Raw genomic sequence first — 144,179 nt, forward strand, 5'->3', positions numbered from 1 at the left:
GATTAAATAATAAGAAAAAACACCTCAAATATTAGGAAACATAGAAATTTATATATAAGAGGCATGTAGAACCCCAATACAACAACCAGAAAAGGCCCTCTTCACATCACATTACAGTTAAAATGAAAGGAGTACAGACAAGGAAAGAATATTTAGAGCTATACAAGAGGAATGTCAAGTCATTTATAGAATAAATCCATCAGAATAATTTCAAACTCCTGTACAGTAACCCTAAAGCCTAGGAGGGCATGAAATGGTGTATGTCAAGCCCTGAAAGTAAGAAAGTGCCAGTCTAGATTATTACATCCCTCAGAGTCATCCTTCAGAACTGAAGGAGAAAAGAACTCTCCCAGGTAAGCACAAACTAAAGGATTTTATGCCCATTAAGTTCTCATTTTGGAAGATATTTAAAGGATTCTTACACACAGAAGAAGTTTAGATAACCTATTGAGACTTAGGAAAGAAGTAAATATTAGAAAAGCAACAGAGGGACAGACGTTAGGACATACCTTTCTATAATATCTCTGAATGTAAATGGTCTCAACTCTCCAATTAGAAGATACAGACTCGGGGAGCAGAGTAAATAACAAGACCCAAATGTTTGCCGTTTGTGAAAAGTAAACCTCACAAGCAAAGATACACAGACTAAAATGGAAATAATGGAAAACAGCTTGTCGTGCAAATAGAACCTGAAATCAAGAAGCAGTATCTTTACAAGTCATGCCTGACAAAGAAGACATCAGTACAAAAATTAGTCGGAAGAGAGAGAGAAAGTCACTACATATTGGTAAAGGGAACAATCCACAAAGAAGATACAACAATTGTTAATATATAAGCACTAATTCTGAATCACCCAATTTTACAAAACAAATATCATTCAACACAAAAGTTTATGTAGATCTTCATATGATAGTAGTGAGTGACTTTAGCACTGTACCCTTACCTATGGATTTGTCATTCAGACCAAAAAACACCAACAGTGAATCATTAAGCTACACTATAATCCAGCGGACCTAACATCCCTCCGACTTCAGAATACACATTCTTCCCAGTAGCTCATTGAACATTCTTCAAAACAGACCATATTTTAGGCAATAAAGCCATCCTTAAAAACACAAAATATTGAAATAATTTCTTGCCTCTTATCTAGTCGTATTGTAATGAAAGTAAAATGAACAGCAAAAGAAACCACAAACTACACAAACACATGGAGACTAAGTAACTTTTAAATGATGAATATTATTGAAAAATCAGGAGAAAGTTGAAGTATTTCTAAAACTAAATAAAAATGGAAATACAAATACCATAACCTTTGGGTTACAGCAAAAACAGTTCTAGGATGAAAGTTAACGGCTATGAATGCCTCTGTCAAAAATTCGAAGAGCAAATAATAAGAAGGGGACTAGCTGGGTCAAATGGGGCCTTGATCTTCCTTTTTTGGAGGAATCTCTACATTGATTTCCACAGTGGTTGCACCAGTCTGCACATCTTTGACAGCCATGTTTAATGCCACTACCAAAGAAAGCAGAATGGATGATAGTCACAATATTAGCATCTATAAAGCTGTAATGGCAAGAAAATATTCATATAAATCAGGAATCAACCAGATGATGTTGCTGATGATCCATTTACTGATGATTTTCAAGGTCTATGGGCAAAGGAAGATTGGTGGTTACCGCTGGGGCTGTTGCTGGTTCCATTCCTGGTACTGGAAATGTAAGGAAACCACAGATGAGGGGACTGCCCTGGAGTACTGGGGCCAGGCAGATCAGAAGGGGCAGACGGAAAACCTGCTGCCGGGCTGTTGGCCTGGCTCTCCCAGTCTCTTTCCAGTTCCCCAGTGTTTGTCAGCCCATCCCTCTGGTGACTGATCTTCTTTCTCACTAGCATTTTTTTTTTTTTTTGGTACAGAAGATTGAACTCACGACCTCGCATTTGCCAGGCTGGAGTTTATGTCACTGAGCTAAATCCCTAGCCCTGATCTTCTTTCTCTTACAAGTTGGTCGAACTCTGTATTTCAAAGTAAGTGGACCATTCCTTCTCCAGGTATAAATGTAGGCAATGTCCATTAGTAGATCGTAATCCTTTAAAGGTTTGTCATCATACATGACATCGGTCTGGAGAGTATCAGGTGTATCCATTTTACTTCTGAGAAACTCTCTTAAGTGCATCACAGTCAATGCTGCTGGGCATCGTAAATATCTTTTATCATTCACCACCTCCTTAGACTTCTGTTTGTCTTTGTTACTTTCTCGTCCAATCTATTCTGGTCAAATAATTCAATGGATAAGCTTATTATCCCTCTGTCAGTTATAATCCCCTTCTTTTCATCTCCAATTTCTTTATCTTCATTAGAGCCACTGGCATCAGCTGAAGGATGAGCTGCATAAAAATGCATCCTTCTCTTCATTTCATTTTTGAAAAGCCCTGGGACTAATTTGTACATGATATCTTTAAGTGTTTTATCTGACCTTATACTCAGTGGTGTCTGGTGTTGTGAACTTGGACATCACAGATAGGACAATACTTGCTGGACTCCAGGCAACGCACAATACACATTTTACAGAAGGGATGTGGGCATCCTGTGATGGCTGTGGCATCAGTGAAGTGCCCTCCACAAGCACACACACAATTTGGGGACTGAGCTCAGTGCTCTTGACTCTGGCTGTTCCATGCATTTCTGCTCTATTAAACATCCCAGAAAGAGCAGCTGGAGTAAGGTCACTATCGAAGCAGTTGGAAAAGACAATGAAATTTAGAAGTTGTTCAGCAGAAGATGAATGCGAGCCAGGCTGTAGTTGTTGTGGAGTGAGCTGCAATCACTGCAGCTGTCAATGGGCAACTAGTGCAGCTGAGTTTCACTTACCAGCTCTGTGGAGTTACAATTTGCCTGCCACACCACCCTCCTTTAAAGGTGTAATGTTTTTCAATTCATTGCATTTATTTTAAAAAATCATGATAGAATATGTATAATATGAAATTTGCCACTTTAGCCATTTTTAAATGGTCAATTTTAAACCACGTAAAAGTTATATGTACTCACAAAGTGGTACAATCACCACTATTTTCTTTTTTTTTTTGGTGCCGAGGATCGAACTCACAACCGTGCTTGCAAGGCAGGCGCTTATGTCACTGAGCTTAATCCCCAGCCCAATCACTGCTATTTTCAAAAATTTTATTCACCCCCTATGGAAATTCTGTAACCCCTGAAGAAGTGCTCCCTGTCCCCCATCACCCCCTGCAGTCTCCTGCTAACCTGGATTTTACTTTCTGTTTCTGTGAATTCACTATTCCAGTTAATTGATATACTATACGACATTTGTCATTTGGGGTCTGGCTAACCTCATTTATAGCATTTAAAAACTATATCCATGTTGCAGAATATTTTAGAACATTCTTTTGTGTAGCTGAGTTATCTTCTATTGTATGTATCCAGTACCTTTTATTGGTCCAGTTTTCTGTGGTTGAATATTTGTGTTGTTTCTGCTTCTTGGCCACTGTAAATAATGCCGCTGTGGACATTTGTATATAAATATCTGCTTGAGTTTCTGTTTTGAATTACTTTGGATACCTATCTAGAGCCTCAGTTGCTGTAGAATGTGATAATTTTATGCTTAGCTTTCCTAGAGAACTGCCTGGCTGTTTTCCTCAGCGGCTGTACTTTCCAATTAGCAATGCATAAAGCTTTCAGTTTCTCCACATCTACCCCACACTTGTTATCTTCTGTTTCCTGTCCTTGTAGTTACCATAGGAGGTCTTAGGGAGCATTTCGCCATGGCTTTGACTTGGATTTTCCTAATGACTAACAATAGTCGGCATCTTTTCTTGTGCTCACTGATCATTGGTGTAACTTCTTTTGAGAAAAGTTTGTTCCAGCCCTTTGCTGATTTTTAAATTGGGTTGTTTTTGCTATTACATTAGTTGTAGGAGTTCTTTCTACTCTAGATATTAATTAATGGGGTCATTCTTGACTTTTTCCACATCATAATAATCTTTGAGTCTCATGGATTCAGTTTTCCTCAGATCCCTTCTCTCCTTTCTCTTCACCTCTGCTACTTCACAAAACCACGGTGGCCCACTTGGGCACATCCATGACTTCTCCCTCGGTCACTCTGGCTCTGTTCCGCTCTCTGCTCACGCCCGCCTTGCAGGAGCACATGTCTGATTATGTCACTCTCCTGCCATAAATCCTACAGTGCCTCTCATTGTTTTCAGGATAACATCAGTGGCATAGTTTAAAATATGATTCATCATCTGGCCTCTGGCCTCCTGTCTCTCTTGACGTCCTCTTCTCTAGAACTCTGCTTTAGCCAGAGTTGACAACTGTGGGTCCCAGGGCAGCTCCACTGTCTAGGCTTTGGGTGCTCATTTTGCTGTCTAGAATTCTCTTAATATTTCTTTATTCCTTCTTCACTTATAGTCTTCCTGTAGAGCTCAGCTTAGATGCCAGTTCTTCCTGAAAGCTTTCTTGATTCTTGTTAAGAATGGATCAGGCCCCAGACGTGGTCTCTGGGAGAACTGCCCATTAACTTTGTCCTCTCCACTATGGTGCTACTCTGAGGAAGGGGAGGGCATATCTTTGGACCAGCATAGTTCCTGGGACAAAATAGATGCTCACTAAGTATTTGGATAAATTTAAATCTTTATATTTAATTTGTAGAAATTTACCTCCAACACTGAATTATGACACATGACCATGGGTGGGACAGTACAATACAATATAAAGGGGAAAAAAAGCTGTCATGCAAGAAAGTGGTATTAAATATCCAGCACTTTAATGATACTCTGTTCTCAGAGGCAGTTATTTGATTGATTAAACCATCGTTTGGAGTGTAGCATCTAGGCCAACTTCTTAATGACTGTCTAAAGTTCTGCAGTAGTTTGTCGTTTTATTCTGTTTTGAAATTTTTTAGGGGGAAGGAATGTGCGTTATACATGCATAATGGCTCTCACACCCAGCAAGATTGATCTGTATGCTCTATTACTTGAAATAACCTTTCTATGGGAAAATATCTAAGTCCTTGCTAGGAGCAAATGAATTTTTTCTGTTTTCCTTCTTTTATGTTCCTTGTGTTATTAACATTTTACCTTCTATATTTTCCTTTTTTTTAGCTAGACCCTCTACTGTCTTTTCTGAAAGTTTATTACCTAAGTTAAAGGAGACCAGGTATATCGATAAATTCAGAGTCATATAAGTGCCCTCGATTCATAAAAGCTGGATATGTGAAAATACGGTCGAGAGCAGATAAAGGCAGAGTAAAATTCATTAAAATGCCGTGCGTGTATGTGTGTATTGTTGACCATGTAGACATTTAGCACCGTGTCTAGGGAGGACACAGGAAGATAGGACTTTCTGTGAGGGCTGAGGCCAACACCCAGGCTGGACCCGCAGCATCCTTTCCTACTCTGTGATCCCAGCGCACAGCTCCACATTTTTGGGTTGTGTGTTGTGAACACTCCACAAGTATCACTTGCTGCTTCTGCATCTTTTGTTCAATGCCCTTATGAAACAGATGCAGAATTAAGACAGATACAGTTGTTTTAGATGGGGTTGGTTAAAACTCTCTATGGTAGGAATTGTTAGACTTTTTAAACTAGAGTTGGGACCAGCCAAGGGCCCTCCTGTCACATCTAAAGAGCACGCCTGATCTGCCTCCCGGCTGGGGGAAGAGTCACAGCAAGCATCCTGGAGGTGCCTCCTAAGCAGCGAGCATCTCTGCTTCCTCCCCTCCCAAGCCCGTCTTCCTGGAGTACGGTGCTTTGTCCTTGCCAGTAGAGGGAGATGAGACGCCACAAGACGCCACACCTCCCTTTTCTCCGGTAGAGGGCAGTGACCGCCGCGCTGAACCCCTGAGCCTTGCTCGGGCTGGGGTCTGGCTGGCCCGGGCCACTGCGGAATCTTCTGGCCCCCAGGCCCTGGTGCACTTGGGCTCGGTGGCTCACAGGTGAAAAATTCAGGAGAACCTAGAGAAATCCAGTTAAGAGTCCACATCTACATCGTTAGTAACTCGTTTTGCCAGCACATGAAATGTCTTTAACAGGCTGTTGGGTCTGTCTGTCTCCAGACGACTGTCTGTTTGCGCAGGAGATGCTTAGCGGTGCCAGAAACTTGGCCTCTGCTGCACCCTGACTCTCCTGTGTCCTGTGTTTTCCTTCCTGATGTTCCCTGTATGTCAAAGTCATCAAGATCTCAGTATTGAAAAATACAAATGAGATCAGTAATTGAAAAATAGAAACTCACATAGCTCGAATTCTGTTTCTTTTAAAAGCATAACTGAGATTGGTGTGGAAACACTGCTCACGAGGAGATACACCAAATTCGGACCCAAAAGATCTGGTCTTGAACTTGGCTCTGGGTATGTGGCTGAGTGTGGGAGACCCCGAGCAGCCCCATATCTTGTTTCTTTATCCATATAACAGGAGCAAGAAGGCACGGGCTGCTCGAGGTCACGTGAAGTCATGCTTGTAGAAGCTTTCTGGAAATGCGTGACAGAAATGTAGGTATTGTCAAAGTGCACATTAAATTTTTAAAAATTTAAATACGGCTTTTGAAAAATATTATAGTTTTTGAGGAAAATGATCTATTTTAATTGTAAAATAATTGAAACTATTCAAAACTTCAGAGAGCATAGGGAAATCAAAATTTCAGTATCAAGCTTTTATTACTATTACTAGTATTTGGATATGTTTTGGGACTTTGCTGTGCACACAGATATATATATATATATATATATATAGAGAGAGAGAGAGAGAGAGAGAGAGCAACAAAGTTTTAAAAACTGCTATTATACATTCTACTGCTTAGGTGTGTTTTGTTAACTCAGAGTTGCAGCCATAAATTAACATTTATTGATATATACACATATGTATTTCTCTCTCTTTTTACATATGTATTTGCATATCTATATCTTGTATATCTATATCTTCTTATTTAATTGCATAATATCTCCAAAAGTATGTATTCTCATTGTATAAACAAGGAATCTGAGGTTCACAAATGACAGTTTTTAATTTCTAGCAATTTTAAGGCATCTTAAGACTAACATTTCTTTCTGCTTACAGCTTTTCCCTCGTATACTATGATCTTTTTGGCAACCTGGTTGTTAATCAGTAGCAAAATCAGGAGAACTGTTCATTTAAAAATGTCTGTCCTCCCACTCCCAAATTTCTGGGGGCAGGAATCTAGCAGTTGGCAGTTTTTAAACAAGTTCTCCTGGGTTGTTATGTGTATCGTCATATTTGAGAACCACACCTTTGGTTTCAAGTCTTAGATCAGGGTTGCTGGATCAATTCTGAGTTTCAGACATAATGCCAAGCCACCCTCCAGAAATGTCAAACCAGGTTACATTTCCCACAAACGGCGTGTGATTGGCTTCGGCCCTTTTATGTCGGTTTCTGTGTGCTCCAAATGACTTCTTAGTTTGTGACCAGGACAGTAATGAACTTATCTGTTTTTACTCTGCATGTATATATGGGCAGGTGTGTCCTGATGTTTGAACTGAAGGCCAGGAAGTTTTTTTAATGCATGTTAATAATTTTAGGTTTTCGGGAACTGATTGGGATGTCCAACTCAGTGATACTTCCTGTTTAACATCTCTTTTTCACATTCTGTTCCCTTTTTTCCTCCAAGCTATTGGCAGCAGACTCTGTTTTTCTAAAATCAAGGTACATATGTGCAGGTATAAACTCTGGATAGGGGCTGGCGGTGAACCTCAGTTGTAATACGTGTACTCAGTATAAATGAAGCCCTGAGTTCAATGCCTGGCACCAAAACAAAATGAAAAGTCAAAACTAAAACAAGAGCAGTAATACCACTGTACATAATTAGCCCCTACAGAGGGGAAAAGAACTTCAGTTCTGTCCACAAGAAGTTAACCGAGAGCTAACCTCATGGCCTGTTCTGAGAACCCTCGTTAATTCTATTCTTTGTCTAGAAGACTTCTGCCTAATTGTTCAAAAAAAAAAAAAAAAATCTCAGTCTTATCAATTTCCAGTCTGCCTTTGTCAAAAGTAAAGTCCTTCTTGTTTACCATTTAGCCTGGTTAAGCTATCACTAAAATTCCTTTTTAAAAAAATTTTAATAAAACAAGATTCTCCTTGAGATTCAAAAGACAATGTTTTCTTTTAAAAAACCATCTTGCTTCCACTTTGAAAACTGAGATCTTTTAATTCCTTTGTCCTTGAAACAAAGACTCATTTTTCTCCTAAAGCTGGCAGACTTTTATTCTAGTTCATTAACAACAAAACAATTAAGCTATAGACATGTAACAAGTTACACGGAGATCATATACTCTGGAAGGTGAGTCACCTCGGCCCTTTGCACAAAGTTTATATTATTCTATTATGACAGGCATTGTTTCTAATTATCCCCATCTTTTTTTAAAACTTCAAAACTATGTGTAGAGAATAACAGTCATAATAAACTAGACACTGAGAGGTTATTTGTACTTACTGTGGCCCCGAATGAACATGGGAATGTTTTCTTCTAATGTTTTTCTTCTAAATGTGTTTATTCATTGTATTCTAATGCAGATTTCTGAGCCAAATCATTTTATAGAGTGTTTTGGATCAGAGGACTTTTAGTCTATGAGGGAGCATACAGATATGTAAAGAAAAATGGGATAGTGAACCAAAATGTTGGGTTGCTGTATCTCTTGCTCCATCTGTTCTCTGTGCATTTGTTTCTCTTTGGGGGTGTGACTATCATTTGAAACTCCAAATATCTGTGGAAGAGACCATGTAAGAAATCAAAGGACTGTACAGTATTAGTTTGATTTTAGAGAACAGCAGTTAAAACAGCAGTTTGTGCATGGAGGTTGCAATGAAAAGCTGTGTATTCATCTGCTTTTGGTAATTAAAATCATGTGTCAGACTTTGTTAAAGTGAAGACACCTATGTATAGCAATTCCAGTAGGCTCCAGGGGGAATGAGTATTATTCTGTATGTTCTAGTACTGCTACTTTTATTTTTCAATACTTAGCAAACACTAGTCCTGTGTACGTCTGGCTTGGTTCCAACCTTCAGAACATAAAGTTCAACTGCACAGCACAGAGCTGTCTCAGAGACGTGGATAAGTCATCTTCATACCCATTACATTTTGGACGGAAGATCAGTCAGAACATCTACCAAAACATTAGCTGATAAAAAATCACAAGCTCCTTCAGGAATTAGAGCCTGTATTCTGGTTTCAAAAAAGAAAGCCAAAACCTTTGGAGCTATATCCATTTACAGCCTTCCCGAAGAAAACAACCTATTGTTCTGCCTATATAAATGAGTAATTTGACTAATTTCCCCTCAGACTTGGCAGAATCTTTTATTGAACTGATTGAAATGGCCAGATGTTTTGGCAGGTTCTGCAGACATAATCTAAGAGATTCAATAATTGACTTAAGTAAACGTATCAGGATGTGGACTGGCAGTGGAACTGGAGATTCTCTGTTGTATGATGACTTCAAATCCCATTTTAAAAAGGCAGGCTGCTTGTGTAATTAGAACGCATGGAGACCAGCACCGTCTAGTTCATTTACTTTGGTAATACAGCCTGTTTAGATGTGAGGACGCCTACATTTTAAAGTACTGAACAAAAAGCTCCAACATTAAAACCTGCAAAAGTTGTCCTGGAAGCTGTCTGTCTAGAGTGGTATAAATTATTTATCTGCAGAAAAAGTCTTCTAAGAAAAAGTTTAAGCAAAAATTGATTTGACCCAGATTATCCAGAAAAGGCTACTCTCGCTTCTGTTAAATTTTGAAGCATATAAAAGTGAATGCTTAATATCAGAATTTTCCACCTAATCTTTTTTGATTATTTTGCTTTGAGCACCCTGGCCTGTGCTGCAGTCTCTATTGGTGATGAAAGTATTCCTTATAAGTAGCTCACAGATACCAACCTTTTCTTAAGAGCCTATGACTATAAGAAACATTTCAAATTGTGGACTGCTTCTTAGAAAAGGGAACAAAGTGTTTACATTACCCTTAACACGTGCTGAGCTTAACGAGAGGGACAGAGTCAGTGTGACACTGTGGGCTGGGCAGCTTGCTCAGCTTTTCTTTGTTTCCTCCTATAAAATTCAGAATTCCTTTTAAATTTGCTTACTAAGTAAGATTTTCACATCTCTTTCTTTTTATTTGCATTGTCTTTTTTCCTCTCTCCACTAAAAAAGGGAAATATAAACACATACATGTGCATACACACACACACACACACACACACACACACACACACACACACACCCTGCACTTAGACCTAAGTACGTGATTAACACCTGTGTCCAGGAGTTTGTACAAATTTCTTCTTTCTCAAGTGCCTGGAGCGCAGAGACCATTATTACATTGTCTGATTGACATACTGCACTGGTGTCCTTGTAAATATTATTTTGTATCAGCATAGTAACGATTGTGCAAGTATATTCCCTTAATCACCCACAGCTCCCTGAAGTGTTGTGTTTTCCTTCCTGTGTTCAGGAGGCAGAGGGCTCTATGAGTCTTTCCCTGTGCTGGCTGCCAGAGGAGCCTTCCTGTCCTTGATAACAGCCCGTGTTCATGATTGACCCACCGCCTGTGTGCTCTGAAACCCTGCCTCACTGGGTTGCCCTTGTCCTGCCTTGAGTATGATTCCAGAGATGCACAAAAAAGCTACTGAGAGCTCCGTGGGGCCAAGAAGAGAATAAAGATTGTATGAGATGTTTTGGATGAGATGTCACCCAATGGGTGTAGGATCATGGTTTTTTTTTTTAGACCAAAAAAAAAAAAAAAAAAAAAAAAAAAGCGAGAGCCATAAGTGATGCAGTCTCCTGAGTAGGGCTGGTTAGACTGATTGACACCTGCAGATGTGTGGAGTCTGCAGTTGGACCCCGGGTGGCCAGGACCATTTCCTTTAATTAATGATAGTCCCATGCTATTCCTGCCCTCCCACTCTCAATTTCATGTTGATTCTGTGTTTTGAACTTGGAGAAAACCCAACCCCAAACGTATGCAAACAGCAGATGTAGGCTCTTATGCTTTCTATACCTGCATTAATTTTTGATAGCACATTGCTTATTTTATTGGAAAAGTGAAGCTGATAGGAGACGGGCATCTCGTGATTTAGTGCTGTGTACAATGTCCTGTGGAATTGTCCTGCAAACCGGAACTGACTGAGGACCAGACATTGGGGAATTATTCAGTAACTTGGCCAGAATTGGAACAAGTTTACAGTACTCGGAGGTTCATTTTGCTACCCCAGACAGCCATACGCCTAATCAGGTCTAAGCTATATTTCTCGCCTCCTGCAGCTTTCTCTCTAGTAAAGGGGAATTGGGTAAGGGGGGGGGGAGGCTAAACCAACGGTTCTGCATATGTGCTTATCTATTTTCACAATATTATGGTACAGTTAGGAGATCTAAGTTTTTCTTCCTGGCTACATCAACTGAGATAATTGAAAGAAGCAGGGTATGGATGGAAACATGGTTGGAGGATGTTAAGAAAGCATAATTTAAAAAGAGAAATAATACTCAGATCTGAAACTGCACGCCAAGCTTTTCAGAATTCAGAAATATCTGTATGGTTTCCCGGATTTCCCCGTCATCATGCAAGTGTTCAGTGTTCTGTAGATACAGCCGTTATCTTATTTTTTTCCTCAATCTAAACAGGGATTTTGAGAAAAGACAGAAGGCTGTAGTCAGTTCTTCCCAAGCCCATTTGTCAAGTGGCTTGCATTTGTGCCTTCTCTTAAAAATTCTAGTGTATGAAAGCAGTTTTTGTAAATTAATATCATCATTAAAAATAAGCTGGCCTCCTCAGACACCTCCTTTAACTTGTTATTCGTGGCTGCCGTGCTGGGTTGCACAGACAGCAAGAAGTTTTGGCATGGCCCTGGGGCCCAGGGGAATATTAACTTACAAAGCTTTCCCTATTTTGCTTTTACATGTCTGAAACTATTTCAAAACTTAGCAGCTGAAATGCAAGTTATTAAATACACTTGACTAGAATATAAGAAGTGCTCCCCTGCACCGTTCAGAGAAGAGATGGTTGGAAAATGAATTAGTGTACATATGAGATAGATCCTGGCTGCTTCTGAGTATTTACATCAACACATAGCTCGGTATGATAAAAGAATAGTTAAAGCCGAGTTAGATAGGAGATACAAATTAAATGTCATCCTAGGATTTAAAAAATCTATTTTGTTTTAATAAACTTCAAGTATTCTTCACTTAAATGAGAAACCCAAAGAATTAATAAAGTGAGATAAAAGATAGATAATAGGAAGCAGTTAGATATTTTGCAAGTAGGTAGAGGATCCAGATACAGAAGGAAGGAAAGGACGGGGAGGGTAAGGAAGATTAAAAGAATTAAAATGCTTATGCGTATGTACCAACTCCTCAGGATAGATGTGATCAATGTGTCTTCATAAAATTTTTTAAAAAATAATATAAGTTCTAGGCCAGTGGCATTATTGAGTGTGTGAGAAAATGCAAAAGAGGGATTCTTTAAATTTTGGTTGTCAGAGCCTCTGGCCCCACCATTGCAAAGGTGTCCGTCCCCTTCTCTTGGTGGCTTGGCCTCAGAAATTCTGAGCCAGACTGAGGGGTGGGGTTGACCTCCTGACGGGTGTGAATATTTCTCCCCTTCCACGCCTGCCCAGTGCAGCAGAGCAGACTGTCTCCTCCTCTCGGTGTGTGTTCCTCTGTGGGTGCAGGGCCAGACACTGCTCGGGTACAGTCACAGGAGGCTGGGAAGTGTCCGTGGGTCTCCAGCAGCTGGAAAAAGTTTGAGCCCCTTTGGCAGATGTTCGCTGTTCCAGCCACTTCATTAATGTTGGAAACAAAACCCCTAACTATTCTGACCCAAGTTCCACTTTGTGATTGACAGCTGGAGTGTGCTGCGTCTCACAGAAGTGCTTCGCAGTCTGAGAGCCACAAAGAGGGAGTGAAAAGCAGGACTTCAGAACCAAAAGGGAACCGGGCTAGATGCCATTGCTGAAAGCCCAAAATTATCAAGGAGAGAGGAGAGACTCATTTAAACAGAAAGACAAACTTAGTACAACTAATTAAGCTTTGATGTCCAATCAAATGCATTATATAATTTCGTCTCCCCAGCTTTCATGCATTTATTCAGGACACGTTTACCGAGAATCGACCATGTGCCAGGTGCTGCACGGGAACTGTAACACAAGAAAAATAATCCTGCACTAGGCATTGGCTTATGGAACTCATTGTCCAGTGGGTGAAAAGGACACTACAATACAAGAAATGCTAGGATAGAGATATAAGCAGCCCTGGACAGCCTTGGGGAGGGGGGACGCTTTCCCAGAGGTGGCCCTGGAGATGGGTCTCAAACTAGCTTTTGGGTCTTGAAGGAGGGAGGGAATCCAATGACAAGGAACATGCTCCATAAAGGCACAGATTATGAAGGGCTAACCTTGAGAAGGAGGAGTGATGATTACCATTTACAAGGGAAAACCGAGCCCAGCTCGGATTAGAACCAGCAGAGCCCCTGAGACTGGGAGACCTGCAGTCTTTCATCAACTTTGGGTCTGGGCATCCTCAGGATCCCCCACCCCAAGGAGATTTCTTGTCTCTGTAGTAGAAAATAGAAAAAGTGGGAAATTCAGCAAGCTGATGGGAATGTGTGACTTCTGGAGTTATTAGAACACCAGATACTTCAGATCAAATCTGCGGAGGGGACGGGTGCATTTTGCATCTATGGTTGAGCTGAAGCGAGGAGGAACAAGAAGGCTGGAGACCACGAAGCCAGAAGAGCAGAGGCAGCCCAGGGCAGAGGGCCGAGGACGGCTGCACCGGGCCCACTCCGGCCAGGCTGGACGCTGCCCCCGGCCCGCAGTCCTCATGAGGGACCTGCAACCTTGGCAGGCAGGGCAGAGGCGCAGCCATCCAGCTCAGGGCAGTGGGAAGGTGGGGAGCCTGGGCAAGGCCAGAGTTTAGAGAGAGAAACAGTGGGGAAGAAAAGAGAACCAAGAAACTGGGGGAACAAGAAGAGGAAAGAGAAATGAGAGAGACAGTGGTGAGAGAAATGGGAAGCGCCTAGGGTATAGCAAAGTCTGGAGGTCGGGGACAGTACTGAGACAGCCGGCGCGGGGTGCCCCGGGGCGCGCTCCGAGGTGCGCACTCCAGGGCCAGCTCAGCGCCTCTTCAGGCAGCCAGGCATCAGGGTGCCTGCTGTCACTCAGGTAGTAGGCTCTTGTGCCCCAGCACGCCTCGTAGTTTCTTTAGCCAGGCTCTCAGAGCCTGATGGACACTCAGTTTCTTTGAAGTGGAGATAGTCTCCCACTTTCCTGGGGGCAATAAAAGCTCATGGGCCGCCAGGACTGATCTCTGCGCAAACGCTGTGCCCCTGGGATGCAGCCCTGGCTTCTTGAGCAACTGTCTCCTGCTCCGTTCGCGCCAAAGATCAAGACGTGGCGTTGGGTGGCTGCGCGTGAGCTCAGTGGGAAGAGGCCGGGGGTGAAGAGCTTAGATAGGCAACAGGCCGCTGGACCCCAAGGCACAACCAAGGGTTGGGCATAGGCTCCAAGGGGCAACCCTGGGCCCCTGCAGCCAGAGGCGCGCCGCTGGTGGGACACCTGGTGGCTGTTCTCGCGGGCCTTTGACCCACATCTGATTGGAGAATAAAAACAATTCTAAATGGAGAGGAGCGGGGGAACCACGACATTTTCTGACACTTGGGAAGGTCTCCAACTGCGGGTTGCCGGCCACGTCTAACGTTCCATAGGTGATGGCTTGATCTATTAATACTTGGACCTTATATGCCCCTGATCACTACTTCTCCAAGGGTCCCCCTTCCTTTGAGTTTAACCGCCAGCCGAGGTGCACGCTTTGGCTTGCTCGCTCAGCTAACCCGGTCCCGGGTCAGCAGCTCCGCAGAGCCCGCCAAGACTCGCGGCTGCTTCCAGAATGCGAGAGGCAAGAAGATCTAACCGACTGTCCGTGTCTGCAATTCTGTATTCTTATTCCCTAAAGTACATTTTCTTTCCAGACCCGCGCACCAGTTCGAGACAAAATCGTGGAACCGGGCGCGAACGCAACGGTTCCTGCCGATAGCGGTGCGCGGCGCAGGCAGTCGGGGCTCAGAGGCTGGGCTAGGAGGTCGAAGACCCAACCATTACCCATGGAAAACAAAACTTCTTACAGATAGGAACTGCGGCGCAATCTGAAGCTACGACCAGAAAAAAGGAAACCACCCAAAAAGCTGCCTTCGCGGCTACCCAACCCTATGGCGCCTCGGGACTCTGGAATGGAAAGCCGCAGGGCCGGGAGGATCGCGCTCTGGAAGCCTGATTCGGGCTGGCTGCTTGGAAGCCCGCTGGCACTGCGGTACCCTAGAATTGCGTTGTGCCTATCCCTTCCGGCGAGGCAAAATATTTTATAAATAAGGCTTAAACGTAAAAAGAATGGATGCGTCCAGTACTTTTTTTGCACTTTGTTACTGATTTAAGGGACTGACACATGGTCATTAATGGTTTGAGGTTGGGTGATGCAACAGTCAAGCCTCAGCTTCGCGCAAAAACCTCATGCCCAAAGCGCGCGAGCTCGCTGAGGGTTTCGGGGTTGCAAGCCGGGGTTGGAGGGAGGCAAAGCCGCGGTCCTCAGGAAACGGTCCACACCGAAAAAGGACCTCAGTTGTCCGGGGTGGAGGGGAACGATTGCGCTGGGGCTCGACTCTACTTCTTTCTGGCGGGAGTACTAGAGGAACCCACCCGCAGATTGCAGGTGTCAAGAGCGCAGCCCGCGTGGGTGCAGGACCCTGGCTAAGGTGCGCACTAGAGACTGCCTGGAAAAGCAGCGGGCGGAGGCCCTGTTTGCTAGCGCTGGCGGCGCGCGTTGCCCGCACTGCGCGCACACTCTCGCGCGCGCACCCTGCGCACACACCTGGAGTTGAGGGGGGTGGGGTGGAGGAGGAGAGCCAAAGCAAGTATCTTAAAATAGAGAGGCAGGCAGAGGAGCGCTAGACACCAAGAAGGGGGAGGAGACGGGAGTTACTGGGCACTAGCCGCTCAGGTCAGCGCCTTGGTCCCACAGGCGGGCAGGGGCGGGGGTGGGCGCCGACGCCCCTCGCCTGGCACTCCGCACCTGGCCCTGCGGGAAGAGCACGCTGATTGACAGCTGACTTGTCCCAAAAAGGCTCGCCAAAGATGCTGATCTGCGGGTGGGTGTAGCCGCGCAGCAGGCGCGCCCGTGCCCGCTCCCCTCCGCGCGCCTCCGGAGCCGGGCAGTCTGTCTGGCTGCGGACTAGCGGGGCTGACGCCCCCGCCCCGCGCCAACCCCCGCGGTCCCCGCCGGCCGGGCCCTCGCAGTCGCGCTCAGGGCGGCGGGTGCTCGGCCGTCCCGGCTCACCATGCACTGCCACGCCGAACTGCGGCTGAGCTCGCCCGGCCAGCTCAAAGCAGCCAGGCGGCGCTACAAGACTTTCATGATCGACGAGATCCTGTCCAAGGAGACCTGTGACTACTTTGAGAAACTTTCCCTCTACTCCGTGTGCCCGTCGCTGGTCGTGCGACCCAAGCCCCTGCATTCCTGTACGGGTAAGACGCTCCGCTAGGGGGTGAGTGGGGTGCGCCAGGAGCCCTCGCGCCTGTGTCTGTAGGTTCGCTTTCCGACCCGAGGGCGAGTGGAAGAGGCGCAGGGAGTCTTTTCCGCGCCCTGGCACGGGCACTAGACTGCCCGGCGAGGGCATCGCAAAGGGTCTGCAGCCTGGCGGGAAGGGCCGGCAAGGTGTGGAAGCCGCGATCGGAAATCGCGCTGGGGCAGCGCAGGCCTGCAGCGGGGCGCTCCCGCAGTCCTGCGCCGCCAAGTGGATTCCTCCTCCCCGCCCGCTGTGGTTTCGAGTCAGAAAGTTCAAATCCTTGACCTGATTCAGCGCTTGAGTCCTTGTTTCAGGAAGTGGGGTTGTGGGTTTCAACTCGGGCTTTCCCGCCCGCCGCCTGTCCCCTTGAATTAGCTTTTCAACCTCCTAATGCCTCTCTGCGAGTTTGTTCCGAGGTTCACAGCAGTCCTGGATTCATCGAAGTTTACTTGAAATGTCCTAGGGAAGTTTGGAGTCAGTTGCCTTTGGGACATGTGCGGAGGAGGGGATCAGGCCGCGTTCAAGTGGCTAAAACCAACAATAATAAAAACTAAAAACGTAGCACGGGTCCGGTTCCCCTCTCTACAAGAGCTGAGATCAGTAGAAAAGAAAGCTTCATATGTGTATTGAAAAAAAAGTTGTAGGTTTGTGTAGAAAATTAATCGAAAGGCATTTTAAAAGAACCTTGCATTAAGAAGCGCTCTAAGTTTCATCAGAATTTAAGTTATGAAAACGTGACCGTAGCAAAAAAATTTTTTTTGGAAGCAAATTTTCTCAGGAAAGTTATTGATCAGGCTTTCCACTAAAAGCAAATATTCGGTGCTTCCAAACCAAAAGAGCCTGCGAGGTTGTTTGTTGTACAGTTGGCATGAAATAAATTAAATTATCCTTACATCGAAAAAACACAGTCAAGAGGCAGCAGCGATTTTGAAAGACTTTTTGGGCTAGTCAGCCTAAGAGCTTCTAGGACACAATGCTTGGAATCGCGTAGTTTTTCTTCGTTTCACTGATGACCCTTATAGGATAATCAGTAAATGAACAATGCATATGGTAAAATTATTTTAAAATCAAGTTATTCTTATGTGTTTGGTTGTCAAATGAATACTGTTAATATTTTGATGTATAGTTTGTCTGCAAGATAGAATCAGGCCTGATATCCCATAACAAGCCTTGTAATAGTGAATTTTACAAACTAAGAACTATATGAGACAAGAAACAAAGGATTTTGAGAATCATCATAGATTTCCTTAATACTGATTTTTAAAATTGTTTTTACATTTGTGTGTCTTCTATTTGTGACACCTTGGACAGATAGTCTGCATTGATATTGACTAGGAGAAGTAGGCTAAATTTTGCTTTTGAGAACAACTATTTGCTATAATAACTAAAATCTATTTGAGGGAAAGAGATGATTTGTTTCAATCACAAATTTCGGTGCACCCAGCCCAGTTATTGCATACTGCAAAGGTTCCTGACACAACACACGGTTCTTCAGAACCTGTGCATGGCCTGGTGTTGGAAGAATTTTCAGTGACTTTGTATTAATTTGGAGGCAGCTTTTTTTGGTTTATTGAAGTCACAGAATTAGATCATGGACGAAAACATGCCAGAATCAACAGTAAAGAACCTCAGATAACAACCAGCTTAGGCTAAGTTCTGTTTTGTGGGAAATTAGTAGAAGATACAGAGATTCGTAGGTAGTATGGCGGTTCCTAAGGTGAATTAACCTACATTGCAGGCTAAAGTTTTGTTCAGTCTTGTGTTCTAGAAGTTCATTGATGGTTTGTGACAGAAGGTGATTTCTGGCAATGATTTTCTTGCCCTGCTTTCCAGTGCTTTCTCCTTTTACATTATTCCTTTCAAAATGTTGTGATTTTGCTCTAGTTGAGAGTTAAAATATAGAAACCAGGATTTGCTAGTGGAATTAAACTCATAAAAACTGGCTACAATCGTTCATACTTTCAAATCGTAAGCCTTCAGTGGGTTTACGATTACAGTTAAAGCCTTACATGTATTAGATCATGGGAATCCCATTAGTGACTTCTCAGGGATTTTGTAAATTCCAGACTTTCAAAGTACTTTGGTTGCTTTTAACAGTTAAATTGAGGATCAGAAATCTTAGGACGGATGAAAGTAATCTTTTCAAAAATTATAAAACTAATGACAATAATTTGCTGACATCCATAAACAAAACTGACTTTTCTTTTCAAATAGACATAAGTGTTTAGCACTTCCGGTACAACCAGAGTCTAAAAAGTTCAAATGAAGTGAAACGCATAATTAGAACTAAAGTTATGAATTTTCTCATTTTATTTTTGTTTGTTTGCTGGCTTAAAGTTAGTTAACTGCAAAAGAAGTAAATATTTTCAGGGAAAGGAGAGTAAAGAACTTTTTAAAAGAACAAAAAATTCCTCAGTTAAAAGAATTGCCAGTGTGTACAATAGTAGGCACATAAAGGATAGAAAAGCAGTAGCAGAAGTTAGGAAATCTCTATATAATTAAGCAGTTCATGTTTAAATTTAGTAATCCAACCGTCAATTTATGGTACTGAATTTCCTCAGGCAGAAGAGCCTTTATTGTGTTCAAGTAAACAGAGAAATGAAAGTATTTTTGGCTAGGCAGATAATCACCTGATAGTGATTATTAAACACTTTAGTCTTGATGGAAAATTATTGTTTAACAGACCCTTAGTATAAAAAACAGTAATTTTGGTCCTAGAAAACTGTCTCTAAATTTCTCAATAGATCTCTTAAATCACGTTAGTATATATTTGGTAAGGGAACCCTCTTCTTCTAAGCCAAACTTAAGGAAAGTTTATCATTAAATTTAAAATAAAATTTGAAAGACAGCCTGAAGAAAGTCTCCTAAATTTAGTATATGATATGTTGATCATATTTTAAAATCCCATTCGGTAATCTCCACTCAGAATGGAAATATATTGCCATTTAGAAATCAGTAATTGTCTCTCGTAAACATTCAAATGACAGTGTGATAGAAGGGGCCCCAACTGAGGTACCTTTTATGATATCATAAATACTATTTAATTTTAGGTTTGATTATTATCTTTTTCTGGTTGTGATTAAATGTTTTATGGTGGGAAAATCACTTGCATGAAGCTGGCTTTTCAGGATGGTGTAGATTGCAGAGATAGCGGGACTATTATTTTTGAAGGCTCTGCCTTTAGGTTTACTCTTGAGAAATAGATTTTCTAAATTTGGAAAAACAATGGGTAACTTACTTCACAGAAACAAGAATGTAGTAATAATTCACCTTGATGGTTTTCGGATGAAGACACTGACAAACAGTCCTATGACGCTAGTTATTTATAACTGATTGTAGTTATTTATGCTTAGAACCCAGATTTACACTATGTATTGGGGCCGGGGGGAGGAATATAGATATTTAATTATTTTTGCAATTTGGGATATTTTTCCAGCACTAAAACCTATAGGCCCTTTTCTCTGTTTCTGGCAGAATGATTCTGTAGAGTCTCCCCATTTCCTCCAGTGGTCAGTCCTATAGAGCTAGCAATGAGCTTTTGAGCTGGCAGGGGTCACACACGTCAACCTCCCCAAGTGGAAGATTGCTTTTTGCAAAGGGCCGGGATCACATCCTTGCTTCTACATAGTTTCAGTGCTCTTTCTACACCACCATCCTCATTAGGATTCTCAGAAATCCGAGAGACTGTTCCACTTTGGTTATGCACCAGAGATAAGTATGCGTGATCACGCCCGGAGACAGTCAACCAGCCAATTAAAAGGAACATTTGGAGAAGCATAATTATTTTAAGAGGTAGCATTGAGAACATTTTATTCTTTGGTGGGTCCAAGAGAAACAAGTTCTTTGGGGTGTTGTCCTTGGGTTCATTTTATCACAAAGACTGTGTGTCGCCTCGGTGAAAAATTAAGTGAGGTGCCGACCTGTAGGTGACTTCTCCCGGAGTTAGGGAGCGGCTGCTGCTTCAAGAAGTGATCCCCGAGTCTCCACTGTGGCTTTGGTCTTTCAGTCAGAGACCACAGCACACAGGGTCTCGGAAGCTTAGGGTGTTTGGCACTGGAATGTGGGTGTAAATCGGGGTCTGGGAAAATGATCAGTATCAACTAAAACTTGTATTTCTGCCAGAGGCAAATAGGGTTTTATTAGCAGTTACTCAGAACTGCTTCTCTTGTTCCCATTCTATGGGTAAATAAGTCAAGAGATCCACGGGATTCAGGACGTATCCAGAGTCAGGTTTATCTGGAGCTAAGCTGTTATTTCATTTCACTAGTTCTTTAAGTTTTAAACTCCTTTTAAAAATCAAGATGCTGAAGGTTTCCTTGCAGGTTTGTTTTTAACTTGTGAATAGCTCATGAGCAGTGTCATCCCTGGCCTTTGATTTTTCTAACATCAAATTAGAAAGTGATTCAAAATTTTGTAAGTTGAAACAATTCTCTGAATATTTTGTAATTGTCAATATCATTTAATTCCACAAATGTTTATTGTTTACTTAGTGAAGGCATTGTGACCGAGCCCATTAATTCCAAACTTATCCTAAATTTATTTATTTTTGGTGGTGCTGGAGATTAAACCCAGGACTTTGCCCTTATAAATTAGAGAGCATTTTACCACTGAGCCACACTCCCAGCCCATAAATCTTGACAAGTAATTGGGGTGTTTTAAAAATTCCTCCTAATTACTTGGAGAATCTCTGCCTTTGTTGTTCTCTAGAGGATATTATGGAATTATAACAGTTTAGAATTAAGGTGGGAACATAACGATGGTCTAATACTTTTGTTTTCCAAGAGGAGTTTTTTCCTTGAACTCCACCTGTAGGCCATTAGCTACAGCAAACTTGTCAAATTAGCCTCATTAAATACAACTCAAATAAAATTTTATACATATATATATATATATATATAGAGAGAGAGAGAGAGAGAAGGAGATAAAAAACTCATTGTTAAGGGTGGCTTCCTGTACATATGCCAGTTATACTTCTGCATGGAAAGTTGAATTTGTGACGTAAGCATGGGAGGTATACAGTTAATAGTTTTAGCACATCTCAGGAATTGAAAATGAAGACTTAAATAGAATATATCAATCATCTATGGGAGAAGCAATAAGGCTTGTGCAAGGTTATTTAAATTTTAAGGAAGAGATCGCTTTTCTTTTTTAAAGAAGGGGATAAGGAAGAAAGTGAATTTCTTTGAAAGTCTTTTCTGTATCTGGCAGTGCTAGGCACTGAATGCAGGGCTATTGCCCTGAGGTATATCCTCAACCCACTTTTTATTTTTTATCTTGAGACAAGGTCTTGCTAAATCACTACATTGCCTGGGCTAGGCTTGGGTTTGGATTCCTCCTGCCTCTGTCTCCCCGACTGCTGGGGTTACAAGTATGCCCCACTTTACCTGACTGTTGAAATTCTTGAGACAGCTCAGATGGAGCCTTGTAGCACGGTGTCCTTCAGAGTGGCCACACAGGCAAACAGGAGTGGCTTCTGATGGCCTTCTGTCTCCTCACAGATAGTAAATGGCCTGACATTGATTCTGCTTACACACATGCTGGGGCCCGTGTGGGGAAACCCCAGTGCCTGGGTGCATGCGTAGTGAAGGACGGACTAAATGTTAAAAGCATTTGGAGGAATTGATTGAAGGTTGTTTTGAGGGCAGGCATGAGGAGGAGTAGGGATGAATGATGAGGCAGGTGGTTGCACTTTCTCTCATGTGTCTGAAGCGTGTGATCTCGATGGTGTAGTGTCACCACCCTGTAACTTGCTCCTTGTCCTACCATGGAGTGCGGTTTGTGGGCCCATGACTAAGCCCACTGACCAGCTCTTCCCTGAATGTGGCTGGAGGACCTAGGGATTTGGATGGAAGGTGTAGATTTCAGTGTCCTCTTCTGGAGGCTACTGTTTGACTTTTCAGCGTCCTGGAGCTGGCGTCGCTAGTGTGGCTCTAGAGACGCATACGCAGCTGGATTAGCCAGCCCCCTTTTCCCATGAGCTTGCTAGAGCCCAAGGTGTTCACAGACACATCACAAACCACTCTGCTGTAGGGGCTGGTTTCTTCTGGAAGCAGCTTGGCAAAGAAAAACAGAGAAGGGTCCAGGGAATTCCGAGAAGAACCCATATGTGGAAAGGTTGGTCGGACTTTGTTGTTGATGCCAGCCTTGGTTTTCAGCCTGAGAACTAGGGATGGTGTGTTTTCTCCTTTCATCTCACAGCAGCAGAGTTCATGCCAGCATTCGGATTTGTTAACAGTGACGTTCAGATCAAGACCTCTTACACCCTCAGTGGCATTCACAAATGGAAGACAGGTAGTGTTGGTTTGTTCCTTCTTTTTTTAAAGCAGAAAACCTTTATAAATCCTCTGGATTTAATTTATTTAATTTACTACATCTTAATAACAGAAAAAAGTCTTGTTAAAATAAATGCTCTAAATAAAAACACAGTTAATTTTCTATCACAGTGTCTAATTACTCAACACCAGGGCATTTTTAGATGGCAATTTAACTTCCTGAGAGTGGAAACTTGGCACCCGTGAAAGGAAGAAAGCCATGCACCTAGACCGACTGAGAAGACGGTCTAATTATATTGGGATGGAGTTGAGGCTCGCACGCAATTACCATGAAGGAGAGAGGGCGTCTGTGCCCAGTTATGAAACAAAGGGAAGTCTCTGGTCTCTGTAGCGCTGGCTGAAAGTGAACTTTAGATGTTACTCAGGTGCATCTTTCTGAAAGGGGCTACTATCTGGCTGCCGGTGGAAGCTGATGCCAGGAGTCCTTGCTAGGCCTCGAGCATAGCTACGCATGCTTTCTGACTGCCTGGCAGAGGTGGCACAGATGAGCACAGCTTTCCTCCAAAGGTCGAGATGCAACTAAAGAGGGCCAATCTGGGAGGATCTCACAGGAGACAACTAATCTTAAGCCTAAGCAGGTGGCTACAGGGTGCCTTTTATTGCATCTCTCTGGCTCACCAGTGTGTCTTTAGGAGCGTGTTCTGGTAGACAGGGGGCATAGGTGAGTGTTCTCACAGTGGGCACCGAGTGGAGCTGGCTGTTACTTCACTTGTGTCTGTGTATTTTTGATCATTGTTTTAAAAACACAAGATGTAGATCTTTGATAAATGATGTGACTGTCCTTTTGCTCTTCGTATTCAAGGATCACTGATGACATCTCAGGCCTGGTGGAATTTCATGAAAGCCTGGCTGCATCTGCATCTCAGGAAAGCCTAGGAATGTCAGGTCCTTGGCAGCCTCGATCGCCTACCTCACTCGGTCCCAGAGCTTTCTTCACTCTGTGACTTAACCACTGGGAAGGTTTAGGAGTGTGACTTTAATACATTATCTCAGCTTTGTGACTTTGTGTGTTTCTCTACTGGAAACTGATAAACAGCGGAGTCTTGATGCTGTGACTTTTTATCTCAAGGAAATAGCCTGGGAAAGAAGTGCACAGACCCCTCTTTGTGAATCTTTCAGTATCCAAAGGAAGCTACAAACTCGGGAGGAATCACAGAAATATATTTTACTCTGAACCTTATTTACATGCTTAACAATATCAGCGATTGTAACTATTTATTTATTTCTTGATAACCTGACGTGCCTGAATGCACTGGACCACATGCTTTTGGATCTGTTTCAAAACATCTCTAAAAGACAGATATTATTATCTTCACTTTGCTAATAGGGAACCTGAGAATTAAATAACTTCTCTAATGTCACGGAATGTATAGAAAGCTCTTAGAAAGCACTAAGAAAACAGGCAAACAGAAAAATGGACAAAAGCTATAACCAGACCATTCATAGAAATGAACTTTCAGATGGCTAATAAAGTGAAATGATATTCAGCCTCACTGTAGTCAGGAAAACTTAAATTCAAGTGAGAAACATCTCATACCTATCCGATGACAGGAAAAGAATGACAGACTCTGATGATCTCAGTTTATGACAAGGATATAGAACTCATCAGATGGTGGTAAGAGTGTTATTCAAAATAATTTTACAATATCTGTAAAGCTGCAAGAGGACGTACCCTACCACAGGGCAGCTCCACTGTTGTGTCTGTGTAGTCATTACAGGTGTGCAAAAAGACACATACATAAGGATGTTTGTTTCTGTGTTGTTTAGATTAGGAGAAAGTTGGAAATAATGTAGCTGTACTTTCAGAAGGAAAAAGGAGAAAATAACGTGCTATATTTGTGCAGTAAGACTGTAGTGATTAAAATGAAGGAGACCTACTTCCATTAGTATGAATATACTTTAGAAATATAAGTGCTGAAAAACCAACTTGTAGCTTGATACACACAGTCTAATACCATTTATATAATGGTTGAAAATATACAAACTAATGCTGCATATTGGTTAGGGAGGCAGGCACATAGAATTGGGGAGTCCTATCTACAGGACTAATGCAAAATAACTAAGCTTTATGATGTAACAATTCAGTCATGAGTACCAAGGTGTTCATGGTGTTATTCTTTCATACTTTGTACTTTTCTATATATTCAAAAGTTTCCATAACAAAACATTGAAGAGTGATTACACTAGAGATCACACATATCCACGAAACTCTTAATCTTGTGGAACCTTTGATGTTTTTTAAAATAGCTTTTTAAAAATCCTAAACCAGAACCTTTAAATACAGAGCTGACTGTGTATTTTCTCATAGTAGAGTCATGATAACACCATAAAGTTAGACACCCGTGCAGCTCACACTGAAACCATGACTGTGGCTTATGAATGGGCTTTTGAATTGCATTAAAGGAATTATTTATCACTGCTTAAAGGCATTATTTATCACTGCGATAACTGCTGTCCCCCTAGAAGTGCTTTGGCATGATTACCACCTTATATTATTTTGTTTTGGTTATTTGAGACATGGTCTTGGTACATAGTCCAGATATAGATGAACTAGAATATACTCGAGGTTGATCTCAACTTGGGATCCCCTTGCCTCAACCTCCCCGGTGCTGGGATTATAGAGGTGTGCCAATGTGCCAGGTCATAAGTGATCTCTCTTGAAAGAATTATTAGTGAAGTATTTGACATCTTCCTGAACCCCTCAGTAATCAATAATCATAAGTATTTGCTGATATAGTGATGTTCTATCCTCGGCTTTTGACCAGTGTTCCATTGGTGTTTATAATTTAATTTTCCAAAAATTACCTAAGTATGACTGTGATTATCTGTCAAAGAATCTGATGTTAAAAATGTAGCTTCGTCTCAGCTGAGGATAACACTGATATTGGCATCACATTGGTCAGACCTCTCTTTATTTCTGTAACCATGCTTTGATTTAAAAACTGTGTTCAGTGTGTGGTGTCGGGGATTGTTGTGAGGGATGAGTGTTGCCATGGCGATCTCACAGAGAGATGTCTGTTGCCAGTAATAAATGGTCATCTTGCTGTTTGGAAGAGCTAATCTAGACCACATTGCCCGTAATGACAACTGTTGTGGCAGATGCTTTATTCAGCTATCTTAGCAGCTCTGATATTTTTTCCTATGTAAAATAGTCCCAATTTAGACACGATGCTTTTGGACATTTTGTCCAAAATGTGGCCCTTTGGGAGCTCTTTCTGTTCCTCCAGAAGGAAGTCCTCCTTGGTGTGGAGGAAACAGGTGGCATGGTGAGTTTGCCAAAGCATTACTTTTCCCCTAGGGTAGTGCCCAAATGGACACATAAGCAAGGGGACAAGCAGATTAAAGCTCTCCAAGCTATCATCCACCCAGGCCTGCAGCTTGGATTGCTGGACTTATTCTACCTTAATCTAACCCCTGGCTGTGCAGGCATCATCCGCAGGGATGCGTGACACATCTAGAGGACGGAGGTCAAGTCGTTCATAACTGAAAGTAAAGTGCATGCTTCGATCAGGCTGAAGACTTGCATGGCCATGGGAGAAGGCCTTCTGCACTTCCCTCACCTCATCATGCAGGATAGCTAGGGAACTGTGGCTTGCAGCTTGCTCTGTGAATTTCTTGGATTTCTTCAGCAAGATGTTATTCCTTATACAACGGACTAGCCGGCCTGGGTGCTGCAAATGGAGGAAACACTGCAAAGAAAGATAGAGCGATCCCCTCTTCTCTGAAGTTTCACTTTCTGTGGTTTTGGTTATGTGAGGTCAACTAAGATATGAAAATATTCAATGAATATTCAAGAAATAATTCGTCAGTTCTCAACTACAGACTGCTCTGAGTCGTGTGAAGAAATCTTGTGCTCCACCATGTTAGGACCCAAGTCATCCTTTTGCTGTTTTTATCCGGCTGTGTACACTGCCCACATGACAGTGTCATGGCTCTACGATCTGGGGTTTCCCAAAACAGACGATGGGCCACAGTGGCCCAATGTGACTTCAGGATGCCAATATTGTCACATCATTTTATCTCAGGATGTAGACAATGTACAGCTCACATCATCACGAAGAGGAGAGGGTCAGGATGGTACAGTGAAATATTTTGAGGGAGACCATGTTCACATAACTTTTATTATAATATTTTGCTATAATTGTTCTATGCAAACTATGAAAGTAAGAAAATCTGCTCCGTGGTGACAAATCTGATGAGCCCACTTTTGAATCTTCCTTTTGAACTACTTGGGGAAAGATAAATGAGTATTTAGGATATTCAGGCAAATTTTAAACGTTTCATTCAGGAAGAGTAGGAAGGTATTTTTATAGGGTTCTAATCTAAGTCCTTTCCTTTTCACAACTGAAGAAATTTTTCTGAAAACATTGGTATATCTCCCGAGAGGACATATTTTTGATGTTAATTTTGTTGACTCCTCTCCTCCCCTCCCCTCCCCTCCCCTCCCCTCTCCTCCCCTCCCCTCCCTTCCCCTCTCCTCTCCTCTCCTCTCCTCTCCTCTCCTCTCCTCTCCTCTCCTCTCCTCTCCTCTCCGTCCTTTCTTTTCATTTCTGTAGTCCTTGGTGTTGAACCTGTGGACTTCTCACTGAGCTGCATCCTCAGATCTTAAATTAATTTTTTTTAAATGTTGAGATGGGGCCTTCCTAAGTGGTCCAGGGGGAACTCAAACTTGGGATCCTCTGGCCTCATTTCCGAGTCCTGAGATTACAGATGTGTGTCACCGTACCCAGCTAATATTTTTCATGGAATACTCACTGTTTTTTAAAATAAAAAAAAAGGTCTGGCCATTCCTTTGTTATCACAATGTGAGAATAAGCAACTAATTTTTTAAATATTACATCTGGCTGTGGTGGGGTGGGTTCTGGGAATCTCTACTCTTTTCATTTTTAATTGACACATAATTGTAAATATATATGTAGTATAGTGTGATAATCCAGTACATTAACCAATGTGTAACAGTCAAGTCACATAAGTAGCTTTTCTTGTTGTAATTTATAGTTTTTCTGTGTTTTGAGTCTTTGAACTCCTGTCTTTGAGTTTTCATACATATACCACAGATTGCTGAATACACAGATCTTCTTTCTCCTGTTTAATTGCATTTTCATGGCCATTACCCAACTGCTTCCTAATCCCTCTGCCTCTCAGCCTCTTAACACTGATCAATGTCTTTAGCTTCCTCTTAGGAGGAGGAACACGTGCTGTCTCTGATGCAGGTTTGTTTCATCTAATACAATGTCCTTCAGTTGCATCCATTTTGCTGCAAATGACAGATTTCATTTTTTAAAATGGTGCGACTCTCTGTTTTTAAAAAGCTCCTCTGTGATTGCACTGAAAAGTCAAGGTTGAGAAAAGCTTTAGTGTAGATGACAGCTTAAGGGTGACTCAGTGTGTGAAACGATTTAGTGAAGGCTTCTTAGTGATATTGGGCAAGTCACCTCACCTCGCTGACACTCGGTTTCCTCATCTATAAAATGAAGATAACCATAACTATATAAAATAGGGCTAGTTTGTAGGCTGAATAAGATAATGTCTATAAAGCTCTTTGCATAGTTCCCAGTGACAGAGTGCTCAGTAATTGATAAATGTCTATTAAGAAAAATTATAATAATAACTTCATCTTAATTGACTGAAGCACAGTGCTTTAGGGAAAGATGACCTGTATTGGTGAATTAAACTCAAGTAAAATTAAGTGTATTTTGAAGACCCACCTCCATCTAGAGCATCCTTCTGGTCATAATATTGTTCCATTGTCTTTTGGGGGCAGGCAGGGTGGTGTATATGAGACTAAGTCTTCCTGACGAGGTGTGATTCATTGCTATCACCTTTTGTCTCAGTAGGAATTCAGAATTTTGTAAATTCGTAAATGAGTAGCAGAAACAGGTTAATGTGACAGCATCACAAAACACTCTCTATTGCCATCTTTTTTATGAGTTTCTCAGGATTAATTGCCCTTAGGAAATGTTGCATCATGCAGCTTGAAGGACTGCAGAATCTTGAGGATTGTCTCAGAAAAGCAACAGAATCTTTCAACAAGTTGCTTAATTGCTGTCCTCATTTGAAGGGTAAAAGTCAGGGATGGTCTTTTCTCTAACAGGAGAGTAAGAGTTTTTGTATTATATTTCAGAGCATGGACAGAGAGAAATCGCTCTGTTGAGACTTTCTTTTCTAATTAGGCAGTGTGGGAAAAAGTAGCAGTCTGAGAGTTCGTTGCTTTCCTGGCATATTTTTGGGTCTGTAGTTCAGAGTGTGAATGAAGTCCCTGTCTCACGGCTTTTTCTGGCAGTTTTTTTTTTTTTTCAGCAGATCGTTAGTATCTTATGAAGTCTAGTATCTGCTGGTGAAATATTTTGATGGGTGAATTCCCACTATCATGTAAGAATAATTCTCCTGATAAGTAGTTCTTACTTTCTGTGGTCTAAGGGAAGCCCAGGGGAGTGAAGCGGTACCTGTGGCCAACACTTTTAATTGTCATCTGTACAGCCCCGTGCTGTGACCTTGTCCAGTGGCTGGTAGAGCCAGGTGGAGGAGATCGGGTGGGGTGGGACACACAGCTCCAGCAGTAGAATGATCTTTATTTGCAAAAAGTACAAAGGCTTAGCTCCTTAAAGTCCTCGGAACCATGGTCTGAGTTGCTGAAACAGGATCGTTGCAACTTGTTAGGATATTTTTGTGTTAAACTATGGGTTCAAAGAAAACAACCTGTGTATGTTTGTGTTCCCTAGAAGAGGAGTGGGCAGGAATGGGGTGGGAGGTAAAAAGGAGCCTCGGCAAATGTGGGGGAATCAGGAGCTAGGAAACAAGTCAGTCTCCTGAAGTGTGCAGTCTTAGATACCTGCTTGGTATTTGTCATCTTGAGAAAAGAATAAATTTGAAAATAAGAATGGAATATTGCATTAGGAAGTGGCCCGTGAGTATGTGCTTCTGTTCAGGGGTATTCCTTGTAACTGACAGAAGTCAGTGACTTCTGTTTGAGGAGTGGCCTGCTCAGCCACAAAGGCACCCTATTTAGCATGCATATTAGTGATTCATGAAAGCCTGTCGTCATTCTGGGGCACAAAAGATCGTTAAGATTAGGTTACAATGCAGTCATGCCACACGGGGGATTGTGCATTCCTGGTATAGGCAGAGGTCAAGCGGAAACCCTACAGAGACCTCTCTGCTCGGGCTGGGTGTGTGGGTCAGTACTAGTATGCTCACCTGGTACCCTTAAGGCCTGGGCTCGGTCTCTAGCACTGCAAACCAAATCAGATCAAGTAAAACTCCTTTCTTCTTCGGCTTTCCCTAATTGTGATATGCCAGTGCCTCTGTTTCCGCTACTGATAAAATGAGATTTCCCTCCTCCCACCTCCCGCTGTGTTGGGGTATGGGTCACTGATTAAGAAATTTTAAGTTATTGCTTTGAAAAGATAAAAATCTGATGAGCCCGAGTGGGAGGGAAGTTAAGCAGTCTTTGAGAATTGTGTGTATCACTGTGCCCTGTAAACAACTGGATGGAGGGGCTGGTCACGTCTGGCTTATGCTCTGTTCTGCTGCTGTGAGTTAAGAATTGTTGTTAACTATTTGAAAATAGCTGCAAAGACATTGAAAGAAAAATATTTCCTGACCTGTGAAAATTATATGAAATTCAAAGACTGACGTCCATATATAGAAGTTTTATTGGAACACAGCCGCATATACTGGTTTATTACTGTTTTATGATAACTTCTGTGCCATACAGGCAGAAGTGAGTGCTGGTGACAGACAGCAGAGCTCATAAAAGCTGAAATGTTTATTCTCTGACCTTTTCTAGGAAGTTGGCTGATACTTGCAAAACTGTTGGAAGCAGAATCCTCATTTGTAAAATAATACAACATAAGATGTCATCTTACCCCACGAAAATACCTCCTTTGACCCATCACAGTCTAGGGTTCTGCCATCACCCTGTGATGTGTGAAGCTTGAGAGTTGAATTTAGTGGGGAATTTTACAAGGACTCTTAAATTGAGACCAAGCTCTTGGCTCTAAGGATAAATTTCCAAATCTTTCTAGAAATAATTTAAATTTTTCTATACTTACACAGAGGTCAGAACTATTTACAACACGGTGACTGGGATTCCACTACAATAAAGTAGTTGGGAATTCAGTAAAGGGGTGTAGGGACTGTCTTTTTGCTGTTCCAACCTATGCAGGTTTTTGCAGAAGGCATCTGAGGATAACTGTGGGGAGGTCAGGAGTCTGAATATTACTGATGTTTTCAGTGTGAAATCTGGGTGACAGTACATAGGCTTCTTAATTGACTCTAAGTTGTTGTGCATCCTAGAAATAATAATAATAGGAATAAAGATTATTCAGTCATGTTACAGACCCCTACCTGGAAAGCACTTAACTGTGCCCTCCATTCTACTGTGGAAATGCACCTGTACCTATAAATTTTCAGCTACCCAAGGTCAGGCACTCCCAGGCCGTTCAGTCAGGATGAAGCACGAGTTCCTAGGTGCCTCTATTGTTTCTTATTAATGTAGGCATTTAGGCCAGGCTGAGGCTTTGTGTCAGCAGACCCCTGAGCTACTGGATCCCTTGGGGAGGGAAGGAAGTGGAGTTAATCTGGGCTGGCTGCAGCCTCCTCTGCCTTGCTAGTTCCCCAGCCAGTGGGCCGAGGAGGCTTTAAATTTAGTCCTTACCATGAACAGGAAGAGAGAGGGAGCAGGATGCGTACAAGTGGCAGGCTGATCCATTTCAGAGGGAGAAAGTACTGATGCCGGTGTGTAAAACCCCACTTCAAAGAGATGCGTGGCTCATGCCGCCCAGATGAGCTTGCTTAGACTCTAAGATCAGGTTCACACAACCATCACAAGAGCAATAATAAACACGGAGCACGATGAACAATTGAATGATGTGTGTGCGGGGCACTGATTTGAATGCTTCACCTGAATTAATTGCTTTAATGTCTAATACAGTAATTCTCCTTTGATAGTGAAGAAAGCAGATATAGTGAGATGCAGTGGTTCTCCCCTCGTGAGGAAGAAGAGTACGGAAGAGGGGATGGTTCACACAGAGAAAACCACACCGAGCTATGGCCTGGCTTCTGTGATGCTAACATGGAAAAAAGACCCTTTACTCAGAACACATGGATGAAGTAGCAGAAAACAAAGCTACATCTTATTATACTCAGGGAAGCCTGATGCCTGATTAGGATTCTGGCCTCCTGAATCATTTATTTAAAAAAAAATATAAAGTGAAGGTGCCAGGCACAACATAGGTATTCAGATATGTATATATATAAAATATATATAAATATATACTTTTTTAAATTCTGATTTTTTTTTTTTAGCTGTGGCTGATTTATTTTTCTTACTTTTTTGTTTCTAGGCTATGTTGAATAAACACACTGTGGTGTAGAACACATATGCTTAGCATGCACAAGGCTCTGGATTCATTCATATATATATATATATAGCAGATAGTTAGGAAAAGGAGAAAATTGCTTCTGTGGTTGCCTGAGTCCCCCTGATGCCGCCTCCATGAGAATCACCGGTGTCTCAGCTCCCTGTTTGATGCTGTTTATCTCTGCAGCTTTGTCATTTGATTCCCTAAGTCATACCTTGTTTAGCCTTGTTTATGCTTGAATTTCACATCAGCATCACGATAGGCAGGTATGGATTCTTCTTGACTCTCCTTTTTACACAGCATTGTGTTCCCAGGATTCCTTTCGCTTTTGTGTGTGACCACGTGAGTCCTGCTTCGTCGTGGCTGCCTTAGTGCACCGTGGTGAGTGCATCATGCTCGTTTTACTCATTCTATTCAGGGACGTCTGGGGTCGAGTCCAGTTATTATTGTTATTACAGATATTACTACTTAAAACGCTCTTGTGAAATTCCTTTTATACTGATAATCTGGAAGTTGTTTTTCCTACAGCTTAATTAAAATTAGGTCTATTCCTTGCACAAATAGATAGTTTTTTATTTTAGGACACATTATCATTTAAATGAGTCTTTTAGTTAGTTAATTTTATAATTTTTATTTTAAAGAGAATAAAATCAAGCAAAATAAAACAGTGTGATTCAGGATTTCAAAACAAGATAATAGGAAATCAACGATGGTTACCATAATGCCTCTTGTCTTCAAAATAGCTACCCATACCTTCAGACATAGTAAAAATCAAACAAAACAGAATAGAGCTAATAAAAACAAAACAATGAACACAATAAAGGACTTCAAGACAACAGTAAATCCATGCCATTGGATACAATAAAACCAAACAAGACAAAACAGAATCAAACCTACCCCCCCCCAAAAAAAAAACCTAAATGAAAATGATACAGGACTTCAAAACAAGATAATAGGAAATTAACAATGGCTATTAACTTCAGAAGTTAGAAGTTGATCCCCAATAGATGCTACATTGAGTATTGTTATCGTCTGAAGAGATGATCAGACTACTGGCTTTAGGTCTACAAACATTAAGCACTATAAGCATTAAGTTATATTTTACCTCATTAGGTATCATCTCAGCCTGTGTTTCAGATCAGCCAGTCACTTATGAGGGGGTGGGGGGCAGATACTGGCTCCTCTTGTCTCCCAGCCTGTGTGCTGGATCACGCTGGCATCTGGTTCTCCCCCAGTGGCCTGTGCATGGCGCCAACTTGTAAGGAGGCCTTGACTTCTTGTTCTCCTCCCCCACAGTCTGTGAATGGCGCCAACTCAAATGAGTTTATTTTTAGTTGCTGGATTAATTTTTTGCTCCAGAATTGAACACCTATTTATTCTCCAAAATAAATTAAGGCATTTATGGTAAAACTCACAAGAAAATAGGTCTTTTTAATAGTTTAACAATATAACTTTAGAAATGTTAAAAAGTTTTAGTTAGAATGTGGAATGTGTCCTTTCTTCTCTAAATTAAACATTAAATAAACTTTCTCAGAGCAACAAACAAAAATACTGCCTTAACAGGTAAGATGGTCTCTGCCCCATTCATGTTTATTTGCAGACTGGTAAAGAAGTTATTATTTTTAATATTTTTCAGCTTAAAAAGATAGACCTTAGAAGCATTTTAAGAGTAATTGGTAGACTATACAAAAGCATGAACATCTAAGGAGGAAAAGAATCTGTAGTCTATTTTAACTATAGAGTAAACCAGAAAGCAGTGAAATCACTTAACTAAAATCACACGAAGTCCTGCTATGCCCATTAAATATAACTTCTCTAAAATAGGTATTTGAATCTGTCATTTCATTTCTAAATTAGAAAGACACAAGCTTGTTTTCATCACAATTTTTTGCTTCAGTGCACTGTAATTTAAATTATCTAACATCACATGAAAAACAAAATCAATGCAATCTCTAACGACAATTGTGAGGTCTGGTTTCTGAAATTGCTTTTCTCTGTGTTACTGACTGTGCCACGCCTGGAGAGATCTTGCGTAGTTTCCATAGCACGCTGCTTTTTGGCATTGACAATTTTCCATTGTCTTAAACCTTGCCTACCACCAGTGGTGTTCAAGACAAGTACTAAGCTTGAAGGGTCCTGCTGTTGTGTCAGCAAACCATGCCATAGGCCTCTATCCAGTTTGTCCGCACACCATTCTGGGGCTTTCTCCCTTAAGGAAGCCGCAACTTTGCAAGAGAGACCTTAATGAGGTCATTTAGATCAGATTGGGCTAATGGGCAGTGAGGTCCTGCATTTAGGGCTGGGTGTGCAGCTTTTCATGTTCTTGGAATCTTCCCTGGCCCTCCCTGTCACACCCTTCCAGGGCCACATCCTTCCCTGTCCCTGTGCCCCCATCCTGAAATAGCCATGGTTCAGCATGGAAGAAATTCCCTCCTCTAATCCCTGGGGAGCTGGTGAGCCCTGCATTTGCCAGGGGATAGGTTTTGATTTTCTTCTTCTCTTTAAGGAGAAATCCCTGAAGCTTAAAATGTGTTCCAAGGATGTGATAGGAACACAACTGGACCTAGAGTTCAGTGGTGTGGACGAGGGCCCCAGCTCTGCCACTCCGTGACTGTGGTTAGCTGCTCAAAAGCTTTGTCCGTCTGTTTCTTCTCCTCAGCTGTGAAATAGGTTCAATACCAGTTATGATCCTGGGTTTGCTGAAGACGTTGAATGAGCTGAATCTCTTGGATCTTCTATTGATAAAACACTACAACTTTGAAATATAATTTTTTTTTTTGTCTTTTTCATTTTTATCGGTACCAGGGATCAAACTCACGACTGCCTGCTTGCAAGGCAGGTGCTTATGCCGCTGAGCTAAATCCCCAGCCCCTGAAATATAATTTTAAAATATTTACGCAGTTCTTTATCAGAAAGGCAGAGAACCCAAAGTACATGCGGGTGGAGGTGGCAGTGGTTGGTAGATTCATGTGTCACCTCCCTCTCCCCCGTGCTCTGATAGCACCAGCTTATTTAGCGTACTATACGACTACTTTGTTTGATTGTCTTTTTAAGGCATCTTTAATATTCCTTCAGGGAAGGATTAGACCTTCTTTAGCTTTGTGCTTCTAGCACCTAGTGTGTACTGTGGCGCTTAGATGTTAAAAGCGGGCTTATGTTTGTTTGTTGTTGTGTTTTAGTACTAGGCACCAAATGCAGGGCTGCCAGCTGTTTTGCTCCTTAGCTGTTTGCTGGCCATAGCAGCGTAGTTTGGAACCTTATTAAACTGCCGAGAATCATCTGTCCCTTTACAGTATGTTTGTTACTGTAGGCAATTCGGTTTTCTACTGAAACTCTCCCTGCTTCCTGTGCACAGTTTAACTTTTTCCTAGGCATCCCCAGATCCTGAAGTTTTTGGATGTTACTGTTCCGCTTGCCCCAAACATTTTTGGTCTAATATTTATAATACGCAGCTGGTCACACTTAGTTAATAGACTATATTGTCTCTGGAATGATCTGCTCTTGCTTGAAGAGTCTGGGCATTTCAGGCTTTATTTATAGGCAGTAAACTGTCTGCTGGTTTACAAAGTGCTCTGACTTCATTCTGATTATACTTTATCACGAGGGATAATGGTTCATTTCAAGTTAATCTGCAAGACTAAAGTGTAGCCTATTTGGGTGGGAGGATAGGGGTTGCACGGCAGCTGTTAAACAGTACATAGCAACTCTTCACAACAGCTTAAACATGAAAAAGAAATTGCAGTAATAGATATGCTGGAATTTGAGGAGGACACCAAGGGCTCCAGGACATGGGATTTGAACTTGCAGTTGTAGACAGTGACTGTGTCTTCTCAGACAGAAACCCTTGAACCCTTGGCCCCAAGATGCCCTAGAAGAGAGGTTGATGGGGTTTCCAACAGGGTCTGTTCAGGCCCTGGAGCTTTTTACCCGTCACTCCACATCACCCATCCCTTTCTCTTTAAATTAAACTTCTGTGACGTAGAGACAGCACAGTTCTGGCAACGTCCCTGAAAGTTGATGATCAGAATTGCAAAATGTTTTAAAACTTTCACAAAGGAAAACTGCCAAGAAACTAAGAGAATTAATCACCTAGGATGTTAAACATTCTCTTATGAAAGAATCTAGCCAATGCTAACAGATACTAAAAAATGCCCCCCCAAATTTCAGAGCATTGTTTAAGGATGCTGGCTTATTTAGAAATAAAATTATTAATGAGCACACTTGCCTCTCTTTGTGCACAGGAAATTGTGTAGGTGGTTGTGATTTGGGGGACATTTTACATAAAATCAGCTTTCAATCATGATTCTTAAGTCAGAAAAATCTGAAAACTGAACCATCCTGAAATCTAAAATCTGAGCACTGATAAAGTTCAAAAGATTTCAGAGTTCTGAGATTTTGAATTTTTGGGTTAGGGATACCCAATCAGAGAAGTCTATGAAAACATTCCAGAATTTGAAAAACTTGAACTCTGAACACACTGTTCTCAGACACTGGAGTTAAGGATACTCAACTTTATTCTGCATTTAAACTTGAAAGGATGGAATGATCCACACTGAACTTCCTGATTATGGCAAAGAAAAACTAACAGCTCTTTGGTTTCACCTAGATTCTCTTTTGAGTTTTCTTGTTGAACACTGATCACCTCACCCCTCATGTGGTATACTAAGACTGGAGATCTGACAGTGACTTGTGTGTGAAAGTCCCTGCCCTCCTTTACTGGAGCTATACATAGGTGACTGTGCAGGTAGCAGTACAGCTTCATGTGACATATTGCTTGATTGGGAAGATGGGTTTGCTGAGGGCCCCTAATCCTACTGGGATCCGAGCAGTTGGGGCGGACAGCCTGGACACTGAGGCCTGCAGGAAGGTGGGGGTGATGGAGAGAGTTGTCTAGCAGAGGCAGGGCATGACTTAAGTTGAACGGGCATCTTTTTCTGAGTGCTGTAATGAATATAATTAAACATTTCTTGATGATTAAGGATTTGTTTACCTTGGGGGTAATTATTTTCTTACCACTAGTATCTAGAGAGCTAAAGTTTCTACACATACATATATATGTATATAAAATGTCATTAACGTCTTTATATAAGACATAGTAGGCTATTAGTGATAATAGGATTTCAAATACCTGTACACATTAATGTTAATGATGATGATGATTGTTTGCAGTGGTAAGAATTGAACTTCAGGCCTTGTACTTCCCCACAAGTTGTGTTTTAAGCCTGCAGAAATTCAACCTAATATTATGTGTGTAGGAGACACACAGTGCAAACTACTATGGCGAATTGCATGTGTTTTTGTAGCTTTTGCATCCTGCCGTATGGGTCCCTCATAAATTCATACTTTTTAGTGATTTTTTTTTGTCATTACTACTAGGAGGGTCAGGATGTTATCCACATCTCCGTTGTATTTTACCAGGAATAGAGGTTCATTTAGTGTACTGAGTTTAATTTTGTGATGAGCCCCAAGACTGATGGGTAGGTTGTTTCCCTTCTTTTGGACTTTTTTTTTTTTTTTTTGAACGTCAACCTCTGTGGTACAGTACTTGGAGAATCTTTGTCTTTTTTTTTTTGTCTTTTTCCTTTTTATCGGTACCGGGGATCGAACTCATGACTGCCTGCTTACAAGGCAGGCGCTTATGCCACTGGGCTAAATCCCCAGCCCCTACTTGGAGAATCTTAAATACCAAGTAGAAAACCTAGCAAAGTGCAAAACATGATTCTGTATGAATATTTGCCCGTTCTAAGCAGATACTTAATAATTATTTGCTGAAGTCAATTTAATTCAGAATTTACACATTTGCAGTTCATGGCAAATCATTAAAATGTAGTTGTAAAAGGTAAATCCAAAGCTGTATTATTCCTCTTTGATTTTAGAGCTTCATGTTTGAGTTTTGCTTGATTTTTGTTTTTGCAGTACTAGAATTGAACCCAGGGACTACTGAGCTATATCCTCAATCTTTTTTATCTTTTTATTTTGAGATATGAGGTCTCATTAAATTGCACAGCCTCAACTTGAACTTGTGATCTTCCTCCTCAACCTCCCAAGTAGCTAGGAATACAAGCATGCACCACCATGCCCAATTTCACATCTGAATAGTTTTTATTATGGCTCATGCGTCATTTGATGAGCTAAATTCTTCAAGATAATGCACAAGAGGTCAGGAAATGTGTCAGTTCTCTTTGTACAGACTTCAGGTCAGAACCACTGGGAAATACTGAATTTGTGTTCAGTTCCCATGGGCTGCAAAATGCTACCTCTGTCAGCAATACACTGTAGATACACTGGTGGTCTCACATATTGTATTTCCTAGAGACACTGTAGCATCTTCAATTGTGTAGTACCTTGCAGCATATTTGCACAGCAAATGTCCACCTAGCTGGGTTGAGATGTGAGAGAAGGGACTGTATAGCAATAGATTTGCTTGTTCTTGAAAGGCTGGCATAACTTGTTCCTCTGTAACACTGTGACTCAGAGAAGCCATGCTGGACTGCTTTACCTCCTTAAGCTACAGTTAGGGGTTGCAGTTCAACTCTAGGGTTATTTCCCAAAAGACGTGAAGTGTAGCCATTTTTCCTAGCAACTTCAGGAAACTTGATGACAGACTGGGTAGATGGGTCCCATGGTTCAGCTCATGTCTGCCCAGATAAGTACTAGGCAGTGTTACACTCATAACATACGGTGCCTGAGCTCTGTGGGTACTCCAGGAACATAGTTAATTAGGCATCCCATCTGCATTGCTGTCCTTGTGGGAAGACTTGCATATTGGCCAGAGAGGGCAAATGGGATGGCAAGGAATTTGGAGAATCAACAGAATAAATTTGACTGTAAGCCCAGCTGCTTCTGCTTTTCAGTATAAACAGCTGATTCTTTGATTAGAGCTACAGACCTCAAGAACCCAGGATACTTCTGACTCACCTTACATACCTGCATTTTGGAGAGAAGAAAAAGGCTTAGGTCATCTCTGAAAATATTCACTGAATCTAGTGGCTTTGCTAGACTGAGGGAGCAGCTGTAAAGATGAATTATTCCCTCAGTCTACTGTCTAGTAAGAGGACACGAATGCATTAGAAGTCAGGAGTGTGCTGTAAAAGAGATAATAAGCGTGGGACAGCGTGGGAGTACAAAGAAAGGGATTTAGCACACTCTGTGCCAGAGGGAATAGAAGGGGGCTGGGGAATGTTTTCTGGATGAGAAAACCTGAGTTTCAGAATCTTGAAGGATGAATAAGAATTAGCCAGCAGAATGAAACTGCCCGTAAGGGTGGGGACGTACTGAAAAGAGAAAACAATAGGACCAAGGGTAAAGCAGCTTGAAACAATGTTGCGTATGTTTGGGAATTAAGAGCAGGTCAATATTAATAGAATGTAAGGTATATAAAGAAAGTTTCCAGAAGTGAGACTGTTGAAGCCAGCTACTTCCTGTGAGTCGGGGCAATGCAGGGGCTGCAGGGGGACAACCAGACACCAGCCCCTTCCGGTCATTTGGTGCCATTTGTGGGCTGCAAGGAGGAGAGTGAGAAGCCAGTTGCTTTCTGTGAGTTGGCGCCATGCATGGGCCACGGGACAACAACCAGACACAAGCCCCTCCCGGTGGACAGGCTGGGAGACAAGAGGAGCTAAGGTCCCACCGCTCCTGCCCTTTGAGTGACCAGCCAGTGCAGAGAAACACAGGCTGAGATGATAGCTATTGAAGTAAAATACAACTTAATGCTTGTAGTGTTTGGTGTTCTATTGACTTTGTAGGCCTAAAGCTGGTAATTTGATCATCTATTCAGAGGGTAACAATATGCAATATAGCGTCTACGGGGGAATCTCCTCCTGAAGGTGGTGGCCATTGTTAATTCCTTATTGGCTTGTTTTAAAGTTCTGTATCTTTTTCATTGTGTTGTTTTATTCTGTTTTGTCTTGTGTGATTTTGTTATGTCCAATGGCATGGGCAGCTATTTCAAAAATAACAAGACATATTATGGCAGCCATTTTGGATTTACTATTATCTTTTTCTGAAGTCCTGTACTGTATTCATTGTTTTGTTTTTATTGGTTCTACTTTGTTCTGTTTTGTTTAATTTTCCTATGTCTGATGGCATGGGCAGGCACTATGGTAGCCATTTTTGATTTCCTTTTACCTTGTTTTGAAACCCTGTGTCACACTGCCTTGTTTTGATTGGCTTTGTTCCGCTTTATTTTGCTTGGTTTTATTCTCTTTAAAATAAAAAATTAAAATAGAAAAAAAATAAAGTTAGATTGTCAAGGAAGGGGCCCTGCTATGGAGGTTTTATTCCTGCTAAGGACCCGTTGAATAGCCCAAATGGGTATAAGCAAGGGAATGACATAATTTGGCTTGGCTTAGGGAGAAACATGGAGGAGTATAACTCTGGAAAAGACAACTGACAGCAGAAGAAACCCTTAGGAGGCAAGAGGAGATAAACTAGGGCCAATAGCCGACCACAGAGTAGGGCCTTAGGTTTAACAAGAAGGAGAGATGCCAGAAACCTAAGCAAGTCTCCAGCCAGAGAGACAAAAGAGAAATCAGGTAAGAGTATCAAAAGAAAATTTTGAAGGAATGCTCCATTAGCAATATTCACCGAAACAAAGGGAACCAGTTGAACAACGACTGAAAGTGTTGAGAGCAGCATTGCTCCAAGTGTGGTCCAGGGTCACGTCCTGCAGTGCAAGCAGCATTAGGAGCGTGTCAGGAATGCACACTCCTGCTCCACACTTACACACATCCCCTGCATCTGGGAATGGTCACCACTTGATGTACCATTTTCACTGGAATGGTTGCATGAATTAACATCACCATCCATTTGGGAGCTAGTGGTAAATATGGAAGAGATAATACAGTCTCACAAGACACTTGGTTAGGGCAGGAAAGAGAGAATTTGTTAGTGATGAGGATGTCAACCACACTCGTCTTCAGTATGGCAGAATGGTGAGCACCTGCCTTTAGGCTTGCGAGAAAATAGAGAGATTGAGGTTTTGACAAAGTTGGATAATGGATGATATGACTTCTGGGGGAGACTAGAAGTGTTGAAATCTAGGTTAAAATTAAGTGAATTTATCTCTTTAAATTATTAAGAAATATTTTAGGAGTCAATAATTTGATCATGGATGTTTGTAGTTACAGACTATTGACTATAGAGTGACATGATGCATAAAGATAAAAAAGAATGACTCTGTACATGTCCTGATTTCCTGCAGTGAATGTATTATGTACTGCAAACGTGTACTAATTAAAGTAAAACAAAAAAAGTAACCAACCCCAGCCTGCAGTGTATGCCTATGTTAGTACACGTTTAGCCCATTTACCCAAAACATGCCTGTAGTGAAAAGTGTGAGCATTAAAGAAATAAATTTGCCAGGGACTTAGCTCAGTGGCATAAGCACCTGCCTGGCAAATGTGAGGTTATGAGTTCGATGTCTGGTACCAACCCCGCCCCTAAAAAAAACCCCAACAAAAATGCTCCTCAAATTTCTAGCATATATGATTGACAATACTTTTTAAAAGAAAAAAAGTAAATATGCAGAAGACATAGATACCCTTATATAGAAGTATGTGAAAAAGTACCAATCATAGCAGTGTGGGCTGAAGTGAGGTGATTTTCTGGAGCTGTGAAGTTTGGCGTTTCAGCCTGACTCTGTCTTGAGGTCTCTTTGGGAAGCAGTGTTGCATATTATTAATAATAGCCTATAGCTTTGGAGACACAGCAGTGTTTTGAGTACCATTTCTTAGTGTATTAACTTGGGCAAATCATCTAGTACCTGAGTGCTTGTTTCCTTGTCTCTAAACGAGGCATGTGAGTGCTTATCACACAGGATTGTTATGGTTTTTGAATTGGCAAATGTGAATGTAAACTACCAGGTGTCACAAATTAGTCTATATACACATTCAACAGCTGCTGGGATGAACAAGCGGGTGAATGTAAAAATTCATGCACAGCCAGCAACTACTTAATACGAGATGTGACAACTTCCCCATCTGTGAAAAAGGACTTAATAATCATTTCCTTTCATTTTTAGGATTTTATAAAGAGAAAAGTGAGCTATTTGTGAAACTATTCACTATATTTGTAAATACTGAGGTGCAACCAGTGGTTAGAGGGTTGACCTCCTTTTGTCTGAGGTTCCCAGTAAGCTCTCGACGGGAGAAATCAGTTTGCCAACAACCGCTCACTGAAGGCTGAAGTGTGCAGGATACCATTACAGCCACTGAGGGAGATCCAGAACAACCGCCACAAAACCTCCCCGAAATCCAAAACAAACAGAACCACGAAAAGCCCATGAGTCAAGTCCTTGTCCTCAAGTAGCTTAATGTCTATCAAAACTTAGAACATTCCAGGAGGAAAGTGGTTAGACCACATAGAGAGCCAAGTGGGAGCAGTAAATAAACTTCAGGAAAGGAGGCAGCTTGTAAGTCATTTTCCAGCACCAGTGCCCTTTCGGACAGGTGGTTGTGTAAGGGAGCTGTGGAAATGCTTACAGTGCCCCTGGAACAAAGTGCATCAATCCCTGAGATGCAGTCGCCTCTCCTGCGGCTTTCCTGCTGTCCAGAGCCCCCAGCTCTGGGCCTTTGTACCCGCCTCAAGCTTCTTTGTCAGGAGTTGGCTGCCTGGAAGGCTACTCACTGCTAGTCATCCACTTAGAAATGGTTTCTTCCTTTCCCTGCTTCTTGCCTGCAGAACAGGTGCTGGATGAGATAGAAGTGGATACAGGAAGGCAGGATTGCAGACTCAATCATGGAAACGGGGTGATCCCCTACACTGAATCATCTGCTTCATTAAATCTGGGTCTTTCTCTCAATGCTATTCCCTCCCGGCTCCTCCTTGAGGCCACGCCTGGTTTCTCAGCTTCACCTCCAGCCTGCAGTGTCTCCCTGTGTCCCACAGCCTCTGGCCTCAGTCCTCACTCGGCTTGCTTACCTGCCAGTGGCCATGGTGCCAGGTGTCCCCTCCTGCCCACTCTCCCTTTGATGTTTACCAAACAGCAGACTGGTGTTTCCTGCTGACGGTTTTAGGTGGAGCTGGAGCTGCCAGTTCCTCACCCTAATTCTTGCTGAGATGGAGAGGCCTTGGTCACTTCACTCACAACTGGAATTTGGATCAAATGCAACTTTTCCATTTCTTGTACATACAGGGTCAGTGGTTGTAAGCATAGACCCTGAGGATGGATTAAAGTACTGGACTGGGAACTTACTCTACAAAACGATTCATGAACGCTCCGTGAGAGGTGAGCCGGTATCCACTTCACCCTGAAATTTCTCAAAGGGAAGACTCCTGGGACCCAAAGCCACACTTGCTCCCACCCAGCCCTTCCATTACAGTTCTCATCGTCATTGCCATGCCTTGAAGCAAACCCCACTGAGCTTGGACAGGGCAGCGAGGGAAGCCTCAGGCTGCGCAGGTGAACAATGCACCATTTGATAGCTTAGAAGGGCAGGCCTGTGTCTCTCGCCAACCAAAATGGTGCCGGGAATAAATGTCACTCTAGAGTCATGCTCCAAGTCATTAGAACCAATTAAGAAGGTGACATAGCAGAGATGGGGAAAGAAAACACAGAGGGTGTCAATTTTTTCCTCTTGGCCCAAGAGCGAAAGCAAGTGTTTGCCATCTGCTTACATCCCAGGTCCACTTACAGACTGCTGGATAACCTTTAGCTTGTCAGCTGACCTTTCAGAGATGTGTGTGTGTGTGTGTGTGTTGTTTGAGTCCCACCTCCCCCTGTGGCTGGTAGATCAACAGGAATGCAACCTGCTCTCTGATACAAGTGTTGTCTTAGTCAACCTAGTGGGAAATGCCTTTTCTGTTTTGAGAGCTTTGGTGTCATTTCGCATTTCATTCTAGGGGGAGCAAAGCCTGGCCATTTGGTGTGAGCAGCGGAAGGAGGAGCCGACAGGTGCCGTCGCAGGTGTTCTGGTCAGGGAGCCATTCCAAGGCAGCAGTCCCGTTTTGATCTCTGCTCAGATGGAAGGGTTGAGTGGTGTGCTCTCTCAGGCTGCAAGGGGACTCTTTGATCTCACTGTGCCTAATAGGCAGAGCGCTCGTCTCTGTTTCCCCTAAGGACGAAAATAAACAGAGAAGGCGAGTTTGCGAGCAGCTGCATAAACAATGCAATTTGGAAGTATGCAAAGAATATGTGGGTTATATATACATTCATACGCGGATCCTCTTGATCCATCCTTTGCATGCTGTAGCCTTGCTTGATCTGAGAGAGATTTCAGACCTAATGCAGCTAAATCCTGTCTCTTTTAATGCTCTGAGGGCTTTAAGGCCCCAGACTTACAGAATTTGGGCAGAATATTTCTTCCCCCTGGACATAGGTCAGTTGTGAGAAATTATAACTACAGAAGATCCCTGACTCTGGATGGTTCACCTCATGACTTTTCTGACTTTGAAGTAATGTGGAAGTATAGTACTCCACCACCTCACCTCTCACTTTCAGTACACTATTTGATAAATGATATATATTGAACATGTTATATTATTAAATGATGTGTATTATTATAAGACAGGCTTTGAGTTAGACGGTGTTTCTCAACTCTAGGCTCATATAGGTATTCTGAGCATATTTAAAGTGGGACAGGCAAAGCTATGATGTTTGGTAGGCTCTGTATGCCAAGTGCACTTTCAATTTATAATATATTTAACTTATGGTGGTTTTATTAGGGTATAACTTCACCGTGTCTGAGAGGCATCTGTGGAGAACAGTGAAATAGCCCTCGCTGAATGCCCAAAATAGGCTACCTACACCCAGAGGAGGGAACCTGAGTTGATTTTCTGATACAGACAAATTTACATTGAATGATAGAATTTGGAAGTCTGACACCAGACTCACCCTCTGTCCTCTCCTCCTCTTTCTTTGGACACCCATCGTTTATCTCACAGGATCGTCATAGGTCCCTTTGCTCATGCCTGGGTTCTGGAGCGTGCTTTATTCTTCCCCTTTCCTCCCCGCCTCTGACCAGTGCTCACAGCCATGCCATGTTCATGTTCTTAGTTCAGGCCATTATAGCCAGGATAGCCTAACACTCTCCTAATGGATAAATATAACTGTACCCCGAACAAAGATGGATAAAATGTGATTATGTGGCAAGTGTGAGAGAACGAAGGCTCAGGCATATCTCTTAGGTCCTCAGAAGAATGTAGACAAGTGATGACTTTCCAAAGCCAAAAGAGAAGAAATATGATTTGCATTTTAATGTCAGTCTCTGCTTATCGCCCGTGACTTTTCCTTTCTTGTGTGCAGGTGCTGTCACGAGGTCTTCCCTGCCCGTAATGCTTACCTAGCTCCTCCGCCGGAGCAGCCCTCTTTGTTACCATGTCACGCTATTCTTCCTGGAACACACAGGCAGAGGTGCTACTCCCTCCACGGGATTTTGCTAAGTGTTGTGGCCTGAGCTTGAGTTTGTGACCTCCCAGCGACAGCCTCCCAGAGTGTTAGGGTCACAGGCTTTGCCACTGTGCCCATCCAAAACCCACATGCTGTGTTCTTTGTCCTACACTTAACTGATTGCCTGACTTCAGTCACCTATGTATATTATTGATCAGTTTCTTTACTAGAGTATGAATTTCTCCAGAGGTTTTTGCTTGAGAATGTTTGTTACCTATGTTCTATACCTACAGCAGAGTGCTTTGCATGAGATAATCTGTAAATAAATACTTAACGAAAGTGAATGGATGGTCCTCATATGTGATAAATACGTGTGCCTCTGGTGTCTTTGTGCTGTAATTTAAGGGAAAATTTAAAGAACTCTTCATTGGTGAGTGACATAAATTTCCTTAATTCTTAGAGTAAGCCTGGGGTACTGTTTTACTTATGTTTTCATTTCTACAGTTTAGTAAAAAAAAAAATAGGAGGGATCTCAAATAGGTTAATTTCTTCAGGGTTACCCATGTGTTAGTGGCTGGGTGTGACTCAGATTTCAATCCGACTCCACAATGGCTGTCCGTGTTTCTGGCTGTCGGGGCTCAGCAGCCTCGGCTGTGAGTGACACTGACCCTCCCTTCTTGCTGTCTGGGCTCGGGAGGGAGCCCACTCATTAAACTTTTACTTTATTGTTTGTCAGTACATGTTTGTAGGATATAACGGTTACATTTATTGTGGGAAGTAGGTACATGTATAGAACATATTTCCTTTTTTTGTCCTTCTTTTCCCTTCCCTCCTCCTTTATCTCTAGATCCTCTTCCCTTTCTCCTTGTTTCTGATTGTCTATTTTTTCTTCTGCTTTTAAAATTATATATACTTTGAATTTCTCCTGTAAGAAAGGTTAGACAGTATTTAAGTTGCGTATGTGATTTATCTCACGTAATATTATAGTCTCAGGATTTATCCATTTTCCTACGAGTGGTACTCCATGATGTGTAAATACCACCTTTCCTTTATCCATTTGTTGATGGACATGTAGAGCCCTTCCAAGAGTTAGCTGTTGTGAGTTCTGCAGCTATAAACATTGGCGTGCACAGATCAGTGCAGCACGATGTCTCTAACTCTTTCAAAGGAGAATAGGTGGTTTGAGTGAAATTTCTAAGTTTAGTTTTTTGAGGAATCTTCACACTGATTTTCACAGTGGTTGTACTAGTTTACATTCCTACCACAAGGCAGAAGGGTGTCTTTTGCTCTGTATCCTCACCAGTATTTCTTATTATTGGATTTCTTGGTAATAGCCATTCTTTCTGGAGTAAAGTGGAATCTCTATATTATTTTAATTTATCTGGTGACCAGATGTTGAATACTTTTTCATGTATTTATTAGCCATTGGTACTTCTTTTTTTGATCAGTATTTATTAATTTTATCTTCCAACAGGGGAAGTGTTGCTATTTTAATATTCAAATCTTTGACTATTTTGTTTTTAGTTTAGTGCATGATAAGAGACATGGGTCTAGCTTCAATCTTCCACATGTGGATAGCCAGGTTTCCCACCATTATTTGCTAAAATGTCTATCTTCTCTCCAGAGTGTGTTTTGGCCTATTTGTCAAAGACCAAATGGCTGAATGTGCGTGGGGTTTTTCTGTGTCCATTAATCTGTCCCCTGATACATGTCTGTTTTTGTGATAGTATCATGCTGCTTTTTAAAAAAAAGAGTCACTGTATCTTTGTTTGGTTTGGTTTGGTTTGGTTTGGTACTGGGATCGAACTGATGACCTCATGCTTGCCAGCTGGCACTTATGCCACTCAGCTAAATCCCCAGCCCTGTTGCTTTGTATTGTAACTTGAAATCTGTGATTATGATGCCTCCTGCTTTGCATTTGTTACCCAGGATTGCTTTTGCTATTCTGGGTCTCTTCAAGTACCATAAGAATTTTAATATTGTTTTTTTTGTAGTCTGTGAGGAATGTTAGTGGTATTTTTGGTTTGTATTGGTATTGGGTTTTTATTAAATCTGTGTATCAGTTTTGGAAGCGTGATCATTTTGACAATATTGGTTCTGCCTATCTATATAGCCTTCCATGTTCTGATGACCTCTTTGATTTCTCTGGTCTTCTTATCGTATTTTTCTTTTTTGCTATCTTATTTTAAAAAGAAAAATGAAATTTCAAAACACAATAATTAGGGGTAACAATGGTATATACATTGTGTATTGTTATCTTCAAATCAGTTACTCCGAGTGCAATACATCTGCATTTAATTATCCAAACAATAGTAGCACAAACCTTTCTCTTCAACCAGCTTAGAAAAATCAGTAGTATAACTATTTCAATTATTATGTATATAGTTTCTTTCAGCTTCTCACTCTATTTTTCATGCTAAAGATCATTCACTGTTTTGGACAGGTTAATTTCTGAGAATTTAATTTTTTTTGAGATTGTTGTGTTGTGTATGGTTTTGTTTTCCTAGTTTTTTTCTTGGTAGGTTCATTATTTGTGTAGGCTATTGATTTTTATGTGACTTTTGATTTGTGTTCTATCCGTTGCTGAATTTAATAGTGTTAGGAGTCTGTAAGGATTGTGTCATCTGCAAATAATGTTAGTTTGGCTTCTTCCTTTTTCTATATGAATCCCTTTTATTTCTTTCTCTTGCTTGATTGCTCTGGCTAAAGTTTTGAGTAATGGCTAAAGTTCTGAGTATTGAACAGGGGTGATGATAATGGACATCCTTGTCTTGTTTTTGACTATAGAGGAAAGCTTTCAGTTTTTAGGACAACCTGCTTTTCACAGTGACCTATGACCAGAAATGACAGATTAAGACCTGAGAAGTCACTTTATTTGATCTCCCACTTACTGTAGGGCCTGTCTTCAAAGAGTACAGTTGCATTTGCCACCCTTTTCTGAGGTCAGCTGGTGGGGAGGAGGACAGCTCATCCCCCTGTGGATTTATATTAGATCAAACTCCATACATGTTCACTGGACACATCCAGTAAGCCTAAGTCAAGTGTCTCTTTTTGGTTTATGTTTTCTGCAGTGATGGAAACCAACCTCAGGACCTCATACACATTTAGTGACCATTGTAACTCTGAGATGTAGCCCTAACTTTTTTTAAAGTTTCATTTTTGACACAAAGTCTGGGTAAATTGTCCAAGCTGGCCTTGAACTAGTGATCTTCCTGCCTCAGCATCTCAAGTATTGTCTGATCACAGCTGTGTGCATCAATTGTGTTGAAGCCTCAGTTTTGTGGATAGTGCTACTTAACTAGGAATGCTAGTGAATATGAACAGCATTTTTCATTTTGGAAAGTTATAACGTAGTCCCCATAGCAATGTCTGAGATGACACTGTCTAAAACTCTCTGGTCTTGGCACCCTTGTCGGGAGAGTCAAATCTTGAGTAAGACCTGGATCCAACAATTGTATCCTCCACTGTCTGCACAGTCTGTGTTTTGCCCTAGTGGTAACAAAGCTTCAACCTGACTTAGCTCTTTTTGAACTAGGGTAAGCCTTCTCTTTCACCTGTTCCCACTCTACAAGCAACTGTTACATGTTATCTATGCTATATACTTACGTAATAGACTTACTCATCTGGTAAATCTTGAGTGTCTACTGAATATTCAGCCCACTTCTAGATGCTATTTTTAAGACACAGCTTTGGACATAGTTAAAGCTTTGGGTTTTAAAATTCATTTTCAACTTGGTAGAAAAGATCCATACACAGAAACTACCAATCTAATGTGTTAAAGTCTCATAATGGAAACACTCGAGCAAAAGTGGGGTGTGTACCCATCACTTTTGATGGAAAGGGGTGTGGAGTGAGTCAGATAAGTATTTCTGGAGAATTTGGTGTCCTGGTTAAAGTTTGGAACAGGAAGCAAAGCTAACCAGGTGAAGAAGGAGAATTGGGTGAGCCAAACAGCAACACGGAAGGGGGCCGGGTGTGGGAAGACCTGGGGTACTTGGATGACTGAAAGCTTGACCAGAGGACCAGAGGACTAGGGGACCAGAGGACCAGGGGACCAGAGGAGTGCATTCATGGATGAGCAAAGAAGATGGAGAGGTGAGGGTAGCTTTTTCCACCATGCTGGAGACTGCATTCTAAGCCAAAGCCCCTGGAAGACATACTTAGGTTGATTAGCCCATTTCAAGCTTTAAAAGTGCTGTTTATGTCATAAAGTGTAATACCTTTATTTGTGACATGGAAGATTTGATAAGAATAATTTTTGTTTCTAGTTAAATTCTAGATAAAAATAATTAGAAAGAAATAATACAATTGAACCAAGACCCTAACATGCTCTGGAAGATAGCAGCAAATCAATCTGAGTATGGAGAGCTGACAAGCACCTATGGGGCTCACAATGCCTGCCTGACCTTGCACGACCAGACCCCTGCCTGGGTCTCCTAATTCCTGTTCTATTCACCACATCCTCTTTGCTTTTCCTAGAATATGCCAGATCTGCCCATATTTCTAATCCTTCACATATGTGGTGCATTATCTTTGACAGTTTTTCTCTGCTGCTTCTCTTTAATTCTCAGAGCTCTAAAATGTTTCCTCTTCAGAGACTTGGTCCGTCCTTCACCTCCTAACCCTCAAACCTCAGCAGGTATAGAATCAGGCTCTATTACTCAACCTGTTTATCTCTGTTAGCTTTCTCTCCCCTTTGCACAATACCTGAGATAATCAATTTATATGGAAGAAAGGCTTATTATGGTTTGGTGGCGTTTATTTCAGGAGCACGTAACTGGAATAAAACTGTTCATCTTGTGGATGGGAAGTGAAAACAAGAATGAAGAAGGAACTGAGATCCAACAATCGCTTTCAAGGGCAGCGGGGGCACACCTCCTCCAATGACTTAAGCACCTCCACAAGAGAAATTGCCAGGGAGCCACTCTGGGGACCAAGCCTTTAGCACATGGGCCTTCATAGGACACTTCCTAAAGCACAGCAATCTCTTTCACAGTGCATGCCCCCCATCGTGAATCTGTATTTGGGTACACATTTATTGCATCCTTTCTTTTCTCTCTCTCTATATAGACTGTAAGCTCCCTAAGAGACTGTACATCTATTCTGACTTCCATGCTCAGTCAGTGTTTTGGACTGTATAGTCTATGAGAAAGTTTTCATTTAAACTTTCAGAAAATGTTGAACGTGAAACCCTAAGAGGTTCATGCAGAGACCTTTGTTGCTCACAGTTTGAGAGTTTTGACCTGCTCTGTTCCTGTTTCCGACCTGGGCCAGCTCATCCCTTTTTTGGCAACCTAGTGGTGCCTGGCTCTCACAAGGTCACCATAGTGACCTTGATGTCCAACTGAATGTGGACACTCGATCTACACAACACACTGCAACCCAAAACTCCTAGCTCAGGTGATCCTCCCACCTCAGCCTCCTAAGTAAAGGACTGTCAGTGCGCACCACGTGGCTCTCAGGCTGAGCAGAGGAATGTTGTATTCACCATGCAGAACGTGAAGTGTTTTAAGTGGGTCCCAGGAGACACCAGGCTGATGATACAAGCACTCTTAGAAATATTTTGAGCAACCTGTCTCTCCTTTTAATAATTTACCTTCAAAACAAAATAACCTTCTTGCCTCAAAAGGCAGCTTACTCTGGAATTTAATGCTCTTCCTGGGAAAGGGAATATTACGTCTTCCTTCCGGCTTACTTTCCTCTGTCTTGCGTTTAATGAAGAATGGGGGAGGTAGTCCATGTATTCTAGCTATTAGCTTAAGGATGCTACTCCAACTTGGGCCTGCATATTTGCTTTCAGTAAATTCTTTAATTTTTTAAAGGGTCAAGTACAACTTTTAAATAGTTTATTCCAGAAGTGCCACTTCCACACTCCACATCCATGCTCCACAGCCTTGGCTACACAATAGATGCATTTTTCTTTTGCATGGCAGCTGCAGTAACAAGGAAGCATGATCTACAAGGTAATCGCTGTCCGTTCACCATTTGCCAAAGTGGCAACTTTGGAAGAGCTAAGGAAAGTTAAGTTCTGTCTTAGAGAAATTTTTTCCAGTAATTGTTTTTTATTATGCTTTTATTATTATATCAAAAGTGCACATGGCCTGGTTTTGTGTCTCTTCATTCAGGTCCCTTTGGAAACTTGTAGGACTTTATTTCTTTGCTCAGTTTTCTGACATTTTAGCACACTGCAATGAGTCTTTTGTCTGTTGTTAAGGGCATCTGGTATTTCTGTTCAATTAGTCTTCAGTTTGGGGATATTTTATGATAACTCCTTAGGTTATAGTTTTTTCTCTTCCTTTCCTTTCTGGCCTTCTTCTGTTAGTTGAATACTGCAGTTCCTTTGTGGATCTTCTCATTTTCTTACCTTTTTATCCACAAAGCTTTGGCACTTGACCCTCATTCTGTGCTGTCAGGCTGTGGCTTCGTAGTTTCTTCTATAATGTGGAGAGGAAATTGTGACAAGGATAAATGAAAAGGTAAATGTGTTAATTTTCCGTCACAGTGTCAAAATACCTGAGCTCAAACAATTCATAAAGAGGAAAGGTTTATTTTTATTTTCACGGCATCAGCACATGACTCCTTGGCCTGTGATGGCACACTCCATGGCGGTGGAAGCACACGGCAGAGGAAGCTGCCTGCTTGGAGGCATCTAGGTAGGAAAAAGAAAGAAAAAGGAGGAGTATTCACGATCCAAGCCACAGCATATGTACATTCACAAATAAGTCAGAAATGTTTACAGTGGTACCCAAGCTGCTGTTAATATTCTGCATTTTTTGCTTTACTGTTGTGAACATTCTATACTGCATCCTTGTATTTTTAACCTACTTTGAAGTTTCAAATCAACTCTATCTTCCTTCCAACTTTTGCTTCCTGTTCTGAATTAAGTTAAATTTTTATTTTTCAAAAGTTCTTTCTTGTTCACTAATTGTCCTTTGTGTAAAACGGCATCCTATTTCATGAATGCAATATTGTATTTCTTCTAAGGGCATTAGTGATGGTTTTCTATGTTTGTCTTCCACTTCTTGATCGTTTCTAATTACCTCAATGCCCTTTCCCTTTGTTTGAGTTCTGACCTTCATGTCTGAGGCTTTCCACAGATTCAGTGACTTGCTATCTCTTCATGACAAAAACGAAACTTTACCCCATGGATCAGGAGGGGCTGTGTGCATGAATGAATGTGCATATGTCCCTTCAATGGTGGCCTGCTCCAGGGGGTGTCTAGATAGGGAGCAAGCTGTTTTGTTGGGGATCCATAAGTCTCAGTGCCACCAGATCTTTTGCTGTGGCCCTCTGGTCTCAGTGGAGGACCATGTGTGTCTGTGTCCAGAGCTGGAAGGGCTGAACTGCACTGGGGTTGACTTCAGGGTTCTGTACACAGATGTCCGCTCCACTTTTTTGTTCTCTGCTCTGTCTCACTCTGCCCAGCTCAAAGCCCCTGTGAGTTGTGGACTGTTGAAATCACCTTCTCTTCAAAGGATAAGCAGTGTGGCCACATGATGGGCTAGCCTGGGTTATAACAAGATTATGTCCAAGGACATTCACCTGGGGTGACACACAGTGTCCACAGTCTCTCGGGGTCTGGTAGCAGGCTGTGTGGAGCCAAGTGGCTGAGGACTAGCAGCGTGGATATAACTGAGAACAGTGCAGACATCATGAAGTTAGAGTCAACCAATAGTGCTTAAATCTTTGGAGAGCTGTGCCAGGAAGGCAATCCTGTAACTAAATTGTGAGCTAATAATGTTCTGGGGGGAATAAGGAATAGAACAATAGAATTGGGATGAAGCCCATGTAAGAGAAAGTTTAAAGAAGAAAGGTTTATTGACCCATGGACAGGAAGCCGGGAAGGTTTCACTGGGTTCCAGAAGTTTGCCAATCAATAAATCAACAGGAGTTTTTTGAATTGTGATTTGTGGTTGGTGGTAAGTTACTTCTCAACCCTGCTTGCACAGTAAAATCACGAAGCCTCACCACAGGCCAAATTAATCAAAGCCCTGGTTGTGAGGCATCAGAATTAACATTTTTAAAAGCTCCCAAGGTCCTTTGATATGCACCTAAGACTGAGACTCATTGGAATGGCATCTCTGTGAAAGAGAGTCAGATGTGGAATAGGATTTCTGTCCTTTGAAGGTTCTCAATTGGTGCTGATCATTAAGACTCATAATTTAAATAAGATGTTTATTAATGCTAAATAGGTAGCTTATGAAATATAATGTAGATGAGGCTGGTATTTGGGATAGAGGCTATTCACTGAGGGCCGGTTATGTGTCTGGCCCAGAAAAAATGCTCTAAGGGGGAACTGGGAGTAACACATAGTTCATATTCTGAAGAAACTTCCGTTTTAGGCAGAGGAAAACAAGAATAACAAGCATGAAGAACAGATGAAATTATGTTTGGAAATGAAAGGTCAGTGGAGTTGGTAGAGACATTCTTGAGTATATTTGATAAGCTCTCATCCAAATACAATTTAGGTGTTGTCTTAAAGAACTGCTGAGAACTGACTTGGTAATTTAAAAAATGTGCAGTGTGTGTTTGCTATGTTCCAGGCACCGTGCTAAGCATTTGCATGGATTAGCTCATTTAATTCTCAAGCTATCTTTGTGAGATTTGTGTTATTGTTATCTCTGTTTTACATGTGGAAAAACTTAGTAGGCTTATCGAGGGTAAAGAAATTTACCAAGGGTCACACAAAGTATTAAGTGATGGAGTTAAACTCAAAGGTAAGGTTGCCTGGCTCTTGAGCTAAGCTGGTTACCACCATCTGTAAGACAAAGGTGAGCAGGAGAAGGAGGCACGGTGATGTGTACTTCTCCCATGCTGAGTAGGTGGTAGGTCTGATTGGAGAGATGAGTTGGGGCCCAGCTCAGTTGGCTAAGAGTTCTGACAGGTACTTCTTGGAGTTAATTTTATCTTGTGGACATGGGGAAGTCTTTGGAGCTCGTTAAGACAGAGCAAAGATGGAAAGTATGTTTTAGGAAGGCTGTGAATAAGGCCTAGAGATGTGAAGAGCAGTTAAAGGGTGTCCCAGTGGACAGGCTGGAAGGCAGAGGGGCCCAAGAGAGAGGGTGGTGAAGCCAGAAAGGGCAGGGAAGGCCGCCATCCCCTTTGGTCCAGAGTGGCTCTTCTCCATGTCCAAGGCTGCAGGCTGGGTGGGAACGGGCAGCTGCATCTGTCTGAACTTCCTTGCATTACAGTATGAGAGGGAAATTTTTGACATGAGAAGATAGAGTCTTCAAAGACTTTTAAAGAAAAGGCGAATGATGATTTGTATTAAAATTTTTAAGTTCTATCCAAATTAATTTCTAAAATGTATAAGGACTATATGATCTTTTTATTCAGCTCAGTTCTGGACCATATTTTGTTTTCTATGACTTATCTGAGCACCTTTGAGATGAAGGAATTATGTCAATAACTATGATCTTTGATTCTAATGTCAGACTCTGGCAACATTTTTCAGGATATCAATAGACTGTGTTCTTATTTCTTGCTTTTTTTTTTTCCTTTGTGTTCATTATAGCTACGAGGTAGGGATCAGTCTTCCCCTAACAGCAAATGGCCTTTCTCCAGCGAATGACATCTTACCCCAGTCTTGGGAGAGAAACCTCCACACAGCTTCTCCCAGGCTTCTGTGCTTATACCCCTGACTGTGTCTTTAAGTTGTGTGTCAGCACAACATGCAAATAACAGCAGTGGGGGGGGTGGACGTGAATCAGACTCTGTTTATAGCTCTGTTGTGATCGTTGTCATGTGTCAGCCTAGGATAGACCCTGGGCCTTGATTACTAGTGTGAAAGGTATGTGGAGCTACTACCTGAGCTAGGTGTGAGAAACTCACATACATTCTTACTAATGATTTTCATAAGGGCTAAAGGGTTTAGGCCAAAAATAATTAAACTGAACAATAGTGCTGTCAACAGTAATGAGGTAGCAATTAGTGGATGAATGACTCCCTGTTCATTTGGCTCTCGGTGTGAAGGCTATCACAGTGCAATAATGCTGATTTGTACCTCATTTAATACTGCTAATTAATTGTAATTTATTTGGCTTTCAAATTTTTAATTTAATCTCAAACTTTTAATTGAAAACTTAGATGATTCCCCCATTACCAACTTTATGAGCAAGAATGACTCAGGTCTTTTGGAACATCCTTTGTCTATGCCAAATGATAGACTCCAAAATGATGAGGTTTCCTTCTCTTTCTCTTTCTTTTCTTTTATGGTGCTGGCGATTGAATCCAGGGCCTTTGTGCTGAGCTACACTCCCAGCCTTTTAAATTTTTATTTTGAGATGGGATCTCAAAGTTGCTGAGTTGCTCAGACTGGACTTGAACTTCTGATCGTCCGGCCTCAGCCTCTCAGAGTGCTGCAATTACAGGGCTGCGTTTCACACTCGGCTTAATTAGGCTGTTAATAAATGGTTCGATGGTGTGATTGATGGTAATGATTAGTTTTAAGTGTACTTGGATTGCCTAATAAGACAGGTTCTCATGTTTCCTCTGGCTTTGGTGTATGAGTTCAGCCTGGTCCTTTGTTTGCTCAGAGGTTCTTTTCATTCATTAGCCCAGAAGTTTAGGAAAAGCTTTCACGTTATTTTTTCAGCAAAGTTTACCAAATGTCATTGGACATGTTCCCTATGAACTGTCCCAGGCAACAGGCTGGCTTCCTGCAGCCGTCTGGAGATTTCAGATGAGCAGCAGTGGTTTTTCTCTCAGTCCGTGTCTGTGAAATGCATTCATCATCACCTTCGGCGTCTGTGCCTTGTGCCTAAGAAGAACCAGGTGCTTGTACCTGATTTCCCAGGTCACAAAGTATTGGTTTCTGGAACCATTCAGGTCCCTCTTCAGCCTGAATTATTCAAAAAGTTGTAAACTTAGGAAGGCACACATCCTTTAAAATACACAATATCCTTAGATAGACACTTGCCAAGACTTGGCTGACATCCATGTTGTTGCAATTGACAGGATTTCATTGATTATTTTTTCTTTTGGTGATGGGGATTAAAGGTGGGGCCTCGGGTACATTAGGCAAACACTCCACTGTGGAGACATCTCTCTGGTCCCTCCTTCTTTTGGTGGCTGGATAACAATCCATTGTACAACAAATTTGTGCTTATTTATCAGTTAACAAGCACTTAGGTTGATTTTGCTTCTTATCATTGTATATAGTGCCACACTGAACATGGGAGTAGAGATGTCTTTATCTTTTTTCTGCAGTGCAGCATTTAAACCCAGGGTCTTCCATGTGCTAAGCAAGAGCGCTACCATTGAGCTGCATCCCCGTGCCTGTTTGTTTTGAGCTGCCCAATCTAGCTTCAAATTTGTGATCCTCCTGCATTAGTCTCCCTAGTATCTGGGATTACAAGAATGAACCACCACACCCAGCTGCAGATGTCTCTGACACACTGATTTCATTTCTTTTGGATCTATGCAGAATATTAGAAAGTTGACTAGATAAGAGCCGAGAATAGAATAGTGATTCCTAGAGCTGAAGGAGCTTCAGCGAGGCGGAGGGCTGGAGAGAGATTCACGGATGAGTCTAAGCCGTACATGGGAGTAAGATATTCTAGTGGGAGTTTGCATAATGGAGTGACCGTAGTTAACGATCAGGTACCATATATTTTAGAGAGCCGGAAGAAAATATATTAGATGTTCTCACTATAAAGAAACGGTAAGTGTTTGAAGAGACAGATATGTTTACCCTGATTTGAACACTGCACAATATAAACAACATATTGAAAGTTTGGATACTTCCCCATAAACACACACAACTTAGGATCAGCCTTGTGCCCCTCATCCTGAAGAAAAAGCTCCAATGAGCCATCTTGTTTTAGAAGCCATAGGTGTTTTTGAGGTAAATTGGTGGTTTAAATTACACCAATTTTTCTATATCTTCCAACATGCTGTTTCCTATGGCTTCCTATTATTGGGTATGATGTGACCTGGGCTTTTGTTTTCCTTCCTATAGTCCATGACCAGAAAGACCCATCCAGTTTAGAGATGGGAATTTCTTTAGATACCTCCTGGCCTATGTTCTAGGAAGGATTAGCTCGGATGGGCACTGGCACTACACCCGGTCCACAGGAGGGCTCAGCGGTTCGAGATGTGGACTCAGTAGAGGGCTTATTATTTCAGTGTTTGGTGGATTCAGAATGCCATGTTATTTCAACCCATGCTGTTCCCCAGGAAACACAACTGTTTACCTCTTCCTACCTGACTGACACCGAGTACCACCTTCCTCCAGGCCAGGCAGAGCCTGTCTAACTAGGGCCTCTTCTGTCTTTTAGAAAGCTGTGAGCACCACTTGTCTTCCTTGGAGGAGAGTACGTGGAACGTTTTTGTGTACATATTTCTGTAATGCTTCTACATCAAAACATATTGTTTTCTATTGTGAAAAAATTGTGAACTATGAAGAACGAAAATGCCTCTTTTGCTTTTTTCTTGCAGAATAGGACACCACGACCTGAAAGCCATAGTGGCCTTGAGATAAATAGTAACTATTTTTAGACAATTTAGCCAACACTGGGCTTAGTTCATTAACACACTTGGGAAGATGCAGGCGGTTTTAACAGTATATGACTGTACATTGCCCAGAATGTCAAAATGTCTGATATGAGAGTCCCCATTGTATTTGGGTTTTGGAAGGTGGCCTGGTATTGAAAGAGGATGGCCAAGAATCAAAGAATTTGAATCTCAGGGGCATATGCTATCACTGTGAGGAGTCAGACATAAGTATGGTAGTGCTCAGTAAGAGTTCCTTTCCCTGCCCAGCTGCACCCACTGCTGTGAGATCAAGGGTGGCATTTAGGAGACATGACATAGATTTAGTGGCTGTGGAGAGCTTGACTCTTCCTAAGGCCCTTATCATCCATGTATTAATATTATTATTATTAGTAGTAGTAGTAGTGAATAGGTCAGTACCAAAGCTGTGGCCATCGAGTTACCACGTGAAGAGGTTTACCCTTCTTCCCTCCTCTCTTCTTAAACACATACTAACCCAGTGTAGGAGACATTTCCAAACAAAATCTCCTCAAGGATGCAGCCTCTTATATTTTAAAGTAAAGGGGGACCTTTGGGAAGCCCTATAATTGGCTGCCACCTTATATGTGCAGATTGCACCACCTTAACTCCCTCTAGGAGTTAAGTTTGGTAGTTAAGCAGCACCTTGCCTAGCTTGTTTGGCCTGGCCTATTTAGGGATTATGTGTATGAGCCCGTGCACGGGAAATATGAAAATTTGATAACCTATAACCCTCAGTCTTGCCACTGTTGCTAAGTTACCTGCTGACATCTCAGAATCCAACTCCCTTCTCCCCTAATACCCTATATATTTGTTACTCATTCCTTGAAAAAACGAGACTTGATCAGACTTCTGACTTGTCTCCATTCTTTGCGTCTCTTCTTGTCCCCTTTCATCCCCACTCCCCCTCTAGGGTCTCTGTAGACTTACCCACAGGATAGGACAGGATTGGCTAGAATTGTATCATATTATAAGCTGTGATCCTCTGACATACCTAAGCTTTCCCAAAAATAGACCACAGAAGGGAGAGAGATAAGTGCACATGTCTAAGCTGTACTGGGTGTTTGGTGTCCCTTGTCTAGAAAGGCTACACAGCGATGTGAATAAAACATTTGTCCTCTCCTGGAGGTGGGAACTGGTCCTAGGTTAGACAATGACTTCTTTTGTGACTTTGTTCCATGTACTCTGTCTCATTGATAAAAGGCTGGTTAGAAAGAACAGTCTCTGTGTTCTGTTTTCAGTCATTAGCTGTAGTCACAGAGGCTCCAAGTCTTAATTGTGCAAGGTATAAATTATGCAGATATAATTATTTGCCGTTGGGAGTTAATCTGGATTACCTATGGGGACATCACATAAGTAGTTTATTACCCCACTTCCTGTGAACTAAGGCGATTTGGCAAACCTGGAGGAGTTCCTATAAATGTGTTAATCTTCTTCCTCGTCCTCCTCCTCCCCTTCTCCTTCTCCTTCTCCTTCTCCTTCTTCTCTTCTTCTTCTTCTTCTTCTTCTTCTTCTTCTTCTTCTTCTTCTTCTTCTTCCTCTTCTTTCTTCGGATGCTTGTTTAATTCATCTGGTTATTTGTTCAGCTGATATCCAAGAACAGTATGAGGCAAAGACTTCAAATTGAATTTCAAATTGTAGAGAAGCACATTGCTTTTCAGGATGATATTACTCAGAATTACTACATTTGAGTACCAAAAAGGGGGAACTTAAATATAATTTAATTTTTACTTACAAATGAAGAAATTAAGAGAGAAAGAAACCTCACTGGGGACTGAAGATTGAACAAGCTTCATGGAGTTGTTGTGGGTAGCATTAGCACTCAACAGACAGGATTTGAGCTTGGTGTGGTGGCTCTTGTGGTGTGGTGCCTGTAATCCCAGTACTCCGGGAGGTTGAGGCTGGAAGATTATATGTTGGAGTTTAGCCTGGGCAACTTACTGATTTAGGGAAAGACTCTAAAAAAGAAAAACCAGAGAAAAGAAAAAAAGAAAGCTCAAGTTCAGTGTGAAGACTCTGGGTTCAATCCCTATTATGGCAAAACAACAACAAAACAACACCAAGATAAGAATATAAGAAAAAGGATTTTTCCTTGTTCCGGATTGGCTGGTTTGGTTCCATGGTCTGCACAGTTGACATTCATTGTGTTGTAAAATCTTACTGTTGTCATCTCTTATTGTGGTACATACCTTCAAGAGCAAGAATTGAACATGAGTAAATATTGATATCTGATGTGTAGTTTTTCATAACTGGGCATGCAATGGCTGTAACTTGATCTTCATAGCTTGAATAAGAGGGAAAAAGAGAACTCTTGCATTCTGTCCCACAAGCTCCTTCCATCAACTGCTAGCTTCTCTTTCCTCCTCATTTCATTGGGGCAGATTTCTCCAGTATTTGAGATTTTTAGTAACATCTGTGTCTCCTGACCTCGTCAGCTTCATACCCTTTAAGGGTACACTTCCATCAGGAAAGACGATACCAGGAAGAGGAGATATAACCATAGAAATCAGACGACTGGATGACATAGAAACTTCGTGAAGGAGACACGCTTGTAGAACCATCAGAGTGTCATGAAACGTTCTGATCATCGAGTGCCCTTCCGGCTTTGCCCACAGCAGTTGTTGAGTTTGCTCTGGTCTAATGTGCTCTAGAGTTCATCTGACTTTTCCTCATTCCGTGGAACCAATTCCAACATCAGAAGTTCTTTAAGCATTCTTCAGTAAGGCGTAAATATACTTTCCTCTGTTTTCTCTACTTCTGTGTTTTTTGTTTTCGTATTTTGGAGCAAATTTGTTTGTGTTGATGTCAGCATATCAAAGTTTCACTTGCGTTTTATTGTTCACTGTCTTGGATTGACATTTCAGCCAACCTTGTTCTTCGAAACTCAATTAAATTCTTCCTTCCAGGAGAATTTTGACTGGCTGTATTCGAATGGATTCTCCTGCTGGATATAAATACTTTCTAGAACATCATGAACTACTCTTAATTGTCTATCATATCCCCAGACCATAAGCTGGGCAAAGACCCAGTTTGTCTCATATATTGTTTTATCCCCAATCTTGGCATAGTCTCAACACTTAGAGTTCCATAATTTGTTGAATTGGTTTAAATTTTTATTTTTCTTCATTCTGCTTTGTTTCTAATTCTTTGCAGGTTAGGCATGCTGTACAGATATCTAAGTCAGGATAAGAATGTGCAAGGAACAGAAGGAAGTCGACTTGGATTTCTAAAATTACATCCTGGCCTAGAATTCTCTGTTTTACCCTGAAGTGGTCTCTATCAGGAGCCTGCCTGTGGACACATGGGACACATCCAGAAAAGTAATACCTGGGCCTTTTTTTCTGTAAACTTTGTCCTATTCCCTGACATTATGGACACCTCCCCAGCCTGCCTGGTAGAGATTCATAAACTGTAAATATAGGTCTGAATGTGTCAGAGAAGGAGAGAACATTTTATTTTAGAGCTCATGTAAAAACAATTTTGATGAATAGCCTTGTGGAAAGCTTACCACTCTTGAACTTCTTTCTGGCTGTTTTCATTGACCCTATATTCTTGTTGGTGCTTCTGCTCCATAGGTGATAACACCTGTGTAACTGACTGGTTCTGTTTCCTTTTCCAACTCTATTGATGAAGATATATCCTCAAGCCCAGTCCTTTATAAACTCTGTAGTTCTCTCCCCACACCCCCTTCATGCTGGGAATTAAACCCAGGGCCTTCACACTGAGCCACATTCTCAGTCCTTTTTCAAAAAAAAAAATTGTGAGAGGATTTTTTTAAGTTGCTAAGTTGCCAAGGCTAGACTCAAACTTGCAGCCTTTCTGCTCAGCATCCCCAAGTTCCGGTGGTTTTCGGTGAGTGTCACCACTTTAGGCTTAATTCTTTCTTCTTGAGAGATGAATCTTTTAACCTTTCAGCTCTATTGTGTCAAACTTATAACATCTGTTTTGGGGAGCACCAATTTGTCACTGTCTCTGGAATTTAAATATCTGATTATCAACCCAAAAGGCAAACCTTATCTTTTCTCCCAAAACATTCCTGCATGGAAGATTTCAGATTGGTAACTGGTTCTTCAAGTCTAGCAGCCATTACTTGGGTTCTGAGTCTTCTGAGTCCTTCTGTGTGTCTATCCTTTCTTTTTAAAAATTTTTTTATTTTAAAGAGATTAAGACAAAAGAGGACATAACAAAGCAGATCAGAACAGAACAATTTAAGCAACACAGTTTTCACCAAAGACAACCTGATACAACAGTAGCTACCATTTCGCTTTCTTTGAAATAGTTGAGCATACCTTCATATACAATAGTATCAAACTTAACAAAATAGTATAAAAGCATTCAAGAGAATGAAAGTATTACGGGGCATTCAGAACCAAATGACAGAATATGAACAATGGCTACTGTATTATCTCATTGTCCATAAAAAATTTGTTTATACTATCACATATAATAAAATCCAATAAGATACAACATGATAGAACCAATGGAAACAGAAGAACAAAAGCATGGTAGGACTTCAAAGCAAGATGATATTAAATCAGCACTGGCTATTATAATGTCTTGTTTTCTTCAAAATAGCTGTTCTGTCTGTTCTTGTCACTGCAATCAGGTGTGTTCCCTGGCCCTGTTGGGTTTTCCGTGATAGTACCTTGGGAATCCATTCTTTCCTCCCTCCTTGTAACTCAGTTCCTTCTTGGTAGGCATCCTGCGGTCCCAAATCTAGGCACCTGTCCTAAATTCCTACAGTTCTATGCTGTTCAGCGTTTCCCACGTGCTTCTTTGTTTTCTTATTTAGCTTTCAGTTTAATGTCTCATTTTCTCGGGTAATTAGCTTCTTGAGGGCAGAGATCAGGAGTTGCTTCACATCTTGTTTCTACTAGTTGGGGCAGAGTTGAACAGCTATTTAGTCCAATTCTCTGATGACAATGATGGCGAAACAGAGGGTTCCTTCTGGTAGACTTTGCGGATTCTGCCCGTGTTGAACACCAGAATCCTAACTAAAATCTTTCCAACAGACCTGAGGCTGAGGGAGGGGCTAGGTTAACACAAGAAAGCAGAGTTATGGCATCTTAGTGGACAGAGGCATCTGCAGAACATGGAATTTTTGGGTGTGCTTCAATCGGATGTTTGAAAAAATTAGTTTCTCTTTTGAAGGAGCTCTTTATTGGCTTTTGTATTTATTGTCAGTGTTATCCTCCAATAACTTTGTAGAGAAGCATTGTTACTGCCCTTTACATAGGGAAAATGGAAGCTTTGACCAACGCCCAGGGCCCAATGGTTCAAAACCATGTCTTCTGCCTTAACCTCCTCACCCCAGGTAAAATCAGTTCATTTGAGGTACAGGGAGGAGGACTAGGCAGACACACTTTGGATTTTGTCTTGTCCTAAAGACACTTACAGTTTGGTGAGAAACAGATGGTAAACACATTAACTTGTAACTCAAGGTCTGAATTGAGGAAGGGTTAATAAGGACACAAACGAAGACTGTGGGTGCACAAAGGTAGGGAGTGATTAATTCTGTCTGCATAATAAACAGCAGCTGCTCAGGGCCGCTTTTGACAGCGAAGGCTTGTGAGGGTTGGATGAAAGCAGGTGTGGGTGGGTACAGATGACAGAATGGCTCGGAGGGGAAAGACCGTGCATTCCTTGGCTGGGGGGCTCAGGGGAGATGCCAGCATGCGGTGGTGCAGTGCAGTGAGCAACATCCCGAGGTCTGTCTTCCTCTCTCACTGAGCTCAGCTCAGCTCCCAGCAGAGCCCAGTAGGCTTCAGGCATCTACAGTTCTGCTGACAGCGCAGGTTGGGTGTGGTGAGACTCAGGTGGTCACTGTCACAGGAAGAATCTGAGAAGACGATGCACTCAGCCGATAGCCTTGCTCTACTGTCCTCTGCTTGTTTTCCACACTTTCTTCATTTTTACTAATTTCCCCAGTTTCCTCCCCATTCCACCAATCTGCCTGTATTTTTAAACCCATTGAAACTTTTACATTTGTTTGCAGCTTTTCTTTTCTAAGTAGGTAGTTATTCTGGAGTCTCCATCATAATAATCTCACGGATCTTGGCATAAATTTATTCCATATGTCTAATTTATTTACTCTTAGGCATCAGGATGTACTCTCCCTAAATGAGGTGTTTAATGGTTAATGAGACACTTTGCTAGCCCATCAGCCATCTTCTTAAAACGTTTTCTCTTTTCTTTAGTCACACAAAACCATGGCATACAGAGAGTGCATGCATTCCATTGAGAGAGGAAAAATTTAGTGTTACCAGGATTTGAAGGCCACTCAGAGCCTCTCTAGCTTTACCTCTTGCCCATGCTTACACTGAAGTCAGCATAAGTCAGCATAATACAGGTCAAAGTAATGTTAGCCATCCCTGAGTGACTTCGGTTTTGTCTGATGTCTGCTCCCAACCCCAGCTTACCTGTTTGTCATTAACTTTGACAAAGGCTATGCCTTTATGACTCTAAAGCTACTCTGTGATTAGGGATGTGTGTGTGTGTGTGTGTGTGTGTGTGTGTGTGTGTGTGCATGCGTGTGCACATGTGTAATGCTAGGCACTGAACCCAGAGGGTCATGCATGCTAAGCAGGCACTGTATCACTGAACCACATCTCCACTTCTGTTACTATTATCTGCCAAGTCAAAGGAACTTTTCTTGACATTTGGCAGATTGTCTGGCCACGCTAGCCTTTGCCCTGATTGCTCTTAGTGTTCTCACTGCTACAAGAGCAGGGACTTCTGGTGAGCAAAGAGAAGCAGTCTGATCTGCTGATTCTTGCTTTGAATGTGACGAGGAAGAGCTTCACAGCTGCCTTGATGATTTTCTGATAGAAAACTAATGCTTTTTAATCATGGAGCATTAAGTAACTAAGGAAAGAGAGGAAAAGAAAAGGAACTGAACGTGAATAAATGCCTACTGGGCACTTTGCCTACTTTAATGCATTTTAATCCTCACAGTAATCTCGGAGGGAGAAATATTAATGGTTTGACTTTACAGATGAGGGTGTTGAAACTAAGCAAATTATGGTGACCTGCTCAAGATCACTTTGGGAGTCAGTGGTAGAGGTCCAGTTCTTCCCAGTACTCAGAACCCATGGTGGGCATGGGAGCCTAAGGAAATGATTTGGTGTTGGCGACTATTTTTCATCCTGCTCAGGCTTTTCAAGCTTTCTGAATATCTCGTATCTGTGTCTGTGTGTGTTCCAGTGTTCCTCTGAAGCTTTCTGCACAGATGCAGGTCACATGTTCCCCAAATGTAAGTAAGTCAAGCAGGCAGTTTAGAGGTTCTTATCCACTTAGACCTCTGGCACTTGCTTGTGTCGACTGGAAATGCTGGTGTGGAGAGCCAGCTTGGGGACTGGTACTTTGGAGAAGTAGAAGAGAAGGCCACAGGAGCTGCCTAGGAGAAGCTGGCGATTCTGCTCTGAGATTCAAGGACAGCCATGGCTGTGCCGAGGGTTAGCACTAAGAGCATCCTGTACTGAGGAGATAGGCTGGCACAATATGTGCGCCCAAGCGTCTTCACAGGGTTGTGCTCACATACACTTTACAGAAGCTAAAACACAGTCATCTTTCAGCCTCCACAGAGAACCTGATCCAGGACACCTTGCCCCGTGGGTAGCAGGGATGTGTGTGGATGCCAAAGACCCATTGTGTAAAATGGCATCTTATTTGCATAGAACCTACACATTCTCCCAGGGACTTTAAATCATCTCTAGATTGCTGATAATACCTAACACAGGGAAATCTATGTAAAGGGAACCATGAAGTGGAAAAGTCTGTGCAGACACAGTTGCACCAATTAAATGTTGACTAAATTTACAGAGTTACAATTATAGTGTCTTTAACCCAGCTAATTCCCACATTTCTCCCCAAACTTCTTGGACACCCGGCAACATCAGACACCCCTCAAGGTACTTAGGTTTTTAATGCAAAGCCAGATTCTCTCTTTTTTCCTTTATTTTAAAGAAGAAAACCAATAAAAACAATGCTACAAAATTGCAAAACAAGATTGTAGGAGAGTAAAATGGTTAGCACATTGCGTATTGTTATCTTCAAAGTTGCTCTTATTACAAAAGATAGGCATGAAAAAACTGATCAAACAACATAGGGACAAACCTTTCTTTTCAGTGAACTAATAGCAATTAGTAGTATAAGTATCTTAACTATGTTTGTGTGTTTATATATAAATATATTTGTTTATTTATTATTTTCCCTTTTCCCTTCCTTTTTTCCTTTCCCCATCCCAGTTTCCATTCCCTATTGAACAATTTCTTCCTCTTTCATCATATGTGTTGTATATTTTGGATCTTATTTCCTTTTTCTGCTTCTTACAATACAATGTTTACATATGTGAGTCTGATTTATGTCACTTATGATTATGGTCTCATGTTTCATACATTTTTCTATAAATATCTCAAGCTAATCCTTCTTTATTGCTTAGTAGTACTCTTTTTAATACAAATACTGCATCTTTTTTATCCACTCCTCAGTTGATGGGCATTTGGGTTGTTTCCAAGATTTAGCTACTACAAACTGTGCTGCTATAAACATGGGTACACATATATCTATGTGTATGTGTTCAATAGGGTAGGGAAACTGGTATGATGTTTTTAAGTCTTCTGGGAAATACCCAGAAGGGGAATAGCTGTGTCAAATGGGACCTCTAATCCTAGTTTTTTGAGGAACCTCCACACTGATTTTTCATAGTGGTTATGTCAGTCTATACTCTCACCAACAGTGGAGAATTTTCTCCACAACCCCTCAAGCATTTGTTATTGGTTGATTTCCCTATGATAGCCATTCTTTCTGGAGTAAAATCGAATCTCAGTGCTGTTCAATTTGCATTTCTTGAGTGACCAGTAATGCTGAACATTTTTTCATATATATATTTACTATTTGTATTTTTTTCACCCGTTAAGTGTGTATTCATCTCAGCTGTCCTTTTTTGGATTGGATCTTTGAATTTGGGGGGCCTGATGGTTTTCATTTCTTTATATGTTCTAGATAGAAGTCCTTTGTCTGAAGGAAAGTTGGCTTTGGATTGTCTTTTCACTCTGTTGGTGATTTCTTTTGATGTGCAAAACTTTTTTTTTTTTTGCAAGAACTTTTTAATAAGATGAGACCCCAGTCGATTCTTTGAAGTGTTTCTCCATGCAGTTTGGGTTTTGTTCCTGAAGTCTCTGCCTACCCTTCTGTCTTCAAGATTTCTACCTGCTTTCTCTTCCAGTAGATTTAATGTGAAACCAGATTCTCAAAAAGACCAAACACTTAGACGAAAAGTATCTTTAGGAAAAAAAAAAAAAAAAAAAAAAAGAAAAGTATCTTTAGGTACATGGCATATACAGTTATATGATATTCATCCTATGGGAAAACATTGCTTCAGGAGATTGACTGGGGGAAAAAAGCATTAAAAAATGTCTTCAATGTGGTCATGTGTACACTCCTTTTGTCAACTAAAAATGTGTTTGTTCAAACAGTGTCTCTGGCTTATTACAGTCCTCCCTCCCTCTCAGTAGCAGATAATGTGGTTGAATTTCACAAGTGTATGTAAATGATCCAGAGTTGCAGGGCAGCTGTCTTCAGTCAACATTGTCACATAGTGATAATTCCCAGGAATTATGCATTGATTTGACATTTTTCCCTGTTTCTAAAACTGAATTTGTCATTTTAGGCAAAATAGAGATAATGTGCCCGGATTATCCCAGTGCTTCGGTGGGAATATGAAATGGTGGTGTAAAGTTCTTTGTGAAATGAAAACTCCCAGCCAAAGCTACTTTGTTCAAAATCAGGTCATACATTAAAACAAGAAAGGACAGCAAACAGCTGTCTAAAATATATTTTGTCTCGCTTTTCTGCGTCTCCTGGGTTTGCCTTTCCGGAGACTGCTTTGTCGCACACTCGTAACACATCGAATCTTGTTTCCAGCCATGCCCGTTCCTTCTGAACACTGGAGACACAGATCAAATACCACACGCTGAAGACCGTGCCTCCTGCAGTTGTATCTGCTTTCAGTGGTGCCCGTCCCAAAGCCCGGGCACCTTCTCAGCATTGCAGTGACTTTGCGCGCCCCTGACCTCAGGAGGGTGCTGTCGCTGGGGGAAAGTGAAAATTTGTCAATAAGTTTACACTGGAACCTTGGGTTAAGGTTCTTGAAACTGTAGACTTTGTTGATTCAGATACTGCCTTAAATCACCATAACTCATTAGAAGTCTTGTGTTGTTTTTTAAAGAAAGTTTTCATTGGATATATTCATGGAACCTAATTGTGTGAATCTTCAAAAGCCATTTCTAAATAACCAGCAGTTGTTTTTCTACCTACCAGAGAACAGGGTCCTCAAAAGAATTATCTTAGCCTGAATGGAGCTATAAGATTATTATAACTTACCGAATTTTTTCATAGGATTTGCTTTTTAAAAGAGCCTGACGATTTGTTTCTAAAGTTAAACTGGAAAAGTCACTGAATGACGGTAACCAAGAAGTTTTTGTAAACAGAATAAAGCAGGCGGCTTGCTCTATCAGATAACAACACTCTCGGAAGAGCTCACAGTAATTCAAGTGGAGCGATCTCAGAATAGGACCACCTGTTAGCTCACCAGGCAGCAGAGTCCAGATGCAAATCGTGTATATATAATGCAACCCAGCTACCTCGAGGGCCCACCTACCCCATGTATGTACAGAATTATAATAAAAGGTGGTAGGAATCTGTGGGTAGAAGCCATCTTCATGAAGATTTTTATGGCTTTTTTTTTAAAAAGTATATCCCCTAAAGTGTTTCCCAGAATTCCTCTCTAATCAGCCTTCACCACCCCCAAAGTTGCACTTGGAAGCACCATCCAGTGTGTTCCCCACTCCCCCTGCTTGGCTCCCGGGCCTTCCCGCTCCTTTCCCACACTGTGCTCCTTATCAGAGAGGGCTCCCCTGGGGAAGAAAGTTCCCTTCTTGCTTGGCCTCCTTTTCTAGAGAGCAAGAGATCCAGAGGATTCGGGTGATGAAAACCTCCCAGCCAACTTTCAGAATTCTGATGAACAAAATTTTCCAATTCATTTCTTGGGGAATTTTCCTCTAACTTGAACCTGACTTTCCAAGTCAGTGGATCAGTCCATCCACAGTGTTATCATTACTGGCTATTCACTTGGAAAAATAAAATGATACTTACATTTTCCAAAACAAGCATTTTCATAACCATGGCTCTTAGTAGGTTAACACACATAATTACTAGATTTGGAACATAAAAGATTTGGGTGACATTGATAAAGGAGGTTTCTTACTTTGTAAGTCTTTTTTGTCTATGTCTTATACTGAGTAACTTTTTAAAGATTATGATACAGTATATTAACTATTGTCATTTTGTTATAAAATTCTTATTTTTGATAAAAAATTTTAAAAGTGAATCACACTAACAAACAAAAAAATGATAAAAATAAGCGAAGATTTTGAAAAGATACTTCGCCAAAAAGATACAGATGAAAAATCCATTAAGATTTGGGTGGCATTGATAAAGGAGGTCTTCTACTTTGTATATTTCTGAAGTGAATTTCTGTTATAAAATTTTGTGTGTTACTTTGGTAATAAAAAGTAGTTAAAATACTTACTAAAGGTTGAGGACATAGCTCAGTGGTAGAATCTTTGCCTATAACATGAGCCAGGTCTTGGGTTCCATCACTGGCACTTTTGGAAACAAACAAACAGCAAATCTGTATACAAGACTATGGTATCTGAGAATAAAGATGTTTAGAAATAAGTCTCCTAAAAATCTTTAACTATCCGTTTCTCATTTCTTTTACAATTTCTATTTATATTCAGCAAAAAACGTACTATTTTTATGTTGGATAGGAGTTTTAATGAGCGTGAAAAGCTGTGTAAACACTAACATAATTAAGACAGTCTCAGCTCTCTTCCTGTCCCCTCATTCTTCTCCTTTGTCATGGACACTCTTCTATCCTCCATCCTCCATCTCTGGGACGGTGCTCTCCATCCCTGGTTATGCCTTTTCCAGAATGTCATAGAGATGGAACTGCAGAATCCAGCTTCTTTCATTTAGCATATTGTGCTTGAGATTTATCCATGGTGCTGTGTGTAGTCAATGGTTTCATTCCGTTTCGTTTCTGCATAGTATTTTACCGTATGTATAGATTGTAGTTTGTGTATCCATCCCCAGGTGAGGAACATTTGGATTATTTCCAGTTTTCAGTAGTTACTAATAATGCTGCTGTAAACGTTTGCATGGAGGTTTTTATCTTTTTTCATGGGTCAATACCCAGGAGTTGTTTTTTCTGAGTCTTGTGGTATCAGCTTGTATGTCTTTGTGAGAAACTGCCAGCTCTTTCTGGAGAAGACATACCATTTTGCACTCCCACCAGCAGTACATGAGAGTTCCAGTTCTCTCTGTCTTCACCAACACTTGATATTGTCAGTTTATTCAAAAAATTAGGCCATTCCAGCAAATGTGTGGTGAGATCTTATTGTGATTTTATTTTACATTTCCCTAATGACCAATCACCTTAAGCATCTCTTCATGGGCTTATTTTTCATCTGTATCTTTTTTGGTGAAATACGTTTTCGAAATCCTTGCTCATTTTTTGTTAATGTGATTCACTTTTAAATTTTTTTAATCAAAAATAAGAATTTTACAACAAAATGACACAATAGTTAATACACCATGTATCATAGTCTTAAAAGAAGTTACCCGGTATAACACATAAACAGAAAAGACTTACAAAGAAGAAACAAACAGATAATAGCACCAAACTTCCTTTTCATTGACTTAAGAGAAACTAGTAGTATAAATGAAGCAAGTTAGTGCTTATAGCGTATATTTTGAAACAATTGAACAGATCATTTGGAGAAGTGTTTATCTCCCTATTCCTATTTATCTATCTTCTATTTCACCTCTCTCTCTCTCTCTCTCTCTCTCTCTCTCTCTCTCAAATCTCCTATAAGAGATTTTTGCACCCATGGGTCTGACATATTTCACTTAACATTGACTTTTCAAATAGCATTCATTTGCCTATTGATACTTCAAGTTTATCTGTCTTTATGGTAGAGTAGCACTCCATCATGTATAGATAACACTAAGTTTTTGTCTAATTGTTCAACTTTGAGTGTCCTTTATATATACTAGATACAAATGACTCATCAGTTGTGATATTTGCAAACACTTTCCCCCAATATGTAGCTTGTTTTTTTCTTTTCTTTTTTTTTTTTAATTTTCTTAATAGTATCATCAGCAGGGCAAAAAATAGTTAATTTTGATGATGCTCAATTATTTGCCTTTTTTCTTTTATATGTTGTGCTTGTGGCATCATAGCCAAGAATTTTTGGCCTATCTCAGAATTACAAAGTTTTCTCATTTTCTTCTAAAAGTTTTATACATTTTTGTTTAGATGGAGGCCTCATTCATTTGAGTGAATTTTGAAAATAATTTATGAAGTATAAGTGAATGGATATCCAGTTGCAGAAATCACTATCATTCCTTCATATCAGTGTTTATTTTAAAAGAAAAATACGATTCTGCTTAGCAAGAGAATTCAAACATCTTCCAACATACAGGGAGAGAATCATTTGATTCGGAAGTGACTAGGAGAGCCCTGGCATTGTTTTCTGTCTTCCTCCCCTACTGAAATGTAAGCTCCGTGCAGGTGAAACTTCCCACTACTTGGAGGTATAGCCTCACCTCCTGGGGCAGAGACCAGACCACAGCAGATGCTCGGTAAATGTTCCTGGCAGGACTGAATACAGGGTAGGGCTAGTGCTGCAGATCCCTTTGCGCCCCATTCCCTCTCCTGGCAGAAGTTATCACTGAGCCAGCTCTCCAGACCCTAAAAATACATTGTTGAATGCAGCCAGGCAGCTTCTTATGATAATGAAAGCTGTTCTACACCACACCTTTTCTCTCTTAATCATATATTTTAGATATTTTCTCCCAATATTCATTATTCATTGATTTACTTATATCAGTTTATATAGAAACTTTTTCTTCTTCTTCTTCCTCTTCCTCTTCTTTTTTTTTTTTTTTTGAGATAACAATGCAATTCAGGCTGCTCTTCAACTCTCTGTGTAGTCCATACTGACCTCAATATGTGGTGATCCCTCTGCTTCAGCCTCCTGAGTGCTAGGATTACAGATTGTACTATCACACCTGGCAAGATAATTCTTTTTAAGTAGACATTATAGTCATAGTATAGACTACCACGATTTACTTAGTAATCATCTTATTAATAGATAATGTGCATCATGTCCACCCTTTCACAATTATAAATGGGCTGCAGTGAATATTATTACTCATGGGCAAATAGAACAAACTGTGAAATTACTTATTAAGAACTTGTTATATACTAGTTTTTCCTCCTAATGCATTCTACTATTAAGTGTCGGTTTCTCTACCTCCTTACCAATGCTAGATTATTACCACGCCTTCAAAATATTATTCCATGTTAGTAAAAATGGTTTAAACCAAGAGCTAAAGATCAGGGATAAAGCACTTTTCCTTGATGTGCAAAGCCTGGATTCAGCCGCCAGCAATGCCAAAGAGGAAGATGATCAAAAGCTTGAATTATAGGTAGGCAATACACATTTTCTAGACCCATAAGCTTCTGTTCCTAGATTATAAGTTAGCCTGATTTTGTTTAAAAAGCCAGGCATGATGATGCACTCCTGTAATCCTAGCACTTGGGAGACTGGGGCAGGAGAATTGTTTGCAAGTTCCGGACCAGCCTAGGCTACAAAAGGAGCTCAAAGCCAGCCTGAACTGCATGGTGAGACCCTGTCTCACAAAGACAAAAAAAGAAAGAAAGATAGAAAGAAAGAACAAAACGAAAAAAAATTAAGCTCATATTTTCTGAAATAAATGGAGCTAATTAAAGGAGTAAAGCAACAGGAGATAATCTGGGTAAGACCTTCCAGAGAAACCTGCGTGCTGTACCCTCCTGTGAGGTGTGCTCAGAGAGCTGAAACCACAAGCCTGCTCTCCTAATTTTCTTGCTATAAAATATTCCCAGGTTATTTTTTTTTCCTGAAAAAGAATCGACAACACAAAAGCTTAAGTGTTTGTGTTGCTGGAGAGCAAATGGGGGGTGGGAGCACCTGATGATTTATTGTTATTTAGCAACGTTGTGGTTTCTCCTGGGCCTTGCTAGATGTTCACTAGAGGAGAGAAGTTGTGTGCTTTAATGAATAGAACTGGAGTCTGGAAAAGGGACATGGGATGTGTAAGAACATTGCCAAGTCAGAGCAGGAAGCTGGTTCACCAGCTGCACCCAGGAGCTTCCATGATGGCAGTCACTTTCAGGCCAGGCCGTGTGAAAATTAGTTGGTTTGTGCTTGCCTTCTGCTCTTGCTTGCTGGTAGTCCCTCTTTAGGGCTGCACAGAATCTTCTCTATGTCCTTTGGCTCCCAAATGAGAGGTAGGTAGATTTGTGGCATCAGCAGTTAGAGTTTGAAAGTTTTGTTGAAATTGGCTAATCTTACTCTACAGATGACAAAACTGAGGCCCAGAAAGGCAACATGATACATCATGATGGAGACATTCTAAACCTGGTGCTATTAACCCATGAAGGAAAAGAGATTTTTTATTTGAATGCCAAAGACTTAGATTATTGGACTTGCTTTGAAATCGGCCAAGTGAATGCAGTGTGTAACAGCATGTGTCTTGCTGCGCCCCTGCCCTGTCCACTGTAGCAGATGGTGTGAATCAGCGTCCAGCCTCTGGCCCAGCCTGGAACCCTCCCTGTGGCATAGTGCTGTAGGCAGCATCATCAGCACTCTAAGTTTTCTTGTGGGCTGAAGTCGGCCGTCCTGCCCCTCTAAATGACCCATCCGTGTGATTCGTGGGTGGTGCTAACAGCCCTGGACTTCAAGCCAGAAGAACCCAGCTGGTCCCTCAGGCTTAGCTGCACTGTTTCAGGCAGGTTGTTTAACTATTCTGAGACTGTTTGTCTCTAAAATGAAGGAACTGAATTAAATAATTTTTAAGCATCCTTTCAGGTTGGACTAATGTTAGGAGTCAAGGCACAGGGACTTCTCTAAGAGTTCAGTTATAAGCAGGTAACTGAGTAAAGACCACCGGGTGGTTTTGGGAAGCTGGTGAAGTTTGATATTCAGAAGTGTATGTCTCAGACTTTTCTGATTACTTCTCTTCATCTGCTTGGTTCCACTGACTATATCCCTGAAACCAGAATTTAGGGACTCCCAAAGGGAAGAGAGGGAAAAAGTTCACTTAAAACCAGAGGACTCACGGGAAGCTCTTCCTGGCTGAGTGGGACCTGAATGTTTTCACACACTCAGCCGTTCAGATCTCCCCAGTGCCTCTGCACCCTGAGTTTGTGAGTCTCCGGCTGCTTTTTCCCTCTTCCTTTTTTCCACTGAGGCCCCTTGTGCACAGAAGGCCCTGTCACCAGATGAGTCCAGCGCTTGGGCTTCTCTGGGCTCCCAACCTCTTGCACCTGTGCCTTGTGGTGACTGCTTCCCTGTCTGTCTTCCAGGCTCCCCTTCTCTCCGGGCATATCCTCTCCTCTCGGTGATCACCCGGCAGCCCACGGTCATCTCTCACCTTGTCCCCGCCACTCCAGGAATCGGCCCTGTGTTGTCACGCCACGTGGCCACTGAGGCTGCATCCGCTGAGGCTCCAGGAGGCGAGGCTTTAGCCAGCAGCGAGTCAGAAGCTGAGCAGCCCACACCCCGGCAGAAGAAGCCCCGCCGGAGTCGCACCATCTTCACCGAGCTGCAGCTCATGGGGCTGGAGAAGAAGTTCCAGAAGCAGAAGTATTTGTCCACCCCAGACAGGTGAGGAATCAGGGCGGGGACTCTTCGGGCACAGGTTTTATTCCAGTGTGGGATGTGGCACCGCAGCGGACTGTTTCAGGGATGCACGACACTGTGGCAGCAGTTGTATTCTTTGCCTCAAGTCGTCCCAGCCTGGGGGTCACAGAATGCAGCCCACAAGACTCCGTCACATCAGTGCCCAGCATCTGCCCACATCTGAGCGCACACTCATTCTACTCCATGTTTTAATAGACCACGCCAAGATGACAAACAAGGGAAAATGGTAAAAATGGTTGCCCAGGCTCACAGCTGGGAAGGAAACTCGGCTTTTAAAGCTACTCACACTTAGAATCAGGTACAGTAGAATTGGGTCTGGAATTGGGATCCATGATCTCAGTCTGAGCTGAGGTGGTTTTCTGGCCTGGTCCTTGTCTGGGAAGGACCAGATTGACCCTGTCTTACGGAATCTGATGGCTGTCAAGTCAGAACCTCTTGGCAGGGCCAGGAGGAGTCAGAACAGGGTCCCTTCTGAAGCACTCTGAGGTCCACCTGGGGAGACAGTGACCCTTGCTTCCCTTGAATGCCTCAAAACTTCATCTCTTCTCTTAAGTTATGTTCTTAACTGCATCCAATGCAAGACTGTGTGTCTCTCTCGTTCCTTGAACTCACACAGGGACAGCTGAGCTAATGTGTGATCCTATTTATTGAGAGGATTTCCTAGATCATTTTTCTCTTCTTTTGCTCACTGCTTTGTTCCTATCAGTTTCAACTAGTCCTGCCAAAGTAATGGAAAGAAGACTCAAAGGAGTCCCTGCAGCTATTGTGTTTAGCAGGGTGACAAAGACAAAAAGTGAGAGAAGAGTCTGCAGATCATCCGATAAAAGAGATAAAAGAGAATTTGTCTGCTGAGTTCCATAACCAGGTGCCATCAGCTGTTTCCCAGGTGCTGGCCTCTGTGGCAGGTGTCACAGGTCCAAGAAGTGGTAGACAAGAGCTCTGCCATGAAGGTCATGGGCCAGACATGACACAGCAGTACACAACACAGCAGCCAGGTACTAGTGCCATTATGGTGCTCAGGGCTGTAAGAGCCAAAAGATACTGACGAGAGTGGCTGGTGGGTTAGGAAGGCTTTTCAGACGAGGTAACAGTTGAGAAGAGCTTTGATTCATGGGTAAAGGAGCACACAAAAGGCACAGAAGCAAGTTTTGTTGGATGCATTGGAGGATGTTCAAGTGGCTAAGCCACCTCCAGCCTACAGTGTGCATGGTGACATTGTAAGAAGTGGGACCAAGGAATGAAAGAAGGACTTCATATCCCTGCCTGAGCAATGTGGGTTTTGTTGTTTTGGTAGTCAGAAGCCACCAAAACCAGAAAGGATATGACAGTGCTTACATTTTAGAACCGAGGCTTCACAGCACCAGAACCAGTTAGTTAAGAGAGGTAAAAGACGGGGTAGGGTAACCAGCTAGGAAAGAATCCAGGGTGCTGACGGTGGGACAGAAGAGAAAAAAGATGGGAGACAAAGTTGGGAGATGGCATGGGCAGAATGGGTAGTGGTGGAAGAAAGAGAATAATAGAAAGCTGAAAACTGTGTGCTTCCTTGATTGGACCACCAGCCAGTGGGGTCCCCTTCAGGGATGTGACAAGGAGGCAGGGGGCAGGGTGGGCTTGGGGTGGGGAAACAATGAGTTCTGTTTTGGGTTTGCACATTTGGGGTGCCTTCAGGTGGATGTTGCACACAGGTTTGTGAGCTGGGGACTCAGCTAGGATGTCCAGATACTAAGGTCGGCTCTGATGTGCTGGCAGGTAACCCTCGTGGGCCCAGGCATGGGCTTCTCATGAGTTGCATGGTGGTGGCCCAAAAGGCTTCCATGAACAGGGGTAACATTTTAGGCTTATTTTTCAGAAGCAAGCAAACTCTTTTCAGAAATGTTAGCTGTCAATAAACCTCTTGGGGCTTCCCCATACCTGCCTGGGCATCTCTCGGGTGACCTACACAGACCTGATTCACTTGCCTGGGGAGGAGGACATAGCTGGCTGGCTCGAAGCTGCTGCCTGAACGCGCCCTCTCCGATGTTCCTCGCCTCCCTACGTGACCAGGGCCATGAGCACTCCCTTCTCCGCAGCTCTGCCTTAGTCCTCTGTGTTTGTTTCTCTGGTTTCCTAGGTGATTCCATTTAAGTGAATATGCAAGGAAGTAAGAATTGGTAATGGTGGCAGGTAATGAGAGAAAGCTGATGACAGTGAAGTGTGTTTCTGTAGCCAGAGTGAGTCAAGGATGCATTTTTCCCAAGTGAGCTAATACCATTTGCTAATGCAGTGGCAGAGCTGTGAACCTTCCATTGACTAACGCACCTGATGGCCTCAGGTGAACCGGGCTTGGGAAAGCACTGCTGGAGTCCAGGGAGGACCTGTGACTACTAGGGCCCAGGGAGGCCCAGGACCCTGGAAGTCTGTGGGCTGGCGCTCTGGGTTCTTGATGCTCAATTATGACTGTTGGGACTCAGTGCTTCATTAATGGGAAAGACCAAGCACTTTTGGCCCTGGGAATTTATTGGTTTCTTTCCGTTAATCACTTTCAATGAAACTTTCAGCTGCTTCCCTTCTGCAGAGAGAGCCAGCTATATGTGAATGTTGAATTAAGACAGGTTCTGAAATCTCTCAAAGGCACATTCCACTTTATTAGAGATTTGATGTGTACGCACTAGTCAGAGCAGGGAGCTGCTGAGAATACCAGGTATCAGTACTTAGAATCTTCAGGGCCAGAACCCCTGGGTCCTGCCAATCAGCAGATGTCCTCAGGCAGAGAAAGCTACAGCTGAGAACTCGCGCTTAACTCTCCCCAAGGCTCAGGCTGCATCTGCATGGCTTCTTGTGAGATAATGGGCAACAGAGCTAGCTACTCTTGGAAACCCAGGGACCTCCAGGGTGGCAGTCACTGACCAGATGCTTTGCAGCTCTGCATTGCTGCACTGAGCACATTGGCACTGCAAGATGGTGGCTACTGTTGCATCAGCAAGCTGGCCTTCCAGGTGGTGCTCAGAGAGACCTGGGATCTGACCCACATAGGTCAGAGGGTACGACCTTGAAGACTGGGCTTGGGATCCTGGCTACAAACTGCCCTGAACTGCTACTTCCGTACTTTCCACTTGGGTTGCTTGCTGCTCCCTGGGACATACATCCCTGCATTGCTTTCTGACGGATCTGACTTGTACAAAATTATTGTGGGTGGGGATATGCCCTGTTCTGAGCGTGGTGTACAGGTCAGATACTACAGGATTGCAATCCTGCCACCTCCACTTACTACTCCAGGATCATCCTCAAGGGATCAGCTGAGAGATTCTAATCAACTTGATGGTGTGGTACAAGGAAAACATAAAATAGCACATGGCAGGTCCTTCGTGTGCAGCCTGTGATGCTCAAGAAATGGTCCCTGTGTTGTTGGAAGTAGCCAAACTGCACACTTCTCAGGAAGGAAGGGCTTTGGCTTTTAGAACTTCTCAGAAAGCCACAGAGAAATCCAGAATATGAGTAGTGATAGCCATAGAAAGCAGGCAAGGCTACAGCTTTAATGATTCTTTGGGGATATTTGTAACATTCAATCTTTTTGCACATTTTAATTTTTTAACAGTTCAGGGCAGCTATGATAAATGAATCAGTCTACCAAAAAGTATATTTGAGCTCCAGTTCTGAACTTATCCATGTGAAAGGCACTTCTGTGGACATAAATGAATGAACTGGTGTTGGGTTAGGGAGGCGGGAATAACACGTGTGTGGAGACAGTGGAGGACGTGGGACCATGGAGTTGGTTAGCCCATGGGAGGGGGAGGGGAGAGGGATCACAAGAGCCAGGAGACAGGACTTGAACTCGGTCTGGAATAGTGAGTGAGAAGCCATAGATGAATAACTTTACCTTTCATTTCCGGCTTGGACTTTGGGTCAGAGTACTCATTTCATGAAGGATCTCAGTGATTAGAACAGGATTTTGTAATGATGGCTCAGACATCTTTTGCAAATCCATTACAAACCAGAAATGTTTGAAATGGGGACTGTTCCAGTGTCCTTGGGTATGGCTGTCTGATCCTCAGTTCCCAAAATTTCTTCCACAGGATTCTTGGAAGGAAAGAAAACCCCACTGGGACAGAGTTAACTTAAGCAGGGTGGTCTGAGCTGGCGCGGTGCCTGGTGCTAGCTAGTAGGCCCCCATCTCTCTTGCCGTCTTTCATCTTCCCTATCTTTCCTTTGTGTCTCCTCTCTTCTAGGTTGGATTTGGCCCAGTCTCTGGGACTCACTCAGCTGCAGGTGAAGACTTGGTATCAGAATCGTAGGATGAAATGGAAAAAAATGGTAAGAAAGGGAAGAGTTGGTTTAACCATGTGCCAGTCCTTATGAGAACTTGTAACAGAGCAGCTCTATAAGAACCACATGCTGATTGCACCACTGGAACATCTAAGGGATCAATATGAAATATGATTTTTTTTTTCTGGTACTGGGAATGGAACTCACAATCTCGGGATTGCCAGGAGGGCACTGTGCTGGCTGAGCTATAACCCTGGCCCTTGCCAGGTGTGGTAGCACATGCCGGCCATGGTGGTGCACTCCTGTAATCCTGGCACTCAGGAGGCTGAGGCAGGAGGATCGTGGTGAGTTTGAGACCAGTCTGGGTTACAAAGTGAGCTCAAGGCCAGCCTGAAATGTATAGAGAGACCCTGTCTCAAAAAGACCAAAAAAAAAAAAAAAAGAGCTGTAGGAGGCAGAAAAGATCCTTTGGTGGTTTGGGTTGTGAGATGGGAAGATCCAAGATGCTGGCTAGGCAGGACAGGAGACCACCTGAACTGGACCTAGATTTCTTCAGCAGAAGGGTGCTCTTTTTCAGTTAGAAATCAAAGAAAGATCAGAAGCCTCCCAGCTGCTAGTTTGCACTCTACCTACTGACCTTGTCAGAGGCCTCCCTTCCTCTCCCACCAATAGCTAAGAACAGAAGTCTGTAAACTCCCGTCTCACTTACAGTGATAGAGAAGTGTCTTCCCTATAATGTAGAGATCCTGGTGCCTGGGGGCAGCTGTCACTGGGTTGCAGGTGAGTCTGCAGGAGTCTAGGCCCCCTTCCAGACGCTGACTGCTGAACCTGGGACGGGGTTGGGGACAGGCGTGCCAACAAGCACCCAGGCTGTCCTGAAGTGCGTGATCTGATGACCTCTGCTCCTGTACTATGGCTCTACTGCCTTAGGGGTAAATACTCCCACTTTTAAGTGGATTGAGAACAAACATCTTTACATTTTGTCTGCTTTATGAAAATGACTTGATTTCATTATTGTCTGTTTTCTTTTCTATTGAAAAGCACTGTTAAACTCACATTTCCCAAAGGAGTTGACTGCTTATTTTCCCAATTCTGTAAACCACATGGGACAAGGTCAAGGTCCAGAGAAAAATAAAGAGGTGGGGCGTAGACGCCAGCACCCACATCCTCTAACACAGGCCTCCCTCCCAGCCTCACTGGCTCGCACTGTCCCTTCCTGCCCCATCTGGACCAGCTGCACTGTACCAGCTGCTCCGTGCCTTCTCGGGACATTCTCATTCACTAACATATTTGGTCACAGCCATATTTCCTGGTGTTGCAAAGGTTGGAAAATGTCATCTTTCAACAATAAGCACCATTCTCACGTTTGCAAGTTTGGACTGTCCCTACTATTGCTGATAGCACTGAATGGGAAGAATAAACATTAATGGGTATGCAAGTGAATATTAATGAGAAAAGTTAGAAAGGAATCAACAAGCAGCAGATATTATAATTCTAGAGAGGAAATCCTGAGCAGATCTCATCAGCTCCGCTGGGGAGTTCTGACGTGAGATGGCAGTTTTCAAATGGAGGTGACTTGGCTCTTGAAGCTGCTCACAAAGTAAGGCAGAGAACGCCAGCTGCATGTATAAACAACCACATATGATACAAATTTAAAAATACATATTTAGTGTCCCTTGTGAATCATGCCTTGTCCTGAGTGCTACAGGAAGTAATGAAACAAAACATAACCCTTGTCTTCATGAAATTTGTGACCAAGTTAGAAAAAGGCGGCCAGGAAGCAGTAGAGAGGACATTATGATTAAGTGCTGGTTATTTATGATAGACTGATTCTCCCCTTATGAGTGCAGAGTAGAGGCAGTGAGAGAAGCTGGAACTGAGTTCAGTTACCCAGCCAGTCTTTCCAAAAGCTCAATAGTGCTATGCACTTAAAACTTATGGTAGAAGCCATCTGGGGAATTGTTCTCTGAAAGAGCCAGACTGAGGAGTGAGAATCGCTGGGCTGTGTTCCCATGCTTGCCCATTCGTGGCTGGTTTGGGGTAAGTCCCCTCAGTGCTCTCTGTGCAAGCTCCACCACCTGCCTCCTGCTCCATCAGGGGTCATCATCAGAGTCAGTGTCTCCTGAGTAACAGAGGCATTGTTCAAATTGGTTATCAGGAATCTGTGCATGAGTCAGAGGACTACGGGACTGACAGCCCGGCCTCTCTGCCCGTGCCGCCCAGTCCCTGTAGGAAGATGTGCACACCTTCGCCTCTGACGTCACTTGTTTTTCACCAGCTACTGTGCTGCTGACACCGTTTGTGGCCTGCTTGTTGATAGTTATGAATGCTGAATAAATCAAAATGGAAGCATCTCAGCAGAATTAGCCTCGGAGAATGTTCTAGGCCCCTTTAGGAAACAAGAGCCAAGCTTTTCATTTCACATTAGTAATAATGTATAGTTAGTTTTGTTAGCAATGCAGATGCAGAGATGAACTCTGCATCCATCCTTTAAAAAATAGAATCAAGAGGGTAATCACACAAGTGGAATAGTCAGGCTTTAGAATTAAACTATACAGAGAAACAGGGCAATTGCTGGAGGGTTTATAGGATTCAGAATCAGGTCAGAGAAGGGAAGAATTCATGGGAGAGGCACCACCCACATAAGTTTCAGTGGATAAACAGAAACGTGTCCAGTGAAAGTGGAAAGGAATTCAGGTAGAAGGTAGGGACAAGAGTCCTTGGGTGTGCTTAAGTGTCTCAAAATGGCAGGAGCTACCTAGAATCTGAGCCTAAAAGCCGACTCCCCTGGGACAGCAAGGCATTGTGGAGATTGGGATTGCTTCATATGTTTTCCTGGTATGACTCTTTTGAGGCTATCTCTTCAGGTACTGAGAGGAAAAGAAAAAGATAATTGGGTAATAAAGATGTCTCAAGGCTAGTAACCTAATTGGAACTGGAAAAAGATTAGCACTTGTTTCTCATACTTATTCGCATGGCTGCCAAAGACTGCCTGCCAAAACCAAGATAGCATCTCCAACTAGTTTTGACTGGTCAGCATTTGTAATCTATAGCGGGTTGGGTAAATTTAATCTTGCACATTAGATGGGACACTCACCTTCTATTCCATCTCTGTTGGCATTAGCTCTGGTAGGATCCACAGTGTTTTGCAAGAGGCTGAGAGCATCTTGTTATTCAGTGGTCTTGTTTCAGCTTTAAAATACAGTGAGATGATCCAAATGGATACCACATTCCTTTCCCACTTGCAGAATTTGTGTGGGCTCCACACCACCCACCATCATTATCTTTTGCGTTGAAAGTCCCAGATAGCTGAGAATGGTGTGAAATCATTACCAGTTGCTATCTATGTAATCTTGGACAGGTTCCTTAACCTGTGGGTGCCTCATCGGTAAAATGACTTACAATGTGTACCTTATAGAGTTGTTTTATCAACTGAGCTAATTTTTATACAACACCAAGAACAGTGCAGGCCAAGTGGGATATAACCAAGTGATGTTAACTGCCAGTATTATTGTTGTTATTTATCTGTCCACAGAATCCATGTCTCCAGAGAATCTGAACTTTTGGAGGCTCACAAAGATAAACCAAAAGAAAATTTTATGGGTTTCTGGGACCCTGAGCTTTTATTTTGGTTAAGAGTAGTCCTGACCCTGTTTGAGGTGTAACAGAGCACCCAGTCTTCAGGCCGTGACCATCAGCTAAGGCGAGCAGTGGTGTTCTCAGAGGAGGTTTATGCTGGAGCCTCCACGCTTGCTTTTCTCAGCTTCATGGAAACTGCCATCAGTTAGATAGCCCGCATATTTCTAAATCTGCTGATAGGAAAAAGGAGCAAAAGGGACATAGGTCAAGCATCTACAGCAGGGACATTGGGCAGTTGCAGATAAATGCCAGACACAGGAAAAGCAGTATTGCATTTATGTGTCCCCTGCACGTTGTGCCACATAAAGTACTGCTAAGATTGTTGAATTTGCATAGTTAGGGGTGTTGCATTCAAATCCAAGCTCTGCCCTTGACTTTGGTCTCGACAAGTGCTTTCTATCAGCTGTTTCCCATCTCGGAAGGGAAGGCAGGTGAAGGTTCCCCTCTGCACTGACACTCTGTGCTCTGTAGCCAGACTGCTTGTCTCCCACCTGATTACCTCTATAAGGAAGCAAAAGCCCATCTTCAAATCCTCAGCACCAGAGCATTTGAGTGCCTTGCTCTAGAGTTTGGAAGAAAACTGTCAGCAGCCAGAGCTGATAAAGGTAGATGGTGTGCTAGTGTTTCTCCAAGAGGCAGAGAGAAGTGTATGGTCTCAGTACAGTGGGTGCCTGCCATTGCTGGACCAAGGGAACAAATCAGTGCTAGGAATAGCTGGGGAGGAGGGCTCCTGGGCGAAGGGCCACAGGGTGCACGGGAGTGTGGTTCCTGGTGCAGGGAAGTTCGGGGCTAATTGCATGTCTCAGGTGTGCTTGGAAGCAGGGGCCAGAGGTTGATGTGGAAAGCAGCCAATAGGGTAGTTATCTCCTAATTATTGCTTGCACTGGAATGTTTTATTCCATTTAAAAATGGCCTGATTGTTTTGATTTCTTTGTCATGCTGTGGGAAGATGGCCAGATGAGATTGATCCAAGCTGTGTGGGTGGTGCTCTCTAATTGCTGGGCTGGACTTTCTTTTGCCAATTAGGTGGCTTCCTTAGACCTGCCCTTTTAAAAGCATGATTACTACATGGGGCAACTTAGTTTTGTGTAACCTCTTTCATACCCAGTGGAGCTGCTTTCAACAGGTAAATACCTTCTTGGCACATTCAGGTGCTTTCAAAAGCCTGTGCTCAGATTGAAATCAAAATCGGGTACTGACTTACCTGAAAAGGAGTACGGGGAATCTTCTCCCCAGAGGTGTTTTCTTTCAGCATCCACACCTTATTAAAGGTCCATTCACAACTCTGCTAGCTGTTTGGGTGGATTCAAATAAATACCACATCCTCACTGTTAAAGGAGATGTTGATTGAGACTATATGCTGTTCTTTATACCTGTACACAAAAATTAACTCAAAATTTATGATCATCCTAAATGCAGAAACTGAAACTATAAATCTCTTAAAAGAAAACATGAGCAAATATTGACAATATGGGACTAGACAACCCTCCTTAGAAACGACACCAATGGCTTAAACAATGACAAAAATTAAATTGAACTTCATAAAAATTATAAACTTTTGTGCTGTGAAGAAAATCATCAAGAAAGTGAAAACATGACCCACAGAATGGGAGCTAATATCTCCAAACCTTATATTGGATAAGGGACATTTAAAAATATTTAAGTAACCCTTATGATACAGTAGGAAAGAGATAAGCAAGTTTAGAAAGTAAATGATTTGAGTAAACCTTCCTCCAAAGAAGATACGCAACTGTCCAAAAGCACATGAGAAGACCCTGAACTTCGTCAGTCACCAGGGCAATGCAAATCAAAACCACAGTCACAGACCACTTTGCACCCACCGGGATGACTATAATCAAGAAGTCATAATAGTGAGTGTTGGTGAGAACGTAGAGAATTGAAATCTGTACATACTGTTGTTTGGAATGAAAAATGGTGCAGCTGCTCTGAAAAACAGTCCTAAAAATGTTACTAATGTTAATCATAGGGAGGCCATATGATTCAGCAATTCCATTTTTGGGTGTGTACCAAAAGAAGTGAAAGCAGGAACTTGAACAGATATTTGCATACCCATGTTCATAGTGACATTATTCACATCAGGAAAAAGGTGGACGTGTCCATCAACGGATGGTAGTGCATGCATAAAATAGAAGGTTATTTTCTTATATACAGTGCAACGTGGATGAACTTGAGAACATTACACCAAGTGAAAGAAGCCAGTTACAAAAGTGTACATATCAAATGATTCTGTTAATATGAAATGTCCAGGATAGGCAAATCTGTAAAGAGAAAAGACAGAATTGGTGGGTGCCTAGGACTGAGTACAAGGAGTTGGGGGAAACGCAGGGTACTGCTGACAGGTACAAAGTTCCCACGGGAGTAATGAAAATATTCTAAGAGTGCATTGTCACAAGAGGTGCCCAACTCTGTGGCTGTACTAAAAGTGACTGCGCTGTGCACTTGAGACAGATGAACTTGAGACAGATGAACTGTGTGAGAAGTGAGCTATATCCCAGAACTGTTCTGGAAAAGAACTTGTGATTTGATGAGATTCTACACGCATTCTCAAAGCTCAGCACCTGGAGGACCTCTGCTGTTCTTGAAGAAAAGAAACATTGTCAGTAAATATTGCTGACTGCAAGGAAAGTTTATTGGAAATTAGATTTCCCTAGGAGATATACAGAATTTGTCTTCAAGCAACTTCTGGACAACTGGGGAAAATGCTGTTAAGTTAGTGTGTGCCACAGTTTGAATCTGGAACATTCTGTAAAGATCCTCGTTTAAAAGCTGGGTCCTTAGATTGATGCTGTTGGCGGGTGATGGGACTTCACAAGGAAGAGTCTAGTAGAAGGGAGTTGGTTCCTGGGTGTGTGTCCTTGAAGAGCAAATGCCCTTTCCTCTCTCCCTTCCCCTCCACTCTCGTTGCTTCCTGGTCACCATGAGGTGAGACGTTTCCTCTGTCTCATGCTCTTGTCACTGTGATGTATTGACTCACTACAGCCAGAAAACAACAGACCAAGGGTCCACAAACTAAAGCCTGCAAAACTATGAGCCAGAACAAAGCTTTCCTCCTTCTCAATTGATTTATCTCAGGCATGTTTCCACAGAAATGTAGAGTGACCAACAGTGTAAAAGGAATAGAGATCTCTTTCCCTCTTCAATCTCTGTTTATTTCAGATCCTCCCAAAGCCCTTCTCACTAGCTGCCTAGAAAATCAGCTACACCAAGTCAGGTCTTGAAACCAATGGGAAAAAAATACTATCTGTTACATTCCAAAGAAGAATATAAATAGAAAAAAATGACCCCTTCCCACATACGGAATTCTTGTGTAGAACACAAATTGGGTTAATAAATGTGTAAGACCTTTGACATCAGCAAAGACCACCTGGGGCAAGCAGTTCTCCTGCTTGCTTCATGTGTCTCTTCAACTCTTTGGAAATGTTTATTGAGAAAGCTGAGTTTATCCCATCACAGTTGTCATTTACCTGCTGTGTGCGGGCACTTAGTGAGAGAGGCAGATGAGCAAACATGCAGGAACAGTATTTTACAGAAAATTCCTAGGGCACGTGGCAAAGAGGATTTGACTGTCAATTTGAAAGTTTAGAAGTTTAAGGAACTCAGCAGGCATCCAGGGTCCTCAACTCCTCCTGTGCAAGAGGAAGGCAAGGAGATGGTATGAGTGCTACGCCCACCTTGGGGGTGGTGGCTGTAGCTTGCTTGCAATATAAGGGAGGAAGAGAGGCTTGTTCACCCTGACCTTTTGCTCTTGCTGCTTTTGCTGTCTTCTGCTGCTTTGAACTGTTGCCCCTGGGCCATTGCCACTCTGCTATGGAGCCAGCTGATTATGGACTGAAACCTCCACAAACTGTGAGCTAAATAAACTTCTCCTTGCTTAATTTTGCTTGTCAGGTGCTTTGTCTCAGCAATGAGAGAAGAGTAACCAAGACAGTCTTTTTTGTGATCACTAAAATACATACAATCTTTGTTGAAAATTTACAGAATACAAACAGATTAAAAAACTCCAAGATTCAAACACTACAAACTAGATGATGTATAGTTGTCTGTCATAAAAATTGAATTATGCTAGTAGCCTAATTTTTACAAAAATATACAATGAAACCATATCAGATCCAGTGGTTAGGTCCAGTGATGATCTTATGGAGAACTGTGATTTGATTTTGGTCCAGTTTGGTTTTTGACCAGAATCATGGAAAGAATAAAATTCATGAACTGAAGTACCACCGTATTTATAAGGTTTTCCATGTCTCTAGAACTCTATTGTATAATACTGTAATGATTATAACATATTTTCTCTTTGGTATATAGTATAATTATTACTTAATTAGATGGCTAAACCTTTAGGGTAATCCCCTAATCTTTGCTGTTATAACCAATATCATGATGAATATTTTACATGCCAACCTTTGTCTCAGTCTTCGATGACATTTTAGAATTTATGCTAAGGAATTTCCATGTTTAAAAAAAGGCTACATATTTGAGATTTTTGATTTGAATTCTCAGATAGTTTTTAAAAGGTTGTGTTACACACTTTCACATTAGAGTGTAATTGTTTTCCTGCTTGCCATAAACATTGTCCTTTAATTTGCCAACATGATTAATGTTTTAATTTTTACTTCTTTCCTTATTGAATTAGTTATTTTGGGGGAGGTCCTGGGGATCCACCACTGAAATACAACCCAACTCCGTGAAGTAATTTTTTCTTGTGTTTGTGATCATGTGAATAAAAGCCCAAACTAGGATTGGAGCCATTTCACACAGACCACAGGAGAGGGTGGCTTTAAAATATGTTTTGCCAAACCCTGTGTCACTGTGGCTGGGAAGGAAGGTTTAAATGCTGTGTGAGGATGTACTGGAGAGTGGGCAAACGGTGGAAAGGAGAATGGGAAAGCGGGGAAAAGGAGCTATCTCTTAGATTCTGTAACATATTTTTTTTCTCATGTAGGTTCTGAAAGGTGGACAGGAAGCACCCACAAAACCTAAAGGTCGCCCCAAGAAGAACTCCATCCCTACATCAGAAGAGATTGAAGCTGAAGAGAAGATGCACAGTCAGGCCCAGAGCCAGGAGAGCCTGGAACCCTTGCAGGGACAGGAAGAGCCCTGTGACACGCAGGAACTAAAAGCGGGTGACGTCCCCTTGGAGGTGGCAGAGCCGCCAGGCCAGCCTCAGGAGCTGCCGGAGGCCTCTTCCAAACCCCCACCATTAAGCTAAAATAAAACTCTTGCCAGGGAACAGGAGACTGGGAAGAAGGGGAAGGTGAAGGCAGGGTGGCCAGGGAGAGAATCACTTCTACCCAGCCGGCCAGCGTGCCTCCCTGCGCCCACAGTTCTCAGTGGTGCCTTCATCGCAAGCATCCAAGGAAGACTTGCTTGTCTTAGGCCCTCCTCTTCCTGGAAGGCTGCTTAAGCCATAGATGCCCTTGATTGAGAGAGACAGTGCCTTCAAGCTCCTGTCCCCACCGAGGTGACAGCTGTTGGGCTAGATAGCCACTCTGCGCCAGCCTGCGGCAGAGGGTCTCGTCCACCTGCCCCCTGGCCCTGGGCAGCCAGTTGTCTAAGCAGAGAGAGATGGAGCCGCTTGGACGGCCTGCCCAGGCTCCTTGCTGACTCAGCACTTATTTCTGTAGTTTTAAAAGAATTTAATGTTTTGGGGTTTTTCCGGGGGGTGGGCAAGCAAACGAGTTGGAGGAAGGGAATGGTAAGTTCTTAGAACTTTTTCTGGATCACGTTTGTTTGTTTGTTTGGAGACGTGTGCCTTTGTACCCATTATAATAAGATGGTCAGGTGACCAAGAACTGATAACGCCTTGTTTTTCTTGCTTTTAGTTTCCCTCCCTGAAGCTGCCAATGCAGATATGTTAAGATAACTTTTATTTTTTAATTAAAAATAAATCTTTCAAAAGGATTGAGTGTTCTGTTTCTTCTGAGGTGTGTCTCTAACCCTCCTGAATGTGTCCTATGGGAAGAAACCAGAAAGACAGCTTGGCTCCTGGTCCTTCCTCACCTACAAAACAAAAGACTGGGTCAGTGCACCTGAGCCCCTGTGCCAGGATCCCTGGGACTCGGTGTGAGACCCGGATGAGGAAGGAGCAGACGCTCAGACCCACTCTACATTCTGGATTTCCAAAGATGACAGTACTTTTTCAAAGAGGTGATATATGTATATGCCCCCAAAGTCAAAACCGCATGAGAAGTCATGGTTCTGCACTATCTTCTTACCCCACATCTTACAGGTAATCATTTTTATTTATTCCTTATTCATCCACCCAGTTCTTCTAAATGAAATATCCATTTGCATGGATGGTGGGCTCTGGAACTTTCAGAAAAGAAGGTTTGAGAATAACTAGGCCAGATCTACTCAGTAATTTTAAGACTAAAACGATGTCCCAGCTGGGAATGCAGCTCAGGGCTTAGGCTGCGTCATTAGCACACATGAGGCGCTGAGTTCCATCTCAAAAGCACTGCAAAAAGAATGAGAAAAGGTGAAAAAAAAATAAAACCAAAATTCCACTTTTAATAACACCAGGAAAGACGCAAGCACCAGAATGTCCTAAGAGGGGACTCTGGCTCCCTCCAACCTCCCTCCCTCATTGTCTGATTCTCATGCATTCTAGCTCTGATGCCTGATTTCCCAGGGGTCACCTTCGGGTTTTTCCGTGATGCCATCAAGGGTAGAGTACCCAGTTAGTGGATGGCCAGTCATTCACTCTCCAGTCATTCTGCCAAGTTGCAGGCATGGGGAATACCAACCAGTTTTAACAGGGGCCTCAACGAAGAAGCAGAACCGGTTACTAGCTCTGTGAAACAATTGTATAATTCATTCCAGAGTTAAACAGGAAACCTCTGCATGCTTTCAATCATCTGGCTGCCTACTTCTGCTCATTAACGTGGACAATCAGAAAGGGACCAGAATCCTGACACTGCCAAGGCAGTGCCTCCATCACCTTTGCTATTGAGACCAACAAAGAGAAAGCAGCCTTTCTCTTAACCCTTGTGAATAGACAAAGGAGTCAAGCACTTGGCCTCTGAGAACCAGTTTGCACAGACCACACCTAGCTGCCTGTGCAAGGTTGTTTGTGCTGAGCCTGCAGAAAGCTCTCACCTCACCTCTAGGCCACCCCGCAGTATGATTTCATGACTGGCCTACCAGGTGGTGTCACAGCGAGCCCACGTAGACACAATGGCCAGAGGGAGCAGGTGGCTCTGTGCCAAGCTAGTCTCATGCTAAAGGAACTGCTCTGTGCTGTTCATCCCACCCAAGAGAGCTCTTCTAGGTGGATGCTGGCCTCCCGTGATGGATTGTGATCCCTTCGCCTGGGCATTCATGCTGTGGTGTCTGATAATGGCTGTCTCTGAACAGAACTGTGTGTACATTTACATGTGCTAGTGTAGCAGAGAGTTGGGCTCGGGTTCTTGACTTTCAGCTCTTGTTCTATGGCCCCTTCTTTTGGTTTGTTTCTTGCCCCTAGGGGTTAAAGTTACTTTACTGAAGTTACTTTACAAGTTAAGACCTGGGATTATCATTCCTTGTGTTTCACAGGGTTCAGCGTAAGATTACCTCCATTTATAAATCTTCAGTCTATCCTCCAGCCTCAGGCTGCATGGATTTGCCCAGTGACTCAAAGAGGGGACAAGCTGGGCCTTTAAAAATGTATTTTGGGTTACCTGGCAAGTGCAAGGTCATGAGTTTGATCCCTTGGTATAAAAAAATATATATAGTTTGGGAGATAGTAGTTGAATTGAAACCAGAACCTTGCACATGCTAGGTAAGTGCCAGGCCACCGAGCTGCATCCTCAGCCATAAACATTTTAAATTGACAAATAAACATTTTACATATTTATGTATCTTGAATTGCCTTAACATGTTTTTAAATGTGTACACATTATAGAATGGCTTTACTGGGCAAACTAATCTGTGAATCATACACTTAACCATTTTGGTGTGTGCTGAAAATACTTGGAATCCACTCTCAGCAATTTCAGATCTCTTGAGCATATTCCTCTTTGCTAACCTAAATTTTTATCTTTCAACCAACACCTCAGTCATTGTCAGGCAATCTGTATACTCGCACAGTGTCTGGTGACCACTATTTTATCCTCTACTTCTGGGTGGTTGCCTCTTTGCAATTCCAACTTGGTTGGAACTTGGTTATTTGTCTTTCCATGACTATCTTATTTCACATTAATGTTGTCCAGGTTCACCCATGATGTAAACAAATGACAGGATTTTGTTCTTTTGTATGGCTGAACATTAGTTAGTTGAGTCTATAGCATAGTTTCTTCATGTACCCTTTGGTGGACAGCTGGGTTGATTCCATATCTTGGCCATTGTCAATAATGCTGCAATGAACAGGGAGTGCTGATGTCTTTTTGACAGACTGATTTTGTTTCTTCTGAACATATGTTGGTGGTGGGATTATGTGGTAGTTCTGCTTTCAATTTTTGAAAGTAAGTACTGGGCCTCATACAAACAGGCTCATTGCTGTTTGTGTCTTGTTGGAAACCAAACTGGGCATTTCCACGAGTTTTATCTTTCCCTTTTGTCTCAGGTTCCCAAGAGTTGTGACCTGTGTCACACGCCATTCTGACATGGGCTTAGGAGTTGGTGACAGGTTATCCAGGGGTCTCCGGCATGGACAGCACTCCCTTCTCCCTCACCATCTTTCCTGGATCACTCGAGTCATTTTCCCATGGTCGGCTACTGTTGTAGTCAGAATTTGCAAGGAGAGCAAGACAATACAAGACACACACTGTATAATGTTACTTTACAGTCATCACCCAAAAAGTCAAATACCAAAGAGAGAGTGCAGGAAATCTGTTCACACACTAAGACCCAAAGAATCCAGCTGAGGGCCTGGATCCATGATAACATCCTGCATGAGTCCCGTTGAAGACCTAGAGCCCACGTCAGTGCTCTTGTGAGTCCAATCGACAGCCTACAGCTCATGACAATATCTCATGCAAGTCTGTTTCATCAATCTGCTCTGGGAAAGCCCAAAGGTCAGTGATGAAAGCCAGAAAGTCAGTATATACAGAATGAAGGATCTGTGCCAGTGGATTGAGGGTTCTGCATGGGAGCCAGAAATCAATGTTTAAAGTAAGGACTACGGTGCCCCTGAAAATTACCACAGCCATCCTCAGAGACAGTGTGGTCCCAAGCTCCTTTGACAGTGAGAACAGCTGAGTTCGTATCAGGAAGCCAGCATGACTAGCTTCTCCTAAAGATTGAATAGCACATCATCTTCCTCTCTGGAGCCAGGAAGCATGTTCAATGTGAGGACCAGAGCTCCTCCCAAAGTGAACCACAGCCATTCTCATGAAAACAAGGTCCCAAGCTCTTCTGATGATGAGAACAGCCAAGTTCATATCAGGAAAGGTGCTCAATAAACTCTCCAGGAGAACCAACAACACAACAGGAGAACCAACAACACCACAGAGAACCAACAATTATAAGCTCTTCCTCTCCAGTTCTCCTTTTCATATGAGCAACTATCCTTAGGTGGGCCATCCACACTCAGCACCATGCTGATTCAGTATGGCTGGTATTACAAGATGATCACCAGTTATCAATCTACCACACTCACCTTTGGTAGCCTTGTGTCCCTTTATTGGCTTACCTGATGGTGATCCCTGAAGGCTTAGGATTTTACTTTGAGGGTCTAGACACTGACTGATTCTTGAAGTTTTCTAGAGAAAAGAAGAGAAGTGAGGTAATTCCTCTAGAATTTAATCTTCAAGAGCTGATGTATAGACACCTTGGCCTCTTCTGTTGAGGAAGTTGTCTGCTTTAGGAGACTCGGAGAGAAAACACTATCTACATATTTTTCCCTCAGGCTGTGAAATGGGTGGTTCCTTCCATTTTTAAATAAGTTCATTAGTTGTGCCACCAGCCTGTGCACTAAAATTACCAAAAGCATGTTCTGTCACTCAGATGATGCTTGCTTGCAAAAGTTAAAGCCTAAATGCTGATAATTACTTATCCCAGCTGCCTACCATGGCATCACCACATATTCCGTCTCTGAGGGGGTCCAGACCAGCTTAGTGTGGTCCTGATGCTGTAATGACAGGAGAAGACCTTGAGCTCACTATATTCTCATGATGATTAAAATCACAGCCGCGGATACCACAATGCATCTGACTGTGCCCAAATTAGGGAAGAAAAAAAGGGGCATTCTGATCCTTTCAAATCTCCCTTTCTGTGCATACAGTACCCCTCATAAGCCAATCCTCATAAAAATCCAGACAGCATATTTATTTGTAGACAAGGTGTCTGTAGAACATGAACCCCTCTTCTCCATTCATTGGCCACTGAATAAAATGAACCCTCTGTAACAGAGCTGTTTCATTATGTGCATGTGGTACCGCAAATTTGGTAAATGATAATGAGCAGGAAATCCTGCAAATTCAGTAACAAGGTGAGGATAATGTTTTTTCCTGGGTCCCCGCAGTTGCTCTGGAGCTGTGTTGAGAATGGAGCTGATTCACTGTTCTCCGCAGTCTGGATCATTAGGATGTCCTCACACGATAATGAATCCACAGTATGGGAACTCTGCCGGGGTTCTCTGGCTCAACGCCCACATCAGGCATCTTTCTGATGAGGAAAGGAAACCCGGTGTAGGCCCCCAACTGTCAGTGAGCATCCCACCCAGGTCACCCATCTAATCATGAGTTTGCGTTCTGGTACACTGCGCACTCAAGATTGCTTACAGGTCACCTGTAAGAGTTTGCTAAAACACAACACTCAGCCCTCAGTGACCAAATGAGTGCTATGGTATGAGCCATGAGCCTTCAAACCAGTTTGAATAGATGAGAAACCAACCTTAAATAATCTCATGACAATATCTCATGCAAGTCTGTTTCATCAGTTTGGGGATTTTTTTAGAACTGCCTTCAAGTAGAGATCTCAGCTCACTTTGAGCCTTTCTTCCTGTCCACAGAGTACTTAAAGTTGACCATCATTTCATGACCTTTCACCTTTGCCCCACATACTTGGTCTGGGCCTGGGTTAGAACTGAATCGGAGGGTCTGGGCTCCATCCTTAACAGAAATAGCGCTTTGTCATCTGGCCCGGTGTGTCACTCAGCACAAGACATAGCAGTCACAGCTTTCCTCACTTCTGCCTTAAACACTATCCTGGGGTTCCCATCTGTACCCTCTCCTGCCCACGTCAATAATTTGGTCATTTTCAGGTCTATATGCAAGGAATTGTGGAGGGATGGTATCTTGGTTACTCATTATTGATACAAAATACCTGATGCCCAAAGTTAGGGAACAAAAGGTTTATTTCTTACAGATCTTGGAAGTTTCAGTCCATACTCAGTTGGCTCTAAGGGAGCAGGGCATGGAAGGGTCACCATTCATGGCTGCTGCAAACAGCAAGGTGCAAACCAGAAAGAGAGAGAGAGACACATCTTCTTCCCACCATTATATCATATCCGGTCTACACCCCTGGTGGGTAAAATACACCACCAATCCAAGCTAGACAATGAACCAATCACAAACTCTAGATTTGGTTGTGTCCATAACTGCATAAGGCTTTGGGACCATTGACATAAACTATGACAGATGGTAAGTCCTGGGATAGCTGAATTATGTTTTGCACAAAAGACGCCCTTTCCAGGATTTTGAGGCAGTTTGTTCCTGCCTTGCCTAAAGTTCTGGGTGCTATCTTTTTATGTAAAATCTCCCTTCTGGGCCCAACCAGCTCTCTCCTTGAATGCACAGAGACATCTCTTTCTCCTCTCTGAAGCTTTTGAATCTGGTGTACTCTGGGCCCAAGAGACAAAATCGTTTCCCGTGTGAACCTTGCCTCTCCTCTTCGTCACACCTCTCAACAGTAGAGTCTGAAGTCACTTCTTCCTTCATTAACTCTATTTCCTCTCCAACGCAACCACTCTCCCCTCTCTTGCCTTTCCTCTCCTGCACCTTTGGTAACTACCATTGTGGTTCTCCTGTGTTTCCACGGAGGACACAGATTCCTTTTGTTTCCCTGTAGACTACGAATTCCTTGAGGCTGTTTTTTAGTTCATGTGTTCTCAGATCTTTTTTCTCTGCTGAGGTCTCCAAAGGCCTGTAGATTCCTCTGGTTTCCTGCCAACTTACGCATTGGAGGGACAGAGATTTTGAGCTTTCTGCGGTATGGGGAGTACAGCCCTCTTTCAGAAGCCTTGAGGCCCCCAGGGATAGAGCACCTTTTCTGATCCTTGGCCACCACCAGAACAGCATTCATTGCCCTTAAGGCATGAGGTGGCTAGAACTTTTTGCCAGAGACAAGAAAGAAGGCAGACCAAACAAACAGCTTTGCTGTCTGCTAAAGTATTCTCAGTCCCCAGGAGAAATAAGGCTGGGGCAGTTTCCTCAAGAGAAGCCCTTATGGGCAAGGGCCAGTTTGCCACCAATTGTGCTAATTCCTTTTGGGAAAGGCATTCACAGGGGCCTGAAGAAAAAGCCCTCCTAAGATTTTCCCTGGAAGAGGACCTGAGCAAAGTTGCAGCAGACAGCCCAGAGAGAAGGCAAACTCTCCCGAGGCATTTGTCTAAAACAAAAATTAAAATCTTGTCTAGACCAAAGGGATATTGGGCATCTGCTGACCGATGGAGAGACTGGTTTGGCCCATGATGTTAGGGGTGGATGTGGGGAGGTGAACTCATCCTGGAGTGATTGGAAAGGCCAACGCAAGAGGTCTCAGATGTGCCCAAGGCTCAGTTTTGAGGATTAGAGCCACATCTGCCAGCTGGGGTGGGTGGTAGCCAGAGACACCCTTTCTATTTTGCAGAAGGGAAAACTGGAAGAGACATGACTGACCTGAAACCTCCAGGTGTCCAAGGCCCATAAGGGTCAGGAGCTGGAGTGCATGAGTTTTCCTGCACAGCCATGAGCAGCCTTCACACGGAGAAGTCAGCAAGCGTTTCCTCACATCTGTTTTGTGCTTGCTCCAATGCCTGGAGGGGGGGGAGGTGATATGGAGGGAGGAAGGAAAGAAGAGGCAAAGCAACACCTCTGGGCCCTCAAACAACCTAAAATCTCTTGGAGAAATGGGTACTCTAGTGAGTGTGGGGTGGAGTCAGGGAGTCCCACCAAGTTTTTGTGATATTTCCATCTTCTCTGACTCTGTGAGATGGCATTATTGCTGGGTATGGGAGGTGACTCATGGAAGATATAACCCTAAGCATGTCCTCGCCAGGCCCGGCCTGCTAACAGAGGGTTAATATCTTAGGTCGGCCCCTTGTGCTCCTGGAAAGGTGATTAACACTGGAACAACAGGTGTTTGTTAAATTCAACTGGATATGCCTCTAATCCCAGATTGTCTCCCAAATCCTGGGTGGAGGGTGCTTTGGGGTGGGCAGGAAGATCCTGGTGCTGCCATTTGTAATCTGGGTGTGGACCCTGATGGGAAGGTAGCTCAGCATCAGGCTGGTTTTGCTTCCACACATTTCACCTTTGCCTTACCACGAGGTGGTGGAGCTGGTGGCCTTCCCAATGCCTTCTCTATCCAGCAGGTGCGCCCCATCCCGGAACTGACCTCCACCCGGCTGCTCTGTGTGGTCATGTCCTCCTCTTGCATCTACAGGTCAGCCTGGGCCAGGAGGGGCTGGACACACACTGCCTGCTGAGGGACTGTGTAAATCACCATGACAGGTTCCTTTCACGCCTGCCGGCCCGCCTCCTTTCTTTCCCAAGCCCTCTTCCCTTCTGTTTATTTTTGTTATGGATTTATTAGACACACTGTTAAATACCCATTTATTTCTGTGAACTGTCATCATGCCTGCTCCATGAATAAGATCATTCACTGACAAAACCCTTTAAACATTTTTGAAAAAGAAGGTAGGAGAGAGGGGAGGCAAGGAGGAGGAAACAGTGCCCCAGGTCAGTGAGGAGGCCAACAATAACTGAAACCCAAGTGGCGGCCGCGCCTGCAGCTCAAGAATGTAACAAGGGCCCTCACAGTTGCCTTGAATTTACCCTGTTCGTCAAGACGTGTGTCATCTCTCCTGAAGGATCTGGGGTCTAGAGTTCATTCCTTTGTTTCGGCTTCTGGGGAGCACGCAGTTTGGGGCAGGCCGAGTGGCTGCCGTGCACCTGTTCAAAACGGTTGCCAAGAACCTCAGGGCATGTCAGGCTGAGTCCTTGCCCCCTTGGGATTCAAAATGAACTTCCTTGATCCAAATCCAAACCATCCTAATTCTTCAGAGCTTTGCTTCTTTGGGCTGGCTTTTCCCCAGCACCTGGCTCCTTAAACATGCAAATCGCTCAGCTGAAAGTAGCAGTTTCCAGGTTCAGTGTCTTTGTAACGCACCCTGATTATACACCAGGCACTTCTTTCCATCATCACACTACTTCCCTTAGCAGAGTGATGAAGCTGGTGTTAGTACCTCATCCATTTTAGAGATGGGGAAACTGAGGCCTAATGTGGCTAGGTAGCTTGCACCACTATTTACTGTCTTGTCCCCTCATTGGCCTGTGCGTACTTACTGAGGCTGAGTTGGCTGACCCTGATCTCATGGCAAAGCATGAATGCATCATGTAACCATGTGCCCCATCCTCTCTGGCAGGGACCCTTTGTCTATGCCTCCACACAGCTGGGGCGTCTGTCTCAGCACCTCCTCATGGTTGAGGGAGGCAGCCTGCCCCTCAAGTGCAAATGACAAAGACCCCCATCCACCCACCAGCACTAGCAACAAGTCCAGGCTCCCCTTCTACCTCTTCTGGTATGTTTCCAGAAGCTCTGGGATATTTGGGGGGCTAAAATGAGGGGTGCTCTTAGAAGGTGAGGTTAACATCTGGAGATGCATGGACAGAGGGGTTCACGCAAAAGCACGGTAGTCAGACTGTATCCTCCCTGTATGGGGAGGTGGTTTTCCCTATCACAAGGGGAGGGACACGAGAGGAAGCTGTCTACCCTTTCTAGAGGTAGATGCTGCCCTGAAGACTGCTGGAATGCTGCGTCCCAGCTGCACACATAGAGGCTGCTGTGTCTCAGCACGTTCTGGAGTCATTTCTTGGGACTCAGCAGTCTCAGTCCCCCGGCCCTGGTCCACCACCCTGCTTCTGCCTCTCACCAGACCTGAGTTAGTCTTGCTTTCCTGTCTCCTCCTCTGTTTGCTCCTGTTTTGGTTTCTCATTCAGACATTTATTTCACTTCATTTTCACTTTGTTTTACTTTGTGTTCAATGCAAATGAAGGCTATAATATGAAAAAGTTAGTATGAATAAAGCACAATTACATAACACCATGTCCAATGAAAACAGATGTTCCAGGTGTAACTATAAAGTGAGAAGTGTTCCCTGACATACAAAAGCTTGGTAGATGATGGGACTGGTTCTTTCCGTATTGCTTTCTAAGGATGGCAAACACTGGTTTTTCCTATCAAGGCAGCTGTGCCTGGCTGGACCCTTGCATACCAGTGTGTAGCTCAGAGACTTCAGTTAATGTGTATTTCTAAGAAAAAAGCTTCTGGACACCAAGGTAGTGATGAAAATTTTACTTTCTGGGGCACAGTCAGCTATAGATTAGTGTCAGGTTCTAATCATTTAAAACACCAGTTACGGAGAGCTCAGAGGTAGTTAGCTGCGCTTGTACGGGTGACTTAAAATAGTGAATAAGGTGTCTTACTTCCAGTCAGTGCCATCACCCACTTGGGTCAACCTACGCAGCAAGCCAGGAGGATACTAAAACCACATATTCTTACACCAGCCGATGACACCCCCATTCCTGGAATCTCCACGGCACAGGACAGCAGAAATAAATACCAACAGACTGACCCGATGGGAGAAGAGAACACCGCTGGGGAGGAGAGTTTCCCTTTAGTACTATTGCAGAGACCGGTGAGAGATGGCCTCAGGAAATAGGCTTGGAGAGGTCAAGAGACCTCCTGAGGCCCCCTGCAAACTACTGGGTCACACATGGAAGATCATACAGGGCCTGTATTCTGTCATGGGAAGCCAGGTTTGGAGGCCAAAATTGTCAGTGAAGAAGGCATTTAGTCTAGTGGTATGTTTATGTCTAGGGCTCTGGCACGCTGTCTACACCCAGCAGAAATTAAGTGATCTGAATTTCTAGTCAATAAATGGGTGGTCTAATTGTCTTCACTAAAACCATAGTCCTCTTTGTTCTCCTGAATGGGTCCTAAGGTCTGTCAATATCCTGTTAACATTTGATGTCATCTTCACTGAATTTACTGCTATAGGCCATGTAACGTAATGGTGACTGACAATTGGTTTTCTCTCTGCCAATATCTGGATTACCTGGGGGTCATAAGCGATAAACCATAGACACAGCATCATGAAGAAGCAAAGCCACAGAAGACTCCCCAAGGTCTCCCAACTCTCCTAATGTAGATCAAGGGGGCACTAATGGAAAGAAAGCAAGTACCAGGTAACAGAACTACAAAAAGCCTATAAAAGAGATAAAGAAACTGGGTGAATTTAAAGAGAAAATGAACCAAAATTATATAAAATTAAGTAAAAAATTGGAAGAGCTAACCAAAACAGTTCAACACATGAACGACAAATTCACCAGATATAGAATCCTTGAAAAGATATCAGACAGAAATAAAAACTGTGTAGAATTTGTAAATTGCATAAATGATCAATGTGAAAACAGAAGTTGAAGATGAAATGGTAAATTATGAAGAAATACTCAAAGCCACAAAAAGAGAAAAGAAAAAAGACCATCCAGCATCTAGCAGATGACACTCAAAAGGCCAAACTAAGGCTAACTGGGGATGGAGAAAAGCTGAGAAATAACACAGATGGAATTATTAATGTGTTGCTAGAAATCAGAGCAAAGTCTCTCAAATATGAAAAAAGGAACACACGAGGAAGCAAGGTTTTAGAACATCAGTTATGACAAAACAAGCACGTTCACCAAGACATATCTGTATTAAATTGCCAGATATTCAATAACAACAACAACATGGGAATTTTGAAAGAAGCCAGAGGAAAACAAAAAATCACACATAAAAGTAAATCTATGAGAGTTACAGGAGACTTCTCAACACAGACTGTATAGGTCAAAAGAACTTGGAGTGAAGTGTTTCAAATCCAAAGTGCAAACACCTTCCAACCCAGACTGACATACTCAGGATAGCTTTCCTTCCAAATAGGAAGGAAGATGGAGAAATAAGGGCATTTATTTTAAAAAAGACCACCTCAACAGATACACAAATACCAAACCAGAACTCCAGAAAATAGTCAAAAATATGCTACACAGAAATGAGGAAATGAGTAACACTGAACAACCAGATGAAATAAAACATCAGCCACGCTCAGTGGATGAGCAACAATGAAAGGGACAAGAAAAGAAAAACAAAAATGTCTAGAGCTCATAAATTGCATAAGTGACCAGTGTAAAAACAGAATTGAGGACAAAATGGTAAATTATGAAGGAGTACTCAAAGAAGTGACAAAAAGAAAAAAAAAAAAGACCATCCAGTGTCTAGTAGACGACATTAAAAAGGGCCAGCACCTGGATTGGAGTTAGCAGCAGTGAAAGAGTTCAGCGATAATAAATAACACATCTCAGTAATGTCTCTCAACGCTAATGGCCCCAACTCTCCAATTAAAAGACAGAGATTGGCAGAATGGATCAAAGAAGAGAATCCAACGGTCTGTTCCATTCAAAAAACTCATACAAAGTTTCATTTGGACATACGATTTAATAGATCTTCCACCTCACTATAACAGACTATATATACTTTTCTGCAGCATGCACTACTTTCTCCAAAACAGATCACGTAGTAGTCCATAAAGCATGCTTAAATAAATATAAAACAACACAAAGTACTATGAGGCCACTGTTGACAATGGGAATCAACAGCAGGAAAAATCATGAAAAATGTAGACATGCCTGGAAAATTAATAACACAGTCCTAAACAACCAATGGGAAACAGAAGAAATCAAGGAGGAGATTTAAACATTTCTGAACGTTAGTAACAAAGCCCGTACAACTCACTAAAACCTCTGGGCACTATGAAAGTAGCCCCAAGAGAGAAGCTCATTGCTCACACTAGGAAAACAGTGAGCTCAAACAAACAACGTTAAAAAGAACCTTGAGCTACTTGAGAAATAACAATCTAGGTACAAATGAAAATTAAGGAGGGAACTCATAGAGATTAGAGCAGAAATCAGTGAAATTGAAATGTAAAAAAACAAAAAAACCAAAGAATCAAAGAATTTAAGAATTGGTTCTTGGAAAGAATAAACAAAATAGATAAACCTTTAGCCAAAGTTTCCAAGAAAAAGGAGAAAATTCATCAGTGCAATTAAAAGGGGAAAAATCACAACAGACACCACTGAAATCCGGAATACAGAAACTACTATAAAAAATTGTATTCTAACAAGTTGGAAAATTTTGAAGAAATGGATAAATTCTAGATTCACACAAATTTCCATAGCTAACCCAAGAAGGCATAAAAGTGCTGAACAACTCAGTGACAAGCATCTAAAGGAATCCACCAATCAAAAAAAACACCAGCAACTGATGGATTTACTGTGGAATTCTGCAAAGCCTTTAAGGGTGTTATATCACTGATACTCCTCAATCTCTTTAAAGAACCTGAAAGGGCGAGAGTGCTACCAAATTCATTTATGAAAGCCAGCATCATTCTGATTCCAAACTAAGATAAAGATCCAACTAGAAATGAAAACCACAGGCCAATCTCCTTAATAAAGGTAGATGCAAAAATGCTCAACAAGATATTAGCAAATAGAATGCAATAAAAAAGATCATACATCATGATCAAGTAAGTTTCATCCTAGGGAAACAAGGATGCTTCAACTTATGCAAATAATAAATGTAATACATCCTGTAAACTAAAGCAAGGTCAAAAGCCACATGACCATAGAAAGTCTTCAAAAAAAAACTTTCTACAAAATCTAACACAGCTTCATGATAAGAATGCTGAAGAAAATAGGTATAGATATACTATACCTGAATTTGATAGAAGCTATTTGTGACAAACAAAAGGGCAACATCATATTAAATGGGAAAAACTAAAAACATTTTCTTTAAATCAGGATCAAGACAAAGACACCTACTATTACCAGTTTTATTCAGCATAGTACTTGAAACATTAACCAGAGGAATCAGGCATGGGAAAGAAACAAAAGGAATCCGTATAGGAAAGGAAGAACTCTATTATTATTTGCAGATGACATGGTGTCCAACATAATTCACATAAACTCTAAGAATTAATAATCAACTTCAGCAATGTAGCTGGATACAAAATCAGCATACAAAAATCAATAACATCTATATATGCCAATAATGAACTCAGTGAGAAGAAAATTAGGAAACCAGTCCTATTCATAGTAGTATTGAGAAAAATTAAATATCTAGGAATTAAGGTAACCAAGGAGGTGGAAGTCTTCTACAAAGAAAACTACAGCACTGGGCATTGAAGAGGACGTCATACAATGGAAAGGTGTCTCATTTTCTTGGATAGGCAGAGCCAGTATTTTCAAAATTATAACACAGATTCAATACAGTCCCACTCAAAATACCAACAACATATTTCAAAGATCTAGAGAAAACAATCCTAAAATTCATATGGAACCATGAAAGATCCAGAAGAGCAGAAGAAATCTTGGGCAATAGAAGGAAAGTGAGAAGCATTACAATACCTGACTTCAAGCTATACTACAAACAACAGTGATAAAAATGTCATCGTACTAGAACAAAGATAGAACACATGTAGATCCATGGCACAGAACAGGGGATGCAGAAACATCTGGCATTTGATCTTTGACAAAGTGGCCAAAAGCATAGGTTGGAGGAAGTGTAGCTCATTCCACAATGGTGCTGGGAAAACTGGATGTTTGTTTGCCAAAGATTAAATTGGACCCTGTATCTCACCATGTACTAAAGTAAAGTCAAATGGATCAAAGATCTAAATATTAAAACAGAAACATTGAACCTACTGAAAGATAAAGAAGGAAAATATTTGAAGTCATAAGTATAAGAAAGGATTTTCTAAACAGACTCTTAACAACACATGAAATAACAGCAAGAACCAACAAATGGGATTATATTAAATTAAAAAGCTTCTGCATAGCAAATAATTTAACTGATAAAGTAAAGAGACAGCATACAGGATGGGGGCGTTTGCCAGCTATTATTCCTCAGACAGAAGACTAATATCTACAAATAAATAAAGAACTAAAAAAAAATCTACAAATAAATAAAGAACTAAAAAAAAAATTACACTACCTAAAATAAAAGACCCAATAAAGAAATAGCCAAGTGAAATAAACAAACACTTCTCAAAGGAAGAAATACAAATGACCCACAATTATATGAAAAAATGATCAACATCTCTGGCCATTAGTGAAATGTAGATTGTTTTTTTTTTTTTTTTTGATTTAAAAAAATTTTTATTTTAAAGAGAATAAAACAAAACTAAACCAAACAAAGCAGATCAGAACAAAACAATGCAATCAACACAGGACTTTAAAACAACAGGAAATCAACAGTGGCCACCACAGTGTCCCCTCCTCTCCCCAAAATAGCCATCCACAGCCTCACACACAACGAACCCAAACAAAACAAATTAGTATAAAATCGTTCAAGACAAAAGAATGAAAGCACTATGGACCTTCCAAACCAGATAACAGGAAAATCAACAATGGCCATCATAATGTCTCTTGTTTTCTTCAAACAGCTGTCCATACCCTCACACATATTGAAATTAAATAATACAAAACAAACTAAAACCAATAGAACAAAGAACAAAAGCATTACTGGACCTCACAACAAGAACAGAAAATCAGCAATGACCAGCACAATGTCTCACAATCTTCAAAGTAGCTGTTCATATCATCACATGCAACACAATCAGTTCTTGTAAACTCTTTAGGAGAAGCTCTAGGAATATACAAGCCTATACATGTACATCTGTCCTTTCTGTATGAGAAGGAAAAACAAAATGAATTATGAGAAAAACAAGGAACAAAAGAGACAAATAAATAACAACAAAGAGCCCATAACAATGACAATATAGGCTTTCAAAACAAGGTGGTAGGAACATAGAAGGTTGTCATTTTGCACAGTTATCTTCAAAAGAGTTACTCATTATCAGATATAAACATGCAAATTGATCTAATCCTATGAATGTTTACTGCTTTGTTCCAAGAACTAATAGAATTAGTACACAATCATCTTTAGCTATCTTAAGGGTGTATATACAAATTTATCTTTTTTCTTTTCCCTTCCTTACTTCCTCCTTTTCCCTGAGTTATTTTTCCCCCTTTGAGTAGTTTCTTACCCTTTCATGATATTTATTGAAGATTTTGTATCTTATATATTTTTCAGTTTCTTACCCTAGGGCGACAATACAGTAATGAAATGTAAATTAAAACAACACTAAGATCCCATCTTTCAGCAGAGAGAATGGCCATCCTTAAGAAGTGAAGCCACAACAAATGCTGGCATGGCTGCACTGAAAAAGAAACCTTTCTACACTGTTGATGGGATTGTAAAGTAGTACAACCATTATTGAAATAAATATGGAGATTCCTCAAAGAACTAAACTGAGAAATTCCATCGTAAGACCCAGCTATGCCCCTTCTAGGTGCCTAACCAAACAGGCAGAGACAGCATACTACATGATACATGCACACCAGTGTTTACAGCAGTTCATACAGTTCATAACAGCTGAATCCTGGAGGCAGCCTGTATATTCATAACAGATGACAGGATAAAGAAAATGTGGTATCCATACATAATGGAATACTATTTGGCTACAAAGAAGGGCAAATTTGAGACATCTGGAGGAAATCTGATGTACCGGAAGATACAATGTTAAGTGAAATGAACCAGACACACAAGTTTAAATACTGTAGACCATCTCTCATTTGAGTGAGACAAAGTATAAACAAAAAAGAATTAATAGAAGGAAATAAGGGAATAGATCTCTTGCAAATGGGAAGGGAGCCTGGAGGCCGAAGGGGTGGGAAGGAAATAAGTAGATTAAAAGTATGCCATGTGCAGAAACTTAATAATCTCAATGAATATAAGCATCATATGTCAGGAACATAAGATTGATAACATCAACAAGAACAAAGGTGGGGAGATGGGATTTACAAGAGGGTTAAAGGGGAAGGGGATTAGAAAAGAATCCATATAGCTTATTTTTAATTGTTTCAAGAATTATAAATTTTTACTTACAATGGATCTTCTACAAACCTACATGTATTTCACAAATGTTGAATAATAAACAATAAAGTAATCTGGGGATCACATTTCCACAGCAAAAAGAATTTGATCCCATTTTGGTAATGGGAATGTGTGGATGGAATGCATGGCTTTTAAAAATGTTAGCATATGAGCAAGATTTAATGATTATTCTTGAATTTTGTCCCTAAGAGGACAGTGAGGCAATAGAAGCAATACAGTCAGTCAGCACTGAATTAGAGTTGCTGAGACAATACTGAATGGATTTCCAGGTGAATATGAGGGTCCTTTCTACTGTACGGATACATAGTTACATGTTTATACTATGTAACAATTTTATAGCTTTGCAGATTTCATGAGTCAAAGGGGAAACTGAATATTTCACATCTTACTCTTTTATTCTAGATCAAGATGAAATCATTTCCCTTTATTTTAAGGAGAGTTTTCAAGTGTCCATAATTCTTTTCTTTTTCTTTTTTTTTTTTTTTTTTTTGTCTTTTTCCTTTTTATCGGTACCGGAGATCGAACTCACGACTGCCTGCTTCCCAGGCAGGCGCTTATGCCGCTGAGCTAAACCTCCAGCCCCTTGTGTCCATAATTCTTGGACCATGTTTGATACATTTACTTATCTCTTCCATCTTGTACAAAAAAGCCCGTTTCACAGACATAGTCAGACTGTTCTCCGTCATCTAGTTAAACTTCCAGTTGTAGTCCAAACTAGTCATGCTCGAGATTTTCAGTATTTTTTGATTATATTTATATCAAAATTACCAAGGGAAATTTAATAGATGCAGTAAAGACATTTTGATTCCCTTTATTACTTTCACTGACATTTTGGGCTTTTATAAGCAGCCACTTCAATCTGGGAAGAAGGCTGAGGAAGTACAGGTGCTTTTGTCTTGAGTCTTGGCCTGGGCTGATGAGCTGCAGTGTTCCTGGAGTCTCTTTTTATCTGTGCATTTCTTTTCCAGCTCTTTCCCCTATTTTGCAATTCATCTGTAAATCAGATGCATTCTTTCTATGAGAATATCAGTATAAACTTGTGATATAGTTTGCATTAAAAAAATGTTTCCTAGCTTTGCCTTTTGAAAGTACCCAAGAAAAATTGACTAATACGTTGGCATTGGAAGCTGGCATGTCTGTGAAGATCTCTGAAATTGAATTCCCACTAAAAGGAACCAGAAGTCTTGGAGAAATAGCTCATTTCAGGCCTAAGGCATGACTTGCAGAGGTTTAACTCAGGATGTCTTATTACACTACAAAAGATGGCGCTGTCATACACTGTCAGGCCATGTCAGAAGGTACTGGGGACATAGGAACTGGTTTAAATAGGCTTTCATTGGCTAAATGTAGAACATGTAAGTGTCAGTACAGATGAAAATCACAAGATGTTGAAGTAAATCATACATGTATAAATCCATGTGTTCAGAACTTTAAATCCTTTGAAAGATAGTAAGAAGCCAATTCACAAGTTTGGGAACAAGTCATTAAAAGAAAGCATCACATGAGCTGTGCCTCAGGATGACTGAACAGTTGATGGGGAAATTTTCTCATTAAGAAAAGAAGTGGAGAATTAACTGACTTAGAATGTCACCCTAGAGACCCTCACTGAATTAGTGAATCTGGGTGCTGACTGCAATACGTGTTAGCATCATAGATAGATGCTAACCAAAGTACACAACACTATTCAGGTCTGCAAAAGAAAAAAAAAACAACCCAATCAAACTTCTAGATCAAAATAACAATTTGTAATACATACAAAAACAGAGAACATGCTGAATGATGCCCCACAAACACCACCTGCACTGTCCAGCATGCCAGCAGCATATCTCCACGGGCTATCTCAACTTCCTTCTTTTAGGGAAAGTCACTTTTGATGTCTGTATTAGTCTGTTTTCTCTTACTATAAGAAAATACCTGAGGTAGGTTGCTTATGAAGAAAAGATATTTTTCCAATTCAATTGTGGAAACTGAAAGGATCCCCCTTGGCTGGGTCACCTTATGGAGTGTGAGAGTGGCAGGAGGAGGTTGACATCACCAGAGAACAACCAGGCGTCCACAATCCATGACATGGGCTCCCCCAGCTGAAGCACTAGCCTGTACTGCTTACTGTTTTCTCATCACCTCACTCCCACAAGAGTGGGAACAAAGCTTCCACCTCCTGCATCCCTGGGGGACACACACAGCCACATCAAGGCCTTCACAATGCTCCTGTGTCAACAGTCACCTTGGGAAGCCAGTCCACGTGTAAAGCCTGTCTACCCTGAAAATTCCTGTCTCAAATCTACTCTTGTATCACAATTTTCAGTTTTCTCACTCTGACTTCGCATAGTTCTCCTGCGAATTGCACCAGAACCTCCCTCCATTCTGGAAGTTTATTTTCTCACAAAATAATGCTTTTCACCTTCTTTTCATCTCCGTTTTCCACCTTGGATTTCACACTCCATTAACGCTCTGGCATTAATTCCTTTTCATCTTTTTACAATCACAGTAGAGCAATATCTCTGATCCTGGGTGAAGTGAACAGTCTGCTCTTCAGTATCTGCAAAAGGCATCTGCTTAGCCTATGAATCCACACACCAAACCACTGCTGTGATCAGGATAGTGAGCATTTCTATCGCTGCAGAAAACACTTCTAGTCCCCTTCTCGCCCTTCCCTCTAGCATCTCCCTGCTCCTCAGTCCCTAGCAACCACTGAGCTGCCTTCTGTTAGTCAAATTATTTTTTGTTTTCTAAAATTTTTATAAATGACCCATGAATTATGTATTCTGTTTTTTGTCTGGCTTCTTTCACTCTGTGTATTTATTTTGAGGTTCATTATGTTGTGTATGTAAATAGTTCAATTTTTCATTGCCAAGTAGTATTTTAATGTATGTAAACACTAAATATATCCCATCCATTGACCAGTTAATGAGCACTGAGGTGGTTTCGGCTTTGTGTTAGTAAATGGAAACCACTAGGTCTCTCATATTAGGGGTCATATGACATTTAACCTCCAGTGGCTGACTTATTTTACTGAGTATTATGGTCTCAAGATCCACTCATTTTCCTACACATGACTCAAATCTTTTCTTGATGGCTGAGTAGCATTCCACTGTGTACCACACTCTTTTCCATACATTCACCTAATGATAGATATATAGATCACTTCTATGATTTAGCTATTGTAAATGTGGAACACTGGGACAACTCCCATGAAAGGAGACTATTTGCCTCCTTTGCCTTACTTCTGTGTACAAACACATACAGAGCTGCCTAGGGAAATGCTCGACCCTCACAACTGGCTTTATGCAATGCAGATGGATCCAGCCAAGGTGCCAATGTGTGTGTAGCCTTTGAAGCAAAGCAACAGGTCTGTGTACAGTCCCATCTATAGCTCCCTCTTACTACACATGAGCCAGGCTGAGAGACATCATGTTGTCAACTGGGACTGAGCCTTGGGAAAGAGGCAGTGAGATCCCCAGGCAATCAAGGACAATCAGAGCTGGAGCAGCCATGGAAAACACAAGACCCTTCCATAGCTGTGTTATACATATTCCTTCAAACTTACAGGCCACCTGTTACCGGAATCCGGCACTCTTTCTGCATATCTCTCTGCATATTGCAGAGGTGCCATTGTGCCTCCTGCCCAGCCCAGCTCACAGCTCTCATGTACTTCCCACCACTCTCACAGCCACTCCACACCGAGTCACCCCCCTCCTCACGAATTAATAAAACCTGGGTTCTGCCTGGGCTTGGCCCTGGGCCTTTGTTTCAGCTGAACTTAGGACCCCTGACCTCCCATAAGTGCAGACATGTTTCCGTCTCTATCCCCTCTGTGGGTTGCACTGGAAGTGGTAGACTGGAATTTGCTTGCCAGAATTCCAATGACCCTTCCCTGGGATTACAATTTATAAACTCCTCCAGACCATGACAAGCTTTAGACATGTTCTTATTGTGAGTTATGCTGTGGTGTATCACTGCAATAGCATGATTTTAGCTCTTGGGGAAAGACAGCAGGAAAGGTATAGATCTCTCAAATGAAATTTCCATTTTTAGTTTTTTGAGAAAGTGCTTACTGATTTCCACAGTGATTGTAACTAGTTTACATTCCCATTAGCATTGTTTGAAGATTCCTTTTGCCCCACAACATGGTCAGCATTTGTTGATTTTGAGAACTGGATAATCGCCTTTCTTACTATAGTAAGGTAGAATCCTGGTGTTGTTTTTCTTTTTCTTTTTTTCTTTTCTTTTCTTTTTTTTTTTTTTTTTTTTTTTTTTTTTTGTCTTTTTCATTTTTATCGGTACCAGGGATCGAACTCACGACTGCCTGCTTGCAAGGCAGGCACTTATGTCGCTGAGCTAAACCCCCAGCTCCGTGGTGTTGTTTTGATTGGTGTTTCTCTAATAGCCAAAGATACATTCATTATCCATTTGTATTTCTATTTCTGTGAAGTGTTTGTTCATTCCAGCTGTCCACTTTTTGACTGGGAGTGTAGGTGTTTTGAATTACTGGTAAATTTGACATATTTGTCCTCTGCCTGAGGAGTGCATGGTAAAAATAATCCTTGTCATCTTGTAGGCTGTCTCTTCACTCTATAGTTTGTTTCCTTCACTGTGCAGAAATTTTAAAATTTAACATAATCCCATTTATTGATTCTCAGGATTACTTTTTGTGCAATTGGGGTTTTGTTTAGGAAGTCTTTGTCAGAACCTGAATTCTCAAGAGTTTTAATTTTAATCCAATTTTTCAATCTTCATTCATAGATATTTGATCCATTTTGATTTCATACAAGTGAGAGATCTGTATCAGGATTTATGCTTCTGCATGAGGAAAACCAGTTTTCTCAGCACCATTTGTTAAAGAAGTCATCTTTTCTACAGCACGGTTTTGTCTGCTTTGTCAAAAACAAGATGGTGGAAGGTGCATAGGGTTGTCTACATCCTGTATTCTATCATGCTAATCTGTATGTCTGTTTTTCAACTGGTACCATGCTGTTTTTACTTCTTTGGCTTTGCAGTATAATTTGAAGTCTGAGATTTTGATGCGTCTTGTCTTGCTCTTGTTACCCACGATTGCTTTTACATTCTGGGTTTCTTCTGATTCCATATAAATTTTAGAATTAGTTTTTTTCTAGTTCTGTAATAAAACTGATGATATTTTGATGGAGATACATTAAATCTATAGATCATTTTTTATTATATGGCCAATTAGCTGTTATTTCTGTTTATCTAAAAACAGGAGATGTCTTTCCAATTTCTAACATTCTTGTTAAACTCTTTTGCAGAGGAATATATATTTCATTATATAGGTCTTTCACTTCCTTGGCTAGGTAAATTTCAAGGTATTTAATTCTTTTGGTGTTAATGTGAGCGGAATTGTTTGATTTTCCCTTTTCTTCCACATGTCTAAAAATAATTTTAGATTTCATATTTTGTCTCTGGCCTATTTTAGAAGTCTTTTTTTAAAAAGCAGAAGTGAGACAGAGAAGTTCTGTCTTGTTTTTCCAGGTGACCATGATGTGGCTGTCCTCCCTTCCCTTCACTTCTCTTTGCCCCTCTCCTGTGGGCTGGAACATCTATCATTTCAGTGATGTTTTATCAATCACTGTGACAGTACTACATTGTTTAAATTGTTATAGCTTTACAGTAAGTCTTAAAATCAGATAGCATTCACCCTTAACTTTTTTGTTTTGGGAAATTTATTTTGCTACTTTAGGTTTCTTGCATTTCTAGATGAATTTTAGAACCACTTTGTCAATTTTATAGGAAAACCTTCTAGAATTTTCACTGAAATTTTATCTACTCTTCGTGTCAATTTGATGTTGATTATCCCTATCTATAGACAATGCCTATCTTTCCATTGATTTAGATCTTCTTCAGTTTCTTCAGAAATGTTATGTTTTTTAGTGCACAGGTCTTTTATATCTTTTGTCAGATTTATCCCTCAGCACCTCATATTTTTGATATCATCAATATTTGCATAATATTTATGGGAGCATTTTGCAGATTTCTGGGGTTCTTTCTCTGGATGGCATTGCCCTTATTGTTACTCTCGTAGCTGTGTTGGTCTCCCTGACTTCTTAGCATTGCCTCTTTAATTTAGGAAATCTACTAAATGTTGTCTGAATTCTCCACCCTGCACACAGTCTGGAAACCCTCTCAAGGTAGAGACTAATCCTGACTCACCCCATTTGTTATCTCTCAGGAATCGCTGTGCTTCCTCATGTCCAATATATGGAAAACTATCATTTCATATACAAATTGAGCAATCCTGCTCTGAAATTCAAAATCTGAAAGACTGCCATGCATAAAATTTTTGAACACCAACACAAGGCCACAAATTGGAAATTATATTCTTGACCTCATATATCAGGTCACAGTCAAAACACAGGCACACTAAAAATATTGTATAAAATTATCTTCAGGTTATGTACAACAATTACGTGACCAGAAATGGTTTTTGTACTTAGACTTGAATCCCATTCCCAATATATCTTATCATGTATATGCAAACATTAAAAAAAATCCTCCAAAATCTGAAACACTTCTGGTCTCAAACATTGCAAGAAACAGATATTCAAAACAATAAGTACCCAGCTTATAAGCAAGTTTCATTTTGGGAGAACTTTGTGCTTTGGATTCATTTGTAAATCCGACAAAGTGAGTCTTATACACCTTTGCCACAAATATACCATGTAAAATGTTAAAAAAATGCTGTTCATACCTGTGAAAGTTCACAACTCTAATGTTCATTATGTCAGGAACTTACTATGTGCATTTCATTGTTGATATTTTTGTTTCAGGCAGAAAGGTGAGTCTACTTCTACTCTATCTTGAGTAGAAGCAGAAATCTATCTCATAAATATTTAAAAGGCAACTCTCCTATTTGGAGGAACAAACAGCTGCCTTAAATATCCCTCTGTCTCCAACCCTGGACCTTCACACTTTGCTAGCCGTGCTTCCTGGAGACAGCGGTCCACACTCCCATTTTCCATTTCTTGAATTCCCAGTCATTGCTTTGTTGACTCCAACCTGGTTTCTCTGCCATCACTTCACTGAAGAAATTTAGAAAACACAGCCATGCAGTGCCAAATTCCCCACGACATCCATCTGTCCTTAAGTCTGACCGATGTCACTGCTCTCTGCAATGTCCCCAAGAAACAGCCTCAGGTTGGGAGCAAAAGGTGGAGCAGAAAAAAGAGGAGGAGATAATTGAGGACAAAAGTTTTGGTCTAAAGACTAAGAAAGGTACAAAGCAACAGAAGTTTATCAAAGCTGTCACTCGTCAAGAGAAATTTGATCAACAAAATCCATGCAGGTAACACAAAGTGAAATTAAAAAGTGATTAAAGAATGATGACAAGAATAAAGAATTTCAGGAGCTAAATAAGCTCTTTAAACCTGTTGTCACTGCTCAAAAAATAAGGAAAGGTGCAGATCCCAAGTCCGTGGTGTGTGCCTTCTTCAAGCAGAGGCAGAGACTAAAAATGGGCGCAAGGTTTCTCACGCCCCGATTTTGGAGAGAAAATGTGAAACATGAAGTGTTTACATGAAGACAAGAGATTAAGAGCTTGAAAAGGATACAGTGGGTAACTGGAATGAGGAAAAGGTCACAGAAGTAGTGAACAAGAAACAAACAGTCTGCAAGCATTTCCTTGAAGCTATTGACGGTAACAATATGGCTGGTTTCAAGTGTACCCTGGAGGGAGTGATAACCGTGTATATCCTCATGCACTTCCTCCTGGATTTGCATCGAAAAACATTTTTAAAAAAAGAAGAGAATGAAGATGGAATTTCATTAGACCATGTCATTGAAAGTGAGCATTCTGTTCTAGGTCCAACTGTTGCCAAAATCACACTAGAATCTTTGCTTGCATGGAAGAAAAGGAAAAGACAAGAAAAGATCGGTAAACCTGAATGAGATATGGAGAGTGGGAAATGCCCTGGTGATCAGAGATGTTTGAATTCCAGCCTGGAGTGGTCAGTGATGACCATGGGAAAGCCGATGACATGCACTACGTTCAGGGCACAGGTGTTGATGGGGTTGATGACTCCATGACTGTAAATGACATAAACTTAAGCTTGTCGGGACATCCCAAGACATGTAGATGAGACGGCCTTCTGTAGCCAGGCTCCAAAGATTCAGCACATCCGCTTCAGACAGAGATGAAAATAAATGGAGCAAGGCTCCTGGAGGTCGGGCTGAAAGCAGCAAACACAGTGACTTGGAAGAGGACCATGAAGTGGATGGACGGAGCCACTCCTGTTGATGAAAAGGTTTCTACCCGGGAAGATGTGGATGAATTAGAAGAGTAAAATACACTTGATTTTGAAGAATGGTACCAAACAAGTCAAGGAAAAGATTAAGTCAGCTCAGCATAAGTTGAAATTGACATTAATTTTTTTCACAGAATCAATGAAATGCTCATTTTCCATGCTGATTCTAGAGCATTTGCTCTCCTCCAGAAAAGGAATATTCTCCCTCCCTCTTCTCTTCTGGCTTTGGCTACATCTCACAGTAAGTTCATAGTAGTTCATGATAAATTGAAATATAAGGGTCAATGCAGAAAATGATTGTTGTAACTGTTTACTTAAGTAGGCAGTGTAACTGTTTTTCCAGCTTTTAACTTTCATGGAGCATGTGTTAATATCAATACCACAAGCCATGCAGACCTTGAGGTTCCTAGGGTAAAGGACTGGAGAGGATGTGAAAATGAACACAAAACACGGCTGAGGTCTGGTAGAGAACTGACTCTCCTGGTGGGAGGAAAAGAACTACTCATCCATTATAGAAGGTTTATTTATATTCTCAGAAGGATGATGTCAGCTTCAGCCCTGCTGCCTAGCAACCTATTGCCTGGATTATCTAGGAGCTGGTTGATTTTCTGGGCTGAAGAAACTTTTCAGGTGACTTGCCCCTTGCACTCTTTTCTTTTTGGACCAGTCATGCCAGCCCTGCACATGTGGTCAATTTCCAGCTTCAATGGCTCCCAACAATCAACAATATAAATTTGCACTTAAAAACTCTTAATTCGATGCAGTTTTCAAAGAGTAATTTCCTTTCCTTTGTATTATATGGTTCTACCTAGAATGTGAGCACTGTACTTTATAAAGGAAACTGCACATGCAGATTCAGTACTGTGTATCTTTGGACAATTTGATGGGCATTTAAAATGGAGCATGAACCAACAGCATGAACCAACCTACAGCATGCCCTGTGTTTTCTCTGTTCCTTTTTTCCAATACCATTGTAAATAAAGAACATCATGCAGTAAAATCTAAAAACATAAAGAAAGACAGCCATGTGCTTAGATCCAGGGACAATTCTGTCTTCAAGTAGTTTAATCTACCTACAAATTTGTCTGCTCCTTCATTCTTGAATTCTCTCTTCAGATTTGATGATGTGTTTCCTTCTTTTCTCAGACTTTGGCATCTTTTTCTGGGGTTCTTTTGTGGGCTCATCTTGTTGATACAACCAAGTTGCTGAAGTCTTGTATCTCTCTAGGTTCTCCAGTCCTCTGCCTGCTCCAGGCTTCTTCTGCCTCTCCACAGCCTCAAAGAGCACCCAGCCGTCCACTCCACACATGGGCTCAGTTGCTGCAAAATGCATCATGCCCCGAATTAAACTCCCAATACTCTTCCAAACCCAGTCTTTCTTCCTTATAGAAAAAAAAAAAGATAACAAAGGTAGATTGTGCTGTATTTCTGCGAATGTCCTTATGCAGTTATATAGATCAGAAGTGGTGAAAACATTTTGTCCTCCCCCGACTTTTGCATTCCTTATCCAATACACCAGTGCTACCTGCCTCTTATTTCAAACTACCATGTTCTCTCACCTGCTTTTCTATGTAGCTACGTAACTCATTTCTCTACACGTATATTCTTTTCCTTTTGCAATCTACTCTCCAAACTGTAGCCTGGGTAGTTATTCCATATTCTTGCTTAAAACACTTCTTTGCTTCCAACTGCTCTGAGGAGACCAAAATGTCTGAAATCTGACTCCAGCCAGCATGGCCCATGCAATTGCCACTTCTGTCACTGTCCCCTTCCTTTGTGCATTCAACCACCGCAGCCTTCTCTTAGTGCTCTGGATGTATCATGCTGGGCCCTTCCCCATGCCGCACCCTCCTCTGGGAACAGTTTGCCCCACTCCCTTCCCTTCTCCACCATGTTTCATCTCTCTTCCCTAAACTCATTAGCTCAGAGAAAACCAGCACAGATCGCTCTGTGAGACCCTGTTCACAAATGCTTCTGTTTACAAACAATTCAGTTCACAAACAGAAGCGTTCAGCCAAATTTTGCTTCTGTCAGACAACTCTGCATGGAATGAAGAGCACGAACATGAGAGAAGCTATTTTCCCCTTGAGTCGTGAACAAATTAAGTTTGTGAACCAAGGTACCTCCGTATTTAACATAGTTTGCAAATACACAGCTCTTGTGTTTGCTTACTCTCCCCCATTGAACTGTGACTGCTTTTGCTTATCATTGTAGTAGCAATACATAAAACAGTTCCTGAGATACAGTGAGTGGGCTGTGAATATTCTGCTGAATATATGAATGAATCAGTGAAAAAATTCAGGGCCTGTCTTAAATAATGAGAGCCAAATGGTAATTATAGTCTTAGTTCCAGTCTAGAGACTGATTTTACTATGACCATGATACATTCTGGATTGCATAAAATTTCTCAGGTTATGAAAACCTCAAAGAGTCTCTCCAAACATAACCACAGCTCAGAGTGGAACTAAGCCCCTCCATCTGTTCCCAGAGTGTGGCTGCTCACGCCTCCCACCCACACAATTAATACCAGGAGGTGCAGACCCACCCGCCTCCCCATCCTGTGTCCCAGGGCAGGCCCTCTGACGCTGCTGTAGGCCTAGCCCTTCTGTTTAAAGCTGGTACTATTTTGAATTCCAATCTCATCTCTGTGGCTCATGTCCACCATTGGTTATCACTGTTAGGGGGATGAGCGGCAATTAATTAGGCCCCATAGAGATTTTGGAAAGTAAACACAAAAACAAACACGACTGTGGATGTCACCTAGCAGCAGCAGCCACTGCAAATTCTGCCCCCAATTACTGAAATGAAAACACAAAATTAAACCTGTGTTAGTGGAATTCTATTCCATGAGGATAATGTAAACGTGGAATCCAAAGTGTCTCTCAATAAATTTGACTTAAAAATTATTTTAGAATCAGTTTCTCCAGGGACTGTGTCTGAAGACTCTGCTGCAGAGCTTAGCAGGGGTCGTAGTGGTTTAGAGCAGGTGGTCACCTGTGAACAGCACCTGCGAACCAGGACTGCTCACGTCTATGATGCCGAGGTGGAGAGAGCAGGCCTTAGGATGTCTTCTGGGGGAGAATACCCTGCCAGCCCAGTACAGACAGCTCCAGGCCCAGGAGAGGAGGCCCTATCCTGTTGCTTTGGGCTTCTTTGTCTTGGGGCATCGTCTCTTACTTCAGAGCTTGGCGCCTTTCTCCTTCCTTCTTCAAACTTTTTGGGCAAAGAAGTATTTTCCCTTAAACCCTTGAAATAAAAATGTCTCCTTCTTTTCCTCAGTTAATCTCCAATCTCCCTTCACTCATCCCTCTCACAGAGCCAGCCACTTTCACTGACTCTGTGATGCTTGTGGCTTTTTAAAGGGGGGAATAGATGCCCTACCATATCTTTCTCCGGAAAACACAGGTCACTTGCTCTGAATTCAGTCTTTCATATTGGTGGACCTGAGCTATTTTGTTATGCTCCGCCCTCTCTGATGAAAGCTAATGTCAGCAGGTCTTGCTGTTTTACATGAGCTTTTTGCTACAGTGAAGAAGAAATCAAGAATGTGTAATCTCTGACAGGGCCCTCTATTACTGAATTGCTAATCCAACCAAATCTTTTCCCCAAGAAGGGTCAGATTGGCTAGTTCGCACTGAGGCATGCAAACTAAAGAGCCTTTCTTTCTAGCCCTCACAAAGTGCTTTCATACGGTTTAAAATGAATATAATAACATTTAGAAAAATAGAGACGTTAACTCAACCACTTAGTACAAATACTATTATCATTTTATCTATCCCTTAGTGATTGCATGATTTATTTTTAAATTTTTGTTAACTTTTCTTTTAAAAAGAAAACTTTTTAAAAGCAATTTTAGGTTTGCATCACATCTGTGTGGAAATCACAGGGGGGTCCCCTGTACCACTCTGTCTCACCCCATCCAGTCTCCCCCTTAAATACCAGTACCTAACCATTACCAAGGACATTGATTATAACTGGTGAACCTATGTTGACATATCTTTGTTACCTGAAATCAATGGGTTATATTAGAGGTCAGTCTTGGTGTTGTATATTCTGTGAGTTCAAACAAATTTATATATAATGATGTATAAGATATGATAGAAAATGTGATGAATATTTATGATTAAAAACTTACCATAATTCTTTCCTAAAATATTCCTTCATGCACACATAGCACTCTCTTCTTACCACTTTCTGAAGCAGTTCTGGAAATTATCTTTTATAAATATGTTTAGTTTGGAGACTTGATGTCCTGAGTTGATTACTTGGCTGGGGATATAGCTCAGTGACTCAGTGCCTGCTTGGCAAAGGCAAGCTCGTGAGTTCGACCCCTGGAATGACAACAACAAAGAAGTTTACCTTCCTTAGTCGTTTTGACTTTGTGTAAAAACTAAAAGTTGCAAAGTGCCAGATCCACTCAAAAAGGATGTGGATCCACTCTTCTGAGTCTGCCTTTCCTCTGGATGGCACTGGGCAGCAGCGCTGTAATTTTTTACTGCATCTCCTAAGGGTGCTCACACAAGAGAACTTGCAGATCTGCTTCAGAAAGGGGCAGAGCGATGGGATAAGTTATTTGAAACGAAGGGCACTATTTTGAGGGGAATTAATGCTAAGGTGCCTTTTACTGTAAAACTTTAAAATTTTTAAACATTTACTATGTACTTTGCTAACAGCTCATATCCACTATTTAGCATCATATGGAGTGGTTTCGCTGTCTTGAAAAATCCCCTACAGTCCTCCGGTTTTTATCCTTCCTCTCCACCTTCTGGTAACCACTGATCTTCTGACTGTCTCCACAGCTTTGCCTTTTCTAGAGTATCATAGTTGGATCCAGAGAGTAGAGAGCCTTTTATCATTGACTTCCTCAGTTAGGAATATTCATTTGCTTCCTTCAAGTTTTGTGGCTTGATAGTTCATTTCTTCATAGATAATATTCTTCATAGATAATGGATAGTATTCCATTTTCTGGTTGTGCTACAGGTTGGTACCTGTTAATCTGCTGGAAGGCATATTGGCTGCTTTCAAGTTTGAGAAGTTATAAATAAAGCTATTATAAATATTTACATGCGGATTTTGCTGTGAACATAAAGTTTTCAGTTCCTTTGGGTAAATATCAAAGAGTGTAGTTGCTGGAGCATAAAAAAAAATTGTGTTTAGTTTTAAAAAAAAAACTACTAAACTGCCTTCAAGTATAATTTTTACTATTTTGTATTCCCAACAGCAAGGAGGGCTCATGTTGCTCTGTATCTTTATAGTATTTGGAGTTCTGCCATGATAACAGGTACACAATTGGAATCTCACTGTTTTAATCTATGTGAGGTTGGGCACCCTCTCCTATGTCTATTTGGCAATTGTTTATTTCTCTGTGAGGTAGTCGTTCAGGGCTTCTGACCATCTTTAATATGGTTGTTTTCTTATTGTTAAGTTTTCACAGTCGTATGTTTTTGATAAGTCTTTTATGAGCTATTTCTTTTGCAAATATTTTCTTCCAGTTTGTAGCTGATTTTCTCAATCTTTAGTGTTTCACAGAAAAGTCTTTAACTTTAATGAAATTTAGCTTATCAAGTCTTTCTTGTACTTTTTTTTTTTTTTTGTCTTTTTCGTTTTTATCGGTACCAGGGATTGAACTCACGACTGCCTGCTTGCCAGGCAGGTGCTTATGCCGCTAAGCTAAATCCCCAGCCCCTATCAAGTCTTTCTTTAATGGGTCATGCCTTCAGTGTCATATAAAGGTCACTGGCAAGTTATCAAGATTATCTAGATGTTATTCTTATAGGAGCTTTATGTTTGACATTTTATATTTAAGTTTCTGATCCACTTTTAAGTTAATTTTTGTGAAGCCTGTAAAGTGTGTCTAAATTTTTCTATGTGAATATTCATATGTTTCAGTACGATTTCTTGAATAGACTGTCTTTTCTCTATATTGTTTCTGCTCCTTTGTCAAAAATCAGTTATATTTGTGTTGGTCTATTTCTGGCCTTTGATTCTGTTCCATTGTTCCGTCTATTCTTTAAACAACACCACACTGTATTGATTACTGTAGCTTTACAGTGAACCTTGAAATTTGTGCCATCCTCCAACTTTGTTCTCCTTCAGTATTTTGTTAGCTATTTTGAGTTTTTTTGCATCGACTCTAGATAAAGATAAGGTGGTGTTTCTATAAAGTAAGACAAACACCAAATACTAAAAGGAATTTTAAATAGGTTAGATTGGGGAGTTTTTAAGAGGCTCAAGTAGCCTTGGGGAGGTCTAAGATACCCCTTAAATTCGAGGATGGGAGATCACAGCTGCCTTTGTATTAGTCAAGCGTGTGTAATGCTGACCTCAGGGTAAGTACTTCAGAACACTGGGTTTGCTTCAGGATCTACTTGTGACACAGCCTGTAAACTCCTCCAGCGATTCTTATTTCTCCCTTCAGCTCAGTTTCTGGAGTTGTCCAGACTCTCTGTCTCCATGTCTTCATTCCTTCCACTGTAAACGTCCTACGTTTGCACTCTGCGTCTGGCACCCTGGCGGTCAGAGTTCTTGCTGAGGTTATGAGTGATTTCAATGCTTGGATCTGTTTTTCTTGCTTAGTCTCTCTGCAGTGCACATCACTGTACACAACTTCTTTCCTGAAACTCTCTGTGTGCTCTCCTTGACCCACACTCCTATTTCTCCTCTTTATGCTCCAGCAAAAACTTGAGAGTCTCCTTCAATCCTCTTCCTGTATTGGTACTGTGAATACCGGGTTGCTGTAGGTTTCGGCCTCTGGGTTCTGCATAGTCTCAGTCTCCACTCCTCTCATCAGCATCACAGCTATGCACAGCTCCTCCGTGCTCATTAGGTTTCCATACCCCGGTTGCTACCAAGTCCTGCCAGTGGTTTTTAGCTTCAGCGTCTGCTCGTGGCATCCATTCAGGCCCTCGGTGCCTTTCACTAAATAGCCTGCCCACCCGACTCCTGGTCTCTGGTCTCGCTTTGTTCACACTCAGTCTTCACTTTGACCCCAACATAACCGTTTGAAAATATCTGCCTGGACACGTGAGTCCATAGTTTAAATACCTTTAAGGTTGCTTATAGGGCTCAGGCTAATGTTTCGATTCCTACACGTGGCTGGCAATGACTTCCTGACGTGTTCCCTTTTTAGGTGTTGGGTTTGCAGACTTCTTTACCCTTCCCACTCCTCAAGAACCCAGCCTAGCTCCTTGGAGTTCCATGAGCATCTCCTTTAGTCTGAGGCACAATTTGTTTCTCAATTTTCCTTCTTTAGGATCCCTGGGCTGTCTTAAATACCTGCTGGGTTCTGATGTCTCATAATTACTTATTGACATATCTACACCCTCCCTCAGCCCCCAAGATGGTAAACTTTTTGAAAGTAGGAACATTTTCCCATTCATCTTTGTTTCCCAAGAGCCTATACTGGCACCTGGAAATGTTTGCTGAATGAATCATGAATCACTGAGTGAATGGGACAGGGTGACAGTGACTGACACCTTTTACTGAAGACAAAAGTCATGTTGACGTAAGATGAGGGGTGGTGAATTATTTTGGGCAGGGGTGTGGGAAAAGCACTGGGAAGGGCCTCCCATACCTCCCCTGCTACTCTCAGCATTCTAAACCCAGTCACGGATGGGGCAGAAAAGCCTGGGGCAGAGTGACAGTCAGGACATGCAGGAATTTTGATCCTGCTTCCACCAATTACCTTCATAAAACAGTGCCTGTCATGAGCCACCTTTGGGACCTCAGATTCCTCATTTATGAATGAAGGGGGCCGGGCCAACTAGTCTCTTAGGCCCATCCTTGCACTAATGGCTCTCTGTGTTTCAGTAACAGGGATCAGAATGACATGGAAGAAATAATGTGACTCAGAGGTGGGTCATTCTGAAGGGAGAAGGGAGAAGGGAGAGGGAAGAAAGGAGGCACACACAGTGATGAAAGTTTGATTTGTTTTCCTCTAGAAGGCAAGGAGTGCTGAGGCACAAGAAGGACTTGATCTGAACTGAGAAACAATGGCTGGAAGAGTAAAACCTGTAAAGGCATCTGAGCTCAGGGGCGGGGATGATTCCCAGGGTCTACGCATGCTGCACAAGTGACCCATCACCGAGCCACATTTCCCGGCCTGAAATATGGGGTCTTGAAAAAAAAATTGATAGTAAATTAACAAAAACAGAAAAATGGTTAAAATAAGAGTGTATGGGAGAAAAATCCAAAGTTCTTGGAGATGTAATCAGTGAGAGACTGAGAACAGGGAGTCAGACAGAGAAAATGCCTCCATGTTGTTTATTGTCATTGATTGTTTTGTTTTTATTTGTGCTGATGATGTTTGCTGTGTAAACACAAAACTTAAACAGAACAAAAAGCAGCCCCAGATTCCCTGTCCACACACAGTGAGTAACAAGCAATAAATATAGTGTGTCAGACATTTGCCACTAGCTACATTCCTTGGGGCTGTCCCTTCTGACTAATGACCAGAAGGACATTAGAGGAAAGAATACAAACTCATGTTACAAAGATGACCAAAGACAGCCAGGTTGTCATGACCCCATGGAAGGCCACTGTGTCATTACCACCTACAGATTTTACACTAAGATAAAAGAATAACACAACCCCAGCATTGTAAACTCAAGAGAAAGATATAATCAGCTGGGAAACAACTGATTTTCACACTTCAGAAAACATTCAGCACAGTCAGGTCTCTCCTCTCTCCCTGTCCACTCAAATGAAGTCCCACGAAATGATCTTCTCTGCTTTCTTTCTGTCCTCCTGCTGAGTCACATTAAGAGGTTAGTTTAATTGGTATATATATTTCAAAGGGGAAGCAGGGCACTTTCAGAGCTTGCCTCCAGAGATCCCAGCCTCAGGCTAGGTTGGTAAAGCAAGGTTTATAACCCTGTAACCAAGCACAGCACTTGGAAAGCAAAATTGCTGTACTCTGCTCTCAGACCACCTTCAAAAAGCTCTTGCAGAGCTGAACAATGTGCCTTTTAAACCTAGTTGGTTCAGAACTCAAAGGGCTAAAACTATGACTATCAAAGAGGTGTAGAAGTGAGTGCAGTTACAAGAGGAGAAAAGAGGCATTTCTGATTTTAAATTCCATGTTTCACACGAATTTACTGAAGGTCATTTCAACATACACACACACTCAGGTTTCTTTTCAAAGTATAGCATGCAATTTCAAGGCTTATGGCAAATTTGAAATGGAGATCACATTCAACAGCAAAATAGAATGGAGAGTTAGAAGCTTCTGTATTAGGATAACTGGTTCAAACCACTATGAAGCCAGTGAGAGAACTGCGGAAAGCTGGATAGCTGTGTGTGTGTGTGTGTGTGCGTGTGTGTGTGTGTGTGTGTGTGCGTGTGTGTGCACACGCGCACACATGCACACGCACATGCACAAGCATGAGGACCAGAAGACGCCCACTCTCACACTCAGCAGAACGGTGTGTACAGGCAAAGCCCTGGCCCAGATTTTCCTGAAGCTCTGAGCCTAGGAGGCCTCTGGTTATCCATGGTCTGATAGCTGTGGGCAGTCTGTCTCTGTAATGAGATCTGCAATCTCCGCAGGGTAAAGACCATGTTTGCCTCGCTGACTTATCTGTGCCCCAGTAATGCCTCGATAATGTAGCTTGAAGCTGGGCATGGGGAACACATCTGCAGTCCCAGGCACTTTGGTTAAGTTAGGAGGACCCAAGTTCAAGGCCCGTCTGGGCAACTTAGTGACACTCTGGCTCAAAAACAAAACAAAATAAAACTTGAACTACTGTGGGTGAAGAATTACTGCCTTCAACTTTTGGAATGCTCCAGAGTCCCCAAGAAGTGTGTTAAAGGCACATGTAACAGTCAGTGATTCACATCTTCAGATTAAAAGCTCTGGAGGCTGAGGTATGGGCTTTAAAGCTCTGGAGGCTGAGGTATGGGCTTTTATTTTTTGTACAGACTGTATGCTAAGAATGGTTTTACATTTTCAAAGGACCATAGAAAGAACAAGAGTGAGAATGAAGGAAGAGGAAGAGAAGAGGTAAGAGGAAAAAAGGGTTAGGGTTAGGGTTAGGGTTAGAGTTAGGGTTAGGGTTAGGGTTAGGGTTAGGGTTAGGGTTAGGACAGGGTCTGTATATAACCTATAAAGTCTAAAACATACTAACTGGATCTTTACAGGAAAATATTTGCTGACCCTTAGAAAAAGCATGGTCTGGATGTTTAAGATATGAGCTCAGATCTTGTGCGTCTAGCTCTGTAACTTTAACATTCTAGACCTGAATGACCTCTGAAAAGTGGGACCATAGTAGTAAATATAGCTTGAGTCTTTCTTATCTTCCCATATCTTGAAAAATGCCTCAGACTATAAGTGCATTGGATCCTGGATTTTTTGAATTTCAGAATATTTGAATACACACAATGATCTATCTCAATGTTGAGACTCCAATGTAACTATGAAATTCATTTCATACTTGTTGTATGTACAGCCTGACACTAATATTATACAGTATTTTTAATAATTTTGAGTTTTTCATTTGTGATATCATAGTGACAATCAAAAAGTTTCAGATTTTGGGCTTGTAGCTCAGTGGTAAAATACCCAGCTGGTGTGAGAACCTGAGTTCAATCCCCAGTACCACAGAAGAAGGGGAAAAACAAGTTTCAGATTTTAGAGCATGTTGGACTTTAGATACTTGAATTATGGAGGCTGAATCCTATACCTCCATGATCTGTTATAAGAATTTGTGAAGTGTTTAGAAAAGTGTTTGAAGCAGAGTCAATGTTATAGGAGCGTTTGATGTGTGGGGCACAAAGGAAACCAAAATACGGTCTCCCCAAAACATATCGGATTGTTGAACGGAAGTTGACCAAAATGCAAGGGAACTCTCTGCCTTCTCTGTGTTTACCTAAAAGCGGGATAGAGATTCATAAAGACCAAAGATCCTTCTTTCCCCCTCAGACTGAAGGTAAATTCTACCTTATACTGTTTTCTTAGCAGCTCCCAGAGAGGTGGTGCAGGGGAATCTGTGTGCGTGCTTTCTTCCTGTGAATCTACCTTCCCACGGTTTTCCACTGCTCTCCTCTCTCCTGCTGCTTCTCTAAAATCCAGTTTTCTTGGGAGACCCAACATGATGGACCACAGGCTGCAGAGGTGACTTCTGGGCTGGACTCCAGGCACTGGAGGCGGGAGGGAGGCTGCAGCTCGTGGTCTGTGCCAGCACCCACCGCTGGCCAGGGAAGCCCTGCTCATGCCGGGCAGGGAAGGAAGTGTCCCTAAACCAAACCTGGGGTCTGAATCCAATTCTGCTTGCTGGACAGGAAGGAGAATTCATGAGGTCAGGTAAGGTTTGGATTTAAGTGCAGAGGACAGGGCAGGACAGGCTGGGACAAAAAACTGTTGGAGAAAAAGTAGTCAGAAAGTGTCTGAAGCGGGGAAATGGAGATGTCAGGAAAGCACAGATGGTGTGCAGGCGTGAAGGAGTGTCCACTGGCGGCAAAGTTATTCCTCCTCTGCATTAAGGGAGGCGGTCAGATCCTGGACCAAAGAGAGAGAAGTCTGCGGTTAACTGCACCCAGAGGACAGTCTGTGTTACAAAGGAGGGCTCGGAGAGACTGACTGCCCTCACCACAGCCTGCCTGTGCTCTCTTGGCCGTCTGCAAGGGATGCGCGTGGAGCTGTGTGGACACGCAGGCTCTGTGGCTTTGGACACGTGGGAACCGCGTGTATGTTCTCTCATTGGAGTGTTTGATCTGGGCTTTGTTGTTGTTTGTCTTTCTTTGCTATGATACAATTATTATTTTCTCTCCTCCCTATTCCTTTTCTTCAGCTCCAGCTTCTGTATCACCGCTGTTTTCTTTTTTAGTTTCTCTCAAATTTTAAATACTCCTTTTCACATTTTCTCCCTATATTCTACTGTTTCTCAGTCTTTTCTCTCTTCTCGCGTATTAACTTTCTGTCCTGTATGTTCTAGATGCTTTATTCTTTTTTAATTAACTTCACCCCCGCCCCCTATCCTCTCTGGATTCTTCTCCTCCTCATGGGTTCTCAAATATACCAGCAGGTTCTGAAAACCTCGCAGCTTTCCCTAATCCCAAGTTACACTTCTCTCCTCCTCCATCCCATGCCCCTGCCCACAGATGTTTTCTTAAAACCACCAACACTAACCCTTTAATCCAGTTGTGAAGCAGTATGAGCTCCATCTGATTTATGTTACCTATAAGCATTTTTTTCTGTCTACCTTTCCTCCAACTGACTGATACCCATCTTTCACCTGCCCCTCCATTCCTCCTTCTCCCTCCCCCTTCCTTAACTGACCACTAATGACAATATGGTACAGGTCATAAAGGGTCCTGATAAGGCATGAAAATGTAAACAAGGTTTAGTACCTATCAGTGGTGTGTGGTCAGACCTGTTGATGTAGAAAGTTTCTCCTCACTCCACAGGGACAAGACCCAAACCATGTAAATTAAATAGCTCAAGGAGTGAGCGCTATCTTCAGACAAATAAAGCCACAAACACATCCCTGGAAGGCAGAATATAGCTAAAAAGAGCTTCATTATCAACACAATTGTCCCTTACTCCACAGGACCTCAGTCCTTGGCACCAAAAGCAAACTACACACACACACACACACACACACACACACAGAGAGAGAGAGAGAAAGAGAGAGAGAGAGAGAGAGAGAGAGAGAGAGAGAGAGAGAGAGAGGCAGAGACAGAGACAGAGACAGAGACAGAGATGGGAAAACAAGGCAACAAAACACTCTCCAGGTCTGCTAACTCTCCCAAGGTAGATCCAAGGGGTACTGATGGAGAGGAAAGCAAACAACAGACAGCTTTACAAATATCTTAAGAAGTCAAGAAATTTGTTATGTTCAAATAGAATATAATCTAAAATTCATGGAACGATAGTATCATTCACACTAACCAATGTGGATACGGAAGAAACAAATTAAAAATTAGAAAAGCTGACCAAAATTTAAAATATGAATGACAATTTCACCAAACATGTGGACTCTATGGAAATAAAAAAATTATATGGAATTCATAAGTTGCAGAAGCGGCCAATGTAAAGACAATGTCTCTGAAATCAAAGCCAAAATGGTAAATTACAGCATATTACTCAGTAGCTTTAGAAATTTACAAGAGAACCCAAAAAAATATTATCCAATAGCTACTAAATGACACTAAGAAGATCAACATAAGCCTTATTGGAGTTAGAAAGAAACTCAAAGACAGTGCACATAGAATAAAAATCTGTTTGCAAAGCAAAGGAGTCTGCACTCTGTGCCCTTTCGTTGCGTCGCAGAGCATGGACTGACCGGAAGACAGAAGACCAGCCCCAGCCCCCACATCCAGAGGCCAAGATTGGCTCCATATCCAGCACATCTCTGGTATGCAGCACTGACACCATCACAGAACTGTAAACACCAGAAGAAGGTAGGCTCTTGGGATAGATACAAAGAGGAATGGGCATCTCCTTTCCTCCTTGGGAGAGGCCTCAACGCTAGTGGTAGAGTTGTATATCATGGATGGCAGGTTGATGGCCATCAACACCGAAGACAAAATGAAAAAAGGAAGGTGGAGAATGGCAAGATGTAGAGGCAGAGTGTGGCCCCAAACCCATGCCCACCCAGGACAGGCCTGGAACTCAATGAAATGGATGAAGTTGGCAGTCAAACACTGGAACTTTCTGAAATGATAACAACACAAGTGAAAAAAGCAAGTGGAAAAAAGCTACAGAGAAAATGATCTCTCAGGTACAAAAAGAAACGATGCTTAAAATCAAAGATATTAGACACAGATAAATGAATAGATGAACTTAGAAAAAGATGGAAACAAAAATTGCCCAACATAGGAGAGAAATGGAATCCATGAAACAGGTCTAAACAGAGATCCAGGGGATTGAAACTCTCATTGAAGGCATAAGCAACAGATTGAAAGAAGGAGAGGATAGGATTTCAGATCTTGAAGACGGAATTGCAACCAGTGATCATGAAAAAGAAAGATAACCAAAACATAGCAAGAGACCATAAGAAATCACTCTAACAGCTACAAGATGAGGCAAGGAAAAATAACAGGATTGATTGGGTTTGATGAGAAAGATGGAGACAGCACAAATGACACAATAATTATAAATATATATGCACAATACAAGAGAACCCAACTATATAAGACAGTTACTGGTAAATGTCGAAAATTAAATGAACAATAAGACAGTTGTAACAAAAGACCTCAGTACCCCATTGTCATCAGATCAACTAGACAGAAAATCAGCAAAGAAATATCAGAACTCAACCAAACCTGTGAACAAATGGAGTTAATAGGAAGAAGTCACACCCTGAAGCTACATGTCAGCAGCCTAGAGAGATCTGACCAGTCCAGCCCTGAGACTCACCCACTGGGGGAGCATTGGTGAACCACCACCAGGTGCATCCCCACCATTCCACGAACCCCTGATTTCAGGAACCTAGATGCCTAATCCAATCCACCACAAGGGACTGGCAGCCAATGCAGGAGGTACCTGGCATACAACAATGGGCTGATTCGGAGGAACACAAGAAAATGTCAAGACGAAGGAGCAAAACACAGTCTCAGAGCTCAGCCCACATGGAACACATTCAGAAGACACAGACACAGTAGAAATTAGAGGCCACACACCTGAAATGTCTGAAAAGATAGCAACTGAAATAAAGAAACAACTTAGTTCTTGTACTGTATGGTTAGTTTTACATGCCTATGTCTATGGTCTGCACAGCTTTGTTGAAGAAAGAAAGAGCCATTATGGTAGCCATCGTTAATTTTCTATTATCTTGTTTTTTTTTTTTAATTTTATTTAAGGAGAAAAAAAATCAGAAAAAGGGTACAAGTTATACAGAATTTCAGAAAAAATAAACAGTAGGAAATCACTAGTTAATAGATTACATATTGTTATCTTAGAAATAGTTGTTCAAGTTACAAATTAAAGCATATAAAGTGGACTTTCAAACAGTGAGACTGCAAACAGTTTTGTTCAACGATCCAACAAAACTCAGTAATATGGTTATCTATCTTATACCCTTAAATATATATGCAGTTATATCCTTTAGAGCACTTTCTTTTCCTTTCTTTTGTACAATGACAATTATACATTTTGGGTTTTATTACTCCCACAGTTCTTATTACTTTTTTTTGAAGAGAGTAAAACTAAATATTATCTTGTTTTGAAGTCCTGTATTGTTTTGTTTTGTTTGGTTTTATCCTATTTTGCTTGATTTTATTATGCCTGATGATATGGGCAGTTCATTTGAACATAACAAGATATATTATGATAACCACTGTTGATTTCCTATTATCTTGTTTTGAAGACCTGTATCAATTTCTTTTTTATTTTTTAGGTTTTTTGTTTTTGTTTTTGTTTTTGTTTTTTGGTCTTTTCCTTTTTATTGGTACCAGGGATTGAACTCACAACTGCCTGCTTGCAAAGCAGGCGCTTATGCCGCTGAGCTAAATCCCCAGCCCCTTCTTTTTTATTTTTATTTTAAAAAGCAACAAAACAAAACAAAAAGGATAGAAATAATACAGAACTTAAATAATAGTAGGAAATTAACATTAGTTAATTTATTGCATATTGTTATGCCAGAAGCGGCTGCTCAGGTTATAAGATTCAGGCGTGAAAAAAATGATCAAACAATGAAAACACAAATTGCTCTTTTTGATGAAATAACAGAGATTAGTAGTATAGTTTTCTATCTCGTATATATATATATGCACACACACATACACATATGGGTACCTATGTACATATAATCTTTCCCTTCCTCCTTTTCTCCTATCCCCTATCCCAGTTCTTTCTTTTTGAGCACTTTCTTTCCATTTCATTTTCACAATATCTGTTATACATTTTGGGTCTTATTACTCTTTCAGTTTATTTTTACACTAGAGAGATAATATGACATTTACACATCTGAGTTTGATTTATTTCACTTATGGGTATTGTCTCAAATTGCCTCCTTTAACCTATAAAAGCCACAAGGTTTTCCTTCTTTATAGCTGAGTAATACTTCTTTTTTTTGTTTTTGTTTTTGTTTTTGCTTTTTTGTTTGTTTGTTTTTGTTTTTGCTTTTGGCACCAGAGATCAAACTCACAACCTCACGTTTGCTAGGCAAGTGCTTGTGCCACTGAGCTAAATCCCCAGCCCCAGCCCCATACTCTCTTGCATAAAAATATCACATCTTTTTTTATCCTTTCCATGGTTGATAGACATTTGGGTTGTTTCCAAGATTTAGCTATTACAAATTGTGCTGCTATGAACATGTGTGCACACATATCGCTGTGGCATGATATTTTCAATTTTTCTGGAAAAATACCTAGAAAGGGAATAGCTGGATTGAATGGGATCTCCAATCCTAGTTTTTTGAGGAATCTCCAAAACTGATTTCCATAATGATCATACCAGTCTACACTCCCAGCAACAGTAGAGAAGCTTTCCTTTCCCCCACAGTCTCATCGTATTTGTTATCGGTTAATTTCTTGGTGGCAGCCATTCATTCTGGAGTGAGATGGAATCTCAGTGTTGTTTTAATTTGCATCTCTCAAATGACTGGTGATGGTGAACAGGTCTTCATGTATTTATTTGACATTTGTATCTCTTCGTCTGAGAAGTATGTGTTCATCTCAGATGCCCATTTTTGGATTGGGTGTTTGAATTTTGGGGGCCTCATGTTTTTTAGCTCTTTATATGTTCTGAATATAAGCCCATTATCTGAGGAACAGCTGGCAAACATACTCTCTCACACTGTGGGTTGTCTCTTCACTTTGTTGGTGGTTTCTTTTGAAGTGCAAAAACTTTTTAATAGGATGAAATCTGAGTTGTTAATTCTTTGAAGTATTTCCTGTGAGTTTTATGTTTTGTTCATGAACTGTTTGCCTACCCATATATTTTCAAGATTTCTACCTTCTTTGCCTTCTGGAAGATTTAGCGTTTCTCTTATAACGTTAAGGTCTTTGATCCATTTTGACTTAGTTTAGTGCATAGTGATAGACATGGGTCTAGTTTTAGTGTTCAGCATGTGGAAAGCCAATTTTTCTAGCACCATTTTTACACAGGCTGTTTTTCTTCCAGTGAACATGTTTGGTCCCTTTGTTGAAAGCAAGGTGGCTGAGTGTGTTTGTATTTGTGACTGTATTTTCTAATCTGTTCCCTTGATCTTCAGGTCTGTTTTTTGCTGGTACCATGCTGATCTTATCACAGTAGCTTTGTAGCATAATTTCAAGTCAGGGATTGTGATGTCTTCTGCCTTGCCTTTGTTGCTCAGTATTGCCTTTGTTAGTCTAGGTCTCTTCTGTTTTCAAATGAGTTTTAGGATTGTCGGGCTAGACTTGGCCTTTTATAGGTTATTTGGCATGAAGGAACTTATCAAAGAAAGAAATGTCCAAGCATTAAAGGAATTAATGTGTAGATACAAAGGTCTACTATTGACCTCACTCGTGAACTGTAAAAAAATTTAAAAACTCAAATGGAGACAAATGTTATAGAGTTATGGGTAGGATTGAGAATCTAGACAAGGTGCTTTGTACATGGCCTCTTTGCAAGGGTTTCTAGACTAGGTACCTAGAAGTAGGACAACTGTCATGTACTTATATTCACATCTTCAGCGTAGGTTGTTGCCAAATCACTCCGCCAAATGTACCAATCAGCAAAAGTGAATGAGAGTGTTATCAGATTTAATGTTTTGCAATCTAATTTGTGTGAAATGGTATTTGTCATCTTAATTTGCATTTCTCTGCTTATTAGAGAGATGGGGCATATTTGCACATTTGTCATTCAGATTTATTACTTTATAAACTGCCTATAAATGTCCTTTGTTCATTTTTCTTATTGAATGAGTAGTTGTTACATACTATGGATACTAAGCTTTTTTTTACCTTTTAAACTGTTTTTCCAAGTTTGTGATTAGCCTTTTCACTTTCTATTTTATAAACTTTCCTTTTTCTTCTATAAATTTTAAATCTTTTCTTGAAAGAATTACTATCTCTTGATTATATATTTTTTGTGTGTCATCATATGAGGTGGGAATACAGTTTCCCTCCTGTATGGATACGTATCATCCATTGAGTAGCTGATCCGTATTTTGCTGATTTGTAATGACATGTCTGCCTTGTGCTAAATCTTTCTATGTATCTAGGTCTTTTTCGGGGTTCATTTCACATCATCTCATTTGTCTCTTGTCCATCCTTGTGACTACACATGCTCACTTAATTATTATGGTCTCTGGTGAGTCTACCAACTTATCTCTATCTTCTCTGGCCTTGAGAAGATGCATTTAACTATTATGGTCTCCAGTGAGTCTATCTAGAAAGATAATCTCTTCTTTATAGCTTTTTAATCCTCACAATTATTTCAAATTTTTTAAAGTATGAAATTCAAAATTAGCAAACCAAGATATATAGGAAAAATTTTGTTGGTCTTTGATTTAAATTTGTATATTAGTTTGGGAAATATCCACTTTTAAAATTCATGTTCAAGTTCTTCAATTTCTTTTTTTTCAAAATGTAGTAGGAAATTAAAAATAGTTAATATATTGCACATTATTATCTTAGAAATAGTTGTTTAGGTTACAAGATTTAGACATTAAAATGATCAAAAAATCAAACAAAGAAAACTGTAAATAGTTTGTGTTTACAAACTTTCTTTTTGATGCATTTACAGGGGCCAATAGTAAAACCATAAATATTTTTTCATAAAAGTTTGGTGTATCATTGCAAGAATTAATCCTAGGTACTTAATAGTTTTTGTTGATGTTATAAATAGTATCTTTCAAAATTACATTTTTATTATTTAATCATTAGCCTGTGAGAATGCTGATGGTTTCACATACAAACTTGCTAGATTCTTTCAACAGTACTATTATCAGAATTATAGATACTCTTAGATATTCTAGGGAGACAGATATCCTCTGTGATGACTTCATTGTTTTGTCCTTTCTGATCTTCTATCACTGTGACAAAATACCTGATAAAAACAACTCCATGGAGAAAAATTTATTTTTGTCACAGTTTCAGAGGTCACTTGACTCCTGCTCGTAGGTTCATCACGAGGCAGGACACCATGGCGTAGAGCCTAAGGAAGCAAAAGAGTGAAGTAGTGGTGGCTGGTGACCTTCCTCCTTTCTCCGCTATTTTTCCATCCAGGACTGCATCCTACTGGATGGCGCCACCAACATTTGGACCAAGAAGTCCCCCTGCCAGTTTGCTGTCCCAACTGTCCAATTGCTTATGGGAACACTCTCATGGCACACTCAGAATAATTTTCTATGTTCCTCATCCCAACCAAGTTAACAAGATTATCCATCACATCTGCCTCTCCATCCCTCTGCAATTTTCTTTCTTCCTCTTTCCTTCTTCCCTTCTGCCTTTAGTGAACAGGGTAGAATCTTAATGCAATGTGGGATTAAAGTACCCATAGCAGCAGGAATTCTTGGGGTTTTTTTTCATAAAGAGAGTACTTCCAACTTTCTATTCTCATATTGGTGTTTGTGGCTTTGGGGCACAGATTCTTCAGCAGATTAAAATGTTTTGTTCCTGCTTGTTAAGAAGTATTTATTTGGTAGCACTATATGAATGTTATATTTTATCAAATGCTTTTTTATTGAGGTGATCACATATTTTTCTCCTTTATCTGTTAATATGATGAATTAGATTAATATTTTTTTTTGTCTTTTTCCTTTTTATCAGTACCAGGGATCAAACTCACGACTGCCTGCTTTCAAGGCAGGTGCTTATGCCGCTGAGCTAAACCCCCAGCTCCCTAGATTAATATATTTTCTAATATTAAACCATCCTTGCATTCCTGAGTTTAACCTACTGGGACATAATGTGTTTATACACCTGGTGAGTTTGATTTGATAACACTTTATTTGAGATTTTACATTAATTTTTATGAGTGACATAAGCCTACAAATCTTGAGTTATTGTACTTTTCACTGTTTATTTACTTATTTATTTATCCCTTTTCTTTTGTGATATTGAGCTACATCTCCAGGCACTTTTTTTTTTCTTTTAAAGAAAAAAAACATAGAGAAAAGAAAAACAAAAAGTAAAAGAGAAAAACAAACAACAACAACAAAAATCTCAAAATAATAATAATATAGGCTTTTAAAACAAGATGATAAGAATTTAACAATGGTTGTTGTATTGCATATGGTTATCTTCAAAAGAGCTACTTACATTACCAGATATAGGAAAGCAAAGTTGATCTAATCATATTGAGTATCAACTATTCTTTTCCAAGAACTAATATAATTAGTAGTATAATCATCTTAGCTATCTTACTTAAATACATACAAATCTATATCTTCTTCCTTTCCCTTCCTTCTTTTCTTATTTTCTCTATCCCAGTTATTTTCCCCCTTAAGCAGTTTCTTGCTATTTCACATTATTTATTATAGATTTTGGATCATATGTTCTCTTTCAGTTTCTTACTCTAGCGAGACAATATGGTAATTACACATGTGAGTTTGATTTATTTCACTTATGAGTATGGTCTCAAGTCACATCCATTTACTTATGAAAGCCTCAATGCAGTCTTTCTTTATAGCTGAGTAGTACTCCATTGTACAAAAATACCACATCTTTCTTATCCATTCCTCAGTTGATGGGCCTTTGGATTGTTTCCAAGATTTGGCTATTAAAAATGTGCTTCTATGAACATGGGTCCACAAATATCAAGAGGGTATGATGTTTTTTAGGGGCTGGGTATTTAGCTCAGCGGCATAAACACCTGCCTTGCAAGCAGGCAGTCGTGAGTTCGATCCCTGGTACCAATAAAAAAAAAAAAAAAGGTATGATGGTTTTAATTTTACTGGGAAAATGCCCAGAAGTTGGATACCTGGGTAAAATGAGATCCCTAATCCTAGCTTTCTGAGAAACCTCCACACTGATTTCCAAAGTGGTTGTTCCAGCCTGCACTCCCACTAACGGGGAAGCCTAAAGTTTCTACAGTCTCTCACCTGCATTGCCCTGGGGACTAAGCCATTAGCACACAGGCTTTGGAGAAGATTCTAGACCTAATCTGTAGCATTGTGCCTCATCTTAGAACTAAGGAACTAGGAAAAGAGAGCCCAGGGAATCCACATTTTTCACAAAGATCCATGGATCGTTCAGATGGTTGGCGGTGTTTAGATGGATTCACACAGTTACGAGGGTTTGGGCAGATGATGGTGTAGGAGAGATGGTGGCAGGAAGAGGTTTTCAGAGCACAAATGGTGTGAAAAAACGTAAGGCATTGGAGCAGCAAGCCTTAGGAATGGCTAGTGAGCCAACTGGGGTAAACAAGCCATGAAAGAGAGTTGGGGCCCTGATCAGAAAGGCAAGTGGTAGCCACACTGTGACAAATTCCAGCCTTGGACTGAGAAATGAATCTCTATGGGAGGATGGGAAAGGACATGACAAGTCCTGAAATCCTGGTGTTCAACAATCCATGTCTTTAGGCAGAGCAAATAAGGCCCTGATTATATGTTGCATTATTTCTAAAGGATATAGGTATTGCTTGGATAAATAAAACATAAAAATCTTTTTAGCAGAAAAGATTTCTTGACTTGTAAGTAGCTTTTGGTTGTTTTTAACAAATCATAATGGCCCAGTTTTATCACATGAGCAGCTCTAAGTTGTTTTTTAGACCAAAATGATTGGGAAAGGATCCAGAAGCAGAGACAGTCTCTATGGTTTCTGAACAGAATGTGTGACCAGGGAGAAAGCCGTTGAATGTGGAAACACAGCAAGGAGCTGTCCAGATAGCTCTAGGATGAGGTCATGAGGATCTGGATGGAGGTGAACGTACAAGGGTTGATGTCGGCACCATAGTTTGTGGTATTTCTGTGTGTCAGCTGCTTTCTCTCCTCTGTCACATGGCTGTCCCTCATAGACCTGTCCAAGCCCTTATGTCTGGGTTGAGTTCTATGCTCCCAAGGCAAAGGCTGCTTGCTTTTTAGAGTCCTGGGGGAGCAGATGGTAACAAGGTATTTGATGAATGTGTCTTGTTAGTCATGATCTTCCCCCTTATCCTTACTGGTTAGGAGAGGTTCTCCTGAACCTACGGATCTATTTCTCTAGATCAAATTATAGTCCTGAATAAATGGTAGTAGAAGAATCGGCCAAAGAGCAGCCCAGTAATAACTCTGAGAGAGATCAGATTCAAAGAGGCGGCAATCCTTTAATCCCAGGTGGTGCGGCTTCCGCTGCAAACCCTGGAGTCCACATCACCATCAGAAGAGTGCTGGCTGCAGCCCTCAGCCACCTGATCCCAGAAGTGGCAGGGAGCATTATCTCTTCCAAAAGTGGGTATGCCGGGGTTGCTGCTGAGGGTCAAGTGGGGTTGGACATTGTAATTTTAGCCAGAGCCTGCCTGTCTCTTTTCTAAAAGCAATTGGTGTGGCCAAAATGCAGAAAATGCTAATCCCATCTTGGCACAGAGGTGGGCTGATATTGGCCAGGGCTCTCCTACTCAGATATTTTACTTTATAAATAGAGGAATCAGTATGCAACATTACATCAAGGGTCACTGATGCATATCGTATGGTGACAAAGTGATGGAATTCTCAAGAAGGAAGGGCAGTCTTGGCCCCAGATATAGGCTTCCTATGTGAGACAGATGTGCATTTGTGGGCCAGTGTGGCTTCTTTTCATATCACCTGCACTTTCATTTAAGGGAAGAAAAATAGACCATGGGTAGACAATACAGTTTGAAGCTTTTCCTGATGCCCAAAGTTCAAAGATATTTGGGTAACTGAAACTGTATCTGTGTGTATAGATACATGTGCATTAGTCATCAGTGTGAACTATGGGAAAGAATGGCTCTAAGCTCCATAGCTTTAAACTCCTCCTTGCCTTTGAATAATCTCCTTGTTATGAATTCTCTGTTTCCAAGGTTAGATCCAGAAAACTGGCATCTTTTAGGCTCCTGTAGGTATAGTCACACGGTCAGGTTCTGGCCACTGGACACCCTGATGAGACAGAGATTCAGAAGCAAGGGATGTGAGGAGACAGTAACACACGAGTGATCAGTGTTCAAGCTGGCACAGGGGCAGAGGTGTTCAGATATTTGGGAGTGGCAGAGGTGGGGTTTCCAGCATCCAGTAAACTGTTACAAGAACAAGCAGCCGGACATTATCTCTGTCTGCCTACTTGTTGGGTCTGGTTCTCTCGACTTCCAGGAGTTTCTCTGAGTGATCAAATATTCTTAAGCTGTTTTTTTTTTTTCTCTACTTAAATTGCCAGGATAGATTCTGTTGTTTGCATCTAAAAACCCTGAGAGATACGCTGATTGGTACTTGAAATGTTGCTAGCAACAGGTGTTTAAGGAAATAGAGCTGGGCTGGTTGGTTATCTGAAGGCATAGATTAAGTTTGAAGGCAAAGAAGTGATTATTTACTCACCTGTTAAAGATGAGATTCTGATAGTTCATGACAGTGATGGAACAACTATCTAAATTATTGCCTGGTCTATCTGCTTGAGATTTTGTTGGCATTGATGAAGATGGGTTAGGGAATGCAAGTATTGGGAAGTGAACTTGATATTTGCTACTTCTTACTGTGTTGAGAATTTTGTTTTGTTTTGCTTGGTAATCAAACCAGAGTGTTCACACGTGCTGGACAAAACCTCTACCATTTAGTAACAACTCTAATACTTCTGTTGGGAATTTTAAGAAAGAAAATGAAGTCAAAAGTATAAAATTTTAACTCATGGAATATCCTTCTACCAGACAGCCTCTATGCTACCTTTTGAAGCCATGGAGAGGTTGTAGCTGAAAATCAACTTACAGCAGGGCACTGTTGGTTAAATTCACAGCCTTAAAATGATTCTAATATGGATATTAGGAAAGAAGGAGATGTGGAGAATTAATATGAGGACATGTGAGAGCATGCTAATCCCAAAAGCTCAAAAGAAAGAACATTTTCTTTCTTTTTCATTAAAGCTGTTCCTTCCTTGATGAAATATCTGTAATTAGTTTGTTAGAGCCTTTTTTTTTATTTAAGAGGAAAAAGAGAAAAACACAAAACAAAACAAAGCAGTGTAAGGTTACACATAATACAGAACTACAAAAAAAAACATAACAGTAAGAAATCACCTGTTAATAGATTACATAATATCATCTTGGAAATAGTTGCTCAAATCACAGTATCAAAGAATACAAAGTAGACATTCAAACGGAGAGACTGCAAACAGCTGTGTTCAATGATCCAAAAACATTAATATAGTCAGCTATTTAACATCCCTAAACACACTTGTTGTTATATCCGTTAGAGCTCTTTTTTTTCCCCTCCCTCTCTTTTTTATAACAAAATTTACACATTTTGGATTTTATTACTCCTTAGTTCTTATTACTTTTTTGGGGGGGAGAGAATAAAGTCAAATATGGCAAAACAAAGCTGTAAGTCAAAACCAAGGATAGACATAGCACATGATGTAGAACAGAGTACAAGGTCATCAACAATGGTTATCAACATTGTCTCTTGTTTCCTTAAAAGGAATTGTCCATCTCATTAGATATTATAAAGCCGGACAAAACAGTGGAGAACAAGACCAATAAAATTTAGGCATTGTGAACATTACAGGACTTCCAAAGGAGACAATAGTCAAACCAGAATGGGCATCTTTGTGAATCTTATTGCCTTCAAATTAGTTGCCTATACCTTCAAACTTGTTACTATCGCACAGAATGGAACAGAGTCTAATCAGTCAAAACAAGATCTTGGGAGTATTACAGGACTTCAAAACAAGTTAATAGGAGATCAAAAAGAGTTACTACTATATATCCTAATTTTTTAAGTTTTTCCCTTAATTAAAATAAACATAAGAAATAGCTAAATAATTTTTTTAAAGAATAGTAGTTACCATAGTGTCTGTCTTTTTCCTTAGAATATTTGGATAAAACTTCATATACTATAGCTTCAAATATTTCCATATCAAAAAGCCCAGAGTAAAGCCTTTCTAATTAATAAGTGAAAATTTTATAAGGCTTCAAGGCCACATAATGGGGAATCATGATTATCACATATTTTTATATATTTGAATCATTACTTACATTAGGGAAACTATTCGGTATTCATACATGCGAGATTGATTTATTTCACTTATGAGTATGGTCTCAAGCTGCGCCCATTTATTGATAAATATCTCAATGCGATCCTTCTTTATAGCTGAATAATACTCCATTGTATAGAAATACCACAACTTTTTTATCCATTCCTCAGTTGATGGACACTTGGGTTGTTTCCAAGATCTGGCGATTACAAATTGTGCTGCTATAAACATAGGTGCACATATATCCCTGTGGTATGATGCTTTCAGTTCTTCTGGGAATATGCCTAGAAGTGGAATAGCTGGAATAAATGGGATTTCCAATCCCAACTTTTTGAGAAACCTCCAGACAGACCTCCACAAAGGCTGTACCAGTCTACACTCCCACCAGCAGTGCAGGAGAGTTCCTTTTTCCCCACAGCCTCTCCAGCATTTGTTGTTGTTGGTTTTCTTGATCCTGGCCATTCTTTCAGGAGTGAGATGGTATCTCAGTGTGGTTTTAATTTGCATTTCTCTAATGACCAATGATGATGAGCATTTTTTCATGTATTTATTTGCCATTTGCATTTCTTCATCTGAGAATTGCGTATTCATCTCAGATGCCCATTTTTGGATTGGATCTTTGAATTTTGAAGGTCTGAGTTTTTTTAATTCTTTATATGTTTTAGACAAGAGTCCCTTGTCTGAGAGAGAGTTCACTAAAATCTTTTCCCAGTTTGTGGGTTTTCTTTTCACTATGCTGGAGATTTCTTTTGACATGCAAAAACTTTTTAATAAGAAGTGGTCCCAGTTATTGATTCTGGGAAGTATTTCCCGTGCGGTTTGAGTCCTATTCATGAATTCTCTACCTACTCCTATGTCTCCAAGCTTTCTACACAATTTGTCTTCCAATAGATTTAGTGTTTCTGTTTTAATATTCAGATCTTTGACCCATTTAGATTTTAATTTAGTACATGGTGATAGACATGGGTCTAGCTTTAGTTTTCGGCAAATGGAGAGCCAGTTTTTCCAGCACCATTTATTAAAGAGACTGTCGTTCTTCCAGTGAACCTGCTTGGCTCCTTTATCGAAGATAAGGTGGTTGAGTGTGTTTGTAGTTGTGGTTGTATCTTCTAATCTATTCCATTGATCTTCAGCTCTGTTTTGATTCCAATACCATGTTGATTTTACTACTGTTGCTTTGTAGTATAATTTCAAGTCAGGGATTGTGATGCCTCCTGCTTTGTCTTTGCTGCTTAGAATTGCTTTTGCGATTCTAGGTCTCTTCTGGTTCCAGATGAAATTTAGGAGTGATTTCTCTAGATCTATAAGGTATGTTGATGATATTTCTATTGGGATTGCATTGAATCTGTATAAGAGTTTTGGGAGAATGGCCATCTTCACAATGTTTGTTCTTCCTATCCATGAGCAAGGGATGTCTTTCCATTTTCTGAGATCATCTTCAATTTCCTTTTTCAGTGTAATATAGTTTTCACTGTATAAGTCTTTCACTTCTTTCGTAAGAGTAATTCCTAAATATTTCATTTTTTTGCTTGCTAATGTGAATAGTCCAGTTTCCCTTATTTCCCTCTCTGTGGTTTTGTTGTTTGTGTATAGGAATGCTATTGATTTCTGAGTATTGATTTTGTATCCAGCCACATTCCTGAATTTATTTATTGTATCTAAGAGTCTTTCAATGGAGCTTAGGGGGTCTTCTATGTAGAGTATCATGTCATCTGCAAACAATGACAACTTAACTTCTTCTTTTCCTATCTTTACCCCTTTTATTTCTCTTTCTTGCCTAATTGCTCTGGCTAGTACTTCCAGTACTATATTAAATAGGAGTGGTGATAAAGGACATCCTTGTCTTGTGCCTGATTTTAAAGTAAAGGCTTTCAATTTTTGGCCATTTAGTATGATGCTGGCTGTTGGTTTGTCATAAATGGCCTTTATTATATTGAGGTAAAGACCATCTATTCCAATTTTCTGTAGAGTTTTTATCATGAATAAATGTTGGACCTTATCGAAGGCTTTTTCTGCATCTATAGAAATGATCATGTGATTCTTATTTTTGGCTTTATTGATATGGTGGATTACATTTATTGATTTGCGTATGTTGAACCATCCTTGCATTCCTGGGATGAATCCCACTTGGTCATTGTGTATAATCTTCTTGATGATTTGCTGGATCCTATTTGCCAATATTTTATTGAGGATTTTTGCATCTGTGTTCATTAGGGAGATCGGTCTATAGTTCTCTTTTTTAGTTGGGTCTTTCTCAGGTTTTGGTACTAGAGTGATATTTGCTTCCAGGAATGACTTAGGCAGGATTGCTTCCCTTTCAATTTCATTGAATAGTTTGAGGAGTGTCGGCATTAGGTCTTCTTTGTATTTCTTGTAGAATTCTGCAGTGAATCCATCTGGGCCTGGGCTCTTCTTGGTGGGTAAGGCCTTAATTACATTTTCAATTTCAGTAACTGAGATTGGGTTATTCAACAGTTTTACATCCTCTTGATCCAGCTTTGGCACTTCATATGCTTCTAAGGAACTGTCTATTTCTTCTGTGTTATCAAACTTTTGAGAGTAGAGGTTTTCAAAATAGGTGTTGATGATCTTCTGTATTTCTATTGGGTCTGTAGTGACTTCTCCTTTTTCATTTCTTATTGCATGAATTTGAGCTTTTTCTTCCCTTTTTTTAATAAGGTTGGCTAGGGGCTTATCGATTTTATTTATTCTTTCAAAGAACCAACTCTTTGATTTGTTGATCCTTTGGATTGTTTTCTTAGTCTCTATTGCATTGATTTCTGCTCTGATTTTTATAATTTCCTCTCTTCTTTTGGCTTTGGGCTTGACTTGCTCTTCTTTTTCTAGCTGTTTGAGGTGTAGCATCAAGTTATTTATTTGTATTCGTTCTGTTTTCTTGATGTGGGAACTCAGTGCAATAAATTTTCCTCTCAGAACGGCTTTCATTGCATCCCACAGATTCCGGTAAGTTGTATCTGCATTTTCATTTTCTTTTAGGTATTGTTTGATTTCTTCTTTAATTTCTTCTGTGACCCACTGATTACTCAAGAGTGTGTTATTCAGTTTCCATGTGTTTGTGGGATTTTTGCGGTATCTTTTATCATTAATTTCTAATTTCAGAGCGCTGTGATCCGATAACATGCAAGGGATGATTTCAGCTCTTTTGCACTTGTTTAAATATGTTCTATGAGCTAATATATGGTCTATTTTAGAAAATGATCCATGTACTGCTGAGAAGAATGTGTATTCTGATGTTGTTGGGTGGAACATTCTGTATATGTCTATCAAACCCATTTGTTCACAGGTATGATTCAGTTCTGTTATTTCTTTACTCATTTTCTGTCTGGTCGATCTGTCCCTTGGTGTCAATGGCGTATTAAGGTCTCCCGTTACAATTGTGTTACTGATAATTTGAGTTTTCATTTCTGTTAATAATTGTTTTATATAACTGGGCGCTCTGGAGTTTGGTGCGTATATATTTAAGATAGTTATCTCTTCCTCTTGGAGTTTTCCCCTTACGAGTATGTAGTGACCTTCTTTATCCTTTATGGTCATTGTTGGTTTAAAGTTCACGTTGTCTGCAAACAGAATGGCTACTCCTGCCTTTTTTTGGATTCCTGCTGCATGAAGAATTGTTTTCCATCCTTTGACTTTCAGTCTGTGAGTATCCTTCTGGGTTAGATGGGTTTCCTGTAAACAGCATATGGTTGGATTTTGTTTCTTGATCCATTCTGCTAGTCTGTTTCTTTTGATTGGTGCATTGAGACCATTTACATTAATGGTTATTACTGTTAGATGTTGTTTAATTGTAGGATTCTTATCTCTCTGCTGTTGCATCTTTATCTTTCTATTCTGTTTAATTATTTGCTTTGCTTAGTGGTTTTTTCCTTTGTGTATCTAAACTGTCTTTCAATATTTTTTGCAGGGTTGGTTTGGTGTTCATGAAGTTCTTCAGCTGTTCTTTGTCATGGAAGTATCGTATTTCACCATCTATTTTAAATGATAGTTTTGCAGGATATATCAGTCTAGGTTGGAAATCATTTTGCTTTAGGATCTGGAATACTTCACTCCATGCTCTTCTTGACTTTATTGTTTGTGATGAGAAGTCTGCTGTGATTCTGATAGGTTTTCCTTTATAAGTGATCTGTCTTTTCTCTCTGACAGCTTTTAATAATCTATTCTTGTGTTGGATTTCTGGGATGGTGATTATTATATGTCTGGGTGTAGTTTTATTTTGGTTATGACTATTTGGAGTTCTATATGCTTCACTGATCCTGATGTCAGTTTCTGATCTCATGCTTGGGAAGTTTTCAGCTATTGCTTCTCTAAATATCCTCTTGATATCCTTTATGTTGTCTACTTCTTTTTCATTAATCCCTATCATTCTTATGTTATTCTTCTTTGCATCATCTTGTAGTTGTTGAATTGTTGTTTCCTGATTCCTTGTTATTTTTAAAAGATCTTTCCTTTCCTGTTCACTTGCTGCAATCCTGTCTTCAAGGTCTGAAATTCTATCTTCACTTTCATTAAGGCGGTTTTTACAACTTTCAGTGGAGTTTTTTATTTCCTGTATATCTCTGTGCATCTGCATTATGTATTCTGTTTGTTTCTTATATTGCTCTTCTAGGGATTCTATCTTTTTGTTTAATTCCTCCAATTTTTTATCTGTGTTTTCTTTAGATATATTTAGAATCTCTTTCATTTCTTTTATCATTTCTTCTTTTATCTGGGATATTATTTCGAGTTTGAATTTCTTTAAAGCTTCCTGGAGTTGCTTGTCAACTTCAGTAGCTATTGTGTCTAATATATGAGGAGGATTGGATATATTTTCTTCTAAATACACTTCTCCTAGGGTTTCCTGTGATGGGCTGGAGGTTTGAGGTTGTAATTTGGTCTTTCGTTTTGTCATTTTCCTATATTTCTGTGTTTCAAGTGTTATTTGAAAGCCTCCTCAGGATCTGTTGAAAATCCCCTTCTATGTTTGCAGCTACTGAGACTCTGGCACCACTCTACCCCAGGCCATTGGGCCTGCAGAACCAATGGCCCTTCTCTGCTTGTTCAGAACTCCGCGGTTCCAGACAAGCTGGGCCTCAGGGACACTGTGCGCCCACCTGCCCCTTGGTAGATCCACAGCTCTTGGATCGCAGCCGGGTTAGGGTACTCACCACAGACCGCAGTGCCTCAGGAGCCTGTGATCCCTCCCTGCTTGCAGAGATATCCACAAACCTCCAGACAAAGGAAGGGCCTCCTGCGGGCACTCCGGATCTACCCAGCTCCTCCTCCGCACACCGATGGCCAGGCGCGGCTGGGCACAGGCCGAGGTGCCTCAGGAACCCGGGACCCCTCCTCCTCCAGACAAAGGAAGGGGCCTCTGCAGGCGGCTCCGGATCCGCGCAGCTCCTCCTCCGCACACCGATCAGTTTGTTAGAGCCTTTTAGCTTATTGGTGGAATCCAATTTTGTCCTCAGACATTATGTTAACCACCTCTCATTTCTTTCCAAACTGTAACTAAAATTAGATCTTACAATAAGCTGAAGGGGGCAATTACAAATTCAGTTTGGAGAAATGAAACAGAATAATATTTTGCCAATTTATGTGATCAAAAACTGGGACGCATGCATGGTAATGGATGACAATTGGCTCGATAGAAAAGGATTGTAGAGTGAACCAGATTCAGTCATATGAGTTTGCTTTGTGGAGGTTTTATCTGTAGGGTGCCAACTGACATAGTTGGGAGCAATTCTATTGATTTTTTTATTTAGTTGGTTAGAACATAGCCTGAGTAGGGATGTGTGACAGATGGAAGTTGAGATGCTAGATAGTATTAGGGAAATTATAAAAGGGAAGAGAGTCTAAGAACTTAACAAGAAAAGGAATGTTGGAGGGAGTTTAATGTGTGATCCGTTCACACAGCCATTTCCCAGGGG

At 41.3% G+C, this 144,179-nt stretch overlaps 1 protein-coding gene and 2 pseudogenes across 2 annotated transcripts; 2 read left to right on the plus strand and 1 right to left on the minus strand.

Moving 5' to 3' along the window:
* Positions 1–1,599: 1,599 nt before the first annotated feature.
* Positions 1,600–2,678, minus strand: LOC100721437 (polycomb complex protein BMI-1-like; annotated as a pseudogene).
* A 13,251-nt stretch (positions 2,679–15,929) lies between these two features.
* Barx2 (BARX homeobox 2) lies at positions 15,930–88,708 on the plus strand. 2 transcript variants are annotated; one of them, XM_063256068.1, is made up of 5 exons: positions 15,930–16,516; positions 43,389–43,481; positions 74,569–74,869; positions 79,111–79,195; positions 87,750–88,708. In XM_063256068.1, the coding sequence occupies exons 1-5, from the start codon at positions 16,330–16,332 to the stop codon at positions 88,014–88,016; spliced, it is 933 nt and encodes a 310-aa protein (XP_063112138.1). In that variant the 5' UTR covers positions 15,930–16,329; the 3' UTR covers positions 88,017–88,708. The 2 variants fall into 2 exon arrangements, with proteins under 2 accessions (XP_063112138.1, XP_063112139.1); XM_063256069.1 differs by lacking the exon at positions 43,389–43,481 and having other exon boundaries at positions 15,941–16,516.
* Positions 88,709–96,089: 7,381 nt separating this feature from the next.
* On the plus strand, positions 96,090–113,322 carry LOC100715427 (zinc finger CCCH domain-containing protein 15-like; annotated as a pseudogene).
* Positions 113,323–144,179: the final 30,857 nt, after the last annotated feature.

The sequence above is a fragment of the Cavia porcellus genome, unplaced genomic scaffold (assembly GCF_034190915.1).
Source record: "Cavia porcellus strain 051 isolate PalLab524CR breed Dunkin Hartley unplaced genomic scaffold, mCavPor4.1 scaffold_9, whole genome shotgun sequence".
NCBI classification, from domain to species: Eukaryota; Metazoa; Chordata; class Mammalia; order Rodentia; family Caviidae; genus Cavia; species Cavia porcellus.

Excerpts from the sequence above, each read along its gene's own strand:
- Barx2 (XM_063256068.1), top strand. The coding sequence starts at position 16,330 with ATGCACTGCCACGCCGAACTGCGGCTGAGCTCGCCCGGCCAGCTCAAA. Across the intron at positions 16,517-43,388 it reads GCCCCTGCATTCCTGTACGG|GGTCAGTGGTTGTAAGCATA; the intron begins GTAAGACGCTCC and ends TTGTACATACAG. Across the intron at positions 43,482-74,568 it reads TCATGAACGCTCCGTGAGAG|GCTCCCCTTCTCTCCGGGCA; the intron begins GTGAGCCGGTAT and ends TCTGTCTTCCAG.